This window comes from Pteronotus mesoamericanus, unplaced genomic scaffold (genome assembly GCF_021234165.1).
Source record: "Pteronotus mesoamericanus isolate MK-2021 breed Mesoamerican mustached bat unplaced genomic scaffold, CSHL_Meso_final scaffold_21, whole genome shotgun sequence".
Taxonomy (NCBI): domain Eukaryota; kingdom Metazoa; phylum Chordata; class Mammalia; order Chiroptera; family Mormoopidae; genus Pteronotus; species Pteronotus mesoamericanus.
This window is the reverse complement of record NW_026555310.1, coordinates 3,598,378-3,717,295: the sequence shown is the minus strand read 5'-3', so window position 1 is coordinate 3,717,295 and position 118,918 is coordinate 3,598,378. Positions and strand designations below refer to the sequence as shown.

Below are 118,918 nucleotides of genomic sequence, written 5' to 3'. Positions count from 1 at the left end.
GCAACCCCTGGTAAGGGGACTCCCACCTCTGGGTGGGGCAGGATGCAGGAGGTTTGCCCATCAGGAGGAGGTGCTGGCTCCACTTAGTGGGAAAGTTTGTAAAGGAAGCTGCCCTGAGCTTGCCAGGGAGGTTTGGGGGGAGGGCAGGTGGCCTGCTGACAACATGTCCACCCTACCTATGACTTTCTTCCTCCTCCCTGGAGGGTAGCTAACCCCAGAAGAAACTAAATAAGTCCCTGCGACTTTCTTACACCTCAGTTTGTTATCTGTAAAGGGGGGTAAATGATGCCCAGGGTTGTTGTGAAGCTCAAGCAGACAATTGAGATGAAAGTGTGGCAGTTTAGCTCCACTACATCTGCTTCTTCAACTCTTTTCTCCCCGCGTTCCCCTTTCTCCCTTCCCACCTCATTCCCATGGCCAGAACTGAAACAGTCAAAGCAGGGAGCCTAAGCAGAGCTATTCCAAGTTCTGCCATAATCACTCATTCATTACAATTCACTCACCTCTGTGTGCCTCAATTTCCTCATTGGTAAAATGGGTGTAATAGTATTTTTATTGTTTAGTTGTTAGATTAAAATAAATAAAATGTTTGACCCACTGCCCAGTACACAATAAGCACTAAGTAAATGTTAGAATGTTTGTTATTACCATTAGCTGTTTTCCTCCTTCCTTTACTACCTTCAACAAAACAATGTTGAAGCCCACCACTGGTAGCTTCTATGACAGGTACTGGGTAAGACACAGAGATACAAAGGTAAATAAGCCATGTCTTTTTCCCCAGGACACCCTTAGTCTAGGAAAGAAAGTTGATAAATGTAAAAAAGATTATGACTGGGGCTGAGACAAGACGAGGGTACAGCAAGTGAGGCACTTGCTTTGGATGCAAAATTAAAGGGGACACCACAAAATTCAATAATCAAGTCATATTTAAAGTAATATTTTTAAAAATCAAAATTAATAAAAAATCTGTGAGGAACAAAATATTGACAATTTAAAATAAAGAAAGTGACCTGCTGAGCCATATTGGAGCCTGAAGCAAAAGAAAAAATGTGTTCTCCATATCTATACTTTTCTGTGTGTTTTTTAAAAAACATTTCTAAATATACTTTTAGAGAGAGGGAAAGGGAGGGAGAAAGAAGGGGAGAAACAGCAATGTGCGAGCGATACAACAGTCAGCTGCCTCCTGCATGCATGCCCCCAGCCGGGGACCTGGCCCACAACCCAGGCATGTACCCTGACCAGGAACCAAACCCGCTACCTTTTGGTTCGCAGACCAGGGCTCATCCAGTGAGCCATACCAGCCAGGATTTTTGCTATATATTTTAAGTGGTTATTTTTCTCTCGTATATTAAAGTAGTTGAAGAAATATTTAAAAACTGAAAATAGGTATATTAAAGCTCACACTATTAATTTAAGTTTAAATATTTTATTTATACCCAAACAGAATTTCCTGTGATTTTACTTCAGCTTAATTAAAATTTACTTAAGATCATCACTTGGTCAAGAGAAATTTTTCAAACATGCAGTTTCTCAACTGAAAATGAAATAAGCAAAGAATTAGATTTTGAAAGTATCATTGATGAGTTTGCTTGCACTAAAGCCAATTTTCTTTTTCCTCAGGCTCCAATATGGCTCAGCATGGCACTGGATTGGGATCTGGACAAGGGACCTGAAGAGAATGGAGGGGGAAATACAAGAAAGGTAGAAGGGTTTGGAGAGTTGGAGGGATAAGTAGTGTATTTATTGTTTTTATTAATTATCAAATATCATGTTTAGAAAGCACGAAAAAACACAAAGAAGAAAATAAACTCATAATTATGGTACCTAGAGATAACCACTGTTACTATTTTGGTATAAAATGTTCCTTTTTTTCCTACACATGTATAATTCACATGCACATGTGTTTAATCAATTTTAAGATGCTTTTTTTTCATTTTTTAATATTTCTGAAATCGAGATGTATCTTAAATTGTTGGTATCATAGTTTCATTAGTAGTGTTTGTCCTTTACTGGTATATAAATAATGATTTTTCTTACAATTTATGTTAAGCGACTATATATAATAATGAAATTATATGTATACATATATGAAATTACATATGTATATAATAACTATATACATATGACAAAACTGGAATTGTATTGAATATACTGTTTTATGACCTGATTTTTTTTTTTACTTACTATATTATATATTTTTCAGGGTGATGAAGTAATCTCACATAAGGTCATGAATCACTGCATAGTGGTCTGTTATGTAGATGAACCATGTATATTTTTTAACCAACTACTCATTACAGGACATTGAGGTTGTTTGCCTTTTTTGTTTTTTTCTATTATATGTAGCTGGCTGTGACCTTAGAGGTTAAGTCCACATACAGTTTTTCTTTCCCCTCTATCCCACCTCAAGTAAGAGAGGAATCAGAAGGTCACTTTGATTGGCATTTGTAAGAGCAATCACCTTGAGTCCTTGCGGTAGCTCCCCTACCCCCCAAGAAGTAGGGGTGTGTGTGTGTGTGTGTGTGTGTGAACGTGTGTGTGAACGTGTGTGTGAATGTGTGTGTGTGAATGTGTGTGTGTGTGTCAATGTGTGTGTGTGTGTGTGTGTCAATGTGTGTGTGTGTGTGAATGTGTGTGTGTGTATGTGAATGACCCTGGGAAGCACTGAGGAGCCTGCTAAAGGTAGTCAAACAGTCTACAGGAAAGTGAGATATTTATCTATCTTGTCTTAGGAGGATCTAAAGGGAGAAATGGTAACTAACCCCTTGGAAGTGAATAAGGAAATACAGTTTGACTGGTGGTTTGAGGAGGCCCCTTGTAGCTGGGAGGTGGCTGTGTTGGTCAATTTTATGTGTCAACTTAACTAGGCTATGGTGCCCCATTGTTTGGTCAAACACTAGTCTAGAGGTTGCTGCAAAGGTATTTGTCAATGTCATTAACATATACAGTGAGTTGACTTTACAGCAGATTATCCTCCACAATGTGAATGGGCTTCATCCAATCAGTTGCAGGCCTTAAAGGCCAAGCCTGAGATTGGGGAAGGGGGAGCGTGCAGGGCATGGGGAGGAATGAGAATCAATTTTGCTTCAAGACTGCAACATAGAAACTCTGAGTTTTTAGCCTGCTGGCCTGGCCCACAAATATCAGACTGGCCAGTGCCTGAGATGATGTGAGTCAATTCTTTAAAATTCTATCTGCATGTATTTTGTTTTGTTTCTCTAGAGAACCATGACTAATACAATGACCATGCATGAGATAGGACTGTGGACATTGGGTGAGAACTCATAGCAGAGAGTCCACTTGAAAATACAGCTTGTCATAAATTGCAGAAAATGCTGGCATCTTTATCCTTTGTGAAACCTGGTAGAACACAGACAGCATCACAGGAAACAACATCCCTTGTCTAGGAAGGATGAGAAAGAACGTGGTTACTGTGAGTTTTCTTATTTGTTCTTCTCTTTCTCTCTCTCTTCTTTTATCCTCACCAAAGATATGCTTATTGATTTAGAGAAAGGGGAAGGGAGGAAGAGAGGGAAGGAGAGAAACATCGATGTGAGAAACATTGATCCATTGCCTCTCATATGCACCTCAACCGGGGATCAAACATGCAACCTAGTTATGTGCACTGACAGGGAACAAAACTTGTGATCTTTCCGGCTTACAAGATGATGCTCTAATCAACTGAGCCACACTGGCTAGAGCAAGTGCCCCTACATTTTTTTTTTACAAGTGAGCAGTATAAAAGCACAGCAGGTGCCTGTGACCCCATGGTCTAAACTCTTTGCCACTACTTTTTGCAAGTCCCTCTATTTACTCAAGTCCTTATTTTATCATCTTCAGAAAAGTTTTCTGGTGTTCTCCCTCCCAAATCTGCAGTTCTTGTTGAAATTACTCCTTGGTATTTTCTATTATGGTCGTTATTGTAAATATTATCTATTCCAGGAGACTCTTGGTCCATTTTTAAAAATATAACCGAAATCTCCTTATATCATACAATGAATAATTTTTCCTCTTGGGAAACATGTGGGATTGGCAAATTGGGACTATGGACTCTTCTTCTTAAACAGTGCAAGAACTCTGTAAAAGCACTCAAGATGTCCAGGATCTGTGTGTACCCTTTGCAAAAGAGAACTTTAATACTTGTGAAGAGTAAAAACATATAAATGTTGCAAGGTTTGTTTTGAGAACACTTTCTGCCCAAAATTATGATATCTTATTGCTTAATAACTCTCTTAAAAAAAAGAGAGATATGCACATTGAATATTCTGAAACAGAGGTAATTGGATTTCAACCTAACAATTGTTTTGCTCAAAGGGAAGTAATAAAAGGAGTAATATACTGTCTCCCAGAGTAAACTACTTACTACCCAGCTAACAGCAAAACTGAGACAGGATAGTAAGAAGCTTGGAAAATTCATTGGCAAGTGGAATAGGGAAACTGAGACAGATAGCTGAACACAATGGATGAGCAATTTACAGTCATTTGCAGATGTTCACCAGCAAAACTGAGACAAGATAGTAAGAAACCTAGAACATTCCTTGGCAAGTGGAATAAAGGAACTGAGACAGATAGCTGAACACAATGGCTGAGCAATTTACAGTCAGTTGCAGATGTTCACCAGGGCGGGAGGTGCCAGTGCCTGGCAGGGGTGAAACGGGGAAAACAAGGACCTCACTCCCAGGGTAACCTTCCTCCCCTGGCCTTTATTCCCTGGAGATAACAGCTAGGCCTTAGTTGTATTTCAGCTTCAGGCCCAGAAAAGCAGCAAAACCAGGTAGGCCACGCCAGAACCAACTGCAATAACTAAAGACTCCCTGCCCCGTTACTGACCAGTGAGAGGGAGACCATGATCCTGAAAGGATACACCTGGAAACTGTTGAACATTCTGCTGAAACCCTCCCCTGAGACCGCCCTGAAGAATCCCGCCTGCAGGAAAGAGATAAAAGCCTCAAGACAAAGAACACTGCGTGTGTGCTCTCCCTCTGGGGAGCAGCCAGTGCCATTCCCTTTCCCTTCTTCTTCCCCCACTTCTTCCCCCACAGGCACGGAGTCCTAAACTCTAGGGCAATGGGCAGCTGAAAACTTGTCCCAGGCAAATGCCCTGAACCTGTCCCCAAAGCCCCCTTTTCTCTGACTTCCCCGTGAGCTAAGGCAGCCCAGCCTAGGCTCTCCTGTTGCTTCTTCTGTGCTAAGCCCTTCCTTGTTTCACTTACCCAGCTTTAAGATACCTATCCTCATAGTCACCTGGACTATGATTTCACAATTCATGTTGTAAAATCTTTCCTACATGACGTCAAGAACCCACACACCGCAGCTGGCCTTGGGCCTGCTTAGGGCCAGGCCCCTGTCCGGTAACATAATCTCTTATCTATCCCTAAAAAAATAGGAAAGAAAATTCCTATCTTCTTAGACATTTGAAAAAACAATGAATTTCATTAGGAAGGGTTGAAATCTATCTGATAGCATCTGAATGTTGTTTAACATTGTTTTGCCTATATGGTCAATTAATATTTGACAAAGGAAGCAAGAACATATAGTGGGGTAAAGACAGTCTATTGTATTAATATGTGGTGTTGGGAAAATTGGACAGGTACATGCAAAAAATGAAACTAGACCACTTTCTTATACCATATACAAGAATAAACTCCAGGCCCTGGCCAGATAGCTCAGTTAGTTAGAGCAGCATCCTGATATGCCAAGATTCCGGGTTCAATACCCGGTCAGGGTACATACAACAATCAACCAATGAATGCATAAAAAAGTGGAACTATACATTGATGTTTTCCTGTCTTTCTGTCTCTCTCTTTCCCTTCCCCTCTACTCTTTAAAAGCAATAAAAAAAAAAAAGAGTAAACTCCAAACGGATTAAAGACTTAAATGTAAGACTCAAAATCTTTTTCTTTTTTACGACTGTCCTAAATTGTTTATTAGGTAAGAATTTTACAAACATGACACATATTAGCGGTAACAGTGGAGCTAGAGAGTATTGCACTTTCTCCAAGCTGCACAGCGAGAACCACCAGTCGTGTGGTGGAACTTGTGGCCTTTCCAAGGCCATGGCTCTTGCGGCCCGCAGATGTCAGCCCTTGCATCTCCCTGTGCTTGTGGATAGGTTTGGTGATCCATTGGGTGTCAGGATTCCTTTTGATAGCCTTATGGAATGGTTCAATGAGGATAACCTCAAAGAATTTGTACGTGGAATCTTCACCAACACAGTAAGAATTCAGGACTCTCAGAGCCCCGCAGTGGTGCCCAGCTCATTCCTCAGCAACAGATTGAAGGCTTTGGGCAAACTTCAGCTGGTTAACACCGTGACAGACAGGCTTGCCATAGGTCACACCCTTAGGTGTAGGGCGTTTGTGGCCACCACGAAGCACACAAATTCGATACATGACATTGCTTGGCATTGTATCCCAGTCAGTGCGCTTTATTGGGCCTGGTGGGGCAGGGGGCCCTGTGGAGCGCAGAGAGCTGGTGGTACTGCCAGCAGCGCGCCCTGAGAAGGAAGCGCACCACATCGGACTGCTTCTTCCTCCATAGCTCCTGGATGTACTTGTAAGTGCCCCTTGTGGCTTACCTGATGGCTGTGGCCAGAAGGAAAAAAAAATCTTAAAACCCCTAGAAGAAAATAAAGGCAGTAAATTCTCTGACATTTCTCTTAGCAGTACTTTTTCTCCTTGGGCAAGGGAAACAAAAGAAAAAATGAACAAATGAGACTACATCAAGCTAAAAAGTTTTTGCACAGTAAAGGATACCATTAATAAAGTGAAAAGACAACCTACTGAAAGGAGGAAGATATTTGCCAATAATACATTCAATAAGAGGTTAATATCAAAAATTTATAAAGAACTCATATAACTAAATACCAAAACAAACGAACAAAAAAAAAACCAACCCCACAACAAACCCAATCAAGCCAATTAAAAAATGGTCAGAGGATCTTTTCTTTAATATATATTTTATTGATTATGCTATCACAGTTGTCTAATTTTTTTCTCCCCTTTATTCTCCTCCACCTTGTATCACCCCTCCCACTCGCATTCCCCAACATCCCCCTCCCCCTTAGTTCATGTCCATGGGTTGTACATACTAAGTTCTTCGGCTTCTCCATTTCCTATATTATTCTTAACCTTCCCCTGCCTATTTTGTACCTACTATTTATGCTGCTTATTCCCTGTACATTTTCCCCTATTCTTCCCCTTCCCCCTCCCTTCTGATCTCCATTTCTATGATTCTGTTCCTGTTCTACTTGTTTGCTTAGTTTGTTTTTGTTTTTTTAGGTTCAGTTGTTGATAGTTTTGAGTTTGTTGTCATTTTACTGCTCATAGTTTTTGATTTTCTTCTTTTTCTTAGATAAATCCCTTTAACGTTCATATAATAAGGGCTTGGCAGTGATGAACTCCTTTAACTTGACCTTACCTGGGAAGCACTTTATCTGCCCTTCCATTCTAAAAGATAGCTTTGCTGGATACGGGGATCTTGGATGTAGGTCCTTGTCTTTCATGATTTGGAATACTTCTTGCCAGCCCCTTCTTGCCTGCAGGTTTCTTTTGAGAAATCATGTGATAGTCTTATGGGAACTCCTTTGTACATAACTGTCTTCTTTTGCTGCTTTTAAGATTCTCTCCTTATCTTTAATCTTAGGTAACTTAATTATGATGTGCCTTCGTGTGTGCTTCCTTGGATCCAACTTTTTGAGACTCTCTGAGCTTCCTGGGTCTCCTAGAAGTCTATTTCCTTGGTCAGATTGGGGAAGTTCTCCTTCATTATTTTTTCGAACAAGTTTTCAATTTCTTCCTCTTCCTCTTCTCCTTCTGGCTCCCCTATTATTAAGATGTTGGAACATTTAAAGTTGTCCCAGAGGTTCCTAAGCTTCTCCTCATTTTCTTTGAATTCTTGTTTCTTCATTCTGTCCTGGTTGAATGTTTATCTCTTCCTTCTGCTCCAAATCATTTATTTGAGTCCTGATTTCCTTCCCTGTACTGTTGGTTCCCTGTGTATTTTTCTTTATTTCACTTTGCATAGCCTTCATTTTTTCCTCTATTTTGCAACCATACTCAACCATTTCTGTGAGCATCCAGATTACCAGTGTTTTGAACTGTGCATCTGATAGGTTGGCTATCTCTTCATCACTTAGTTCTATTTTTGGAGTTTTGATCTGTTCTTTCACTTGGGCCATATTTCTTTGTCTCAGTGCCTGTTAGGTTGGAAGGGGCGGAGCCTTAGGTATTCGCCAGGGCAGGGCAACCCAGGTTGCTGCCTTGTGACACTGTGTGAGGGGGAGGGGTCCGAGAGGGAACATGCTGCTTGCCTGGCTCTCTGCCAGCTTTTAGTCACTTCCTCCACTGCCCACAAGCAAATTGGACGCTTCTGGTGCTCATTCCTGGGTGGGTGGGTTTGTGTACATTCTAGGACCCCGTGGTTCTCTCCAGAGGACTCTCCTGTGGGGCTGGGAGTTTCTCCTGCTGCTGCAACCCCCACAGGTTTTTACCTCCAGAAGTTTTGAGGCTTTCTTTTCCTGCACTGGAAGCCTGGATTATGTGGACTGTCTTTCTCCCCAGCTGTTCCTCACGGATTATCATCACACAAACGTGGAACCACCCAGTCAGCCAGCCACATGCTGGTCCTCCAGCTGTTGCTTGCCGCATGTCTTCTCCGCCCCAACTGCCTGTCTCTGCCCCTCCTACCAGTCTGGATGAATGTTTCTTCTTTAGCTTCTTGGTTGTTGGACTTCCATACAGTTCGATTTTCTGGCAGTTCTGATTATTTTTTGTTTTTAAATTTGTTCTTTCTTTTGCCTGTGGGAGGAGGCAAAGTATATCTACCTATGCCTCCATCTTGGCTGGTGTGCAGAGGATCTTAATAAATACTCTCCAAAAAGGACATGCAGATGGCCAAAAGACAGATGAAAAGATGCTGAACATCACCAATCACCAGAGAGATGCAAATTAAAACCACAATGAGATATCGGCTCACACTTGTCAGAATGGCTTTTATCAATAAATGAACACAAGTGCTGACCAAGATGTAGAGAAAAAGAACCCTCATTGACTGTTGATGGGAATGTAGATTGATGCAGTCACTATGGAAAACAGTATGGAAATACCTCAAAAAGTTAAAAATGGAACTCCCTTATGACCCAGTGATTTCATTTCTATATATACAAAGAAACCAAAACACTAATTTGAAAGAATATATGCACCCCCATGTTCTTTGCAGCATTTTTTATAATAGCCAAGATATGGACTCAACCCAAGTGTCCGTCAATAGATGAATAGATAGAAAAAATGGTAGTGTATACACACACACACACACACACACACACACACAATGGAATATTACTTGTCCATAAAAAGAAGAAAATCTTACCATTTGTGACAACATGATGAAACTAGAAGATATTTTGCTAAGTGAAATAAGTCAGTCAGAGAAAGATATACACCATATGATTTAACTTACATGTGGAATCTAACCAACAATATAAACTAACAAACGAAACAGAAACAGACTCATAGATACAGAGAACAAATCAATGGTTGCAAGAGAAGAGTGGGGTTGGCAGACTGGGTGAAAAAGATAAAGGGATTGAGAAGTGCAGACTGGTAGTTACAAAATAATCATAGGGATGTAAAGTACAGCACAGGAAATACAGTCAATAATATTGTAACAACTATGTATGGTGCCAGGTGGGTACTAGAAATATCGGGTAACACAAAGTATATGATTGTCTAACCCACTATGCTGAACACCTGAAGCTAATGTAAAATAATATTGAATGTTAACTGTAATTGAAAAATAAAAAATAATAATAAAAAAGAAAGTAAAAGAGAGGTGATAGAAGAATTCAATGGCTGTCCTAATGTCCTGATATCTAGTGTCCTGAAATTTTCACCTTACTACTTATTAAATCCCATGGAATTTTATTTTTTTTATCTCCAACAGGTAACATGTGCATATGGCACAAAAATTAAAAATTAAAAAGGCTAGGGAAGTGTACATCTCCTTTCTACTTCTGTCCATGGTCACCTAGTTTTCCTCTCCAGAGGCTGCCATTGTTACTGCCAAGAGGAGTCATGCTGATTTTACCAAGTACCTTAACTAGTAACATTTTAAGTGATATTGTCTGAAATGGTTAAAGTTATTTTAAAAGCAGTCATCTTAGCCCTCTTTGTGGCTCTGATAGCTTTCCAGTTGATTCTATTGGGTGTTCTAGGTAGATACAGACATCAATAGCATATGATTTGGGCAAAATGAAGACAGTTTTGGGTGAGACCTAAGTCAAATCCTGGCTCTTCCAGTTACCTGCTAATTTAAAATCCAGCCTTTATAAAATGTTGGCGCCCTCCAAAGGCAGCTTGTAGATACAAAGCAGTCCTTTCCCCCCCGGGGCGGCAGGTAGAGTGGACAGAGGCCACACAAAGCCAAGTACTGTCCCCCTGCACGCTTGGGTTTGTTCCACCTGGTGCTATGGATTAATCCAGAGGGCTTTAATCTCAGGGATTTCTAACCCAGAGATCAAGAGGAGAGACTAAAAAGGAAGTCCTAAATTGAATAATTTTTTCTTTCTTAAATTAATGGAATGTGGGTAATGTTTGTTAAGAGCAGATTAAAATAGGTTTTATTGTTTGCAATCAGGGATTTACAGGAACTCTTTGAAAAGCAACTGATTATCAGTGAGGCCCTATGACCCTCAGCCTCCCCACTATGGCAGTGGCTAAATAGCCAGACACAATGTAGATGTATGTAGGTTTTCTCAGAGTTGGGGCCCACTAGCCAGCGGGCGAGTTGGTGGTATTTGATGAGGAGTGGTACTAAGAAAATCCTATGGTAATGAGGGGAAAGATCACATTTTTACTTGGCTATAGAATTTTATCAATTTGAAAGGAAGCCCCAGAACATTTGATCCCTTTAACCATTCCATGAAAAAAGGTGATTAGGGATGTGGAGCATCTAGTTTGTTTATATGACATACTTTTTTTTCAGCAGAACATTAGAGGAGCATGAATGTACTCCTTTGAATCTCTTGCGACCAGAAGAAGACAGACAAGATGGTGCATCAATATATGCCCATCCTGCCAGACCACAGTAAGATGTGACAGGCACATATTGTCACAACAAGGAGTGAGCTCAAACTTTAAAAAGATACTGGTTCTGCTTATTAATGATCAAGAAAAAACATCCTGGGGGTTCAACTGTTGTAAGAGATTTATGGGAAACTATTGCAGGCTTGCCAAACAACCAAGTGACTGAACAGGCACAAAACAAGGATGCCTCAGGAATAGAAGCAGCAGCAGCTCCACTGTAGAAAGCTGGAGATGGACTTTCAGGACCCTTGTGGGCTCCGCAGTGTATTTTCCTGTCCTGGCATTCAATAACCTGATGAACCCACAGGTGCTAAATTTGAAGGTTTAGCCGTCAGGGTATTCGACCTCCTGGTATTTATTGGTCCCTTGGCCATTAGTCCAAGCTCAACATGGTGATCATTCTCCTTGCCAGTAATGGGCAAAGAAGGGTGTCTGTAGGGGGCCTCTGTTATTCCTTTGGAAAAAAAAACAACAAAAAAACAGACACAAGAATAAGACAGTGCCCCAGGAAGCCTACCTGAGGACAAAGGCCGCAGAGCGTCAGGGTGAAGCAGAGGGGTGATAGAACCTGGGCTCGTGTTGACACCATTGAACTGGAGCTTAGGCTGCTCTTGGGGTCCACCCTACCCTGACATCTGTTACGTGAGATAACTCAGTGGGTTGTTCTGGAGCCAAGGGAGGGACCAAAGAGAAAGTAAGGGTACTAGTCCAAAGGGACCCAGACTTCCTCCAAGGATGTTAAGGTTTTGCTATGAGTCTACCAAAACTAGAATCTTCTACAGAACCTGGAATGTGACAGTGGAAACAATCCTACCTAGCGAGCCAGAGAACCTCATTGCCAGTGTGAATCTAATCTTTTAACTCAAAAAGCTGACAAAACCATGTCTAAAAGGGAACATAGCCTGCTGCCTATGTGAGCACCTCTCTGAGACCTTGTAGAGGAGTGAAGTCTGGGTGCTGAGACTCGTGCACATTTTGCTTTTGGAACTGGAGAGCTGGAGTGCAGGGAACATTCTGGAGGTGCTGGCTTACGTCACTCAGTCTTCACAGGGTTATCCCACAGCCAGGCTCTATGGAAGAGGCACATCTCAGTGTGTGGGGCTGAGAGGCCCTGATAGAGCTCCCAAGCAAAGGAGAGGCTCGCAGTGCAGGTATGGAGTCCCTTAGTTAGCTGGAAGTTCTCCAATTGTTGGCAAGCGTTTTTAACTTCAGTTTTCTCTTTTTAAAAAGAGGATATTGATATGAGTCCATTGTGAAATTTAGATTAAGTAATATATGTAAGTCACTCAGAACATAATGTTCCAAGTTCAACAACAGCAGCAACAGCCACACAGGGACCCAGGGCCACTCCTTTCTGCTGACGAGAAGAGCCATTAAACCCTATTACATGTGCTGGGAACACTCAAGCCTGAAGAGAAGCATCAGTGGAGCCAACCTGTGGCCTTCCTAGTACGTGCCTGCAGCCCCGCCGGAAAGCTTTACTTGCTGTCAGAGCTGGGACAGGAGCCTCGCAGCTCATTGCTGAGCTTGGCTAATCCATAAAGTTTGGTCTGGGTTTGAAGGTAGGCTAGAACGACCACTTAGATCCTGCTCAAAGTTCTTTCATTTTGGTTTACTCCCAAAACAACTGAATGCAGTGCAAAGAATGGAAATGAAACAAGGGTACATCCAGTGGTGGCTGCTGCTCCCCAGGACCCCTTGTGTCAAGAAGCAGCCCCCAGAGTGTGGTGGTGGTTGCAGCCAGTGGGGAGGAATGCAGGCCTGGCAGGGAGGAAGCAGAGAGAAACTCCCAAGAAAAACTTAGGAAATGATGCTTCTGACTCTCTAAAGAGCAGAGAAAGAGAGTTGAGTGGTAACTCGTAGTGGGAGGCGGTGACTCACCACAGTGGGTATTTGGAAGGATGGACCACCGATTCTTTTAGGATTTATCCTGTAGATGCCCTTGAATCAAGCAATTTCCCAGGTAGGACTGAGAGATACGTGAGAAACCAGGGGAACTGGAGGACTCCTTGGGAGATGAAGTGACCCCAAGACCAGAGAGACAAAAGTCTGGGCTAGTGTCTGGTCTTTCTCCAAATCCCCCGGGGCCTGCTGTGCCTCAGCTTGTTAGTGCTGGTGAGCCTGGGAGGTCGCCATTTCTCCATTTCATTACAACCTTAGACTTAGGCCTGTTGATGTTTTGTGGCCAACCATGTCCCTTGTGTTTGCTTTGAAGAGATTGTACCAGATTCCCCAGGAAGTCTCCTCTGTTGCATATAAATAGGGCCGCTATAAAGCCCCATTTTCCTAGGGGAAATTTCTAGAAGTGGAACTTGCTGGGTCAAAGGTTATGAACATTATTAAGGTTTTTGATTCTTATTCTAGGAGGAAATGTTATCCACTACTAAAAAAAGATATAAAAAGTTCCTGCCTTTGTCAACGAGGAGAGGGCTGATGGCCAAATCACTAATGTAAGAGGAGGCCTGTTTTTCTGAAAAACAGGCAAGTCACAATGTCTATAATAAATTAAATTAAGACCATAAAATGTGATCTGGGTGCAGGAGATCACATGACATTAAACAAATTGGACTGCCTGGAGATTCATGGGACAGAAAGCACCAGAGAGACATAATGAGGTTATCAGATGTTTCCTTAAAAGTAGCAAGTGTGGTGGCGGCGGCAGCTGACATTGCATTTACTGAGAGCAACTTCTGTGTATATGGGGTTAGGACCAGAGGGGTGCAAATAACTAGTATTTCTCTCTGAGGGAACTCTTTTTTTAATAAGGGAGATCACCAGCTACAAACAGAATTATCCCAGGAGAAAGATTTTGTGCTGGTGTACACAAGAACATTCTAACATTCTCTTCACAGTTGGAAAGGTTAATGTACATGAAAGCACTGTGGGGTGCAGCGCCAGGTACCAGGGAGTCGGAGATGAAAGACATAGTCTCTGTCTGTGAGGAGCTCCCAGTCTGCAGAACCATTCCTCTACTGCGTGGTAAGAGCTGTGACACAGAAACGGGTGCAGGAGGCCCAGGGATGACACAAAGGAGGGAGTGGTTAACTTACAGGCTGGAGGAAGAGGTGATGTGACCTGGTTTGTGAAGAATGATTGAAAGTGTGCCAGGTGGGCAAGTGGGAGAGACACAAGTATAGTGAGGGGCACACGTGTGAGGGCCACCTGGGTAGCCCCTACAATTTGGACTTCAAGTAACATACCTCAGCTTGTCCCCAGACTTGAGTGCTTCAGACCCCACATGCAGCGATGTCAGATCCAGAAGTCTAGTCCAGGGGCCTCTGAGGCTCCACTCTCTCCCCAGGATGCCTGGGGTTGTTAGTGTTATATAACACTAGCGAGGAGCAGGGGACTGCAGTTAATGAGAAGGAGCCAGCCCAGGCCAGTAAGTCCTCAGGGTGGAAGCTGGGCACAGTTCGGAGGCATGTAAAAGCGATGTCTTGCCCCCAGGCTGTGTCTCTCAAGCGTGGGATCCTCACAGTCCTAGCCGGACTGGTCAGAATATCCTGTTTAAAACTCTTGGCTACTTCTGCTGGGTGCTCAGCTGGGTGCCCCAGTGGTGTGGAATGCATAGGTTCTGACTGTAGACATCCGTATTAGTTTCCTAGGGCTATTGTGACAAAGTACCACTAATTGGGTGGCTTAAAACAGAAATTTCGTTGTTTCATGGTTCTGGAGAAATATGCACGGCCACATTCCATCTAAAACCTGTAGAGGAACGCTTCCTTGCCTCTTCCTGGCAATATTTGTCATTCTTCGGACTGTAGACGCATCACTCCAGTCTTCCATCTTCACATGGTCTTCACCTGTGTCTCCACATGGCCATCTCTTTATAAGGACATTGGTCATATTGGATTAGGGACCTACTCTACTTCAGTATGACCTCATCTTAACTAATTACACCTGCAATGATCCTATTTCCAATTAAAGTCACATTCTGAGGTAGTGGGGGTTAGGACTTCAACATATCTTTTTTGAGGAGGACACAATTCAACCCAAAACAGCATCTCTCAGACATGTGGCAGAGCCTTCAGATGGCAAGAACTGAAGATCCAGGGCTCTGAAGTGCCACTCAGGTGTGACAGCTCAGGAACACACTGTTTGTATCTCTCTGCTTGAAGGGCCAAGGCTGCCCAGGATTGTGGCCACAAGAAGGTTAGGTTACAGGGAGCTGGAGCTCTGCCACACAGCAGTGATGTTGGGTGTAGAAGAAGGGGGTGGAGTTGAGTTTCTGCCAGGGGAGCCATTTTGCTGGCACTTTTACCACCATCCTTCAAGGAAAGGGACTCCCGGTGTAATTCTTACTCCAGAGCATTTTCCTTCCAGAGCAGGTAAAAGTGAGGAAGGGATCTAACTAACTACCCATGGTTTCTTTTTTATTTTTCCCCAGAGTTTTCTTGCTCATTAAAAAATAAATGCTCTTAGTAATTTTATTGTGATGTCCTGAAATTTATAGAAGAATAAACAGAGAATTAACAGCTTTAATAAAATTGAGTTTTTCCTACAAGACACAGGGTATGCCATTTGATTTACTGAAGACTTTTGTGCCACTCAGTAGTTGTTCTTGGCCTTCTATATATAATCATCTTTGACATGCTAAAAGTGAGTTCTGACTGGGGTTCTTTTGAGAACTCGGTGCACATGGGGTGACTAACTGATTTACCTTCTCAAACTATTCTGTGGAAGTAGTCAGATGTGGCTTGGCCATAGGAGAATCGGTGTCCAGTTTGCTGTGCGGCCTTCTCCATAGACTTCCACAAACTGGAATGGCTTCACCAGGTGGAGCGTCTGTGCCACACTATGGCCGATAGGGAGATCGCTGACACTCAGATGTTTGATGACTCCACTGGGGTCCATTATGAAGAGACCTCTTAGGGCAAGCGCAGGACCTTCCAGCAGCACACCATAGTCTCCGGAAATCTGTTAGTCAAATATGACAAGAATGTGACGTTCATGTGGCCCAAACCGCCATTTTTCCTTGGTGCGTTTATCCAGGCAAGACAGCTCGCATCATGACCTGCGTAGGCTTTCTCACTAAAAGCAATAATATCTGCAGGACACACAAGGGTGAAGTTCAAATGATAGAAGAAAAGCTCCAAATATTTCCTCTTAAAGTCATCAAGGTCTGGTTCTTAGAACTCCCTGTTGACAATGGCTGCACAATAAAAATAGGGCTCGTGCAGGGAGGTGGCAGGACCATGGTTTGAGGAACTGGTGGCAAATTTTGCTTGACTGGAAGCACGCCACAGTGCATTCCAAGCACATGTGAAGCACGTCTTCAAGAAGCAGCAGGCCTGACGGCTGCAGAGGCGGAGGTGCCCAGGGAATAACGTGCTGGGCAACCACAGCTGGGAGCAGCCTGCCCTCTGAGTGGGGCCTTCAGGGCAGCTGGGAGCCAGGGTGAGTGTGATCATTCTCAACCAGTTTTTCGCTTTACTGGGAATACTTGCAGTGTTTTCCGATTAAGAATGGCGCTGGTTTTCATTGTTCTGGTTAGAATCACCCGTAAATATATGTGGGCTTGAATTTATTCATCTTTTTAGCGGATGGTATTTCTTTGAAACTGTCTTGTCTCCCCTCCCCTATCTATGATTCGGATTTTCTGTCTTTTCAAACAATTTTCCTTTTCACAGAGCATTTGACATTTAGTTGAGTTTTTCAGTTGCACAGAATTGAGCAAATTTTCTTTGCATTAATGATACTTTCCCCCTTGCCTGTCCTTCCCCCACAGTGATTTGGTTAACTGATGGTCTACCTTTTCCCCCAAAGAATTTGTTTTGAATACATTTTCCCCAGATTTATTGAGATATAATTGACATAATATTGTGTAAGTTAAGAGGTACAGCCTGATGATTTGATACACGAATATTTGCAAAATGATTGCCACAGTAAGGTTAGTTAACACATGCACCACCTTACAGAACTTTCAAGTATGTATTATGGTTATCAAGTATGGTGAACTATAGTCACCATGCTGTGCATTAGATCCTCAGACCTTATTTACCTTACGTTTATCTGGAAGCTTGTACCGTTTGGCCAACCTCTGCTGACTTCCCTCCACCCCAGCACTTGGCAGCAACCATTCTACTCTGTTTCTATGTATTCTGTTTTTTTAAAAATTCTATTTATAAGTGCTACTATATACTATTTTGTCTGTCTCTGATGTATTTCACCTAGCGTAATGCACTCAAGTTCTATCTGTATTGTTGCAAATGGCAGGATTTTTAAAAAATGGCTGAATAATATTCCTGTGAGTGTGTGTGTGTGCATGCACACTCAATCTTTATACATGAATCTGTCCATGGACACTTAGGTTGTTTCTATATCTTGACTATTGTAAATAATGTTGCAATAAACATGGGAATGCAGATATTTCTTTGAGATAGTGATTTCATTTCATTGACATAAATTTCCAGAAATGGGATTGCTGGATCATATGGTAGTTCTATTTTTAATTTTTTGAGGAATTTTCGTACTATCTTCCATAGCGGCTGTACCAATTTACCCCTCCCCCCCCAACAGTGCATGAGGGTTCCTTTTTCTCCCCATCCTTACCAACACTTATCTCTTGTCTTTTTGATAATAGCCATTCTAACAGGTGTGAGGCACTATCTCATTGTAGTTTTGCTTTGCATTTCCCTGACGACTAGTGATGTTGAACATCTTTTCATGTACCTGTTGGCTATTTGTATGTCTTCTTTGGAAAAATATCTATTCATATCCTTTGCCCACTTTTAAATTGGATTATAGTCATACTTCGGTACTTGTCGGCTTCAGAACCTGTCAAACCCTGTACTTGCCGCATCTTGACAAGAAAAAATGTTTCAGCACTTGGCACTTGCTTGGGACTTGTTGTACTTGTATGAGTCACGATGCCACCCTGCAAGAGAAAATGCTTCATCCTCTGGCACTGGTCAGTTTCGGCACTCATCACAAGTTCCGGAATGAATTAAAGATGAGTACCGAGGTACCACTGTATTTGTTTTTTGCTATTCAGTTTTATGAGTGCCTTATACATTTTCTCCCGTTCCCGTAGGTTCTATTTTTAATTTGGGGGGGGGGGGCGATTTTCTCCCATAGTTTACTTTTTCATTTCATCAACTGTTTCTTTTGCTGTGCAGAGTTTTTTAATTTGATATAGTCCCACTTGTCTATTTTTGCTTTTGTTACCATGTACTTTTGGTGTGATACCCCCAAAAGTCATTGCCAAAAATCGTTGTTGAGGAGCTTTTTCCCTCTGCTTTCTTCTAGAAGTTTTATGGTTTCAGGTTTTACGTTTAAGTGTTTAACACATTTTGAGCTAATTTTTGTGAGTGGTGTAAGATACGGGTCCAATTTCATTCTTTTGCATGTGAATATACAGTTTTCCCAATCAAATTTATTGAAGACACTATTTTTTCCCCATTGAGTATCCTTGGCTCTTTTGTTAATTTTTTTCTTTTAAAAGATTTTATTCATTTTTAGAGAAAGAAGAAGGGAGCGAGAAAGAGGGAAATATCAATGTGTGATTGCCTCTAATGTGCCCCCTACTGGCAACCTGGCCCACAATCCAGGCATGTGCCCTTGACTGGGAATCAAACCTGAGACCCTTTGTTTCACAGGCTGGCACTCAATCCACTGACCCACACCAGCCAGGGCTCTTTTGTTAAATTTTAGTTGACCAAATATACATAGGTTTATTTCTCAGTTCTAGATTCTGTTGCATTGGTCCAGGTCTGTTTTTATGCCAGTGTTATACTATTTCGATTACTATAGCTTTGTAATTTAATTTGAAATGTTTTTTAAAGGATATTTTATGGATTATGCTATTGCAGTTGTCCCATTTTTTTCTCCCCTTTATCCCTTTCCACCTTGCACCCTGCTTCCCTCCAGAATTCCTCTGGTGGTGCTCTGATGTGGTGGTAGCTGTCCACTGGGTGTGCAGGCTCTGGGGGTTCCTGGGTGTTGCAGGCCAAGGTCAGCCCCGACCTGTGTTTTGTCTGGGGCCACCCTGCGTGAGTTATAAAGTAGTCTAAGATGGCTGCTCTTGTGCTGGGCTTGGAGATTTCCAGGTGAAGCAAAGCTGTGACTCTAGGCTGGCTGCTGCTAGTGTTGGGCCACTTAGCAAGAGGTATGGGGGCTGGGAGCTAACTGAGGCTGGCTGTTGCTTGTTTGAGAGGATTTAGGAAGTTGTGAAGCATGAGCCAAGAATGGTCATTCATATGGAAAAGCAGCTTGGGTGGGCCCATAAATTGGGTGGGATGGTGTCTGTAGGGATCTCCAGGGCAGGGCAAATAATGTTAGCCACGTTGATGGAGTCTCAGATATGGCACCGGCCTGCTAGCCCTGTGGGAGGAAGGGTTCAGAAAAGGGACAATGGCCTCTTCCTGTCTTTCTATCTGGGAGAAAGCTGTCCCCCGACTCTCGCCTTGATCAGTTTTTCCCTGTATGCCACCGGTACTTTCCAAGCTGCTACCCTGATGCTGGAGCTCAGAAAGAATGAGTCTGAGTAAGCCCATTTATGGGTTCTTTAACAGAAACTGCTTGGGCCTCCAGAAGTTTCTTCTACTGACTCAATCCCGACTGGATTTTACAGCCAGAGGCTATGGAGATTTATCTTCCTGGTACTGGAGTGCTGGGTGGGGTGACTTGGTGTGGGGCTGGGACTCCTCACTTCTGAGATATCCTTCCTGAATTTGTATCCACCACACAGGGATGTGGACTAGCCTCTTCCACATCCATGCCCCTCCTACCAGTCTGGATGGATGTGGTATCTTTAATTCTGTAGTTGTCAGATTTCCATTCAACTCAATTTCTGATGGTTCTGAGCGATGGTTGTTCTATATGTTAGTTGTCATTTTGATGTGGTTGTGCGAGGAGGCAAGCCATGTTTACCTATGCTGCCATCTTGATTGGAAGTCCTACAGTTTTAATTTCTTTTCCTTATGAATGAATTACTTAAGAGTTTAAAAATTCCACTTAGTAAAGTTGAAAAAGTTTTTGTTACTGATTTCAAGTTTACTACATTATGAAAATAGAATATCTTTTACTCTATAGAATGTATTCTTTTTCTTCTGGTCTAATGGTCAATTTTGGTGAATATTTCATAAACCCTTGGAAAGATATATTCTTTGTTTTAAAAATATAGAGTTTAATGTATATCAGTTATATCAATCACATCAATTATGTTACTCAAGCATATATCTTTACTTATTTCTAGTATTGTTCTGTTATGGATGAGAGAAATAAACTCTTCTCATAATAATGTGTCAATTTTTCCTTTTTTATTTATTGATTTTAGAGAGAGAGAAACATCGATTTGTTGTTCCACGTATTGTAATGGGGCACAGCCAGGGCCCCCCACAAAGGGTATTTTATAACGGGATCCAGAGATTGGGATGTCCAAGAAAAATATATTCTCCCCATCCCAGGGCGGGCCGCCATGGGGGATGGGAGCCTTGAGCAGGGCCATTGAGAGTCAGTTTGCATGTCAATAACAGGATAGCTTTGTTCCTCATTTGCAAAGAGGATTATTTGGCATATCAACAAAGCTAATCAGGAAGGTTTAAAAGACTTAATACAGAATGTAACAGAGAGAAAGAGGAGAGACAGGGGCCTGCAGGAAAGAGAAAGGGACACAGACTCTGGGGAACAAAGTGAAGACCGTGCGGGAAGAAAGAGGGGAGAAAAGACTCTTGCTAGTGGGCCAGGAGAAGGTGCCACATGGTTATGGATTAAGAGCTGGAGATCTCAGTGACTCAGTGGATGGTGCTGAGATCCACGAAAGGCCTGCCTAGCTGAGCCCTGGACTTCTGTTCTTTATCTTCTGAAGGACGGTACCCTGACTGGCCTGACTGGCCTAACTGGGCAAAGGAGGGAGGGCAGGACAGTGTGTATGCTGGTGATTGTTTTGAAGGGATTTTGAGGTTTAAGGGTGACATTTAGCCATTAATCAAACCTGTATAACTTTTGAATAAATAGTTCCTTTTCCTTCTCACCAAACTCTGCCATTCAGAGCCATAATTCCAAGGGCGGCGGGCAAAGGACCCACAGCCAAGGGGTTCTGGGTGAGGAAGGTGTCCATTTGTAATAGCATCTGGGCACCGCCCCCTCCCCCCCACGGGTCCTTTTGTTCGGTAACACTATCCAGGCACTCATTGGTTGATTCCAGTAAGATCCCTCACCAGGATCAAACCCACAACCTTGGTACATCAGGAGGATGCTCCAACCAACTGAGCTACTTGACCAGAGCTCAACTCTTCCGTGTATATTTGTTGTTATGTTAACTTGGTTGCATAGGTATTTGTTAGATCTTTATTGCAAAGTAAAAATTTATTGTTATAAAGTGCCTATACTTTTTACCTTGAAATCAATTTTACCAAAAGGAAAGATCATGACTGACTTTAGATGACTTCCCTTCTCCCTCCTTCCATTTTTCCTCCTCTCTCTTTCATATACCTGGAGTATCTTGGCCCATTCTTTATCTTTCAGACTGTCTGAGTCATTTTGCTTCAGGCAAGACTCTTAGAGTTTGGGGAAGATCTGTACTTTTGGCATTTGGCCAGCTTGGGGCAGGCTGTGTTCTGAAGTAGTTTCCACTGGCCTGAAAATTTTCCTGTTTGATGGAGGTCTTTTTTTGTTTGATTATTTGTGTTTTTGAAATGTTTTTATCTCACTTTAATCCCCCTACCTCTATTTCCAAACTCTTAATTATGAAAAATCTCGAACATAGAAGATATGAAACATGGACAACGGACATCTGTAAAACCTCAATTTTTCAATTGTGGAATTATTGTGGAATATGTAGATTCCACAATTATTAACATCTTTCCACATTTACTTTCTTTTTTCTCTCTATCTCTATCTAGGCATATTTATATATTTCTTTATATTATATCATTTGAAAATAAGATGTAGACCTGATGATACTCTACTACTCAATACTGCAGTGTGTATCTCCTAAGACTAAGTATCATCTCCTACATAATCACAAACGATCATCACATACTAGGTCGGTTCGGAAAGTATCCTGCCATGCCATATGAAAAACAGACATTTATTGAAAAAGATAGAAGAGACAAGAAACATTGTACATAGGACAATGACGCCTCAGTCCCCTTCAAAGTAGGCACCTTGGGACCTCACACAGTTCTCCCAGTGTCATTAGCAACTGCAGCACGATGTCCCTTCTGCTCTGGTAGCAGAAGACATGGAACGAGTTTTGCCACCACACATTTCATGCCAAGATCCTGTGTCAAAATCTTGGACACAGTAGTTTTGGGAATCTCCAGATCAGCTTCTTCTTGTAGTTCTCGCACTGTCAGTTGTTGCTCTTTGTCGACTGCAGCCCATACATGTCCAACATTCTCAGGTGTGCTGCTCGTTGCAGGTCCTCCAGAACATAGCTTCTTTCTCCACAGATTCTTGACCGTATTTGAAGCATTTGTGCCACACTTTCATTTGCACTGCACTCATTGCATCATCACCAAAAGCCTTCTGAATCATCTGAATAGTTTCCACAGAGAAATATTCAAGCCTAACGCAAAATTTGATGCAGATTCGTTGCTCTACTCGTTCTGTCATTTTGAATGTGATGGCCACACAGTACACATACTCACTCAATGGTGTCTACTGCCCCAAACACTTCTCATTTTATTGACAATGGCTGGACTTTTTCCAGACAGACCCTGTACAAAAATTAACCATTGTGGGAGTCTTTCTAAATTTTGCATTTTGGAAGTTTTCCTAGGGGTCTAGAATCATAGGGATGCAGGGGGCTTGTTGGAGACAGCAATCCCATCCTGCTTATGGCCTCTCAGGAAGATAAGAACAAGGAGGTACATCACAACTGGCTATAGTATTTGAAGGGCTGTCGTGTGGACGAGTGAGCAGATTTCCTCTTTGGAACTACAGAGGTGAGCGTTGGAATATAAAGAGTGGAGGTTTAAAGGAGACAACGGGAACCAGAAATGGGGCTACTGGCCTATATTTAGCAGCGAGTTACTGGTCACCGGAAATATCTGGGGAAAATTGCATGGCCCTTCTTAGGGATGCTCCGGAAGGGAGTTGTGTTGAATAGAAAACCCGTCTATAGGGCTTTTAAGTCCTTTCCAACAACTTTTACGGGTCAGGGACAAGAAGTTCTAGAGAGACCCAAGCCGATCTATAGGTTACAGTCAAACTATTGGCTCTTATTCATTTTGTCTCCCCCAACAAAGCTGATTGTGTCTATTTCTGCCTTCAGGCTGATTTTTTCCCTCTGGCATCCATTGGCTAATCATTTCATAGCCCTGGTTGTTCTTAGTAAATCTTGCAAACACTCTTTCTTTATTTTATAAGAAAGGACCAGAGAAACTCTGCTTTCTTTAAAGAGGAGGCTGGCCTTTTCAGTTTGACAGTAGAGGTAAAAAAAGATAAATTGGTAAAATATCTTCAAATTCTATGTATGTCATACTATGTATGGTATGTCTACTCTTTTTTTTGTCCCAGCTCAAATGTCTGAATGGGTCTCTTTTTTCTTTTAAATTTTATGTATTTATTTTTAGAGAGAGGGAAAGGGAGGGAGAAAGAAAGGGAGAGAAACATCGAAGAGAGTGAGAAACAGCGAAGAGAGTGAGAAACATCGATTGGTTGCATCTTCCACACACCCCAACGGGGGACAGAACCTGCAACCTAGGCATGTGCCCTGACAGGGAATCAAACTGATGACCTTTTGGGGATAACACCCAACCAACTGAGCCATACCAGTCAGGACTCTTTCTTTCCCTTTCCTTCCCTCCCTTCTTTCCAATTTTATTTATTTATTTTTAGAGAGAGGGCAAGGCAGGAAGAGGGAGAGAAACATCGATGTGTGAGAGAATTATCAATTGGTTGTCACTCGCATGACCTGGCTCACAACCCAGTCATGTGCCCAGACCTGGAATCACACCAGTGACACTTCGGTTTGCTGGATGTTGCTCAATCCACTGAGCCACACCAGCCAGGGCTCTTTTCTTTTTTATTAATTGCAAAATAAAAGGCCTCAAGGGATGTTCCATAGGGAATAAGAGCAGCTTGGACTGGATTTTTATCTATGTCAGATAATGTGTTTCCAGAGATAAAAAGCAGTAATAACTATTTTCAGAACTTCGTGAAAGTTTGTTAAGTAAACTGATGAATGGGTATAATTGACAAGCTTTCCCAAGTGGAAATTATAGGGAACTGTCATCTGATAGGAAAGGGTAACAGAGGAGAAACCCTGGGGTTTTGCTATGGGGAGTTCATGTTAATTCTGAACAAAATTCACATTTTCACTGTTTCATTGAGATCAGTTCAATTTTATACATAAAGTGACTGAATGGAATTATATTTCTAGAAAGCTACTGTGTGGAGTAGGAAGCATCAGTAGTTTTTGACCAGGCTCTGCTATTGACTAGCTTGGGCAAGTCCCTGTTCGAACCACATTTCAGCTTCCCAGTCCATGAAATGTTCTGTGTATATTAACAGACCCATTGAAAGGAACTGAGATAAGATGATAGAGAAGTCAAGAGTATATAGAATTATACAAATGTGAGGTATTAAATTTGCTGCCACCTTAAGGATAGCCCAGGTCTATTGTCTAAAGTAAGAACTTCCCTACTTAGTAAAACAAGCTCAAAAGGTTTTATCACCAAGGAGATAAGCGGTAGAGTGAAACCACTGTTCACAGACCTGATTTCTAAGCAGGGCTAGGTTGGGTTAGAAACAGATAAGATAACTGTATTTAATTAATATAAATATGTTCAGATCTGCCATCAGGAACTTGGCCAGTGGTCGTGTTGCTCTCAAATTCCTCCACTGCTGCTCTGGATCTGGAAATCCCATGACATCTTACATCTAAGGCCTGCTTTTCTGTTCTGTTCCTTCTATAGGTCCTTCCCTCCTCCTCCACCTCTGTCCAAGAATCTTAATCATGATCCCACAGAAGGCAGAAAGTAGGTGTTTGCTATTTTACTTGTGTTCAGTCTATCAAGTCTCAGTGTGGAGCAGATGTAAATAAGCACAGTATAAGGAGTTTCCATAGTTAATTAATGTTGGTGATCATGAAGGGGCGGGGGTGGGGTGGGGCGGGGAGACTGTTTTCCCAGTCAAGAGCCAGTTTTTGTGGTGCTTCACTGTTCTTCCCTGTGATGTGCCGGGTTCCAGGCTGGCAGCATGCTGTGAACAAAGAAAATTGTATTCTGTGGTCTCTTTAGATATGCTGTGACTTGGCAAGGGCTGAAGGCAAATCATGCACCTGCATGACCTTTTTAGCTTGACAAAGAAGGGCGTCTCTCTCCCGGTCTCCCTCCCATCACAGGAAATGTGCTCCCAGACGACAGCACAAATAAGCCGTAATTAAATCTTTCCTCGGATCTCAACCTCTTTTCCACCAACCTTTTCTTGGGTTTAGATGTGTAATTAAGTGGGAGAAACTAAATCAGGTATGAGATGCAGCTGGAAATTGGGAGTACCTAATTAACGGCAAGTAAAGACTAGAACCTCTGCCTTGGTGGTTCTTTGGACAGTGTAAGCGGGGCAAGAGACGTGGTAAATGGACAAAGGAATTAAGATGCTTTTGATGGAAGAGCTGGTTGCAATTATATGAGAACATCTTTTCAGACTTTTTGAATTTCTTGTGTTTTTGCCTTTTTGTCTCTGAGTAACAGAATTTCAATGTTTCTCAGCCAATATTTAAAGATAATACATGTAAGATGCCTGTTGCTTCCCTGGGAAGGCTATGAACACATCCTTATAATTACATGCAAAATCTGGGTCTTTATGTACTTATCTGAAAGGAGAGTGCCATATATTTTATCATGTCCCCCAGGGGGTTCAAGACTTACTCCTCCCCCCCCTCCCCACACACACTTGGTATGAGAAAAGAGAAGGATCTAGAGACAAGAACTGGAAGGACAGCCCATTTGGAAGCCATAAAGAAAGGGTGGAGCCTATAAAAGTTAGAGAAAGATGGAGGCCCCAGGCAGCCCCGTGAGAGGCAGTAGGTGGTTAAGCAAACGCACTCTGAAATCAGATACTTCCAATCTCAGAGACCAGCGTCTCCATTTATTAACTGCACTGGCTGTGTGGTTGGGGTGTTTTTTTTATCTATCTCCAAGCCTCAGTCTTCAGTTTTCTTACCTATAACATGGGATGATAGAACATACCTCATAGAATTGTTGGAAGGACTAATTAAGGTTGTCCATGTAGAATGCCTCCTTGTCTTTCTGTTGTTGGAGGTGCGTGTGTATGTAGTCTTTGACTCTACATGTATTTTGCATTTTTCTGTCCTTTTTTAGCCTCATTCTAGGCCAAGCATCCTGTGCAGTCCACAGAAGGCTCTGAGTTCTGTCCTGCTATTTGGTTTTTTTTTTTCCTGCTTTCTTAGAAAAATGGTGAGTGTGAGGTGGTGTCCTTGCCTGAATATACTCATTCCAGCTCCCCCAGCCACCAACTTGCTGGCCAGGCTGACAGCAGCATAACTGCACTTATCCAAGAGGTGTAGGGAGAAGTAGAAGCTAGGGACCTGGAGCCCGGAGCCCAGTGAGCCAGCCTCCTGTGGGAAGGAGAGGCCAAATCAGCCCTGGGAGGGGAGAGCCTATATACTGCAGCACCCCAGATGGCAGCCACCTCAGGCAGCTTCACAGGCTGCCTCCGTGGCCTAGTTCCTTCTGTAATTTGCACAAGAGACCAGAAGATGGGGCTCTTGACCCTGGAGTCAAGGGCCAGAGGCTCTGGCTTGATCTACATTTGAACTGGAGAGAAATTAGACCCATCAGAACTCCCAGGGATCCTCTACCTCCTCAGTCCTCTTCCTACTCTGCCCACTCAAGCCCACTCCCGTGGCTGGGAGCTGCCCTTCTAAGGGGAGGAGAACGTGGGCATATCTTTCCTTTGGTCACCGTACTTGGTTCCTCCTGAATTACCACGTTGCCAGAGCTAGTCTGACTGACCCCCTGCCTCAGGTTTCTCCCTCTGATTGGCTTGCCCCTCCCTGATGTCAGATTTTGGCAATGAAACCAGTTATATGGGACATGTTGTGCAGTGGCCAAGAACTGCAGAATCAGACAGATTAGGCCTTGACTCATGTCATCAGGTGAAGCTCTCCTCACCTGCTCAGAGAAGCCCTCCCGGACCACCCCATTTGAAGTAGCTCTCCCCCAACCCCCATGCCAGTTACTCTCTGTCATACAGCCCTGTTATTTACTTCATAGCAGCAATCGTAACCTGTAATTATCTTGTTTACTTGTTTACTGTCTCCCCACTAGATTGTAAGGCTCAAGAAGGCAAGACTCTGTTTGTCTTATTGCTGTTTTCCCAACACCGAACACAGGGCTAAAGACATAGATTATGTCTTAGTAAATATGTTTTAAATTAACATATGACTGAATCGCAGCTAAATAATTGTCTAACCTTGAGAAAGCTGCTAAGCTTCTCTGAGTCTCAGTTTTCTTACCAGTGAAATAGAGATATAATGGAGATGTTATGAATATTAAATGACGCGATGTATTTACACAACTGAACCTGGTGCATGGAGGTGTTCTCCAAAACCTTCAGCACTGTTCTACTTTTTATCAGGTGAGGGAAAAAGAAGTCTGAACTAATTAGCCAACTCTCCATTATAGGGTCATAGATTTTCTTTACCACAATTTTTACTTCCTACTACTTTCTGTAATTTTCCACTTTAGTTCAAATCATTGTTACCTCAAATGGGCCACGTACAATTCTATTCTTAAGCCTTTGCTCAAGAGTTAAGATGCTCGCTCTTTTTACCTTGGCTCTACTTTTCAGATTTAGCTCAAATCCATGTCCTCTGTGTCATATTTCTAAAGGGCTCCAAGTCATAGGGATCATTTTCTCTTTTGAAGTTTTGTACTCTTTTTTTGTTTATATTACTTATATGGTTCTTATGCTATGTTCTATTAACTTATCATTGTATTAACACATAGTATATCCTGTTTCCCTGATTAAATTGTAAGCCCCTTGGAGATATGTATTATATTTTAGATTTCTGTGCATGTTCATTGCCATTTGGGCCTGCACACAGTAGGTGTTAAAACATATACTTGCTAACTACTTTCTATGTGCTCAGCATTCTTTGAAGCTCTGTGGAGTATACAGAAGGGCCTAAGAAAAAGAACCATTGCCTTCAAACATTTACAACATTAGAGTAAGTTAAAATCAACATATAATCCAAGTACTTAAATACCACAGCATGGTGACTGATGTGGTGGCTTCTTGGAAAAGGTGGCTTTTGAGGTTGACTTTGAGGAAAAGTTAAGGTTTTGATGGAAAAAAATGGGGTGAATGCCGGAGTCAAGGGACAGGGTTAGTGAAGAGATGGATAGACACGGCGACAATCAATGGTGTGACCCAGAAATGAAACTAAAGGTTTATACAGGAGATTAGAAACATGGTTATGCCTCAGTTACACTTCACATTTCAGGGCCAATGGAAGGGATTGTGTGCGGAGTTGAAACTTTAACATGTACCTACCTATGTTCCTCAAACATAGCTTCTTTGGAGACTGAGAATGATTTGCAAGAGTTCCTTTTACTCTAATGTGACTTGCCTAGAGTCTGATGTGATAGTATTAATACATACAAAGGAAAAGTCCCCTTTCCACCTCTTGGGGACAGAGGATTGATTGGATTATGGCCAGTCTCTCTTCTTTAAAACCCAAATCAAATTGAATCTGTTATTCATGATTTTCTAACCTTGCCTTAGATCAGTAATTCTTGTTATTAAATAGTAATTTGCCTTACATTATTTCTCAGAAAAGTTGGAAGCATTTTTGTGGAGTTACTTCAACAATCACCCTCAGTTCAACTCTGTGTTTTTTGCTGCCAACCTGAGACCCAGGGAGGTGAACTAAGTCATAGTGAGTTGGTGGAGCAGGTAGGATCACTGCCCGTCTGCTTATCTGTAATACTCTTTAACCTGGCCACTAGCTCAGAGATTAACAAGTAATCTTAAAAGGCCCTTTCCCCTCACCTTCAATTACTTCCTTCTGCAATCCCCAAGGCACATTTCCCCAGAATTTAAAAATCATTATCCAAGGAATAAAAATAGAATAGACAGAATCAACACTTTCCCCGTTTTGAAGGGTCAGGGCTAGCTGCAAATAAGAACGAGATTTCCAGTTTCTAGCAAGCAGTTGGACGGACCCTCCAGCCCAGGGGCCCCTGAAGGGAGGGAGGCGGTTTCCACGGCAACCTGGGCTCCTCGGGCTGCTCCCTCCTCCTCCTGGTAGCCCAGGGTACCGCCGGACAGCGTCCTCTCGTGCTCCGCGCCCTGATTGGCTGCACAGGCCGTGCGCTGATTGGCCGCGGCGATGCCTCGCGGGCCGGTGGCTATGGAGGCGGTGGTGGTTGATGGTTGACCGTCGGCTCCAGGGTAGGGGTCGCCGCTTGGGCGATCCGCTCAGACCAGACCATCGTGCGCTGACGCTCGACCTGGAGCCTGTGGGCGAGACCGTGGTCGGCTCCGCCATGCCGGCCGGGAGTAACGAGCCGGACGGTGTCCTCAGATATCAGGTAGGGCCCGCCTCCCGCCCCTCCCCGGGGCTCAGCCGCCTCATCCTCTGTCCACATTCCTGCCTCTGCCCCCAAGCTGGACTCTCAGGCCACTCCCTGAGGGCGAGGGGAGGCCATCCCAGGACACCAGGGGGCGCTCCGGAAGGTTGGGGATCGGGCAGGGGCTGCGAGAGGGTGACCTTGGGCCGAACCGGGAGCTGCTTCTCATTGCCGCATCCCTTGCGCGGCCGGCGGTGACCTCTCTTCTCCTCGGGTCTTCCCTGTTGGGAGAGAGACTGGCCACTGGGCCTCGCCATGTCATGCTGGGACGTGGGAGAAAGGGTGGCCGGGGACCATACTCTGGTGGAGGAGGTCTCCTCTTTGTGTTATTTTTGAGGGTTTCAGGAAGAACTGGAACGACTGGAGGCTGGGGCAAAACCCTGTTACTGTGCCCAGCTTTATGACTCCCTCCACTCCATTGCGCAGACGTCTGACAAGTTTCAGATAGGGAGGCGGGAATGGACTGGGGAAGTGTTGAGGAGCCGGGAACAGTGTTTAAGAGAATGACAAAACCAGGTTTAAGTAACTGATAACCCAACTGTTGGAGTAGCTACAGTAAGTAAAAGCATTGAACTAGGTGTTAGAGTCTGTAGGTTCAATTCTATATCTAACTCACACAGGCTTTGTGACCTTGAGTAAGTCACTTGCCTCTTTTAACCTCAGTTCCCGATCTAGTAAAATGGGAATGATAACAACTGTTTCCCTTACCTTAACAGAGTTGGTTTGGGGACAAAACAAGGTGTTCTTTGTGAAATGGCTTTGTGAAATAATGTTTATTGTGTGACAACCAGAAAGTGAGTGGTACCTCACTGAATTCTCTACCCCACCTCCCTTTCCTGTGCAGTCAGGTGGTATAGTTACTAGTCTGGAAAGAGGGATTGATTGAAGGGAGCCTCCAGTCTGAGGTGGAGGGCTGTGAAGAGAATGATGGACCTTCTTGTGAAGGATGATGGAAACGAGTGCCACATTGACATCAGGGATGGTTTCTGTAAGGAGGCAGGGAAAACACTCTGAGTTCGTAACAGAATGGGTATCGGACACTGACTCTCTTCTTCCTGGTAGTAGTTTGCTACTAGAAGATCCATAATTCCTTCTTTGCTTGCTCCATCAAAAAAGGAACCATAGTTAAGATTTTGGAAAATCCATATCTAATACTGTTAAGGCCTACTAAGTGTTTTCACTCTATATTTGGGATACAATGATGACTAAAAATAGGCAATGTCCTTGCCCTCTGGAGCTTCTGGTTTAGTGTGTGTGGGGGGGGTGGTGGAAAAATAACCACACAAGTAGATGTATCATCATAAACTGTGATATGTGCTTTGAAAGAAAGACAAAATGTGGACAAAGATCTAAAAATGTGTCCCCTGAGGGAAAAAGAGCTCAAAGGGCCTTGGAAAAAAAGAGGACACCTTATGCAAAAGTCCTGTGGTAGAAGCGGGTACGCCCGGCTACAAGGCCTGAAAGAAGTCCAGAGAATAAATGAGGGAAATGGTGTGAGAGGTACTCTGGCATCATAATATACGGGGTCATTGTAGCCCATGATGAGGAAGTTAGTATTTTTCTGAGGAACAAGGGGAAGCCACTGAAGCCATTTAAGTAGGAAGCAAAAGAAGAGAGAGAGAGAGAGAGAGAGAGAGAGAGAGAGAGAAGGAATGAGCCAGAGAGAGAAAGAGAGCCAATGAGATCATGATCAGATTTTCCTACTGAAAAACTTCTCTGGCTGCAGTGCGGGAACAGGCTGGAACAAGTGTGAGGAGACTGTGTCCTTAATGTGCAGAATGTGTACAGGTTGTATTGTTAGGATCATAACGACCCCTAGGCTGCTATTAGTGTTCTGTGAAATTGATAATTCCTGAGTGCTTCCAGGATAGGATAGAGAATAATTATCAGCTTTACATCTAGGTCATGAAACTTTTATGGATGCTGAGATGAGATGAAAAGGAATAGAGTTGGAACAGTAGGACCTCATGAAGGTTGAGTGAAGTTATGGGCAAATGGGAACGTGGATATAGAGAGAAAAAGAAATAAGGGTAGAAGGAGGAAAGAAAACCGGGCTGACTTGTGGGAGATGCAGTCAACTGACTGAACATTACTAGTTAAGCCTCCTGTGTGCCAAGTAGGCTGTCTGGAAGGGAGATAGACCTTGCAGAATGAGGGGATTGTATAATTCCTGTAAACAGAGAGATTCCAGACATCACATCTAAATATCGTAAGTCTGTGTTGTTTTCTCTGGTTTGGAGTACTGCACTAGCTTTCTGACGATTCCCTCAGCCTTCCCTCTTGCATTTCTAAATTCTTTACGCATGACAGCCAGAGGGAGCTTTTAAAAACACAAATCGGATTATGTCATATCCTATCTTGAAACCCTTTAGTGGCTTCCCAGTGCATTTTAGAATAAAATCCAAACTCCTATCATGGCCGACTGAGTTTTAACATGATCAAGGCCTTGGCCACACTTCCTGGCTGCCTCTCCTCCACTCTCTTACCCGGCACCCCTACACTGGCTCTCCGTTTCTTCTATATGGCAAGTTCCTTCATGCTTCAGGACCTTTGTTCTTGCTGTTCCTTCTGCCTAGGACATTCTCCTACCCCCGGTCTTCTCGTGACTTAAGTGTCACCTCCTCAGAGTGACTTTCCTTGACCTTTTCCCATAATGACTCCTTTTCATATGATCCTGTTTTGTTTTCTTAATAGCACATATAATTTATCGGAAGTGTTCTTATTTTGATTTCTTGTTTATTTTCAAATAGAAACTTCATGAAGGCAGGGACCAGCCACAAAGTATTTTCATCCAGCACAGTGCAAGGTATAATATAGGTGTTCAGTTTATGAGTTAACAAATGATTCTCCCATAGCCAAAGCCAACGTGCTTCTCCGTAAGGAGCTCCTGGCCTCGTCAGGGCTAGCATCGGGCAGCAGATAGCCACTGCTCGATCACACAAAAGCTCTCTCTTCTGTGCTTGTCGTGTCTTTGTTCGGGTGTTCTCAGATGGAAAATCTTTCCTCTCTTTTCTAAGTGACTCTATTTGAACCTTCAAGATCTGACTTCATATCACTATCAGAATTCATCACCGTCTTCTCTGTTCATGACATCCACCAAGCTCTGTTACTTCTCCCACCCCTTACTTATGGGATATACATGTTCATCTCTCCTGCTAATCTGACAGCTCCCTTTGATGTTGTTATGTAAGCTTTTATGGGTGCTTGCCACGTGCCAGGCACTGTGTTAAGTGCTTTCAATGCAGTGTTTCCCTTAAGTCTCTCAATAACCCTGAGAGTTATATGCCCTTATCCTTATTTTTCAAACAAGGATACCAAGATACAGAGCGGTTCAGTAACTTTTTCTAATAAGCTGCAGGGCTGCCCTTCTTCAAAGGATGTGCCCTTAATCGCTCTGCACTACTGTCGCTTTTGTCTTTGATTCCTAGACCAGTGCCTGCCTCAGAGTGAGCACTTAATAAGTGTTTGGGAAAATATGTGTGGCAAGATGTACAAAGGATATATTAGAGTGGGAAGAGACAGGAGTAAGGGGGCTGGCTAAGAGGCTCTAATTTAGGATGAGTCAATGAAGGTCTGCCTTACTAAATTTTGATGAGATCTCCAGAGGTGATTATGGAAATTTTAGGAGTAAGTGAGCCCCTAAAGGGGGTGGTAATGAAGGAAGTTTAGAAAGCTTTAGGGAAAGCCTCTAGTTTGGACTGGAACTGGGGACATCTTCAAAGTTCTTCCAAGTTTTCCTGATGAGCACTTTCAGAACTGACCAGAAAGAAGTGCTGGAGGAGAAGGCTGGAGAGGTCGGAGCCATCGGCACTTGAGTCCAGCAGTGCAGGGATCCCCAGGGAGGTTTAGGGAGGAGGCCGTGCAGGAGTGGAGGGCAAGGGAGTTTGGGCAATTACCAAGGCTTTTATGTGACTGAGACCTGCTCAGAATAGAAAATTTTGCAGAAATTTTCAGAATTACAAACCCTGGTAAGCGGGTGATAATTGGGAAGCACATCCAAGTGGAAAGAGAGTCACACTGCACGTCTTAAAGTGGACCTGAGAAAACTCTAAGACAAGAGTTCCTGAAGGAGACTTGAATGCTTGTGCAGTGACTGTGGCACATGTCGGAGCTCAGTAAGGCACATTGTCTGAGTGAATGAATGAATGGCTCTGTAGAAAGCAGGCCAGCTTTTCTGAGGTCAGTTTATGGTAAGCAGTCAGAAAATATTTGCTGAATGGTATTGGACAAAATTATCAGCCGTAGCAGTTTCTCCTCTTACTATATTGCAGTGTACGATTGTTACTTTTCTGCCCTCTCCCAACACACAATAGGTGTTCTTTCCCTAAATGGGAATTGGGAAGCTGTATGCATTCTCTTTCCTGGCTTAACCAGTTCTACTGGGAAACTTCAGTAGGAGAGGTATGGGCTATCCCACCAAGCAGAGAACAGAGGTCATCTGGGGAACAGTTCAGGCTGCAAATTTACGTCCTGAAATATTTGTGGATAATTGTCTTAGCTCATGGTTTGCCTTGGCAGGGCAGGCAGGGCTTTCAGTCAAGCCTGCACACTAGTAACTAGGACACAGCAAAGCAACTCTGTTTATTCTAAATCCGCTGCTAGGTTACTGCAACAAATCTTAGGTAATGGAGATGCTGGTTGTTTCTTGTAAGGTAGTAACACATTTACTCTGGTTTTGGTGGTTAGAAAGCCATGACGTATGTATTAGTTTCTGTTGCTTCCATAACAAATTAACACAAATTTAGTGGCTTAAACAATGCAAATTGATGATCTTTCAGTTCTGTAGTTCAGAAGTCCTACAAGGCCTCAATGGGCTAAAATTAAAGTGTAGGTGGAGCTATGTTTCTTTCTGAAGGATCTAGAAGAGAATCTGTTTCCTTGACTTCCTCAGCTTCTAGACACTGCCTGCATTCCTTGGTTTGTAGCCTACTTCCTCCATCTTGAAAACTAGCAATATAGTGTGTCTCAGATCCTGCTTTTGGCGTTATATCTCTTTCTCTGACTCTACTCTTCTGTCTCCCTTTTCCCCTTTTAGGAACCTTTGTCATTACATAGAGCCCACCAGAGAATCCCAAATCATCTCCTTATTTTAAATTCAGCTGATTAACAATCTTACTTCCTTAACGGTCTGCAACCATATTTTGGGAGTCATTGTTCTGCCTCCTATAATGTATTAACTGGTAATCTATACTGGACAGGAGTGACTCCGAGTGGGGTTCTTTTTTTCTGAGAAACCAGAACCACTTTGACATTTTCGGCCCTTAGAAGCCCCCTCAAGAGTCAGAAAAGGAAGCTCCTGGTCTTTGGGAGCTCACGGCCACTGAGAGGAGGTGTGGGAGCAGGAGCCACTGTGAAACAGCTGCACAAGTCCTCCTGGAACCCGTGTCCCCTGCTATAGGGCGGCCGCATTCAGTGAGGAAGTCAAATCGAGGTCATCTGAGAGTTGGGGATCTGTGGGTCGGAGTCAGTGACAGAGTCTTCGAGGGGCCGGAATTCACAGTTTGCTGGATGAAGAGGAAGATGGAAGTGAATAAGGAGATGGAGAACTATTGAAAGTCTTAGGGCAGTTTGAGGGACAAGGTTCAGGAGATGTAGGGATTTAAGAAGGTAATAATGTGGATCTTGAGCTGTTCTCATTGCGGACATTAATCCATGATTAGATGACATGAGCTCTCTAAAACAACCAGGTTCTTCGCTTTTAGCAATATTAGACTATCATGGTAGTATGAGGAACACAGAAAAACTTGAGTTCTCCATATCCCACTTAGCTCTTGTGAGATCTTACTTAGTCTTGATTTAGGACTGTTGTGAGGATTAAGTGAGGTAATATATATGTAAAGCACAATGGTAGGCATATAGTAAGTGCTCATTTGTTTCTAATACTAATTGTATTAACTCAATTTACTGATTAGAAACCTTGGAAGCCACTTATATTTGTTGATTTTTAAAAATTGTTTATGCCCTGACCAGTGTGGCTCAGTTGGTTGGAGCTTTGTTCCGTGACCAAAAGGTTGGTGGCTGGGTTCCTGGTCAGCGTACATACCTAGGCTGCGGGTTCAATCTCCAGTCCAGGCGCATGGGATCTCCAGTCTGGGCATGTACGGAAGGCAGCCAGTCAATGCTTCTCTCTCGTATCAATGTTTTTCTTTTTCTCTTCCTTTTTCTCCAAAAGGCAATTAAAAAATGTCCTCGAGTAAGGATTAAACAATTTTTAATTGGTTAAATATATTAGAACTTAATAAATGCTTGACTCTTTATTGTCTGGAGGGGGGAGTGTGGGAGGGTGGAGGGGTAGGAAAATGTTATTTACAGTCTCTGAGAACATTGACTGAATCCTTAGGAAAAAAGATATAAGAAATCCTTAGAGGTGAAATATCTGAGACTAACACCCAGAAGGGGAGGTAGGGTTGAGTTTGGCAGGTTGAGAACCCCACAGGTCGAGTGGAACAGCACAAAAGGTGTGTCAGGGAGAGGGCTCAAGGTGGGCCCCAGTGCCGGCCGTCTTCTCCCTCCCCCGAAGCCTCTGTGGCTGCTTCCAGGAGCCGGAGCCATTATGTAAGACTCAGCCCTGCCCTTGCCTTTTAATTTGTCCATTAACTGTAAGTGAGAATCTGGTCTGCTACTCCACTATAATTCATTCATTTTTCAAGGCTCATGACGATGCTTTCTCACTCACTATGTGCCTTGCAATTTCAATGTTTTAGTGTGTATTTAACCCACTTTGTTCTTTTTATCTTATCTTGTCCTTGTGATAGGCACCCAAATCAATTCACTGTTACATAGTTCTGACTCATTGCCAGTGAGTCAGGAGGAAGTATAGAAAAGAGAGTTAGAAACAGGCCTTTTTCTCGAATTCAGCTTTCTTTCCTTCTCTCTTGCCCTCCGTCCTTTCTTCCCTTTTCCTCCTAAACTTACATAATGTGGCTGCCATGAGTCTAATCTTCGTCTGAGTCATAAGCTCCTCTAAGAACCTGATGAAAGTTGTGGACCCTCCCCCCTTGCCAAAAAAAATGCGCACTGACACTTAATTCTCTGAAGCCCATTCATAAGAATCCTAGACATCGTTGGTTAAGAAATCTTCTCTGCCATAGAAAATGATGATATCAGAGAAAATAATAGCCAGCTGGTGAGGAATCTGCAAGAACAAACCAATGAGACTTGATATCCCTCTGTTTTCCTTTTTATGATTTTAAACCAACTTCATATATACTTGACATTTATGGAACATTTTAAACATGAACCAAAGTAGAAAGGTTTGTAAAAGTGAATCGTCATATACTCAATGACCTGGCTTCAACAATGAACACACAACCTGTATTGATTCATCTGTGTCTCCGCCCACTCTCCACATTCCAGACACCATATTATTTCATCAGTAAAAACTTCAGTATGGATCTCTAAAGATTAAGGACCATTTTTTAAAATGACATAATTGCCATATCACAATATTATTATTACACTTAAACATTAACAAGTTCTTTATGTAATCAAATATCCATTCAGTTGTTTAAATTTCTGTGAATGCTTTATAAGTTTTTAAAATTGTTGACTTATTTGCATCAGGATCCAAACAAGGTCCACATATTCATGTTCAGGCTTAACCTTTCAAATGCTCTGGTGAATGGTGTTTGACAGTGGCTCTGTTTCCTTTGGCAAGACAAAGAAGGCAGAGGAACTTTTATATAGTGAACTTAGGCTGTGGTTAACCAATCTAAATTAAGAAAACAAAAATGTTGATTTTTCAAACTGAATTTTTCAGACAGTTGACCTTGCTCTTTATTTTTTGCTTTCATAGTCTTAGAGTCAAGGATCAATCATCCGTCCCTCTCCCCCTTCATCCAGATTCCTGCTGTGTTCTGTGCTGTCTCAGGTGTCTGTGAATAGTGTTAAGCATCCTAATTAATCGGTTCTTGTCTTCTGGATATTACAAGCCTGTGGGGAAGTCAACCTGAAAAATTGTTATGAGAAAATGTATGATTTAAAAACAGAGTTCAAAAAACTAATAAATATTCATAAAAATTTATCGGATACTTAGCACATACTGGACATTTTACTAGGTGCTAGGTACATAGTGGTGACCATAGTGGGGCTTACGGACATGCAAGCTACTTAAAACAGTGAGCTACGGTGTTAGACTCTGGAAGAACATAAGGATGAAAATAGGTGGCTCCTGCTGTCAGGAAATTCATGATCTTAATCATAAACTAGGTGAACAAGTAAGTCTAAAACAAAGTCATATTTTTCCACCTAAAAGTTATTCTTCAGACAGGACTTTGTAGGAGTGTCTTTACAACTTAGATGGAAGTGAAACTGACATGCTCTGGAAAATTGACTCAAAGCACCTATGGGTGATGAAGAGGAGGACATTGATGTTAAAGATGTATTTGAAGATTTTGAATAAGGTTATGTATAAAATGTAGCAAGTAATATTTCTAAGTTAATTTATTATTTTACATATCTGTAATCTTTCAGTTCTATCTATAAATATCTCAGTATGTATAACTAAAAGATGAGGATTCTTTTATAAAAAGGATGTTATTTTTATTTATTGTTAGAAAGAGAGTAAGGGAGGGAGAAAGAGAGAGAAACATTGATGTGCAAGAGGCAGCCGATCAAAGTTTCTTGAGAAACTTAGATTGGTTGCCTCTCTCACATCCCCAGCCTGGGACCTGGCCTGCAACCCCGGCAAGTGCCCTGACTGGGAATTGAACTGGAGACCTTTGGGTTAGCAGGACTACACCCAATCCACTGCACCACACCAGTTAGGGAAAAGATAAGAATTCTTAAAAAAATAAGCACAGCAACACCTAAAGAGAAAAATAACAATTTATTTAATATCATAAAAGATCTAATCAATATTCCAATTTCCAATTGTCTCAAATGTCATAACTTTTTAAAAGTTATATAAAAAGTAACTAAAATTATTATTTCAGTTAGTTTGAATCAAGACCCAAAGTTCACACATTGTGTTTGGTTCATTATTCTTTTAACCTATTGGTTTCACCTTCTCCTATTTCTTTCTCTCTTCTTGCAATTATTTGTTTTTAAAAAGGGGGGTAGGAGAGGATTTGTTCTATATAGTCTTCCACAGTCTGGATTTTGCTGATTGTATTCCTACGGTGTTTTCCTGTGGAGCTCTGATTCATTGTATTTTCAGTAAATTGGTATTTGGATTTAGATACTTGATCAGTTTCAGGGAGACTTTATTTGGTAAGATTGCCTCACGGGTGGTGATAAGGTCTCCTATTAGGAGGCATATAACATCTGGTTGTCTCTCTCTTTGTGATGTTAGTGGCTGTTGAAAATCAGTGCAATCCATTTGGACTGCAAAATGGCAGTGTTCTAATTGCTTTTAGGTTTTTTTTTTTCATAATAAGAAACTTCTCTCATTTACTTTATGGTACGATTTATATAGGAAAACTGAGATTAATTTTTACTAGTTTTCAAAGTGATGAGTTTGTGTATTAGCATTATCTTCCAATGTTGACCAATTATTTAATTTTTAAAGTGACATTGTGAATGCATGGATTTTGAATATATTTGATATACTCAATCAGTGGCAGTTATTACTCTTATTGATGCTTGACTTGCCCTACTTTTGGCAAAGGACCTCTTTAAGTTGGCTATTGAGTCCTTTCAACACAACCCCAGTTGAGTGCCTTTTAGTAGAAAGCAGTACCTTAAGAGACCACAGTCTAGGAGCTAATGATACTCATTGCTTCCAGCTGACCATTTTTTCTAGGGCTTTTGAGTGGACAAGGCTAGAAAATATAAATTTAAAAACGTTTACAGATAAAAATACATCATATATTCTTGTTGATATTTCCAGTTCAAATTCAGGACTGCACTGGTTTTTACTTCTATCTTACAACTAACTGCATCTCCTTCCACCCCTGCTGAGAATCCCGGTTCTCAGTCACTCAGTCACTGAGAGTGGCAGAAAGAGTTCCCATAATTTTTCATTTGTTTTATCTCATGATACGCAACAGTTTCAGAACAATAAACCAACACTACAACAAACAAGAAGGTCACTAAAAAGCAGTTTAAGATCTTTTTCAATTCTTTTTGTCCTTAGGGTATACGCCACTAAGGATGTTCAATTTATTATGTTTTAAAGCTACTTTGAATAATTTCTCTTGAAATAGTTATGTCATCAATTTGACATTTGTTTTCATTCTTTTTTTTAATTTCTGGGAATTGCTTTTTAAATTTTAAATTTTGTTTTAAAATTATGTAATATATTTATAAAGTAAGATATACTCAAGGAATTTCAGTTTCTATCCTTGTCTCTTTTCCTCTATACTTTCTCTCGTCTGTAGATAACTATTTAAAAACATCTGTTATGGCTTATTCTTCCTTTGTATGTTTTTAAGTGTAAGCAGATGCTTATGGTCCAAAACCATTTCTTAGACAAAAATTATACAGTTTTCTCCACCTTACTTTTTAAACTTAATACTATATCTTGGAGATTATCCCATAGTAGTAATAATATATACTTTTAAGCATATCTATAAAACTAAGTAAATACCATAAACAGACATTTGAGTATTTCATCTACTTCCCTAAAAGTTTATTCAAATTGGCCTTTAAAACATTTTTTGAAAAAAAAATTTTTTTTTAGAAAAATTGATTGTCTTATATTAAGGGTTGCCTTATTTGGGAGCATAGAAGATAACTACAAAATAGTAAAATGAGAACAGTAAAGTGGAAATTTGAGCAGAATCTGGAAGGGGTGGTGAGGAGGTGGGGTGCTGGAGATCTGGGGAAGCACCTACTATGTGAAAATTCTGTGCAGAGTTCTGGGGAAACCATGGGAACAGTGGTGAGGAAGAGAGAGATAATCCCTCCCTTAAGGAGCAGAGACATTTCATTACTAAGGAGAATACAGTGTACTAAGAGGGCGTGGAAGTAGGGGGAGCTAGTTTAGTTTAGAAGAGGGGTAGTCAGAGAAGGCTTCCAAGAAGTGCATTTAGGCTGAGATCTATGAGCTAGTGGATAAGTATTAGTTGCCAGTGGTGGAGGTGGGGGCAGTAGGCAGGGGGTGATGGCTCTAGGCGGAAGGAGAAGGAAGTGAGTGTGGTTCCAGAGCTGAAAAAAAAATGTTTAGTGTGACTCAAAGTGTTGGAGAGTATGAGATAGAGTGGATATGAGATGAGAGTGAATTCAAGGGTAATTGCAAAGGAGGTCTTGATAGAAAAAGACAACACTTTCCCTGAAGGCATATAATTGGCACTCTATGTATGGAATGGATGAATAAGTACATTTGAAATTTAAAACGTGATACCATTTAAGAAATGATGATGCCATAGATAGGAGTAGTGAATGAGCACAGGCTACTAGCTTCGGAAGGAAGATTAGTTTGGTTTTAGACACATGAGTCTTGAGTTGTGGCATTCCAGTGGTTTGTCAAATACTGAGCCATACCATTTCTGGCTGCTGCTGAAATTGTTATACTTAAGTGTGGGAAATGGACTGCTCCCCCTTAGGAATTACATTTAGAGGAAGAAGATGAGCCTTAGGATGAGACAGAGAAGATTTAGTCAGGGAGCAGGATGGAGAATTTCAAAGACAGAGTGCTAAACAGGCTCAAATGCTGCAGAGGTCAAGGAGACCAATTTACACCAAATGAGACAGTTTTGTTGACAGCACTTACAAAATGCCAGTATGAGACACAGATGGGTAGATAGAGTGTGGAGACGAAAAGGCAAGAGTTCTGCAGTCCTAAGACTCAGGCTCAGTCCTAGCTCTGCCTTTTACCCTGTTTGTGACCTTGAGCAATAATTATTTAATATTCTCCGAGTCTCAGGCTGCTGCTCATTTATAAAATGTGAAGGAGAATGGCTGCCATGGTTTGCATGTCAAAGTTATCGTGAGGTTCGAATTTTAAAAAATGTATAAAGCATCGTGTTTTTCTTCCAAGTGTCGCATAAAGAGCCTGGCACATGGTACTTAACTGAATGTTGGAATGAATGTATGGGTGTTACTATGACTACTTATTTATATTTTAACAGAGGCCAGATGAAGAAGCTGTGGTGGATCAGGGTGGGACCAGTACAATTCTCAACATTCACTATGAGAAAGAAGAGCTGGAAGGTAAGAACTGCTGTTCTGTGTAATGAGGGAAATTAGTGAGAGGCAGCCTGGTGTGAGAGGAGTAGCTTTGTCATTAGGAGAACTGGGTTTGAATCCTAACTCTCACTAGCTGTAAGACCTTGGGAGGAAATCACTTAATTTTCTTTAGCCTCAATTTCTTTGTTAAATAAAAGTAGGGGTAATAATACTACCTTACTATTAGGATCTAATAGACAGCATGTGAGACAGTGCTTTGAGCTCTGTAAAGTCCAATATAAATATTAATAAATGACCTAATCCATCAGATCAGTTTATTGATTCTTGACAACTACTTAGAAATATAAATAAATACAAAATTTTTTAAAAATACAAATAATTTTTAAAGCACAGTTTGGCTATAAAACCCTCTTTTTATCCCATTGCTAATATTTGCTCTTCCCTTCTACTTAAACCCATTTCTGCCTGGTGTTTTCATCTAAATAATAAAAGGGAAAACATGTACATACCTATAACATTTTTTTAAGAGCCCACAGCACAGAGTTATATAAAGATCCCACTGAAGTGGGCAGGAAAAGGCATTTCTATTGACCTGCTGTTTGTAGTTCAGCTTGTTGAAGTTTCTTCCTTTCTCTCCTGCCCCTGCCCTGGCTCCCCTCGTGACCACTGTGTGGTGTCCTTCTGCTTTCCTTTTTCCTGTGGGGCCCAGTTTCTTGACAAGCGGTGATGCTCGGTTTTATTAGAGAAAGGCTCCTGTCTGGTATAACTTTAATGAGAACCCACATTTGGCTCAAAAGCCTTTGTGAACACTCTGCAGCATCCCCTGCAATGTTGAAGGCTATGATACAGCAACTTTCTAATGACTGGGACAGCATGTGAAAAATTCTCTCTGTACTGCTTGTTCCCATGATGGTTGTTTTTTTTTTCCCCCTCCATCAAAGTCGTACAATCCCTAGAGAAAACTTGTCCTTTGGATCGGGAGCATGAAAGCTGTAGAGGCTGACTCAGCCTCTGGATCTGTTACCACGAGAACTTATGTGGGTGGCTCTGTGGAGGTCAGTGGAGTTTGGATAAGCTTTCCAAGTTATTTTAACCAGATGGAAGAGCCAAGGTGGGTTTTAGCAGGTAGGAGATGGAAAGGGTGTGTTGGGGGTGAAGGGTGGGAGGCCCTTACACCTTTGTTCTCAGCAAGGAGGTAACCATTTATAAACACTCATCTGCTTGGGAGTAGAATAATAAACTTGGGCAAACTCTCCTGAATCTTAAGGACTGGGTTTCATTCACAGAGATCAGCTGAGTAATTGGCAGTAGGCACAACTTCTTATGATGACATCATCTATTCTTTATGCATTCTCCATTTTGCCATAAAAGATAGCCATCTATGATGATGTCATTACTAGGCTGTAGTATGTTGGGAAATGGTCCTTTATATATAGAACTTTTCGAAAACTAGAATCTTATTTATGTTAGCGCTACCTTAAAAGAGCACTTTAGGCAAAGGGAAGATAAATGGTGCCTACTTCTCAGGCCTCCGGATGCGGTTCTAGAGCAGCTCTAGAGATGATTTGCTGTAGGGCTGGCCATGCTGTGGGCTCTACCCTGACTCACTCTGAAGGCAGTGTTAGGGCTCAGTGAGGCTGGGCTCAGTGAGGCTGCACCCAGGGTGACATCATCTCTGGAAGGTGTGGGATAAAATCAGTCTCACTTTGATGGGAAACAAGTGAATTATATTCTGATTTGATATGTATGCCATGATACAAGGTTTTGTGGCTGTGGATAAATCCCCGATCTTCCTTCTCCTTTATTCCATACTGTCTACCCCACATGACATAAGCCATTTCTGCGCCCTTTTTCAGAACCAGACTTTTGTAAATGTGGGTCTTATGTATAAGTTGATTCCATTAGTAGGAGATAGTGTATTAAACCATGACATTGCTTTTTTTTTTTTTTAAATGTCTGGGAAGAGTCAAAAGCAAACATTAGAACTGATTTCTAAAGATAAACTCATGAAGAGCCATAGTGCATGGCGCTCTTCAGTGGGCTCTCCCAGTCCCAGAGGAACACAGAGCAGTTGCTTCAGAGTAATGGATTTTTCCATTTTTTTCTGGCAGATCGTTATTCCTGATTAACTACTAGACATATGAATCCTAGAGTACGTTTAGTGCCTTATAAAATATTTTTAGCAAATGTGTAAAAGGCATTTGGTCTTATATCTATAAGTTTAAAAGAAAAAGAAATGCGTGCATCTGCTCCACATGTTAGATTCCGCCCTGTGGTTATTGACTTTGAGTCAAACTTTGGCCCAGGGGAGTGGAACACCTTGTGTGTGTGCTAATGAGTTCTGTCTGCACTCTCTGTAAACAGCGAGTATCGAATGGTAAATCCAGTCTCCATCTGCAGGGTGGGTCCCACCTGTGATTTCTGTCCTGCTCCACAAGATTCAGTTCCAGTTCACTAACAATTGTTCTCTGCATTTGTATACATACTTATTTTTTAAAAATGCACTGTTACATCTTTCCCATAAGTTTCACCAAGCAAATACTTGCATTTGAATACAGATAGCCCTTAAAGAATAGATTTGGTAATGACTGGAAAAAAGAATGGACAATTAGATGGGAAGCAGATAGAATCTGAATGAATTGATGGGTAGAGGAGGGAGATGAAGATTGGTCGGTAGGAGAGCAGTTTAATGCCCAGGAGAGCGACTACATGTTTAGTTTAATGAAGTCACCATGCTGCCAGAAACCAATTAGATGGACTGGATTTTAGTGGTGCTATATTTATTTCCTAGTGTCCATTGTCATCTTTCCTGCTGATTTAACTCAGGAAGTCCAAGTTTCTGCTTGAGTCCCCAGCCTAGAAACTGAGGCTGAATTTTCTGATAACTACTAAGCTCTGGCCTCTGCTGGGGCTTGTTTTTATTAATGCTTATCTCGTTGGTGTTTTCAAAGGGCAGGCACTATGGTTGGCTAATATTTGTGAGAACTGATTAGACCAAAAAACTTCTTAGAGAAGGGAGGGTCTCTGTTCTCTAAGCTTTACCTTCCTAGAGAACCATCAAAGGCATCTCTGTAGGATGTCTTCCTCATTATGCCACAAACCTGCCTAGTGGGAATTTAAATATCAAGCAAAAGCATACATTATTTAGTCAACAAACATTTACTAAGGCCCTTTAATAATCTCCTTTTGCAGCAATAATAAGGATAGTGAGAAAAGTTGAACCATCATAACTTCTTCAAAGAAGGTCTTAGCCTGAGCCTTTCCTAGGTCTTGAAAAGTAGAACCTGGACTAGCCATCATCTGAATAAGAGCTGAGAATTCATTTGGTCCAGCCTCTTTGTTCTACTTTAATAGTGTCAATGAAATGTAGTTAAAATTAAAAATACTAGCAGTATACCAGCATGAGCCCAGTGGAAGTATTTGGAGTATGCTTAAGGGGAAGAGGAGGCCCTAGCCTGACCAGTAACCTTCTGGATGATTTGCTGGGAAGAGGAAGCACATGGTTGGGGTGGCTCTACTGAAGGACTGACATTACCCTTCAGTCTGTTCTTCACCTAAGTTCCACTCTACTTGGACACACCTGATTTTACATCACATAGGTCACTATTTTAGGGGGTCGTTGAAGTGATTCTCCAGGACCTAGTTATGCTTTTCATGGTCCACGGGTTCCTCGTGATCTGCCCCGTCTGTCTCTCCAACCTTTCCCCCACCCCTCCTTTCCTCTTGCACCTTGCTCTGGCCATACTGCTATGATTTTGTCTTGGAACAAGCACCACACATCGCTATCGTAGAGCCTGTGCACTTGATCTTCCCTCTTCCTGGAAGTTTCTTCTCCCGGGTCTTCTCATGGCCTCTCCTTCTCATCACTGGGCTGTCTCTGCTAATCACCTTAGCTCAAGTCTCCCTTCTCCCTCCTACCCCTACCACAGACATTCTAGTATTTTACCTTATTTTATTCATAATAATAATCAATAGTTGAAATAACACATTTCTGTTTTTAAGATGTCTGTCTTTCCCAACTAAAGTATGTGTCTTGAGGACAGAGATTTTGTGCTGTTCGCTACTGTGTTCCTGGCCCTTTGGACAGGACCTGGCACAATTAGATACCTCCAGGCTGGGCTGATCTCAGTGATGTACCATGGGGGCCCAATTAAATACTATAGTTGAACGTTATTACGTAACAGATGGTATTTCAATAAGATGGTATTCAATTTAGTCATTTTCATACTTCAGAGTTTTCACTGATAACGTCAGAAGTCTGAAATCCCACATCTTAGCAAATGACCTCTTTGACTCTATAGTTCTGTTTTAATGAATTTGCAAGATGACTACATTATGTGTAGAAATCTGCCTGTCAAAAATGTCCTGAGATGTGTACAAGTCAACAGGACTATCCTGAGACAAGAAGTGGATAAGAGGTGTGATTCTACCAGATACTAAGTATTTTATCCTCCTGCCTGCCTCTCAACACTCCAATCTCTGCTCATCTTCCCATCTAATTCTCACTGTTTCTTTTTTATTTTGCTTTATCACTTTGGATATTGAGAGACAGGAGAGGACAAAGAAAATGAGTGAGAAATAAAGAAATGGGTGTTAGAGCAGCACCCCAAGGCACTTTAACCCCACTGGGAAGCAGAGAGCGCTGTCCAGGAACACCCAAAGAAGTTGAGCAGTCTTAGGAAACCCCATTTCTGGGGAGAGAAGAAAATGAAGAGTTGGTAACTCTTTCCATAAAGTTCCCTTATCTAGGAAGTCTTCCTGGATTAAGCTTTCAGTTTTCAGGTTGGCTAGAATTCTCTCAGTCCTCTCATGCCCTGGTGAGTATTTCGTCTACCCTCGACATGTACACCTTGGTTACTTATTCCTTTTGTGGCTCCCTTCAAATCAGAGGCCTTCTTAGGTCATATTTCATTCTCCTGAGGAGGTTCTAAGGGTTTATATTCCTAGTGGAGGCACTTGGGATATAGCCTACTTTCTGGATAAGTGCAGGGACGACCATGTATAAGACACTGTGCTTTGCTATGTGAGGGATTCCAAGAAGGTCTGGCCTGGGACCTTGAGGAGCTTGCAAATGAATAGTTTGAGATAACACAGATAAAGGTTTAACCGTAATGGAAGGTGTGAATTAGTGCAGAAGAGAATGCTAGCCAGGGACTCTGGGGATTTAGAGGAAAGAGGTGGCTAATCTGATCAGGGAGATCAGAAATTATACCAAGAAGGAAGGTGCATTGCAATGAATTTTGAAAGAGTGAGCCAAGCCGGTGTCCGGAAAGCATCGGCACATTTGTGGAAGAGCAGTTTGGTTTAGGCAGAAGAAAGAGTGTGAGATGATGGCGCGTGCAGCAGTCAAGGTCATGAGGAGGAGACAGAGTCAAAACCAAGTCACGCTGTTGGTAAGGCAGATGCAGAGTGTACACATCTCCATATTTTCTCCCCAGAACATTTATTCAGTGTGAGCATGTGCAGGATTTTCACTTTTGCTCTCTTGAGGTGACCACTCAGTTCTTTTAAAGGTCTGTCCCTTAATTTTTTTATTGGGTGTATAATTTGTCCTGGAGGAAGGCAAGACCGGAAAGGAGGCTGGGCCCCTGGGCATGTGCGAGCATGGGGGTGCCGCCTGCGTGGGAGTGAGCAGTGACCAGGGCAGCGCTTCAGGAGGACTGGTTCGCAGGACTGAATGGGTGCTGCTGTCAAAGTGGGAGGAGGGAAAGGCCTGGCATCTCTAATCTACGGGGTGTTGCCCTGAGGGGTAAGTAGTAGAGGTGGAAATCTAAGGCAACTCTGAGGTTTCAAACCCGGAAAGTTGAGAGAATGGCGATGCCATAAACAGAAGCATAAAGAGCATGAGCCTGCTTTGAGAGGGAGGATGGTGAGTTGCTTTGGGACATAATTAAATCATTGTAGATAAAGATTTTGGGGTCATTTGTAGAAGCGAACTTTGAAATTGGGAGAGTAAATATCACCAAAGAAAGAGAAGAAAGGGTCAAGAAGGGAAAACCAGGGAGCTTTCTTTCGGTGGACTTTGGGATTGTGGGAAGGATGAGGAAGCACAGGCAGAGGGGTGCAAAGGAGTTGGGGCGGGCAGGACAGGAGCCACAGCAGCCCGGCCCACCACGGGAGGACCTGGTCAAGGGGTTTGGATACTGTGCGGGGGGCGGGGGGCTCTCACAAAGTCTGTAATTGAACTGAGAGGGACATAAGGTGACAGAGTTTTGTGAGAGGTTAGGTGGTCTTTGGTGTCCCTAAGGAGGGCAGTTTCAGTGAAGAGTGGTGACGTCCAGAGGCTGCGGAACAAGAAGACGGTGAGGAGACGGAGCTAGGCTGGCAGACTGTTCTTGAAAGTGGTTTGTTGGAGAAGGGAAGAGGACAAGGCGGAAACTTGGGAGAACAGCACTGCATTGGGGAAGTTTCTTTTTAAGATAAGAGAGACTCGAGCACATGTGTACTCAGGAGAAACCCGTGGAAGGGATGGAGGAAAAGGAGAAATGGAGGGTGATTATTGGGGCAGGGCTCCAGAGGGGTCAGAGGCGATGCTCGTTAGCCTGGGGAACAGGAGGAGCTGCGGGAGGAAAGTGAGTCAGGCTGAGGTGGAGGGACTCACTGTACATGAGAGGGCCTGAGTCTTTTGTTAAAACATGAAGCAGAGTCACCTGCTCAGAGGGAGGAAATGTGGAGAGGGCTGTGGAGTGAAGACAGTAACTAACGACGGAAACAGCTTTTGTGAAGGAAGGTGTCAGAGTCAGCCTGAGATCTAGAGGGCTGAGCAGCGTTCACTGGGCAGAAATGGGGGAAGACCACGGCTCTGTGTGTAGGGGGTGGGAGCATCCTGGCAGCTTCTGATCCAGGCTCCCCGCTAAGCAGGAAAGCAAGTGAAGCCACATGGAGGTGAGAGGGGCCTGGAAGTCATGGATGGAACAAAATAAGTTTTGTCAAAGGAATGAGTGAGTAAGGAAAGGGGAACTAGACAGGAATGCTCTTGGATCATTTTTTCATGTTCCTCTCTTTTTGTATAACATTTCATGTCCTTCTCTATAACCCCAGCCTTATGCTCCCTCTGATTTGTAACTGGTATCTCACGGTACTCTACATTGTGTGCTCTGCAGTGCAGGAAAAAAAATAATGGAAACTGATCCTAGAATATATTGGCTGCTAAAATTTATTCCAGGCATTGTGTTAAGCATTTCACATACATTCCCTTATTTTCTGCTCACAAAACCCCTCTGAATTTAAATAATAAACTTTTAGTACTCCTTTTTAAAGACATTAACAGAGAGATTAGTTACCTCGTTCAAGGTCATAAGGCTACTGTACGATGAACTTAAGTTTTGGACCCAGGCAGGTTGACCTGAGCACTCAACCAGTTTTCTAAGGTGCCCCCCTGCCAAGACTTGTTACAGTTGTCACAGAGTGACTATATTGCGTTTTCACAATTGATCAGACTGTTGTTGTAATAACAACTAGCATTTGTATTGGCCTTTAATGTTCACACACACTATTTCCTTTGATCTGAATACTCTTGGGGGGTTGGAGCCACATGCAAAGCAAAGGAGACCTCTAACTCCAAGAGACCTTTGACTCCAAGATCTCTATATCCTTAGTTCTCATAGTCTTTGAAGTTTTATCATTGCAGGGTTGTGACCAGGCCGAAGAAACTGTAATGATTTTCCCCGCTCTTAAATATGCTAGACTTCTTTTACTAAAGGGTTTTCTCTATAGATCTTCTGCTTCTTTTCAGGTCACAGAACTTTGTATGTGGGGGTTCGGATGCCGCTGGGCCGGCAGAGCCATCGGCACCACCGAACCCATGGCCAGAAGCACCGGAGACGAGGCCGGGGCAAAGGAGCCAGCCAAGGGGAGGAAGGCCCAGAGGCCTTGGCCCACGGTATCACCCTTGGGAGAGAGGGTGGGTGTCCATGGCTTGAGGGGCTTGGTGAGGCTGAGGGAATGTGGGATGGACATTAAGCAGGTGGTCTTGATGCTCTAGCCCTTCTACATGATGTTCAGAGCTTGCTTCTAAGAAGAATGTTTCTAAGAATAGAAAGTATCTCCCTGAAAACTGTGCGGTTAAGGCCCCCAAAATCAATACCATACTAGGTGAAATCATTAAAGCATTAGGCATTCCTTTTGATCGGATTCATCAGATCTCCAGTGTCTTGTGGGTTTTCTTCAAGTGGCCTTAGGTAATACTTTTTTTCCTCCCATGAAACATTTTAAAAAAATTCCTGGGTATAAAGAAATTTTTTTTGATCCATGTTTAGAATTATCTTCTATATATTCCTAAAGTTTTATGGCCCCCCAGATGTGCAAGTGTGGCGGAATTCTATCTGTTCTAAGTTGAGTCTGGGAGCAGACCTTTCTCTGTGGTTGATTTTCCAGACACACCATCTCAGCGTGTTCAGTTCATCCTTGGCACCGAGGAAGATGAAGAGCATGTGCCTCACGAGCTGTTCACAGAGCTGGATGAGATCTGTATGAAAGAGGGAGAAGATGCCGAGTGGAAGGAGACAGCCAGGTAAGGCTCGAAAATAAACTGGGTCAAGATATGCTTGGGTAGGCAAATGTTACCTTTCAGCAAGTAACAGGCCTGTCTTGTCCTTTATTTCCTCATGGGAGAAGTGATGACTGACTTGGGAATGGATGTTCCACCTATTCTGTGGAAAGTTGTTGTTTTTTTTAAAAGTTTGTTTGTTTATTTTTATCCTCACCGGAGGGCATGCTTAGTGGCTTTAGAGTGAGGGGAAGGGAGGGAGGGAGGGAGAGATGGAGAGAAACGTGAATCAGTTACCTTTCATGCGCACCCTGACTGGAGACCAAACCTGCAACACAGGCATGTGCCCTGACTGGTAATTGAACCCATGACCTTTTGGTTTACCAAGGATGCTCCAACCAACTGAGTCACACTGTCCAGGGCTGTGGGGAGTCTTGATGTTGACCTCTTTGTGGTGTCTCTGGTCACACCTAGGGCAATTGACCTTGAACCTGGGGTGAGGTCCTCTCTCATTTGTTTGGGACCCAGAGTACTTCATGGGCGATATTATAGGTCTGGTTTAGAAGATGCCTGATTGGACCACCTTGGCTTGGACCTAGCCCAGAAGACAGAGCATAGGTCTAGACTTTTCCTGTAGTTGAACTATAGGGCCATTTGGGTTTTAATTCACTAGAAGTCCCAGAATTTTTGAGGCTTTAACTTCCTATGGGACAATCCATCCTCATGGAGACCCTTGAGATTATAGTCAGTCTAACAATAGGCTTCCTGGGGTAGTTGTATAGTGGCCATGCTTGTCTGAGTCTCAAACCCAAGAAGAGCCCTTAGATTTGCCAGGGCCATGTCTAGGGCTCCTCTGGTAACTGACCAATAGTTTTGTGGATGATACAAAACCAGCATGTCTGAGCCTCAAGGTAAGAGGCAATGTGCGTAACTGGAAAGCATGAATAGTTCTTCCTGGATGCCTGCTGTATCCATGGATGTTTTCTATAGGCAGAGAGGATTAAACAAGCTAATGAACCTAATACCAAGTGAAAAGGCAATTAATCTTGTCATTCTGTCTTTGCAAACTGCTAAGGGTCACACAGAGAGGCTCTTGGGTTTTTTTTGGGTTTTTATTTTTTAAAATTTTAAAATTTTAAATTTATTTAAATTTTAAATAAAATTTAAAGATTTTATTTTTTTAAAACTTTTTTAGGGGGCAGGGAGAAAGAGAGGTAGAGAAACATCAATGTGCAAGAAATACATTGATTAGTTGTCTCTGACACGCCACCAACTGGGGACCTGGTCCACCACCCAGGCATGTGCCCTGACTGGGAATCGAACTGGTGACCTTTTGGTTCACAGGCTGGTGCCCAATCCACTGAGCTATGCCAGCCAGGGCTATTTTTGTTTTTTTAATATATTTTATTGATTGTGCTATTCTAGTTGTCCCAATTTTTCCCCCTTTTCCCTGCTCCACCGGGTACCCCCCCTTGACTCCAGCAATCCTCCTCTTAGTTCATGCCCGTGGGTCACGCATATAAGTTATTTGGCTTCTTCATTTCAATACTATTCTTAACATCCTCCTGTCTATTTTGTACCTACCAATTATGCTTCTTAATCCCTATGCCTTTACCTCCATACTCCCCCTTCCCTCTCCCAGCTGACAACCCTCCAAACGACCTCCATATCTGTGATTCTGTTCTTGTTCTTCTTGTTTGCAATTTTTTTTTTCAGATTCAGTTGTTGATGGTTGTGAGTTTGTTGCCATTTTAATGTTCATAGCTTTGGTCATCTTTTTCTTAAATAAGTCCCTTTAACATTTTATGTAATATTAGCTTGGCGATGATTAACTCTAGCTTTACCTTGTCTGGGAAGTACTTTATCTGCCCTTCCATTCTAAATGATAACTTTACTGGATAGAGTAATCTAGGTTGTAGGTCCTTGCTTTTCATCACCTTGAATACCTCTTGCCAGTCCCTTTTTGCCTGCAAAGTTTCTTTTGAGAAATCAGCTGATAGTCTTATAGGAACTCCTTTGTAGGTAACTCTCTGCTTTTCTCTTGCTGCTCTTAAGGTTCTTTCTTTCTCTTTAACCGTTGGCATTTTAGTTATGATGTGTCTTGGCGTGGTCCTCTTTGGGTTCAACTTTTTTGGGATTCTCTGTGCTTCTGGACTGGTATGTCCATTTCCTTCACCAAATTAGGGAAGTTTTCTTATTATTTTTTCAAGTAAATTTTCAATTTCTTGCTCTTCCTCTTCTTCTTCTGGCATCCTTATGATTAGGATGTTGGTCCATTTGGAGATGTCCCAGAGGCTCCTTATACTATCCTCGTTTTTTTAACCCTTTTTTCTTCTTGCTATTCTGGTTGAATGCTTATTTCTTCCTCATGTTCCAAATCGTTGATTTGAATCCCTGCTCCCTCCCCTCCTCTGTTGGTTCCCTGTGGATTTTTCTTTATTTCACTTAGCATAACCTTCATTTCTTCCTGGGTCTTTTTTATTTCATTGCCTTAACCAATGAGTTCTTTGAGCATCCTGATCACCAGTGTTTTGAACTCTGCATCTGATAGGCTGGTTATCTCCATTTTGTTTAGCTCATTTATTGGAGTTTTGTTCTGTTCTTTCATTTGGGCTGTATTTCTTTGTCTCCTCAGTTTGGCAGCCTCCTTATGTTTGTTTCTGTGTATGAGAGCTGCTTTGACTCCCTGTCTTAGTAGTGTGGCCTATTGTAGAAAAGGCATTGTAAATTGCATGGGACAGAGGTTTAGGTAATCACCTGGGTGGGCAACCTGCTTCACTTTTTTGTGGCTCTATGTGGGGGGAGAGCTCAGAGAGGGGACAGTGCCAATGCCTGAGTTCTGAAGGTTTGCCCAGCACTCGCCCTGTTCCCAGTAACTTCACTTACTCCTGCTGTGCGACTGGCACCCTTCCAGCTGTTCCCCGGTGCTGAATTCCAGAGGGGATAGGCCTGTGTACGTTTTAAGTCCCTGTGGACCCTTTAAGCAGAGTCTCCTGTGAACCTGGCAGTTTCTTCCACCACCCCAGCCCCCACTGGTTTTTACCACCAGAAGTTACGGGGATTTATCCTTCTGGCACTGGAAGTTTGGGTTGTGCAGTCTGGCCTGGGGCTGGGATTACTCGCTCCCAAGGTTTCCCTCCTGATTTTTACCTACCGCACATGAATGCGGGGACCCCTCTCCTGTTCAGCCACCACTGCCTCTCCCCTCAGCTCCGTGTCTCCGCTCCCCCTACCTCTCTGGATGAATGTGGCTTTTTTTAAAGCCTTGGTTGTTGGACTTGCATGCTGCTCAATTTTCTAATGGTTCTGACTGAGTGTTATTTATTTTGTGGTCTAGTTGTAATTCTTTCTGTGGTTGCCTGAGGAAGTAAAGCGTGTTTACCTATGCCTCCATCTTGACCAGAAGTCCACACAGATAGACTCTTTAAGAAAGAAAACATTTTATTCATGTGATTTGTCAATGTATCCAAATGATAGAGATTAGATCTATTTTTAATTGCATTAGCAATGCATACTCATTGTAAAATGTTAGAAAATAAAGACAAGCAAAACGAAAATGAAAATTATGTGCAGAACCCCAGGGATAACTGGAATATAATATTTGGTGTCTTAGACATGTATGTGTTTGTATTTTTAAAATTTTCTTTAAATAAAAATGGAATTAAACTATACTCAATCTTGCACTGTTTTATAGCTTGCTGTTTTCACTTACCAGTGTACCCTGAACATAGAGTTTAGATTACAATGGTTAGTGTTATTATTCAGATATCTTTCTTTGTTACTTAGATTAAAGATTCTCTCTTGAAAAGCTCTTATTTTTTATCTTTGGCATCTAGTTCTCTGTAATGCTTTCAGGTGGCTGAAGTTTGAAGAAGATGTCGAGGACGGGGGAGAACGCTGGAGCAAGCCCTATGTGGCAACCCTTTCATTGCACAGTCTCTTTGAGCTCAGGAGCTGCCTTATTAATGGAACGGTCCTTCTGGATATGCGTGCAAATAGCATAGAAGAAATTTCAGGTAAGGTTAGGTGAGGGACAACAGAGGAATACTTGTGTAAATTAAGAAGTGTGGTATAGAGGAAAGAATAAAGTGGTTGTGTGACCTTAGGCAAGTCACTTAACATTCCCAGCCTCAACATTCTCAGCTGTGGATGGGTATCAAACTGAGAAACTACCTATTTCGCAGACTTATGAGATTCAAGTGACTTGGTGTTTAGTCTTCCTTTTGCCTATTCATTCAGCAGACATTTATTTGGTATTTATTTATGCCTGATTATGTACTAGGCTCTGGGGAATAAAGATAAAATGCAGTTCCTATCTTCAAGAAGCTCATCTTTAGAAGGGAAAAGAGCCGCGGAACAATTAATAGCAACAATGGAGATTTTAAAAATAATAATTAGAGAAAGGGCCAACTACAAGTTGTGCAGAGAAAAGGTAGTTAAAGAAAGATTTTAAAAATATGGCAGCTAGGGAAGACATGCAAGAAATTGAGCCAAGTACCCTGACTTTTTCAGCAAGATACGAAGGGGAGAGATCTGATGGAATTTCCTGGAGTGTTTGAGTGTTACGTCACTATATTTCAGGAATGGAGTTTAGGAAACACCTGGGTGCACTTGAGGAGTTTTCCCTTGGCTTGGCTTGGTTTGGCTGGACAGGTTACATAAGGATTTCTCCAAACTTTTCTCCATTTAAAGTATCCAAGTAGCCCTGGCTGGTGTGGTTCAGTGGATTGAGGGCTGGCCTGTGAACCAAAGGGTCACTGGTTTGATTCCCAGTCAGCACATGCCTGGGTTGCAGGCCAGGTCCCCATTAGGGGGCCCATTAGGGGGCACACAAGAGGCAACCACACACACTGATGTTTCTCTCCCTCTCTTTCTCCCTCCCTTCCTCTCTCTCTAAAAAATAAATAAATAAAATCTTTAAAAAATAAAAATAAAGTATCCAAGTAATTCTGCCTCTCTGGGATCACATAGGGACACAAGGGAGGGGTCAGCAAGGATGGGATCCTGTGTCCCCTCCGATGACTCTAGGGGAAAGTTACTCCTTGCTGCTAGATTCTAGCTCCCAGCATCTACTGTCTCTCTTATAAGGATCTGTGTCTCTCTCTTATAAGGATATTTGTCAATATCATCCAGGATGATCTCTTTTGGAGATCCTTAATTACATCTGCAAAGACCTTTTTTTACAAAGAAGGTCACGGTCACAGGTCTGGGGGTTATACATAGGCAGATCTTTTTTGAGGGGTCACCATTCAACCCACTGCAAAAGCCAAGAGGGAATAGAGTTTTAATTCATCAGTGTCAAATGCTACAGAGAGGTCAGGTTAGGTAAGAACTAGAAGCATCCATCAGATTTAGCAACTGGACGGTTATTGCTGATTTTATCAAAAGGAATTTCTTTGAGGTAGCCAAATTGCAGGGGGCTGAGGAGTTTTTGTTTAGAAAACTTTGAGGGATAGGAGAGAGGAAGAGGGTGGGGAAGAAAGAGAGAAATAGATAAAGGAGGATGTGGGGTGGATATTCTTATTTTTTTTCCAAAATGAAGGATCCTGAAGCATGTTTATAATATGGGGGCCAAGGAACCAAACAATATAAAAGTTCAATATAGAGAAGCATAGATCCTTGGCTTGAATATTTGAAAATAGATTTTCTTTATATGTTTTTTTGCTACTAGCACTTGGATAGTCATGGATGAAGCTGGAGCTGGGAATAGGTTGAAGTTGCAGGGAGGCTTGGGAGTGGGTATGTAGGATTGAAGTAAAACTGCCGTGGTTCTCCACATTAGGTGCCTGATGTATTCATGTTAGTGATGAATCACAGCATTGCTAAAATCTTGGAAAGGGACTACAGAAGGCTTTTGGCAGATGACAGAACAAAATGTGTGATATTATGGGCTTTTGAGCCAGATAGTCTTGTGTTTGAATCCTAGCTCTGTACATCTTACTGGATGTGAGACCTTGAGGAATTTTGTAATGTTTGGACCTCAGTTTCCTGATCTGAAAAATTGTTACACCAGCCGCTTTTTAGAGTTCTTATAAGGATCAGATTAGATAGTCTAGTATAGTTCCTGGTACAAAGTGCTCAGTCGTTTCTATTTCTAATAATAATGATTTGCTAGATGAATAAAGGGTAGCTTGCCACAGCTGCTATCATCAAATAGTTATTTCAACCACTGAAGAGGAAATTGTATGACACTGATTGAACTGCTTCCCCTACTCCTTGACCCTCACCTCTTACCCAGCCTGACATTCGCCTCTTTGGGGCTGTTGACCATCAGTTAGAGCGTTCAGATAAGCACCTGTTTTCCAGACCTGATCCTGGACCAGCAAGAACTGTTCAGCGACCTGAGTGACAGCATGAGGGTGAAAGTACGGGAAGCCCTTCTCAAAAAGCATCATCATCAGAATGAAAAGAAGAGAAATAACCTTATTCCCATTGTTCGCTCCTTTGCTGAGGTTGGCAAGAAGCAGTCTGATCCACATTCAATGGATAAAAATGGTAAGATTATTAGAAGTGACTGTTTTCTCTTCTTATTAAGACATTTAGGAACCAGCTGGAGATACTAAGTTACCAGAGGGCAGGGGCTGTATTTATCTAATATGCTTCCACGCTCCCTTAGACACAGTCCTTTTTGTGATTGGCAGGTGGGTGGCTGGGACTGGTGACCATCTGCCTCTTGTGGCACTAGGGAGGCCTGCCTCAGGCAGACCTCAGAGGACCCAGGGCGAGAGGTTTGTACCCCAGACTGGCCTCAGAACTGATGTGGCTTTTGGGAGATATCCACCTTGGGGATAATATGGGGCCAGAAAAAGTCAACCGGAGATTTTTAAAGAGGAAAAAAAGAGATTAAGGAGACGAAATACAGTAGTGTGGACTCTTGAGTCAAATTTCTAGGCTTGAAGTTCTGGTTTTACCACTTGCAAAGTGTGTGACCTTGGGCAACCTCTTAAACCTCTTTAAGTCTCATTTTCCTCTCTGTAAAGTAAGGGTGATAATAGGTTGTACTCCATAAGTTCATTGTGAGGCTTCAATAACTTAATTCATGTAAGGTCCTTAGTCAGGTGCACTCAGTGCAGCTACTGACTGGTTTCCTTTTCTGTGGCCAGGCAGGCCCTAATCTACATTGGTCTCCTTATCCCCACATTTACTGAATCACATTTTGCAGAGGATATGTCTGGGAATCTATGTATTTGGAAAGTTCTCCGTGGGAGTCTCTGATGTGCATTCTTGGTTAAGGATTACTACCTCAATAGAAGAAGAAAAGAGGATTAGAAACATGTTCAGGAAGAATGCGCAGGAGTAGTAATACCTCTGTCCTCCCTTTACCCCTAACTAGTAGGTAAGGAGAGAGGCATGTGTGGTTCTAGCTTCTTATCTTAACTCCTCTATGTGGGCTTTGCAGGAGATAGTCATAGCCAAACAATCATGAATGAGGTGTATCAAGTGGGTAAAGGGCAAGGACTCAGAGAATTCTGTTTGATTTTTCTCCAAATAGGCCAAACTGTGTCTCCTCAGTCTGTTCCAACTACAAATCTTGAAGTAAAAAATGGAGTGAACTGTGAACACAGTCCCGTGGATCTAAGCAAGGTGAGTAGAGACATAGGAAGTTGGCTTCTAGGCCTAAGAGTATCTAGTGGAACCCAGAGTAAGCTGTGGTACTTAACACCCTTTTTCTAAGACCAGTGCCCCTTCTGCAGAAAAGGAGGCCTGTCGGCTCACCTCTCCTTCCTGCTACTCCAGCCTGGATGGGGCCGCCTCGCCAGTTTGGTCACCAGGGCCGACATGCTGAAACTGAAGCTTGCGTGGATAATCCTCCCTGACACAGGCCTCCAGATTTTTCAAATTTATTTTTTGGCACCTGCTCTCCAGCAGCTCCTTCTTATCTCCAAGGGTTTTGCTGAAACAATATTTTTGCTACTGTCTCCTAAAACTATGTCGTGGTTGAAACTCTTCTTGGGGACTGTGACTTTGGTACCTGAGGCCTCTCTGCAGTTCTTGGTCCAAGCCTCCAGATTTCCTGCCTCCTGCCTCTTCTTGCTCTGATCTTGACATTATCTTCCTAAAACACAGATAGTGTCAGGTCATGTCTCTGCTCATAAGGCAGGGAGCCTTATAAAACCCTGAAATCTCTGACAAAGCATTCAGGTATTTTAAAATGGAAAATATTTGACATAGAGCTTCAAAAACATTTTTCTTTGAGGAAGAATGTGTAATGGAATTGAAATCAGAGCACCTGGATTTAAATTTTCTCTCCTAAAAGCTCTGTCATGCTGAGCAAGTCAACTTTACCTTTCCGTGTCTTGGTTGCTTCATTTTATGAAATAAAAAATGGAGCTAATAAGATCTGTCTCATCTACCTTACAGAGTTCTTGTAAGGATCAAGTGAAGTAGTGTGAGAAAACATTTGTTAAATCATAAACTGACACACACATGTAAGGCGTGAGGAAGGTGATTGATGTTTGAGGCTCCCAGATTCTCAGAGGTTCGTTTGGATTTTCAGGTGGACCTTCATTTCATGAAAAAAATTCCCACTGGGGCAGAGGCCTCCAACGTCCTGGTCGGCGAGGTGGATACTCTGGACCGCCCCATCGTTGCCTTTGTGAGGCTGTCTCCAGCTGTTCTTCTCTCAGGCCTGACAGAGGTGCCCATCCCAACAAGGTAAAGACAAAGACAGCACGACTCAGTGCATTCTGTCCAAAGTACAGACTTCTGCGAGCTCTGGGGGAAGAAACCAGCTAATGCCAAAACATAGGATAATTAATTAATTTTGGGAATGCTGCTTAAAATTCAGCGATGATCTCACTGGGATATATTTGGTTAATCTCCATGCACAAAAATTCTAAGACTTATCTGCAGCCCTGAAAATGGAGAACTGAAGAGCATTCAAAGGGCGTAGCAAAGGCTTTCTTACTCTCCCAGTTCTATAGAGCCGTGTCCTAGGGAAGTGCCTCCGAGCAAAGGCATTGATGTCTCTTTCCACAGTTCTGGCTTGGATTCGTTTGGCTTGCAGATATGTCCGCATTTGTTCAAAGGGGTATTCGTGCATGCTGAAGGGGGTGATTCAGGTGACTCAGGGCCCCATTAATTACACCATATTCAGATGTCCAGAACACAATTCAGACTCCTCTCCAGGGTTTGATAATTTCAACTTCCTTACTCTTTTCTTCTCTCCATCATTTTCTTATTAGAACAGTGAATGAGATTCAGGTAACCTTGAATTTGCATTTCAATGCCATGTTTTTGAAAAAGTGTCTTTTCTATAGCAAGGAATTGTGTCTATGGAAATCCCAAGCATTACAACCACATTATTGAATGGAGTCATACAGACAGCTTCCAATGCCCACCGTGGGGCTATTAGATCAGGGCAGCTCGTGTTGCTCTGTCATTAGTCTGACTCCTTCTATCGAAGGTACTGTGACGATTTCTGTTTGATAGGAGAGAGAAACGTTCTGCTGCTGTTTAGAGAGGAGTAAGATGTCACTTCTTTACATTACTTATGTAATTTTGTCCTTTGTGTGTGTTGCCAGATTTTTGTTTATCCTATTGGGTCCAGTAGGGAAAGGTCAGCAGTACCATGAGATTGGCAGATCCATGGCCACCATCATGACAGATGAGGTATGTGCCACTTCTGTTTCTCCTTCTTTCTTCTCATAAATAATTATTGAGTATTTACTCTGTGCCAGGCTCTGTGCTAGTTGTTGGGGATAAAATAATAACAATTGCAATGTCTGCTGGGAAGCAGTTCAGGTCACTTCTCTGATTGCTTATCGCTTGTCGAATGATCAAGGATGCAGAGAAATCTTTTTCTCGGAGAATTATTATTTCCAAGTAGGATACTAAGAAAGAAAGATATTAAGGCTGACTTAACTTTCTGGAGAGGATTGTTAATTAAATGCATCCAGCCAGTTTACATAAAGAAACCCTCAATCCTGTTCCACATAATTAAAACCAGTTTGTGTAAGTGTCAGGGGTTTATGCTCAACACTGTGGTGTGAATGTACCAAGGCAGGCAGACATGTTGGCTGCCATGGGGCTGAACCTCCATTGCATACCTTGATGAGGACTTTGCTGCTCATGTAAATTGCAAAGCAGAGGTTTCAAGGCATATGTCTTAGCAGACAGAGGAGGTGGGAGCTGTGTTTTATCAGCTCTCTTTGATTGGGAGGCTCATTTCACCAAAGACTTTTATTAATAGTTTCATTCAGTTTTTCCAACCATTGTCAGGAAAACTTTCCTATGCATCTTTTATTCCATTCTGTAAGGAGATAACAGAATTATACAACTGTAGAATTATAGAATGTCTTATATAAATGTAAGAATTATACAATGTCTTGTCTGTTCTTATACTAACAGACACATATTTAGTTCTTTTTGGCTTATCTTTAGTTTCATTTTTAAAAATCCTTTTATCCTTGCACTTCCCTAAGGGCTAAAGTTTTCTACTTTTCAGATTCCCATGACAGAAATAAAAATCAAGAGGCTGTATTCATTCTTCACCATATCCATTGGTGACTGTTTTAGGTAAAGTCATTTTCAACTTTCCTGAGGGTTTTTTCTTCTCTGTAGATTTTTCATGATGTGGCATATAAGGCAAAAGAGCGCGACGATCTCCTGGCGGGGATTGATGAGTTCCTGGACCAGGTGACGGTGCTTCCTCCAGGGGAGTGGGATCCCTCCATTAGAATTGAGCCACCCAAAAACGTCCCTTCCCAGGTAACGTATGCACAGTAGCCAATGGTGGCTTAGTGTCATTCACGGAGTGCCCAGCCATGGGCAAAGCAAAGACCATGCTGGGTACATGCTAAATAAATTGACACATGGCCCTATTTAGCTGCACCTAGAAAGAACAGTAATTAAAATGAATATGCAATAATACAGATTGGCTCTGGTGTGATAGGGTCAGTCAGGATGAATTTTAAGCCAACTTTTGAAGAATTGATGTGAACTGGCAGAGAGGAGAGTGAAGAACATTTCTTGGGAGTATGTTACGAATGACACTACTTTAAATGAAAATTGGAAGTTGTGGATAGAGAGCAAACAGAGTTCCCCGCACCTTTTTGACAGGTTAAAGGTGGGAAGGATACGCCTTCCATGCACTAGACCGTAAGCCAGATGCTTTACATACACTAATTCAGTCCTCTCCCCAACATCCCCAAAAGGTATTGTTATCCTTAGTTTACAAATAAGGAATAAAACAATCTTCAAGGTTTTAAGGTAAAGTAAGATTATACAGAGGCAGATTTGAAACCAGAACTTAGGTTATATTTTATGTCAAAACCTCCATTTTTCTATTTCTGGGCAAGGGAGAGTTAGAAGTCAAGTACTAATGGAGAGGAGGAGAAATTATATTTTTGTTTTTTCTCAGAAAAGTCAATAAACTGCCCCAAATCAATGAATGCATTTGAAAACTACAAACACTTGGGTATTTTTTGGCTGCTTTTGGATTATTTTACCACTCCCTGCTGTTAGTAGAAAGTACAGAATAGGTGGCTGACCTCATTGATTTTGTGGTCCTCTGTTAAAAGGAGAAGAGGAAAATGCCTGGAGTCCCAAATGGAAACATTTGCCACATAGAACCAGAACCACATGGGGGCCACAGCGGGCCAGAGCTTCAGCGCACTGGGCGGTAAGTTCCGGGATGTTTCCCAGCTGCTGCTGCTTGCTGGGCACACGTTGTGGAAAGGGATGAGTCATTCTCTTTGCTTTCAACCTTCTTCTCCATAGTTTCGTAATTGGCTGGGAATGACTTTTCAAATGGAACCATTGACTATAAGTATTATGAATGTATCAAATATCGTATTCATTCATTCAGTACCATGTTCTGTTTCACCTCCAGTTCTTCCCACACATTGTAGCCTCTGATTTGAACACACATCCCCTTCCTCATCTCCTGGCTAGCCATTACTTATCCTTTGTCTCAGCTTAGGTGTCACTTCTTTTGGAAAGCCTTCCAGGACTCTCTGTAGGTAAGGTTAGGTGTTCCTGCTATGTGGCGTCACAACTTTGAGCTCTGTCCCCTGCCCACCTGCCACCCTACTCCCTACAGTATATTATCCTATTATCCTATATTATTATTGCATAGTTGGTTGTCTTTCCTGCTAGAATGTTTGCCCCATAAGGACAGGGACCCTGTTATGTAACTAGGACCCAGCACAGTGCCCTGCACAGAGCATGCACTCAATATTGAATGAATGAATGAATGAATGAATGAGTGAATGAATGCTTTTAGAATGATGCTTGTTCAGTAACATGAATGGATTAGGTATGGGTAAATATTGAGTGATTATCTTAAGAAACTCCTTTAGGGTAGGAAAGTAGGTACCATTTTAGGTATGTGTCTCAGAATAGGTAATCTACTCTCCTAGGCCAAGATTTTCAGGAGTGATGTCTAAGAAGGAGGTTCTCTGTGGTAGGTGAAGGAAGCAGGTTCCCAGATTAGGAGGTTTTATTTGCCAGGTGGGATGGTGATAGAGGATGATATTCTGGCTTGGTCATGGGAGAAGGTTGAGACTGTGGTTCTGGCTGCAAGCAGTGCTTGTCACAGAATGATCTGCTGGGCGGAGACTCTCAGGACAAGACTCAGATCACGGAAAGAAGCTTTTAACCTTTTCTGCTCCCTTGCTTTCGCTTTATTTTTTTTTTTTTTCTTCCTTGATCAAGATTTTTTTTTCTTTTGAATTGTGAAGAGTGATTTACTTTTTCATTTCTGAAAATTCAGGGAGAGGAAATGAGAGGAGACTGAGGAGCAGGAGAGAATGACACTTACCCAGCAGAGGCCTGATAGGGGAGTGTGTCTCCTGGTTGGAGGGAAGTACTGAGGATGGAGAAGGAGAAGCAGGTTCTGGGGAGGGATCACTGGCGCAGCGGAGGAGCCCTTTGACGGAAGGGTCACTGGAAAGAGGGAGCAGCCTCTAAGAGTAGGTTTAACACTTTCTTTTAAGTAGGGTGAAGTCTGAATTTGGTGGGGAGGTCTGGTGTTGAGAGGCAGTTCAAGGGAAGCATCTGTCCTTAGAATAGGTTCCGAGATTGAGGCTGTCTTAGAGAGGTTGGTGGGGTTTTTTGTTTTTTTTTGGTTTGTTTTTGTTAGATGGCGTTATTTAAGGGGAAGGGTTTTGGGGTATGGATTTAATAGTATTTCAGAGTTATGATTTACTTTTGAATATAAAGGGTGTCTACACCCCAGGATTTAGAGTTTGAAAATAGAAGAAATGAGGGCATCAAGGTTTCCTCCAAAGAGACTTCAGGATTTTTTTTAGTATTAGAGGGGAATAAACTAGGGCCCTAGGCTTTTTGAGGGGGAGGCCACTTACAATCAGTTTCATATGGGGATTCAGGGGACGATTAGATTGGACTTCAATGGTTATAGAATCTCAGAAATGGTGCCTGACATCCCAAAAGAAAATCCCATGTAGCAAGGGCCATCATATGTTTAAACACCAGCCCCGATGACTGTACTCACGTATTCAAGTGGGGTTTGAGGTAGCTCCCCCTAGCCATGTTAGGAACTTCTCGAATTGACAAAGCTGAAGAGGAAGGACAGTCTGGCCTCAGAGTCTATTTTGCCTGGTATGGGAGATGCTTTCTGTTCCTAAACTCCTGAAGTTTTCCTCAGAGCCCTTTGTAAAAGACCTTAAGACATTTGGCCTTTCTCCCGTTGTCACCTTTTAAGCCAGGCGACCTAATGCCTGCGTCAGGGACTATAGTTCCATGCCAGCTCTGGCCCCTTTACCAATCTCAATTTATGTGGGGGGTGAATGTGAACCTTTCTCTGCAGTTGGACATTGTAGAACTTTCTGGACCCTCCTGGACTGAACAGACTAAAAAATACATTAGCCTGGGTTTTATAATTCTTTACATCATTAGTTGTTTTGTTGAGGTGGTGTACCACCTGGGGCAAAACTTGGGGACTTAGGGGAGAGTATCCTTGTTGGATGGGGAGGTATTTGAAGATGTGGAAGTGTAGACAGACTCTAAGACAGAGGGGAAGGAGGCAAAGTTGAAAACAGGACCCCGAGTTTTGTGTTATCTGGTCAGCTAAGCTGGGGCTCAGACAGCATCTTAGATCTTCCCCGCTGTTGACATGGGCAATGATGCCTGGGCATTTTTGCACATATCAAAAGGAAAGTCTGATTAGTGTTCCTAGGCCAGACGCTTCACAGCCGAGGAGAGACTCTGGAAAGGGGGCTTCCAAGGTAGATTTATGTACTTTATGTGGATGCCACTTTCGGGAAGGGCTAATAAAAAAAAGAATCAGGAGCTGCCATCTCGATGATCCCCGCCTCCACCCCCCACCCCGCCACCACCACACTTCAAACAGGTTTCTTCCAAAGCACACCAGACAATGGGTGGCTTGCATGTCCCTTAAGTCACCATCCCCCCAGCCAGCCCGCTCCAGAGAAGGGCTCCTAAATCAGTGCTCCAGAGCGTAGTGGCCCTCTACACAGGTAAGTCCTTACTTGTATCAAGCTTGAATTCGTATTTCTGTGTGCCTCCTGTCACCTTTCCCCACCCCACCCCCAATCAATTTGAACATTAAAGGTGGTGTTGAAAGGGAAAGGAAGTCTAAAACGTGAAAAAGAAAGCATCCATGTCTGATTAATATCTATGGTAGATGTGCAATTATGGTCTGATTTTATGTAAAGTGAGGTATGTTGTTGACTCCATAAACAGCGTTCGGAAATTATTTTATTAATTTATATCTACACCATCAATAAGAGCCTCAGCTCTTTTCTCTCCCATTTTAATTACTGCTAGGCAGACAGATGTCTTCCCTTTCTATGGCTTCTTCTAAATCCATTTCACATCAATCTTTTGTCTGTTACTCACAGACACTGCTCCCTAAGGGCGCCTCCTGCATCCCGGGGCTGGCCAGTCATGGCAGCGTCTCAGGTCGCCTCAGTGGGGCGAGGCTTGTTATTGCAGAAGGAGATTTTTCTCTCAGAAAAATACCCTTCAGAGGAAGGTCATTGGTGATTGAGAAGTGATGTTCACATGGTACTAAGGTGCTATGTTGGCTAAGGACTCAGAAACATAGAATCTTGCCCCTGACTAATTGCAGCTGCTTGCAAGTTAATACAAACTAGGGCCCTGATACCAAACTCTGAGGTGGATCTCTTGTGCTCTAGGTGAGGCTCTGTAGATAGTTCCTTCCTTAGCTAGGTTTGCCAGGCAGGCTAAAACCAAAGCAGGTCACAAGTCTGGCTCTGCTTCTCTTCCCCAAAGCCCAGATCCAGGTCGGGATGTTACTGGTGTAAGTTGAGAAAGGGTGAATCGCAGCTACGCCTGCCCAAACCAGAGGAAGATAGCAAATGGTTATTATCATACAGTGTCTGCCCTGGGTCCACCTGCACACTCATTGTACCTTGCCAGATGAGAGGGATCTTTTAAATGGAAAAAGAGAGCTTGTTGCGCCTTCTCTTCCAGACTTTGTGGTACACCTCCAGGCTCCTTAAAAAAAGAAGGAAGGAAGGAAGGAAGAAAGGGAGGAAGAGAGGAAGGGAAAAGAAAGGAAGGAACGAAGAGCTGGCCAAACCTCCTTTCATGGAGAGAGTAGATTGTTTTTTAAAGCTTTTTATTATAGAAAATTTCAAGTATATAAAAAGAAGAAAATATAGTATAATGATCCCCTCATGTGCCCATCAACAGTTATCAACATTTTGCCAACCTTGTTTTTTTACCACTTAATTGTTTTATTTTATGTTTTCTAGATTATTTTAAACCAAATCACTGGTAGCATGTCAGTTTACTTGTAACTACTTCAGTATGTATCTTCGTTTGGTAAGGACATTTTTAAAAACAACTATCATGCCATTATTAAATCTAACAAAATTAACAATAATTCTTTTTTTAAATACTTTTTTAAATCCTCACCTGAGGATATGTTTATTGACTTTTTTTTTTTTTGAGAGAGAGAAAAAGGTAGAGAGAGAGAGAGAACGAGAGTAAGAAACATCGATGTGAGAAACATCAATCGGTTGCTTCCTGTATGTACCCTGACTGGGGATCGAACCCACAACCTAGGTACGTGCCCTGGCTGGGAATTGAACCTGCCACCTTTTGGTGTATGAGACAGTGCTCCAACCAACTGAGCCACCCAGCCAGGGCAACAGTAATTCTTTAAATTTTATATTGCTCAGTCCATATGCAACTTTTTGTGATTGTCTCAGTAACATGTTTTTAGAGTTAATTTGTTTGACATAGGATCCGATCAAGGTTTGCATTTGGTTATTATGTTTCCATTCTATAACAACCCTCTCTCCTTTTCTTCTATGCCATTGATTTATAGAAGAAACCAGGCAAATTGTACTGCAGAGTGCTGAATGGCTCTTTTTGTTATTCACCTAACAACTTTCACCATGGCACGGTTACTCCACTCTTAGAAGCGACTCGGTGTGGGAACACTGCTAATCCTTGGTGTGGATATCTTGCACTTGATCTGTCTCATCTTTGGGAAGTGGAGAGGAGTCCTCAAGTCCTGCCACCGAGTCCTGTTGGTTCTAATTCCTGATTAGCCCCTGAATCCACTCAGTTCTCACCCCAGTCCACTGCCTCTAGTCTTGCCCCATGTTCCATTCATTACACCCACGCCAGCGTGATCCTTATACAATGCAGGTTTAATTTATGTTGCACTGCTGTTTACAATCCTTCAGTGACTTGACATTCCATTGGGATAAAGTTCTAATTCCTTAAAACAGGTTCCAAGGTTTTCTGTGGCGCAGCCTTTCCAGCTGCTCTAGCCTCGGCTGTCGGTACTCGTCTCTCACACTGTCTTTCCAGCCGTATCTCTTTCAGCACCTCGGACTTGCCACATGCTTTCCCCTCTAGGCTCCATCTGTCCTAGCCCCTCTGCCTCCTCAGGCTATCTCCTGGGCCACTCTGCGAACCCCTGCTGAATTGCCCCTCCCTGTGCTGCGCTGCCTGTCTCCTGCACCAGGCCTTTGGTGCTGGAGAGGACTGTGTTTGTCTTGCTCGCTGCTGCATCTCCAGTACCTGGCACAGTGCCTGGTACAAAGTATCTGCTACTACTTGTCAACTGCATGAATGAATTATTATGCTAATTTCTCAAGAGTAAGGTGGGTAGTTGTTCAGAGTAGGAAAGTGCATGTGAAAGAGGTGTTTTGTCTAGAAAGATGTAATAAAACTAACAATTTTAATATCTTGAATTGGTTTTGCACCTTTCTTCCTAACAACTCAGAATTTGAAGCTTGAAGCTGATACTTAATTTCATGCTAATTTTTTGGAACTTTCTATTGAATGGGTAGTATGCACATTAAATTAATTCTTTTTATGCTTTGGACAATCATTCAAAGTTGTGCTCTTAGTTGCAAATAGAATCGGTGCTGACCCCAGGCATATCTTTTGTACTTGAGGGTCAAATTGAAGCCAAAGTATCACCTCAGTACAGAGCATATTTGAAGGGCCTTTTTGTTTTTTTAAGATTTTATTTATTTATTTTTATAGAGAGAAGAAGGGAGGGAGAAAGAGAGGGAGAGAAACATCGATCGGTTGCCTCTCACATGAGCCCCAACTGGGGTAGGGTCCACAACCCAGGCATATGCCCTGACCAGGAATTGAACTGGTGACCTTTTGCTTTGTGAACAATATTCCACCAGTTGAGCCACTCCAGTCAGCGCTTGAACTGCTTTTAAATGTGTGCTGTTCTTATGCTCCTGTGAAAAAGGGACTGTGCTAGAGGTCTGTCTGCCGTATTTTCACAGGCTATTTGGGGGCTTGGTGTTGGACATCAAGCGGAAGGCCCCCTGGTACTGGAGCGACTACCGGGATGCACTCAGCTTACAGTGTTTGGCCTCCTTTCTGTTCCTGTACTGTGCCTGCATGTCACCTGTCATCACCTTTGGGGGATTACTTGGAGAAGCCACAGAGGGACGCATAGTAAGAACTTTTAACCACTCTTAATGTTCCAAAGAAGACTTAAAATACTGTAATGGCAGCCAGCTTCTCTGGGGGAGAAATGCCCTGGGCTAGGACTAAAGAGACCGAAGTCTTTCTATTGAATTACTGGGGTATTCTGACTTCATACCACACAGCAACACAGTTCTTCTTTTAGAACAGACTTACTTCTGCTTGAATATCAATTTCAGTAGCTGATTGTCCAGTTGAATTGCCCATTGCTCCAAGGATGGGAAATGATATATTAATGTCATTTGAAAATAAGATTTAAGGTGACTCTGTACGATATCTCGTAGTGTGAATGGTATCAGTGCTTTCTAAATATATTTCTAATTATATTTAAACAGTGACCTGAGTCACTGCAGAATAGCACTTAGTTAAGGAACCATATGTGGATGGATTTGGGCTTCTGAATTATCAAAGTGATACCATTTACAGGAATATTAGACAATGTGTACACATCACTCTTGCTGAGATGAAATACAAGCAAAGAATTCGTCAGGGCACACATGAGACCTAAGCCAGGAATGTACATAAGCCCACACTGCTCTTTCCAGATGGGCTGTGAGCTCAGTGACGATTTTTTTTTCCCCTCTCAGAGTGCAATTGAATCCTTGTTCGGAGCCTCCATGACTGGGATTGCCTATTCCTTGTTTGCGGGACAGGCTCTCACCATCCTGGGAAGCACTGGACCAGTGCTTGTGTTTGAAAAGATTCTGTTCAAATTCTGCAAGTAAGACATTTGGTTTTCTGAAAACTCTAGTTGGATGTGATATTGTGCTGTAGGGGTTGAATGCTGGGGACCCAGCTGAGTAGATGCAGGCAAATATTCTGGACGGTAAAAACCAGAAGAACATCAGTGTGTTGATCTGCCTCCGGGTGGTACCAAACTTGTAACAGCAGATCTCCTAGTCTTAAAGAGCTTTATTAATGTCCCTCAGCCATGATTGAAATCCTGACTCTTTATCTTTAAAAAGACTTTCCTTAGCTAACCCAAACTCCTCCATTTCCATTTCAGGTCAGTTTTTAATTTGTACTGCTTACCCCTTCATGTTCTGGTTACTGGTGGTGGGTGCTCAGCAATGCCCTCATTTCTCTACCTCTCCCAGAACTGATTTTTTAATAAACTTTTTTTTCATTTTGTAGTGAAAGTAGGATCACGTAGAACAAGAGCCAGCCAGCACTTTTTTCTTAACTGCAAGAATGACATCTTAATCGCATTGGACAGTAGTGGCAGAAATGTGTGTGGGACAGTTCTCCACTTTCTATGTCCTTACTTAGCAAACACCACCCGTGAAGCAAATCTGTGTTACAACTGTCCCAGGGCAGCATTTAAAAGTGAAGTGCAGACAGAATTAGGGAGAACCTGGGTTGCAATACTGGTATAGAGAATATGAGATGAAATCACATTTTTGACTCTTTGTCTCTTAATGCCATCCATCCATGCTTTTTGATGAACCTTGGTCTTGTTTCAGAGACTACGCTCTTTCATACCTCTCCTTGCGTGCTTGTATTGGACTGTGGACTGCCTTCCTTTGTATTGTCCTTGTGGCAACTGATGCCAGTTCTCTTGTCTGCTACATAACCCGCTTCACTGAAGAAGCATTTGCCTCCCTAATTTGCATTATTTTCATCTATGAAGCAATAGAAAAGCTGATTCACCTGGCAGAGACCTACCCCATCCATATGCACAGCCAGCTGGATCACCTTAGCCTGTATTAGTAAGTATGCTTTCTGCTGATCTTTTTTTTTTTAATTGAGCAAATGGCCTGAGTTTAATGGCTGATGTAGTATGCCAGGCAGTGCTTACAGCTTCTGTTAGGGAACTGTCTTGGCCTTCTGGGAAACAGAGCTCAGATATGGATGTGGAGACTTCGGGGGCTGCCAAAGGAGAACAGTCAAAATTGATGACAGAGAAGATGGCCTAAGAGGGAAACTCAGATGGGACTTGAGAAATGCTTCCCAAACATGTCTTTTGGTTCCAGGCATTGAGACAAAAATAGGCTGCAAATGTAGCAGGGAGAATTCAGTTATTTTTTGGGAAGAACTTCGTTTTGTGAGGACTTGTGAGGAGACCCTGGGACCATGTTATCAAGATATCTATCTAGAAATCTATTTATTTACCTAGATTTCAACAAAAGATACTGTTTTCTTCTCATGTTCAACACAGTTTGGATCAGCTGGAAAAAATACATTATTTGTCTGTGTTTTCAGCTGTCAAAGAGGGTCTGGTCCTATACAACATTTCTTCTCTGGAATAGTATTCTCCAGATTAGGACTAAAGACCGTCATCCTTTAGCTATGCACATGAAGTTCCATCCCTTCTTGCTGTACAGTTCTGGTGCAGAGGGTCTGATTGTGCAGTGAATGATTTCAACCTGGAACAACCTGAGTAGAAAGGGCACACTGCATGGAGGTGTCTGCTAACTAGCAACAGATGCACTTTTATTGATCCTAGTTATTATTCCTCAACCTAAAAAAAATAAGAATTTATACAAAATTTATCAGAATTAAAAAAAATTGTTTTATTACAAAATAACAACCATTAGAGAATATAATCTCTGAAGCTTAGTAGATAGCCATCTGGCATTGCAGTAAGGTTCATTCTTTTATCTTTTTTTATCTTTGATTTCATTTATTTATTTAACAAATATTTGTTGAGCATCTACTATGTGCCAGCACTGTTTTAGGCCCTGGAAACATAGCGATGAACATGACAGACAAAGGATCTATCCTCATGAGGCTTATATGCAAGTGGAAGAAGACAGACAAAACTATCTAGTTCCAGACTGAGTAGACTTTGGATCTGAATACTGTAATTCTTTTTTAGTAAAGCTCAAATGGTATTTTTCTTAGTTGCATTCCATTGTCAGTTCGTATGGAGCTGATATGAAGCTAGAACTTTCCAAGACTTTAAATGATTTTATGTTAGTATGTGTGGAACTGATTTTTTAATAGACGATCTTTTCAGAGCAGTTTTAGGTTCACAGCAAAATTGAGTGGAAAGTACCAAGAGTTCCCATACACCCGCCGCCCCCACATGTGCACAGCGCCCTCCACTGTCAGCAGCCCGTACCAGAGCGGCGCGTTTCTCGTAATCAATGAACCTGCACTGACACATCATTATCGCCCGGAGTCCACAGTTTACATTATGTTTCACTCTTGGTGTTGTACATTCTGTGGAGTTTGACAAATATTTAATGACATATCTATCTCTATAGTATCATACAGAACAGTTTCACTGTCCTGAAAATCCTCTGTGATTTGCCTACTTATCCTACCCTATCATCCCAACCCCTGGCAACCACTGATCTTACACTGACTCCATAGTTTTGCCTTTTCTGCATCATATAGTTGGAATCATATAGTATTTAGTATTTGGCTTTCAGATTGGCTTCATTCATTTGGTAATATGCACTTAAAGGTCTTCTATGTGTTTTGGCTAAATTTGTTTCTTTTTATTTACTTATATTTTTAAAATTCATTATTTTAAAATTAAATTTATTGGGGTAACTTTGGTTAGTAATTATATATTTCAAGTGTACAATTTTATAATACATTATCTGTATATTACATGTGTGCTCACTACCCAAAGTCTAGTCTCCGTTTGTCACCATATACAGAGTGGAGCAAAAGGTTTACAGTTGTGAGTATGCAAAACGCAGAATTTATTCTCATATTAGTATTTTTAAATTGTTATTTCCCATAAGAACAACTGTAAACCTACTTTGCCCTACCCTTTACTTGACTCCCTTTACCCTCCTCATTCTTATTTTTTTCTGGTAACCACTCTACTGTTCTCTCTGTCTATGAATTTGTTTGTTCATTTGTTGCTTTTTCTTTTATATCGCACATATGAGTGAAATCGTGTGGTTCTTTCAGGGTGCCCAACCTGCGGCTCACAGGCCACATGTGGCCCAGGATGGCTATGAATAGGGTCTAACACAAGATCATAAATTTACCTAAAACCTTTTTTTTTGCTCATTGTTTTTCGTTAGTGTTTGTGTATTTAATATGTGGCCCAAGACAACTCTTAATCCAGTGTGGCCCAGACATGCCAAAAGGTCGGACACCCCTGCTCAGGATCAGTCCATGCTTTTACAATTGACAGCATTTCATCCTTTCTTATGGCTGAGTAGTATTCCATTATATACACATACCACATCTTTTTAAAAAATTTATTTATTTATTTATTTTTAGAGAGAGGAAGAGAAGGAGAGAGAGAGAGAGACAGAGAGAGACAGAGACATCAATGTGTGGTTGCATTTTACATGATCCCTGCTGGGGACCTGGCCTGCAACCCAGGCATATACACTACACTGGGAATTGAACCAGCAACCCTTTGTTTCTCAGTCCGGTGCTCAATCCACTGAGCCACTCCAGTTAGGGCACACATCTTCTTTATCCAGTTGTCCATCGAAGGACCCTTAGATTTTTTTCTGTTTAGTGCTGAATAATAGTCCATTGTCTAGATATGCTACAGTACATCCATTTACCTACTGTAGCATATTCTCTCATGCTTCCAAGTTTGGAATTGATTTTTTAAATATCTAAATGTAAATAGCTTTCCCTATTATTTTTCATTTTGTTGATTTCCTCCTGTTTTATAAACTGTTGAGATCTTTTAAATTTTAATTCTGTTCATGCTATATCCTTAGGAGGCATTTTCATTAAATTCATAGACGAAACAGAGTTGGTGGGAATGGCTCTGTCGGTTGAGCATATGGGAAGCCGGTTCAGGCATGCAGCGTGCTGGGGCTGGGGGGCGGCATGGTGGCCAGTGGGACAGGTCTGGCCTGGTCTGGTTTAGATAGAAGAAGAGGCCTGGGAATCCAGGGAATGGCCTAGGTAGTGAATTATCAGGGATGATGCAGTGTCAGGAAGAGCTTACGTCACAATTCCAGAATACTCTGAGTTTTAGAGCAAGGATGTAACGGTTATAGGGAGCAAGATATCCAGGTTTAGAGGAAGCTGTTGGGAGCTGAATGGGTATCTTGTCCTCCTTTCTATGTAGATTGAATTCCATGAGACAACCTTAAGCGATAGAAACTAAGGAACCACCAGGGCTCATTCTGGACACATCAGGTGCTAAGCGTGGTTGTCAGTACAGTTTAATCCAAGACCCACACACTGATTACAGTCCATCTTTTTTAATGACTGACTGGAAAATCTGGGCGTGGTTGGGCCTACAGATGGGCCTTAACCAAGAGAACCAACCTCAGGGATGTGAGGTGGGCAAATGAGAAGCAAGCCAGGCTCTGATGAGAGAACCTTTAGCCCACTCATGGCTAAACATATTCCATTGAAGAGTTGGCTGCCTACCTCAGGAATCTTTTTTTTCCCTCTCAGCTGCAGGTGTACTGTCCCAGAGAATCCAAACAATCACACACTGCAGTATTGGAAGGACCGTAACATCGTGACAACGGAAGTCCACTGGGCTAACCTGACTGTTACTGTAAGTCTAGGAGCGGCCAGATGGCTGAGCGTTGTGACTGCCAGGGTTAAGGGGATCTTCTTGGTAGAAGTGGCTGGCCCTTTAGCAAGCTCTGGCATTTATAGAAATAAAGCTTTTTTATTTTTAAACTCTTCTTACTGACTGTTTTCCCCCTTCAAAATTCTCTGGTACCTAAAGGGAAAAGAAGATTATCTCCCTTTTCCCTCCCACATACAATAGCGCTATCCTACCCAGTGATCCTGCACTAAGGATGTCTGGGGATGAAACCAGGCAGGGTTGGGGAGCTGATCTGGGTTTTATGGAGCTTGAAGAACATTCAAATTCGTTAAGTCCCCTCTAATAAAATTCATACAAATTGCCAGGGCCTGCCCAAAACCTCCCATTTGCTTGAGGCAGTTCTGGTTTCATTGTAACAGTGTGCTAGTTAGGACCATAAGGAGTTACCCTACCTGGAAGGGGACTGTGCAAGCCAGGGCCCCGCAACTGCATGGAGCCTAGTGCTGCTGGCAGCTTCTGCTCTCCAGCAACCGTGGGATGGCAGTGAGTCGTGGGCTCAGAGGGCAGCAGCTAGTTACTCCCTCCTACCTGCCGTGCGTTACCCAGAATGTTCGTTCCTCCAGGAATGCCAGGAGATGCATGGAGAGTTCACAGGATCTGCGTGCAGCCATCATGGACCCTACACTCCCGATGTGCTCTTTTGGTCCTGCATTCTGTTCTTTACCACCTTCATCCTCTCGAGCACCTTAAAGACATTTAAGACAAGCCGTTATTTCCCAACCAGAGTAGGTAGCATGTTCATACATTTCTTTTCTGTTAGCATTCAATATCACAGGGCCTGTTCTCAGCCTCCATGCTGCTTGCTGAGTAGAGTGGCAGCTGGAGAGCTCTAAATGTCCTGAGGAGCCACGCGGTAGCACCTCCTCTGCTTGTGTCCTGCAGGCCCTTTCATAGGTGTGTGGTGTGGAATGAGGAGTTGATACATAAAAGCTTTTTGATTTAAAAGTGCCAGGTGTGTTTAAGGTGGAGTAGTATTCTCTAAAAGCTATTATGTTTCATTTCTAGAATGCTGTTAAATTTTATTTACAGAACGCAATAGCTACAGCTGACTCTGTAATATAGTTAACTGGGATGATCACTTCAGATATGTAGGTGACCCCAAAGTCTCCTCCCAGGATAGCACTTGTAATAGCTTATGAAAGCACTGGTCACACTGGCTGCCGCAGTGAACATGCTCCGGACTTGGTTTGCATGCTGTTTTTAGCCTCGTTAACCTTTCCGTGACGCGGGTGGCACTGGCTGTCACGGCGAATTATGGCAGGGCAGAATTATAGGCCAAGTGTAGGGTAGCTGAAGGGGCCATTGCTTTGAAAAGGAACTTGAATCAGGAAGAAATGGTTTTCAATCAGGCATGTTTGCAGAGCAGGATGTATGAATGGGTAGCAGGCTCGGGTGATCAGATATTTACTGTACGCATGTGCATGACTAAAACACATTCTTGGACTTCACTGAGCCTACGCAGTAGTTAAGGGAGGCACATCCTAAATAAGCTCTGGGTCATTGTTTCCATTCTGGCAAATACTGAACAAGTGGCAGTTGTGTACTTGCTCAGGTCTGGGTTAAGTACTACGGGGGATGCAAAATAAGTGTAAAACATGGCCTCTGCCATCAGATAGGGAGGGGAAACAGATGAGCCAGCCAAGTCCGTATGAGACAGTGACAACGAGTTGGGTGCCAGCCTGGCATATAAGCACCGCAGAAGTTCAGAGGAGAGAGGAGTCGCTGGGCTCCAGGATAGTCAAGATGGGCTTCACGGTGGGGACAGCTACGTGGGCAGAGGATTTATGTAACATTCAGAGGAGAACTAACAAAACCAGGGAGTGGGAGCTGGAAAGCTCAGGTTTCAAAGGAAAGCAAAGTCAGGTTCAGGTATCAGTGATGCTAAATGTGTCTGAAGTATAGTTTGCTCTGTCTCTGTTGGAATTTCAGGTTAAGGCAGCCACCGAGCATTTTAGAGGCATTGTTTTCTGTTAAAGCTACACTAAACTATAAAGTGGGATAGTCCTCTTAGGAACAAAATGGTGATAGATGCTATGCAGAAAAGGAAAGGTGATAGATGCTATGCTAAAGCAGGAAAGGAGTATCAGGAATGCTGGGGTGGAGGGTGGCGACCAGTTGTAAGCAGGGTTGTCCAGAGATCTTAGGGAAGGCGATATTTGAGCGAGCCTAAAGGGGGTAAGCGAGTGACCCAAGAGATTATTGGAGAAAAAATGTTGGAGGTACACGGATGAGCAAGTACAAAGACCCTAAGGTGGCAGTGAGTCTGGCATGTTGAAGAGACAAGGAGGTCTGTGTGCTGGAGCAGAGTGAACACGTGGGAGAGCGTCAGGAGCTGGGGTCAGAGAGGTGGTGTTGCCCGTGTGTGTGCGCCTCATAGGCCAGAAGGCTCTGTGGGGTTTTAAATCAATGAAATGAGGAACCATTGAAGGGTTTTGGTGGAGGTATTAACTTGGGCATGTTAACATTCTGTTGTTCAAATATGCTTGTATTAATTCAAGTATAAAATTAAAGCATTTGTCTGAGGATTTTTTAACCTTTTACGATGCTAAATTCTTTTCTCCTGCATGCAACCTACTCAAACACTTTTCTAACCCTTTTGCATTTTTGCGTGCCAGGTACGCTCCATGGTGAGTGACTTTGCTGTTTTCCTCACAATCTTCACAATGGTGATTATTGATTTTTTGATTGGAGTCCCATCACCAAAGCTTCAAGTGCCCAGTGTGTTCAAGGTAAACAAATCTCAGGATACTTGGCACTCTCATAGAATCTGGTCCTGAGTTTATTTCAAAGGTCCCTTTCCATATCCTAAACCATTAGTTTTGCAGTCCTCTAAATCTGAACCTTGCTCCTTGTAACTTACTTTTCAGAAAAGTGAACTCTGCAGGCTTGGCTAAGTTCAAGTCAGAAAGGAACAAAGCTAAGTTCATTTAACAAACAAAAAGTATTGTTTGTAATCATTAATGCCACTTAACTGTTTTTAATGTTAAAGTTTAAAACAATGGAATGTGCCCATTTGCATAAAGGCATACGAGTTACTGTGGAAATGTGGGGCTCTTGGCACAAGTCTGGTTAACAGCACTTTCATTGAGCATCGCCTGTAGGAGGCCACTGGGAACGGTGAGAAAGCTCAGTGTAGGACCCGGGCCCCCACCCGAAAGGGCCCTGCCCGCTGAGGAGGTGAGCTTGCGGGGGGGCCTCATCCGGAGGCCGGGGCTCCTGCCAGAGTAACCATGACATCTCTTCAACCCTATTTCATTGTTTGCATAACTCTCTATAATCGCTACTATTTTTCCAAAAACCTGTATAAAAAGTAAAATAAATGATCGCTATGTGGGATGTTAAATCTAATTCTGTTTGGAGGCACTAACTGAGTAAACAGAGAAGATGGAAAAGCTGAGCTCAGCTGCATAGATCCCCACAGGGTGGAGAGGAGAGAAAACCTGGCTATACTTAGTGTCTGGGGAAGATTCCCAAGATGAGCGGCGGCAGAGACTGGGGAGGAGGAAAAAGACAGGCACAAAGGCAGGCTTAGACTTGCATATGGCCTTTGTCTTCCCTTTCCCTCTCTCCCTAAAGTAGACCTGACAATTTCTTATTTTATTTTGGTAAATTTGCTGAAATGCCACCAGTTAGAAAGTTATGAATTAAAAAAACACCTTCTTTAAATATATAATACCTCCAAGAATATGCCATTCTCACCTTTGTGTGAATGAGCGCACTATCAGCTTTCTCTCTAATGCCTAGCTCAGGTTGACCCGGCAGGAGGAATCGATTTTGTGCAAAAATAATTAATTTGAGAGCATTGAGCAGTCCTTGAAATGGTTCCCTGATGGGTAGGCTTAAGATGGGAGGCACTGAATTTCTGGGAAGGAGGTGTCTGGGAGGTGGGAGAAAGATGAGAAAGGGAAATGGGAGAACGTCGAAGAAGATGTTCATTGGCAGGCCTTGCTTTCAGGAAGCAGAGAAGAAATTTTCTTCCTTTTCCCTTCCCTGTTACCCCACATGGCTCCAGTGACCGAGACTCAATCTGAAAGCTGGTGCTATTACCAATGGCTTAATGTAAGTCAGAGTTTGATAGGTTTTTATGTTGGCCCCACTATTTACTTATACTTGGAACATACTTACTAAGGAGACAAAGATTCTACAAACATTCAGAACCTAACCCATTCAGATTTTGGGATTTGCTGACATTATTGAAGAGTCTTTGAATCCTAGAGTCACGTCCAATATGGAACCAAATACTTTGGATACAACAGTTTTTGCTTTGTTTGTTGAGCTTGGGCCAATTCTGGGTCTTTTATCCTCTCTCACTATTTGCCAAACAAGGGGATTTTTTTTTTTCCTCAGAGTACTTTGGAAGAGGAGGCAGAGGTTGAGGATCTAGGAGAGTTTGGCTATGTCGCGAACACCCAAACAAGATTTATGAACAGTGTGGTCTTACAGGGGCACTGGGAGGGCCCTGGCTCAACAAGTCCCCAGGTTCCGCAGTCTTAGGTTCCTCTCTCAAGACTCTAGTGCCTAGGCCTGTTTCAGAGCTGTGGGAGGAGGGCCCTAAACCAATCGAGCTAAGCCCATGAGATTCCTTGAAGCTGCCTCGACTTTGCCTTTATTTGTTCTGTGTACATACCTTATATGGCTTCTGGAGGAAGATAGTCAAAGTTATTTATGTTTGTCATTAGAAGTTATTAAGTGATATTGGACAACAAATTTTGTTGTTAATTATATTTATTTGAGCTAATGTTGAGATAAAGTTGCTTTCTCTATACATAGGGATTTGGAGAGTAGGGGAAGGAAGTGAAAAATTAATGAATAGTTCATAAAAAGTTGATCATTGAGGATGGACTCTGAGCAAGGTCATAGATTTCCTAACAAGTTGCTGTACACTGCAATGCTGTAGAGCAGAGCATAGTGACAGGATAGTTCCTGGAGCATGTGTGAGGAGCAGGCGGGGGTTTTCTTTAAATATTAGACAGTATATAATAATTATGTTTGAGTGGAGGGCTTTGGTAGAAAAGAAAAATTGAAGACCCGAGAGTGTGGCAAAACAAAAGTTAGAAGTTCTTAAGTAAGCTTGAGGTCAGGGAATGAGATGCACACTTGGGTAGGCTGGCTTCAGTTAGAATTCTTTGAGTGTATTGGAAGATAAGGAAGCATATATGTATGTAGGTGAAGATAACTGGGCAAGGGAAATATGTAAAAAACTGTTTTTTAAATAAATAGAGCTTACACTAAAAAGAAAGAGTTGCTGTATTCTATGTCTTTTTTTTTTTAAAGGATTTTCATTCAGGACTAAAAAGATTTGTGGATATTGTGATTCCGTTTGATCTGTTTTGCCCCAGTGATTATAGTTAATTTAAAATACAAAAATAAAACCTTGTTTTTTCCTTTAGCCGACAAGGGATGACCGAGGGTGGATTATTAGTCCCATTGGCCCCAATCCCTGGTGGACTGTGATAGCTGCCATTATTCCGGCCCTCCTCTGTACTATCTTAATATTCATGGACCAGCAGATCACCGCTGTCATCATTAACAGAAAGGAACACAAGCTCAAGGTAACGAGAAATTCAGACCTAGAAGGATTAATGGCATCCTGTTACATTAAAAAAAAAAAAAATTACCATAAACCCATTTAGAACAGGAACCTAGATAAAAGAGACCCTAGATGTAGAACCTAGATGAAAGAAGCCATAGAAAGCGCTCATAAGAGATTTCTAGGGTTTTCTAATCCCTAGAGTGGAACATGACGGTATGATACAGAAGAAGTTTGGGCTCCGTTGCTCTCCACTCAAACTTGTGGGGAAGGTAGCAGGCAGAGTTCCTAGTAGTCCTTATATAGCCACATGCTCTGGGTCAGGCTTATCTTCCTGAGGTTCAGGGCAGGGCTTGGGCCACCATTTCCTAGGGGCAGGTAGTTTCCCATTGCTGTCCATTCCTTGGGCTTCCAGACTAAACCTTGAGCCCAAGCATCCTACAGAGGTAGGGTTGGTTCCAGTGCATATATTATTGAGCAGCTTCATGCCTTCGTCTCTGTTCTTCCCTTACTTAGGAACACACAAATCTGGCAAGGATCTGGGAGTGTGTTGTAGGAACTCAGTAAAGACACTTATCGTCAACCCCTATAGTGTCCACCATCTAGAATGGTTAAGATGTGGCTTGATTGCCGGTTACTCTGCCGAGAAAGGATGACTCTTTGAATGTGGGAGACTCAGTGAGATCTGGGGGCACCTGAATAAAGAATGGATATTGCCATGGTTTGGCCAGGCTAAGGTTTCCCTTTTCCTTCTCTGTTCCCTCTGGACCAGGAGGGGCTGGCATGCTCTGAGCTCACTGTTCTATGCCCTACTGATGGTGACGAATGCTGTGTTTCCCCGCAGAAAGGCTGTGGTTACCACCTGGATCTGCTAATGGTGGCCATCATGCTGGGTGTCTGCTCCATCATGGGTCTGCCCTGGTTTGTAGCTGCGACTGTCCTGTCCATCACACACGTGAACAGCCTCAAACTGGAATCCGAGTGCTCCGCTCCTGGAGAACAGCCCAAGTTCTTGGGTATCCGAGAACAGAGAGTGACAGGCCTTATGATTTTTGTGCTGATGGGCTGCTCAGTCTTCATGACGGCTATATTAAAGGTAATCAATCATCCGCTCACTCATTAGGTAATATATTGAGTGCCTGATTTGAAAATAAGAAAGAGTTTATTCAAGTGGAGCAAGATAGATAAGATGTATTGAAAAGTTAATTAAGAAAACAAGCATAATAATCAGAGAATATAACTGAGAAAAGGAAGTATATAGTGGTCCATGATGCTGTAGAGAATTAAAGGGGCACTGTCGTAGTGTGGATAGAGGAGGCCTTGCTAAGGAGATGGTGTTTGAGATTAGGTGGAGCCAGCCATGCCATGAGGAGTGGGGCATGGCGTGGGGGAAGGGGGAAAGCAGTCTGGTGAGGCCCTGAGGCGGGGAGGAGTTATATATGTTCTAGGAAATGTCAGGGCCATGAGACTCAGGGATGTTGAGTAAAGACAAGAGCACAGTGAGATGAGATGGCAGAGTGAGCGGGGGCGGATCCTGCAGGGCCTTGCTGACAAACAGTAAAGGTAACTTTTGAAGGGCTTTTTAACAGGACAGGGGCACGATCCATTTTATATTTCAAAAAGCTCGCTCTGGCTGATGACTAGAAGACTAAGTTTTAGGATTGGGTTAAAAATAGAAGCAGAGAGACCAATGAGGCTATTGCAGGTAAGAAACGACAGTGGCTTGGCTGAGGGAGTTGGTGGTAGAGATGGGTAAGAGCCATGTTGTCTGTATATTTTGAAGGCAGATCCAAAGGTCTTGGCAGATATAGAATGGGGTGAGGAAGATGGAAAAGTTGACATGCCTGCTAGGTTTCTAACTTGGCCACCTGCGTGGTGAGTGATGGCCCCTAAGGAGGTGGCAATGCCTTAACCATATGTGTGTTGTTAGACCCCAGAGCCTCTTCCATCCTTGTCAAGAGGAGTCTAACCTTCTCTCCTTTCATACAACATTGACAGTGACATCTAAGATGGAGAAGACTGAGTGAAGGAGAAGTGATTTTGTGAGGGGTGAGGCTGTGGTCAGATTTTGGGTAAGATATTCAGGAGGCATCTCAGTGAAGAGGCTAGAGGAGGGTTATGGACTAAAAATGTAAATGTGGGAGTCAATAGCACATAGATGGTATTGAAAGCTAAGTGAGTTGATTAGATCACTCAGGAGACAGAACAGAATCTGAGGAGCTCCATATTTAGAAGATGGATAGGGGAGCAACAGAGACTCTGAAGGAGCGGCCAGGGGTGGGAGGGAAACCAGAAGGGTGTGGTGTCAGGGAAGCCACGCGAGGGGCTTATTTCAAGTGGAGGGATTAGGCAGAAACTGTCTAGAGAGATGAAGACTAAACAAAGGCCATTGGATTTGGCCACAGGGAGGCCTAATGTGCCTGGACAAGAGCAGATACAGTAGAAAAATAGGGCAGAAGCTGAATTACAGGGGACCGAAGAGTAAATAGCAGGTGAGGAAGTTAAGAGTGTGAGCAGGCACCTCTTTCAAGAGATTTTTCTGTGAAGTGGAGTAGAAAAGGGGACAGTGGCTGTTATGAGATGTGGGGTTAAAAGGGGATATTTGGAAAGATGGAAGATAAACATGAGAAAAAAACATTCCATGTGTGGGTGGAGGGCCTGCGTCTGGGAAAACTGGGCAGAAAGGAAAGCCTTACGGCTGTGCCCCCAAGCCTCCGCCGCCTGGAACGCCTACCTGCCTTGCCTCCATTCCCCGCCTGCGGTGAACCTTTGAGCACCCCGGCCCGCACTGCAAGTGCTACTTAAGGGTGAGAGTTGAGAGGGATGGAAAAGGATTCTGCACTGTATTCCTGACCCCTTACTTCCCACTCAATCTTGCCACCTCTCCTCATTCCCCTTACCCACTTCCACTCCCTGTCCCCAGCCCTTCCCCCTCTTCCTCATCTGGCCTCGGTGCCTTCTGCGAGAGCCCAAAGATTGCTGCTCCTCCAGGAGTGTAACCACAAGGTTGTGGCGATGGGCATGGCCTGGCCTTCCCATGACGGCCTCAGAAGGGTTCTTTTAGAAAACCTTTCAATAGTTCTACAAACAAAGTTAGCACCAAATTGAGATGTCTACTCATCTAGAGCTGGCACAACATAAAATCCGATGGGGGCTTTTCCAGTTCTGAGAGGAATTATGATTGGGAATGTTCTTTATCTCCAGAATAAAAGCAAGTTGACTTTAGTAGTTTTAAAAAATTTGTTTATTTATCGATTTTTGAGAAGAGAGAGAGAAAGAGAGAGAAGAAGAGAGAGAGATAGAGAATGAATTGTTGGTCACTTATTTATGCATTCATTGGTTGATCCTTGTATGTGCCCGAACTGGGGGTCAAACCTGCAGCCTTGGTATATCATGATGGCGCTTAACCAACTGAGCTACCTGGCTAGGGCAAGTTTAGTCTTCAGCTATAAGACTTCCCTTGTCTTGGTTCTATATTTCTCATTTCCCTAACTCATAGAGATGGGCTGAACATTATCTGGATTAATAAATGTGATGGGATAGGTGTGTATGTATACTTAAGTGCAATATAATAATGTTGATATTTCTCCCTAAATCATGACAAGGTACCATACCTCTCCACTCTTGTCCTCAAGTCTTGGTAGCAAAAAAGGAAACTTTTAAAGTCCATGCTAAAATACATCAAATTCTTGAGGAGATGATTGTTTGATTACAAGAAGTTTAAAAGATGCCCATTTTAACCTTATGAAAAAGTAGGCCCTGGCTGGTGTGGCTCAGTGGATTGAGTGCTGGACTGCAAACCAAAGTGTCGCAGGTTCGATTCCTAGTTTAGGGCACATGCCTGGGTTGCAGGCCAGGTCCCCAGTATGGGGCATGCAAGAGTCAACCACATATTGATGTTTCTCTTCCTCCCTTCTTTTCTCCAAAAATAAATAAATAAAATCTTTAAAAAAAAAAAGTGGGCATAAGATCCGAATAGAAACCTCTCCAAAGAGGACATACACATGGCCAATAGACATATTAAAAAATGCTCAGCGTCACTAATCATCAGAGAAATGTAATCAAAACCACAATGAAATACCCCCTTACACCTATCAGAAAAGCTATCATAATTAAATCAACAAACAGGTGCTAGGGAGCATGTGGAGAAAAGGGGACCCTGGTGTACTGTTGGTGGCAATGCAGACTGGTGCAGCCACTGTGGAAAGCAGTGTGGAAGGTCCTCAACAAATTAAAAATGGAACTGCCTTATGATCCAGTGATTCCACTTACGGGTATATATCTGAAGAAACCCAAAACCCTAATTTGAAAGAATACATGCACCCCCATATTCATTGCAGCATTATTTACAATAGCCAAGATATAGAAGCAACTTAAGTGCCCATTGATAGACAAGTGGATAAAGCAGCTGCGGTACCTATACACAATGGACTATTACTCAGCCACAAAAAATTAATGAAATCTTCCCATTTGCAACAGCATGGATAGACTTAGAGAATATTATGCCAAGCGAAATAAGCCAAAGACAAATAACATATGATATCACTTATATGTAGATGCTAAAGAACAAGATAAATAAACAAACAGAATAGAAACAGACTTATATGTAAATCAATAAACTCACAGGGGCCAGGGGGAGGGGTTTTGGGAGACAGGGTAAAAATAGGTGTTGGGATCGAGGAGTACTAATTGGTAGTTACAAAATAGTCATGAGGATGTAAGATAAAGCATAGGGAACGTAGTTAACAGTATTGTAATAACTATCTGTGGTGCCAGGTGGGCACTTGGATTATCAGAGGGAACACTTATGAATGTAACACATGTGCATGTCTATCTGCTGTGCTGTACACCTGAGACTAATACAAAGTGTTGAATGCAAACTGTAATAAAAAAATAAGAAGTATCAGTTTTGAAAAAGAAGGGCATGTGTGTCCAGTAGTGAACTATTAGAAAGAGAACTTTAGAAAATAACCCAAGTGTCCATCATTAGGTGAGTGGATAAAAAAGTGGTGGTACATAATATACAATGGACTATTACTCAGCCATAAAGGCGAATGAAATCTTACTATTTGCAACAACATGGATGGACCTAAAGGGTGTTATGCTAAGCAAAAATAAGTCAGACAGGGAAAGACTAATGCAATATGATTTCACTTATATGTAGAACCTAAAGAACAAAATAAACAAGCAAACAAAACAGAAATAGACTCATAGATATAGAGAACAAACTGAGGGTTGCCAGATGGGAGAGGGGTTGAGGGGCTGGGAGAGAAAGTTAAAGGGATTAAGAAGTACTAAATGGTAGTTACAGAATAGTCACAGGGATGTGAAGTACAGCGTAGGGAATACAGTCAATAATACTGTAGTAACTATGTATGGTGCCAGGTGGGCATTAGAACTATTGAGGGATCACATCATAAATTATATAATTATCTAACCACTCTGCTGTACACCTGAAACTAATGTAAAATAATATTGAATGTCTGCTATAATTGAAAAATAAAATTTAAAAGATGAAAAAAATACACTTTTCCTCTCTCGCTAGTTAAAAAAATAGGAGTGTGTGTCTGACATGGGTAAAACATGAGGCCTATGATTTAACCAGGACCAGATTACACTTAGATGTAATCATTTCACTTTAGAACAAAATGATTTTTATCATAGCCTGTTTCGCTTCTACTTCTAAATCATGAAAAGACAGCAGAAACTAATACAATGTTTATGCTGTGATTTTTGTGACTTCCTTTTTTTTATTTTTCAAAAGATTTTATATACTTATTTTTAGAGAGAGAAGAAGAAAGGGAGAAAGAGAGAGTTACATCAATGTGCGAGAGATACATCGATTGCCTCTCGCATGCCCCCAACTGGGGACCTGGCCTGCAACTCAGGCATGAGCCCTGACCAGGAATCAAACTGCTTTCCTCTGCTTTGCGGGGCGAAGCTCAACCCACTGAGCTGCAGCAGTCAGGACCTGTGACTTTCTTCTCGAAAATTTAGAAGTTGTTATATTCTTGAGTGTGCTGATACCAAGTGTAATATCTGGTCTTTCTACTCTTTGTCTTCAGTTCATCCCAATGCCGGTGCTCTATGGAGTCTTCCTCTACATGGGCGTCTCTTCACTGCAGGGGATTCAGGTATTGTATGGCTCGGCCAGGGCAGTGTCTTCTCGCTGTGAGCTCATTTGTCCTGACCCGGGTAGGACAGTTCTAGCAGAAACTAGTTCTTGAGAAACCTTTGCCTAATCTTGCTGGGTAAGCTATTTTAGATATTTCTTTGGACACTGGGCAAGATACAGTTGTGTTGGCATGCGGGTACAGGGGCTTACAGGGTGGCCTGGCTTGATGTCATGGTTCCAGTCATTTCTTATTTTTCAACAATTTAATTAGACACATTGAACACTAGGTGCTTTGTCAGATGCTAGTAAACTTAGATATGAAAGGTTGGTCAAGAACCAAACTGGCTTCCGCACATGGACAGTACTAGTTTTAGAGCCAGGCTCAATGTGAGGGAGGGACCTTAGCTGGGGGTGCACTGGTGGAGAGGAGATCGGGGAGTGGTGGCAGCTGCCCCAGCCAAGCCACAGGGTACTTCCTGGCACTCTCTGCCATTTCCCATCTGCCAACTCATTCCTCTGAGTCCTTTGAACGGAGAAACTCAGGAGCTTGTCACTGATTACTTGGGTATCCCAAAGATAGAATGACTTAGCTGCTTCTACTATTGGTGGCTGGTTCCTCTTTGTTTTTATGGAATATCCAGTGGTCATTCTTATATACCAAGTTGTAATGTGATTCTGGACAGGTTATTTAATTTCTCTAGGCCTGTTTTTCATTTTATATAAGGAAGGTCATATTTTCTGTATCTGGAATGTTATGAGATTTCATGTTATGTTTTTACTATAAATAATAATAAGAAGCTCCAAACTCCTTTCATAACCAGGAGGAGATTTGGTTTTGATAGTAGAAAGATACAATTGCCTTATTTTCAACAATTCCTAAGAAAGTTCTCTCAGGAACCACAGTGTAGGATAGGAAAAAGAATTTGAACCTAGAATTTAAAAAGATGAATTTTAAATGTGATTCTTGTCTCTTATCAACCTTGGCCAAATTACCTGTTCTCTCTGAGACTCAGTTTCCATTTCTGTCCAGTGGAAATGGTATTGCCTACCTTTCAGAGCGGGTGCTGTAAGAGACATGAATGGGCTTAACAAGTTTCTGACCCAGGGAAACTTCCTGAAAATAAGTGCCAGCCCCCTTCTTTCAGTTCTTCGATCGTCTGAAGCTCTTTGGGATGCCCGCAAAGCACCAGCCAGATTTCATTTACTTGCGGCACGTGCCGCTGCGCAAAGTCCACCTTTTCACCCTCATCCAGCTGACCTGCCTGGTCCTGCTCTGGGTCATCAAGGCGTCTCCCGCTGCCATTGTCTTTCCAATGATGGTGAGTTTTAAAAAATTATTATTTTTTAAATTGTGATAAAATATACATAACATAAAATTTACCATCTTAACCATTTTTAAGTGTATAGTTCAGTGGCATTAAGTACATACACATTGCCACCATGCACCTCCAGAACTTTTTTCACCTTGCAAAACTGAAACTCTGTACCTGTTAAACAATAACTTCCCATTCCTTCCTCCTACCAGCCCTTGGAAACCACTATTCTACTTTCTGTCTCTGAATTTGACTACTCTAGGTACCTCATATGAGTGGAATCTTATAGTATTTTTCCTTTTGTGATTTGCTTATTTCACTTAGCATAATATCTTCAGGGTTTACCCATGTAATAAGGTGTGTCAGAATTTCCTTCCTTTTCAAATGATGACTAATATTCCATTATTTTTATAAGCCACAGTTTGTTTATTCATTTGTTGATAGGTGCTTGAATTGCTTACACCTTTTGGCTATTGAGACTAATGCTTTGACTCTGTGAATAATGGCAACAGGAAACAAATGCCTGTTTGTGTCTCTGCTTTCAGTTCTTTTGGGTAAATACTAAGAAGTGAGAGTTCTGGGTCATATGATACTTGCATTTTTAATTTTTTGAGGACCTGTCATACTGGTTTTCATGGTGGTCGCACCATTTTACATTTTTACATTTCTATGAGCAGTGCATAGGATTCCATTTTCCTAATGGGTCTGAAGTGGTATCTCATTGTGGCTTTAATTTGCATTTCCCTATGGACTAGTGATGTTGAGCATCTGTTCATGTGCTTATTGGCTATTAGCTATTTATATATCTTTGGAGAAATGTCTATTCAAGTTCTTTGCCCATTCTTAGTTTGGGTTTGGTGTTTCTGTTGTTGAGTTTTAGGAGTTCTTTATAACATCTGGATATTGATCCCTAATTGATGAGGAAGTTTTGTTTTTTGATTGGTCTTTGTAGGAGCAGCATTATTTGGGAGACCTTGAGGCGTGGATACGTGTGTGTAACAGCTTGCCATGTTTATTTTCAAGGCTACCAGTCTGCCTGTTCCTCCTTCCTCCCTCGCTGCCCACCCCTGACTTTTTTTGTTAATCTGATGAGGAAAGGATTCTTCATGTTGCAGTAATATGCATATTACTTCAAAGCAATAGAGTTCCTATTTAGAATTTATTGCAATCAGAGGGCCTAAAGTGGTAGAAATGCACTGTTTTGAGCTACAAGGAGAGAGAAAAAGGTTGCTCTAGCACTAAATGACTGGGGCATTCTTACCTTCTTTCTAACTGAATCAAGGGCTTTGGAAAGGAGACTAGGGAAGCTGAACTGTGTGTGGTGCAACAGGTGACAAGCTGTCTTCTAAATCTGGAGTGGGTGATGAAATTCTTGCCACCTGACTGTTCCATTGCCTCCTCTTGATGCCTTCCTCTCCCTGCCTCACTCTGTGTCATGAGGCAGCTAAAAACTCAGTGGGCTGTTCGCAAGTTCCCCAAAGGGTGGGCCTCTAGAGAGAAAAGGCAGTTTGTGTAATGCTGGGGGCTTGTTTGGGTACTTTTGAACTCTGTCTTATGGGGAGAATATTCAAGGCTGAGGAAACCGGAGTTGGGGTTCTTTTCCCCTAGTCTCCTAGATATATACTCTCCTGATGGGTTTCTCAGTTTTGCCAGACTATCTCTGTAGGGTTCTGCATCTGAGTGTTATGTTCAGGGGTTGAGTGTTTGGTTGAAAAATGGCAAATTCCTGACAATTCCTGGAAGGGATGCTGTCAGCTTTGTACTGATGGGAAAATAGTAACTGAAATTCAAAAGAAATGTGATTGAATTTAATAAGCCCGATCTGCCTCATTCTTTGTTCAGTCACCAGAGGTAACTGGTGGACACCAATCAATCCAGGCAGGTCATTCTGAGTTATTTGTTCTCCTTTGGCCAAAGTGGCCCTTTTGGGGGGAAATGGAGCAGCAAGTGAGGCATCTTGAGCTGTTTATATTGACGTGATTAGCTGTCAGATTTTAGGCAAGTTATTCTCTCGCCTTGGGCCTCAGTTTTCCATTTATAAAATGATTATCAGAACAGGCCAGAAGACAGAGACAAAACCACGACAGATCCATGATGGAGGCGTAAAGCAAGGATTTTGTGGGGAATTGTAAAGGCAAAGGATCAGTGGGAATCCGGATAGTCCTTCCAGGTCCCCTCCCTGCGTGGTGAGGCATGCTTGGGCTGTGCACGACTGGCCGGCCCAGGCCCACCATCTCTGAGTTCCTGCGGAGGCACACCCCCAGCCCCCCACCTCCCCGTGCCTCCCTGTTGCCCTTCCTGCTGGCCCCAGGCCAGGGAAGGGGAGCGCTTAGGGCCATCTGCAAATGAAGAGTTTCTCTTTTTAATGAAGGAATTAAATTAGTTACTCTCTAAGTGGTGGGGTTGTTATGAAAATTAGGTAAAATATTGTATATAAAACACCTTAGTATCTGGTACAAAGAGGGCGGTCAACCAAAAGCAACTGTAATGATTATTATCAGTTTGATTTTGCATGAAATGTCTTAGTCTGCTGTGAAAATATGATTGTACTTTTAAGTCAGTAAATGAGGCCCTTTAATTCACTTTGTTGGGTTTTTTTTTTCAGGTTTTGGCCTTGGTCTTTGTCAGAAAAGTCATGGATCTTTGTTTCTCTAAGCGAGAGCTGAGCTGGTTAGATGATCTCATGCCTGAAAGCAAAAAGAAGAAGCTGGATGATGCCAAAAAGAAGGCCAAGGAGGAAGAGGTCATAGTTCTTGCACCAGCTGTGCACTTTGGGGCAGCCTCAAATTACAGAACGTAGGAAAGGCCGCAGGAAAAGTCAGCATGTCTGGAATCCCAAGGGTTATATTTAGGAGCTGGGACGATTCCTCCAAATGTGTTCTCAGCTGAGAAAGGATTAAAGATTCTCGTCCCTATCTGTCCTTCATTTCTGGATTTGATAACCAGTTGTTGTTTTCTGTTTGTCTACAGTCTACTCACCAGGTTCACACTTGGAATATGAACATAAAATCTGCTCTTATTATCCAATCTCCTGGTTCATGTTCTCCCAAAAGGTCTAGTTTGACAAGTATATAAAACCTATTATTTTCTGAAAGTATTTGTTATGTACCAAATTGCAGATGATGTTGTGGTTGGCACCACACAAAGATAACATGCATAGGACTTTCTGTCCTTCCTCATCTCCCTTGGCACTTGGCATCTGCCAGCCACACAATGAACCCTCTATCAGTTGCCTATACATGCAAAGAATGGATGTGTAGCAAAAAGAAAATACCAAACCAAGAACTGAATGAGCCAGAAAGTGTTTCCAAGTACAGTTAGTGCCTGAAATAGTCTCCTTTGCAATGCATTTTAAAAGGCATTGTTTTCTAAACTTTACGATTTTAAAAATCTTGTGTTATTTTTTCCAGTTTTATTGAGATAAAATTGACATAGAGCATTGGATAAGTTTTAAGGTGTAGTACCTAATCATTTGATATATGCATTACAAAATGATTACTGCAATAGGGTTACTTAACACATCTATCACCTCACAGTCATTTTCTGTGGTATGAACTTTAAAATCTACTCTCTTAGCAATTTTCAAATATATAATACAGTATAGTCACCATGCTGTACATTATATCCCCATAATTTATTCATCTTATAACTGAAATTTTATACCCTTTGACTCCCTTTACCCATTTCCTCCATCCCATCCCCACCCCTGGTAACCACCAATCTGTTTTTTATATGACTTCAGTTTTTTTGGATTCTACACATAAGTGAGATTATACAGTGTTAGTCTTTCTCTGTCTGATTTATTTCACTTAGTCCTCCAGGTTCATTCATGTTGCAAATGGCAGGATTTCCCTTTATATGGCTGGATAATATTCCATCGTGTGTGTGTGTGTGTGTGTGTGTGTGTGTGTGTGTGTGTGTAATAACTTTATCCATTCAACTGTTGATGGACACTTAGGTTGTTTCCATGTCTTGGCTATTGTAAATAATGCTGCAATGAACATGGGGGTACAGATAGCTCTTTGAGATAGTGATTTCATTTCCTTTGGCTATATGTTCAGAAGTGGAATTGCTAGATCATATGCTAGTTCTATTTTCAATTTTCTGAGGAACCTCTATACTGTTTTCTATAGTAGCTGTACCAATTCACCTTCCCATCAAGGTGTACAAGGGTTCCCCTTTTATCACATCCTTGCCAGCACTTGTTATCTCTTCTCTTTTTGATACGAGCCCTTCTAACAGGTGTGAGATGATGCTTTATTGTGGTATTGATCTCTTTCCCTGATGATTTGGGATGTTGAGCCACTTTTTCATACACCTGGTGGTCTTTGTATATCTTCTTTGGAAAAATGTCTATCAGGTATTTTGCCTGTTGTTTAAATTGGATTATTTGGTGTGTCTTTGTTTTTGTTTGCTATTGAATTATATGTGTTCTTTATATATTTTTATATTAACTCCTTATCAGACATATAGTTTGGAAATATTTTCTCCCATTCTGTAGATTGCCTTTTCATTTTGTTTATTATTTATTTTGCTGTGCAGAAGCTTTATGTTTGATGTAGTTCTACTTGTTTATTTTCGTTTTTGTTGCTTGTACTTTTGGGGTCATATCCACATCTTTGTCAAGAACAATGTCAAAGAGCCTTTTTGTATTTTCTTCTAGGTTTTGCATTTAAGTCTTAAATCCATTTTGAGTTAACTTTTGTGAATGGTGTAAGACAGAGGTCCAGTTTCCTTCTTTTGCATGTGAATATCCAGTTTCCCCAATGACATTTATTAAAGAGATTATCTTTTCTCCATTGAGTATTCTTGGATCCCTTGTCAAGTACTAGTTGACTGTATATGCATTGATTTATTTCTGGCTCCTGATTCTATTCCATTGGTCTATTTTGTATTACTAAATAAGCTTCACCAATTATAAGCACAAAAACAATGGAAGAAAGTTTAAAGAGAGGACTCACAGAATTCACTACATAAAATGTAAAGTTTTCAGGCATCCAAAAACTCTATTAACAAAATTTTTTAATTATATATATATGTATACATATATATGTGTATATATAGATATAAATACACATATTCATTTACTTACATAAAATTTTGGATGGTGATGTCTTTTAAGAAGAAAAAAAGGGTTTAAGAAGTGACCTTATTCAGAGTGATTAGCTATGGGTCCTCTAAGGAGACATCCATCCCAGCAGAAACCTGAAGCGAAGGGGACATCACGATAACATCTAGGAGTAGGAACATTCCAGGCCAGGGGAACAGCACATGCAAAGGTCTTGTGGCAGGATGAGCTGGGTATACTGCAAGAACATACAGCCCATGAGGCTGGGAGGGGGAAAGAGGTAGCCAGAGACTAGTTAGAAATCCATGGCAGTAGTTCAGGCAAGAGGTGATGGTGGCTTAGGCCAAGGGAGAGTTGGTGAAATGGCTGGATTTGGGACTTATTTTGAAGATAGAGCCAAAGGGTTTTGTTAATTATAGTGAGGATGGGTGAGAGAGAAATCAAGGACAATTCTTAGATTTGGGAGTGAGCAATTAGATGGATGGTTGTGCTACTTATTAATATGGGGAAGACCTAATAACAAGTTTGAGAGGAGAATCAAGAGATGTCTTTTGGATGTTGAGTATAAGGTGGTTAGTAAATATCATATTGCACTGCTTTCTATATTGTACTTATTTCTAAGAAAATTCTTTATAGAATTATTTTTAAACCTAAGTCACATTTAAAAATGAAGATTTCACCCCAAAATTGTATGTCAGCATTCAACACATATGGCCATTTCTTTATGTTCTCTCCCTTTTTTTGAAAAAACTTTTATTTATTTTTAGAGAGAGGGGAAGGGAGGCAAAAAGAGAGAGAGAGAAACCTCAATGTGCGAGAGAAACATTGATTGGTTGCCTCTCGCACACCCCCAACCAGGGACCTGGCCTGCAACCCAGGCATGTGCCCTGACTGGGAATCAAACTAGTGACGTTTTGGTTTGCCGGATGGCACCCAACCCATTGAGCCACACCAGTCAGGGCGCTTTATGTTATCTTTACATCCTTAACACAATTTTCACATAAGTATAATAATTATATGTTTGTGTGGTGGGCTACGTATGTCCTGATTTTTTCCTCAACTAGATTTCATGACACTTTTGTGTTTCTGTATGTCTATAAAATAAATAATCATATTTATTCTTTTAATGGCTGCATAATCTATAATATTATCTCATTAATCTAAGCATTCTTTATTAAAGTTTACAGATGATTTAGGTTTTATTATACTAATTTAAACATCTTTGTAAATATTTTTCTCTGTAATTATTTCCTTTGTATTAATGGAATTATTTCTAGGAAAACATTTTATTATGAAACATTTCAAATATATACAAAAGTAGAAAGAACATTCAGTGTTCATATTTCCCCCAATTGCCTTATTTTTAGTTTTTAATAATATGGTTGAATCAGGATCCAAAGAGGATTCATATATTGCCATTGCTTGATATGTTTCTTAAATCTCTTTAGGAGCTCCCTTCTATCTTTTTTAATTTTTGTTGAAAAAACTGGGTCTTTGACCTACAGGGTTTCCCGCCATTTTGATTTTACTAAATGTGTCCCTTGGTGTCATTTAACATTTTGTCTGTCCCCTGTGTTTCCAGTAAGTTGGTAGTTCGGTCTGGATTCAGGATTTACAAGAAATACTATTCCATAGATACGAACACTTAGTCCTCTCTCTTTTTATGATGAATTAAAGCTAGGAAAGAATATAATTAAAAATATATATAATATAAAATACTATAAAAAAGGATATAATATTTTAAAAAGTTTTTTATTAAAAATGTGAAAAAATTAGGTAGAAATTGTTGTGATAGAAAAAATGGGCTACTGTTGTCTTAGAGTTTTCCTTGGTCCGTGATATAATAATGTCTCCTTTTCTTCCAGGAGGCCGAGAAAATGTTAGAAATGGGGGGAGACAAGTTCCCCTTAGAGAGCAGGAAGTTACTAAGTAGTCCTGGAAAGAACAACAGTTTCAGGTAAAATTCTCACAACACCAAGGAACTGACTCTTTTGGTTATTCTATAAACGTCTGGCTTTCTGTGTGTGTTGGGGGTGGGGGTGGGGTCACAATTGCAGCTACCGGTATAAAAAGCTAACACTCAGCCTCCCGGCGCCAACATGTGAAAACCCCTTTTCCCTTCATGGTTTACTGAGCATCTGCCACATGCAAGGCACTGGATTAGTGCTGGGAATCACAAGAGCAGAAGTGAGGGAGCCCGTGTACTGAGCGTCTTCTGTGTGCCAGGACTATGCTAGGAGATCTACTCTGTGCTCTGATTTAATCTTTACAACAACATTCTGATATAAGTCTCATTATCCACGTTTGTACAGTGAGGAAAACTGAGGCTTGGAAGGTTTTAGGAAATTTGCCCAAGGTCACAATGCTGCTAAGTAGAGAGTTTAAGATTCAAATCCTAGTCTGTGTGTTCCTCAAACTGGGGCTGCTTCTGCCTTTCTCTGCTATGTTCCAAAGATGAAGGGGATCGTGGTCCTTGTTTTCAGAGAGTTCTCAGCTTGGTGGGCATGAAACCCTCAAGCTTAGGCAAGCCTTTGGGGATGGGCAGGGAGAGCCCATTCCAGCTCTGCTCATGGCATCTCGAGTCCCGTGAGCCCAGGGGCAACTGAACTGGGATCATAAAAATTCCTTACTTCTGCCAGTGGTTTCAGCCCCTTTCTCTACTGAAGCTAAACTGGCCCATTTGTGGTATCATTCCTGGCATTTTCTTTCCACTCTGAAGGAGATACACACGAGCTGAGAGAAGCTCAGAGGCCAAGAGAGGGTAGAAGAGGCAGGGAGGTCATCTAAATCCCGGATAATTTATTGCTGAATCATTGAATTGATTGTGGTTTATACTGAGGTGGAAGTGAGGAAAGTCTTTGCTTTGAACATTTAAAAAATTTTGATGTATGTATATATTGTGAAATGATTACTATAATCAAACTAATAACATATCCATCACCTCCTATAGTTACTATTCCGGGGGGGGGGGGTGTTGTGTGTGTGTGTGTGTGTGTGTGTGTGTGTGTGTGTGTGTGTGTGTGTGTGTGTGTGTATGTGGTGAGAACACTAGAGATCCATTTTCTTAGCAAATCTCAAGTATACAATACTTTATTATTAACTATGGTCACCATGCTGTTCCTAGGTCTTCAGAATTTATTCATCTTGTAACTGAAAGTTTGCACCCTTTGATCAATATCTTCCCTTTTCCCCCACCCCCCAGCCTCTGCTAACCACCATTCTACGCTGTTACTATGAGTTCGACTTTTGGGCTTTTAAACTGACCCCAAAAGAAATAGAATCTTTGGACCTTAATAAACTTTCTGCAGGGTGTTCTAGAAGGAGCGATAGGCTTTGAATTTCTGGCAGCAAAGTAGGAACAGTGTTGCTCCTCTACTAGGATGCTTGCTGCCTTCTCACTTGGCCTTTTGAAAAGGAGACAGCCTGGCTTGCAGAACACTTCAGAGTACTCTGGGGTTCTAGGAAACCAAGGACTGGATTCAAGGTCCTGATGCTCTACTTAACTAAGTTTGACCCTGGAAAGTCACTTAGCCCTCGGAGTTTTGGTTTCTGCACCTTCAAATGAGGATGTTAATAATCTCTGAATCTGTGATAGTTAAGATAATACATTGTAAAAGTCCTTTGTTAACTACCAATGTAAAACATTCGGCCGTGAAGGAAGAAAGCTTAGCCCTATACTTGGCACACGGTGAGCGCTCAGCAAGTGGGAGCTCCTGGTGCTACCACTGTTGGCATCTCAGCACCGTCATCCGCATTCCCAGAGTGGCCTCCAGAAGGAGTGCAGAACTGTGGGGGCAGCGATGGCCGCCACCTGGCACATCAGCCCAGCCCTCAGCTCCTTATGGGTCACCTTGACTTTCCACATTCCGACCATCTGGTTCCCAGCCTTCCCGAGAGCTGTTAGCCGAGCTCCTTCAGACCTTCTGTTGGGTGGTGGTCATTACAGACTGAGATATGGATTCTATTGGGATGTCTGACATTTACTGTCCTAAGTATTCGTTTCAGATGTGACCCCTCTGAGATCAATATATCCGATGAAATGCCTAAAACCACAGTCTGGAAAGCTCTCAGTATGAATTCTGGGAATACAAAGGAAAAGAGGTAAAAAAAACTATAATGATTTTTATTTATTTCTGGCTTTTAAAAATATGTTGGAAGTGAAAGATATTTTAATTGTAAAATTGAACTTGTCTAATAAATATCCTTTCCAGGACTGCTACTAATCTCATGAGAATAACTGTAAACCTAAGGAAAATAAAAATGTTTTCTAACTACTTAAACAGATATGCTGTTTTGAGCTGCCCATTAATGCAGGTCCAAAGTCAGGATGTAAATTTGTTTTATCTAATTAGTTCCCTTAATCTTCTTTCTAGTCCCCATTTCAAAATCTACAGATCATTTCTCTGTTTACTGCGACGACACAAACTGGAAAAGTACTAAAATATTCATATAGTGTTGATAGTATTGACACAATTCCATAATGAGAATTATTGCCGAGTACAGATTTTGAAATATTAAATTGCAACTGTTTTCTTATTTTGGAAACTAAATCCTGTGTATTGTTTGTCAATAGCTTAGATCAAATTTAATCAGGTTAATGAAGAAAATGGAAGAGCTTGAGGCAGCTTTGCCTGCAGTGAGGTAGGCTATGCACCCAAATTGAATAATTTAGTCCAAACACTATTTAGGTAAAGTAGGCAGATAACTGAAGGGAAGATATTAGATTTTGTTAAAGGCAACTTCTCTGGTTAAAAAAAAAAAAAAAAAAAAAAAAAACAGTAGGCTGGAAATGAGGAGACCTCGTTTAGTTATTCCGTCCATGTATAATCTGGAAGGCCATTGTATCTGGCTTTCAGTTTACTGAGCAGGAAAATGGGGATAAAACTAGCCACTTCAGTCATAAAGCTGCTCTGAGGAGAAACTGGTTATTTCGTCATCGAATGGGTTAAAGTAAATCTGTGCTGAATGTGAGTGAAATATGGAATTTTGTTTCCTTCAGAGGAAAATCCAGGCAGCTGTCGAAACATATAATGCACAAAGTTATTTTTAGTTGAGAACTAGTCTACTTGTAAATGAACTTAAAATATAGCCAGATCCAAATTGTGGTGACATCTTCAAAGTATTGTGTTAAAAGCAGGAATGAATCATGTGTTCCCTTTTTGTCTAATTGTAACACTTCTATTCAGTATCTTCAACTAAAAGTCTTTGCTGGGATGGAAGATTTGGGCCATGAGGTGCCTCAGGGAAGTTCTGGTTACAGAGAAGATGGTGAATCTCTGAGAGAAGGAGCAAGACCAAGTCTGGCCCTGTCCTTGGTCATGTCAAAACCAGGCCGAAGCATTCAGTCATTCACGGTGTGCGCTGGAGGGCAGCCAGCTATCCCCATACCAGCAGCCAGATGGGAACGTGGAAGCAGAAGACCACCTCCTGTTGGTACTTCTCGTCTTCCTTGTCTTTCTCTTCAGAACTGCCAGCATTGGAGACCCAGCTTCCCATTTTCCAGACATTTTCTCTCAAACTCTCTCCTGGCCTGCCAAGCCGTGTGGATCCATTCTACCACTGAGGATGCCTTCAATGAGGTTCCTCTTCCTAAAGGATGGCGAAGGGGAGTAGGAGCAGAGCAGAGAGAAAAGGGAAGGCTCTCCAGTCCCATAGTGTCTGTAGGCTCCCAGGCAGCCCTGGGCCTTGGTCGGATTGCCTGCTCCGGGGGATGCTGGTCAGACTCAGGGGCTGTCAGGAGCGTCAGCAACCTGGGCACTGCAGTGCCCATCGCTGCAGCCAGAGGACACTCTGACCTGGGTGCGTCTTCATTGTTCCCTAGCAGCGGTCTGCAAGAACCTTGGATGACGAAAGGGCCAGGAGGGACACTGGAGTTGTTCAGCTGAGACAGGAAAAGGCTCGGGGAAAAATCAATAATGATAAATGAGGATGAGTAGCTTCTCTTGGTGTCATTGAGGATAGAGTAAGAGACTGAACTGGAATTGGAATTATAAAAGGAATTAGTTTAGACACTAGGCAGGACTTCCTGCGCTGAAAATGTGTCATAGTGTCTGCTTTGTAGATATTTGGGAAAGGTTTGGTGATAGTTGTTTGTGAGTAGACAGGAAGATAAGGTGTTTTTATTGGCCGTGTTGTGGAAACATCCATGTCTTGCTGCTGTCTCTTGAGGACACATTTGATTCCATTCCTGGAGATATTCAAGTGCTCACGTAATGTCTCCTTAGCTGCCTTAGTAGCGAACCATCATCAACTCAATGGACCAAAGCCACCTTCAGCCATGTGGTTTCTTCAACATCATGAATTTCTGTTGGTTGACAAATGTCTGGCTTTCAGATATAAAAAGTCGCATTGGGAAATGAACTGTAAGTGGTAAAATTAATTTTGGTATTTAGTTTACAATTATATTTATAGTTTTTCTTTTCTCTTTTGCAATGAATATCCGTAGTTTGGGCTCCGTTACGTATAGATATTCCCTTCCTTTGCACATAAAATGTGACCAGTAAGCATGTCAACACCCAGGGAATCCAATCATACTAGTTTTCCGTCCTGGAAAGTCTTTGTACAGTGGGACGTCCTCTCAGTGTGCCCTCCTCTCATAGCTGATCAAGGGGCTACATAGCTTTATTGAATTTTGCTTTCCTTAGACTCTTAAAACATACTAGTGTATTGCAGGCTTACTCTAAGGACCTGTGATATTGAAGGAATCCTGCATTTCTTTTGTATTTCCCTATTTCTTAGAGCCATAATTATTTTAATACACTGATGATTTTCAAAATATTTAACAACTGGTATAGGATGGACACCACCCACTCAGAGCAGACGCCTGCTGTAAACAGGCATCTGTACGATCTGTGGGCTGAACGGCATGCTGCTTTCAAACGTTAAGTGCCATCCCTTTGAGTTATGGGTATTGGTTCTGGTTTTTCTGATTTTCTCCTTACAAGGCCGGTTTAGGGACAGCTTCAGCTTCCTTTCATGTGGCACAGACAGGAATAGGAATTATTTGAACTATATGGGCATTAAAACCTTTGTGAGCCAAAGCTTCACATTTTGTCATTTTAGGGTAAATGTTATCATTGTACCCATTTATCTACCTAATCTAGAAAAATCAAAAGGCAACTTGTGAATGGGAAAAGCTTTCCTGCTAGCTTTCCCTGCTCCTCTCTGGCTGCTTCCTTGAGCTTGCCTTCTTTTTTACCTTTGTTTCCTGAGAACACCCTGTGCTCTCCCGCCATCTTGCCCCTCCCGTCTCCTCCTGCCTCCTCAGGGTAGGGAGACTGGTGACATTTCACCTGTTCCCCTAGCCTCCGCGTGGCTGTAAGGAATGTAAGAGGGGAAAGCCCTTCATGCAACAAAACTAGCTGACAATATCACTCAGAAAAATCTCTCTCCTAATACACTGACGTCTTGTGTCTGCTAGGCTTTTTCAGGGTCGGGAACCTGTCTTAGTTTTAACTCTATGCAGAGCAGTTACAGGACCACATGTGCGCTTTCCAGTCTCTCTAAGCCAACCCCGCCCCCCAGGTCATTGCGCCTTAGGGACATTAGTTAGCTGCTTTCAAGGGATATGCCAGTATTTTTAGGCCATTAGATTTTCTTCAGAAAATAGCCAGACTCATTTCTGCCAAATCTCAGTGGTGGGAATCAGTCCCTATTCTTATTCTCCCTGGCTTCCCAGCTCCCACCAAACACTCCATCTCAGTCCTGGCTGCTTCCTTGCTCAGGTCTGTGGCTGGTGCCCGCGGTGGCAGAGCCACGCTGGGCTGTGTCCGGGGTGGGAAGCCTGGAGTGCAGGCGGAGCTGCAGCAGCGTGTGGGTGTGCCCGCGCGTATGTGTGTGTGTTCGTCGACAAGTGAAAGTCTATCTGTCAGCTTTCATTGCTGCTGAACAGCCTGGGCACCTAAGCTGTGGGCCATCAAAATGATATCATCATTCCCCCTTCCAGGAGTTCCCTTCTCAGACTTCTGTAATAGAATAGTTCGAGGACAAATATAGGCTGATTAGTCTATAGAAAATGGTGTTTAAACTAACGATTAAGGAGAAACTGACTTAGGGGTAGAAAGCAAGGCAGGTCGTTAGGTGACTTCCGAGCCCAGCTTTGCCTGGGCCAGAGGAGTGGTCTGCCTCTTTTAAGACAAGGGCCAGTTTCAGGAATAGTTGAGTGCTGGAGCGCTAATGCCCCTATGAACTGGTCACATAGAGGCCAGGGATTTAAGAAAATAATGATGAGTGCAGTCTTGATTCAAAGACGGAAGGATTGTCATTGCTAAGAGGGTGGGTCACTTCCTAGCCCAGGACGTGTTAGGGAGGGCCTAGACAGAAGGTGAACATGCTGTGAAATTGCCAGATATGTTTGATTTCATAAAATGCAGGCTAGCCCTTTGTGGTTACATATGATTTCAGACTTCTAATGATGGAATAATCAGGAGGTCTGGTCTTTACCACATACAGCCCCTTTCCCTGTCTCCTTATCCATATAAATTTGCCTTTAGGGTAGAGGGGTAGTGAACCATATATTTCCAAAAAGCAGTGTGAACATTTGCTATTTCTCTTTGTTTGAGATGTCATTGGCTTTTAAGTTAGTCACAAGTGTTTGATAAAAATATGGTCTATTCTTCATCTCAGGCTCGGTTGATATCTCAGGCTCTGACCACTGTGACTTTCAAGAGGTCCCTGATCTAGGAATCTGTGGTTTCTGGTCGCCCAGAACAGACAACACCCAGTTCTTCTTTATTTTCTACCTGCTCAGCAATCCAGACTTTCCTCTTAGGAGTCAGCAGTTCTCCCTGCGTCTTCTCCATTGATTTCAATGTCCATGTCCTGAGTCTCCACGTTTTCCTGAAGCATAGGAGAAGGACTGGCCCGGTCCCCGGGCTTCCCTTTTAACTAGCATAAGGAGCACTATCCAATGTGTTCTCTCTGCTACCTTACCAACTTCTCTAAATTTTTTCTCTTGCAAGAGAGCACCTCCTGCTAGTGTAACTGAACAAAAAATGGAGGTCCAGTCGCCTGCCACCACAAAAGCCAAACTAGTAAGGCAGATGCTCGTGCAAAAGAAAAGGGGTTTTATTCAGGTGCTTCGCGATCTGAGAGAATGGCAGACTCCCACCTCAAAGCCCATCTCCTCTTTCTGCCATGGAAAATGTCCAGCTGTCCTCAGCAAGACCAAGACAAAAGCCAGTGCCCAGAGTTCCTGCTCCATTTTAAAGCACGTTCCTTTGGAGTCGGCAGGCAGCTCCTAAGTGATCTTAGACCCCTTCCAGGTAGCTTAGCTTGTTCCCCACTGCTGTTTATTTTTAGGCTCCCCTCCTGGATCTTGCGTACAGAGCCCACATGGCCCTGCCAGGGCCGCACCGCTGCGTACTTCCAGGTGAGAGAGCTGCGCAAATGCACGCACTAGTGCATCACCAGGAGGGCAAGAGGGAGAGAGGCTCCCTCCTGGAGGCCATGGGCCACGTGGCAGTCAAGGCCACATGGCCCACGGAGAGAGCAGGCCAGGGCACAGTGAGAGTCCAGTCATGAGCCCAAGAGCCCCTTTGTTCCCCTGAGATTATATTGGCTTGGGTACGGTATGGACCAGGTGCTTCCTCAAAATGACCAATCAACTTCTAGAACTCTCATGCGCTTCAGATGGGTCCACCTCCCAACCAATCCCTTCTTTCCCCAGGCTAGACTGACAGGATTCTTTGCTCTGGCATCTCCCCTGCACCATTTTGACTTCTATAGCACATGTGCCTGCCTTCCCCTTGTCCCACCCCGAGCCTGGTATGGGGCAGGGGAAGGTTTTTTTCTCTATCCAATTATCTTGCTAGCTTTTTGCATTTGGGCCCTATCAATTGATATTTCTAGCTTCCTCTGTGCTCAGTGTAAGACCTGCCCCCTACCACCATCTTGGCCAATAGGGGAGACTTTCCAGTGCTCTGGACAGACTGTCTACTGGTAACACTAGGATTTTAAACAGTGTTTGCTAGTTTGTTACTGCAATTTCCTGGGACTTACCACATTTCCTAGTCTTATCCTGGCAAGACACTCAGGAGCCCTGTATCAAAGGTTCTCAGCCTTCTTGACTTTCTTTTGGTTGTAGCTGTCAGGCCCCTCATAAGGTAGAAGCCCTTCCTATGGGCCCGAGGTGGCCAAAAAAGAAATCATCCAAGACCTACCCCTTTTACTAACTCAGCTTTTTCAAGTACTTTTTCCTCTTCTTTCTGCCTTTTTCTCCGTCTTTGAAATTCTTCTTGGATAGACGTTCTTGATCTGAAGTTCTAAAAAATACCACCAGCTTTGAGGATGGTGAGAGAGGTGAGGAGGTCAACTAGTTCTGGGACTTCTTGCAAAGGGGACATTATGGTTATTTTTCTTATTTCGGATGAGGGTCTAGGGATTCTCAAGCCCTCAGGCTCATCCATATTTCAGTATAAACAGAAAAAGATTGATATCTTTTCTGAGACCAAATAGAAGCAATTTTTCTACCAAATCTATTTTTTATGATTCTTGGCACCCTTGGTCTTTCACATTAATTCTAGAGAATGGGCAGTTGACTCAGTTAGCATTTCTTTACCAGAAAGGCTAATTTTCATAACCAACAGAGGTGTGAAGCTGGATCCATCACTGCTTGAAGCATGAAAAGAGGAAAGGAGTGTTGTGTGGATCTTTTCAGTAGGAAAATCCAGGAAGTGGAATGATGCATCCATAAGCAAAATTCTTTTAGGAGATTCTGTTCTGCAAGGGAATGGAATGGTTTCTAATCCTTGTAAAATGAAAAGGGATGACATTTTCCTTAAACCTAAGCCACTTTCAGCACTGAAGAACACAGAACCTTTCCCTCCAGCTGATGGCATTAATATTTCCTGAGAGAGAGAGAGCCCACCCACGGCACTTTTCTGAGCCCAGCCGAACACAGCACAGCTTGGCTTCTCTTAGCAGGTTTGGAACTGACTCCAACATGCAGGTTTTTCACACGTGCAATAATGTTGGAAACAGAAATACCGAACTGAATGTGCAATTACTCCTTTTGCAAAAGAGGCCAAAATCCTCCTCCCCATTCCTTTCTCCCACATTCACTCCTCCAAGGTGATAAGCCTCCCTCTCGTTTACCTGCATTTGTCTGTCTGATCGGTTAGCTATGGCTGCCCTCCCAAACTAGGGGGGTGGTGGAGAGCAGAGCAGCCTTCCCACGGGAGGGGACAACTTGAGGTGCTGGTACATTGCCCTTGTTTTCTATGTTCTTCTTTCTAGTAGGTTTCATGTAGAGATAGAAATATTTTTGTTTTAGAGATTCCAAAGTATATATTTTTAGTGTAAGAAATGTACCCTCCCCACACTCCACGGTGTAAATAGACCCAAGAACAATGTGTTGTCGTGATAACCCCATAGCAACCTGTGGTAGGAATAGGACACCCCTCCCTCACCGCCCAGTCTCAGGCCCGTCTGTGTGCCAGGGGAGGTGGTCGTGACACCTCTGCCCACCCAGACTTTCCTGTGCTCAACGGGTGAAAAATAAAGTCTGTGTAAACCGCTCACAGCTGTGGTGTTCTTTGAGCTCAAACCAAGGGGCTGAGACGATGCTGACCGACCTCAGAGCTTGTGAAGAAGAGTTACGAATGGGCGAGGGGAAGATGCCGTGGTGCCTGCTGAGTGCGCCTTGAGGGAGGCACGCACAGCTCCTCGGGGCTGACACTGGACAGTCCTTGGGGCAGAGCCATAGAAGGAAGCTATGGGGGCCCCATAGGCTTATGTTTGGGTGCAGGGAACAGGACAGCATGAAAAGAAAGCCCATTTTGGAGACGCAACCAGGCTGATGACAGGAATTGCTAATATTTAAGGACTCCACTGCTTTGAAATTCGAATTTTTAAAATTTGCTGTTACTCCATGCCCTGACTGGTGTGGCTTATTGGGTTAGGTGTCATCCAAACCGTTGGGTTGGGTGTCACCACAAACCAAACGGTCACCAGTTCAATTTCTGGTCAGGGCACACGCTGGGGTTGCAGGTCCGGTGCCCAGTTGGGGGCGTGCGAGAGACAACCAATCAATGTTTCTCTGGCACAATGATGTTTCCCTCCCTTCCCCTCGCTCTAAAAATAAATAAAATCTTTAAAAAATGTATTTGCTGTCACTTCTGCGTTTTGGGCTTGGAAAGCGGGGGTTGGAGGTGCCCCATTTCTCTTCTTCCCAAATCCCTTTTTTGGCGGGTTGGGAAAGAGGGAAGCAATGGAGGAAGAGCACAGAGAACCTGTGATGGGTAAATGGCCAGGGCGGGGGAGTGCAGTCAGCAGGCTTCCTGGAGTGTCTAGAAAGGCCCCACCTGAAAGCGCCCTGACACGGCCGAGGGACTGCGAAGGAGAGCCAGTGCTCGTTGGGCCTGCAGCCTGTAGACACAGAACTCACTAGCTCTGAGGCCTTTTGCTGTCTTTTGGCTACTTTTTAAACATCCCGACAGAAACACCCATCATATCAGTTTGTCTCAGAGGGACACGCTTCCGTTGCGTAAGTAGTGGGAAGCCTACTCCTGCAGGGAATGGAGCCCGTTCTGACGTGGGGGGCGAGTCCACCCAGAGGACTGGCCTCGGATTGTTAAGGATTTCATTTAGCAATACAGGAAAAGTGCTTAGAATAGGCCCTGGCATCTAGGAAGTGCGCAGTTAAGTAACAGGCAGTCTGCAGGTAGGTGCTTCCTGGGCTGGTGACGTCAGCAGCGGGCCCTCGGGGCGGGGGGTCTCTGCAGTTCTCGGTGTTGCTCTCAGGGTCACGGGGCGGCTCCCCGAGCTCCAGACGAGTACCTTCCCAATGCAGGCTCCTCTGCATTTCTCCAGCTTCTCTCTCTTTTACTTATTTTTAAAAAATTACGAGGGATGGCCCCAAAGACTGGAATTTATTTATACATAATTGTGTATTTATCCTTACACGTTTAAGTTTCGGTCACCTCCATTTGACGCAATGCACCTATCGGGACGCTTTTCCCACCGCTCAAAACAGTGTGAGAACTCATCAATTTGGATGCCTTTTAGTGCTTCTGTGCCGTTTTTTGTTTCACTTCTTCCACATCATCTGAGGAAACAAGTTCGCTCAGGGCAAGATTGGGTGAATGGGGCGGGGACGTGGAACCAGGAGAGCTTGACATTGTTGGTTCAAAACTGCTGAACGCTTAGCACCGTGTGAGCTGGTGGGCTCATAAATCACCCTTCATGAAATGGGCAAACATGGTGAAAGAATATTCAAAAAAATTCACTGAAGCTGAATGCAGCCTCCCACAACACCACCAGCGGGCACACTGGTACGGCTGGGTTCCTAGAGCACTCACAGCGGGGGAAGCCTGTACTGCAAGGGGTCTGCCCTCCAGAAGATAATTCTGGTTTTTTTGCACACACCCCCCACCATATTTATTTATTGATTTTAGAGAGGAGGAGGGGAAGGAAAGAGAGAGGGAAAAACATTGATGTGAGAGAGAAACATCAATTATTTGCCTCCCGTACATGCCCCAACCAGGAATCAAACCCGCAAGCAGGTATGTGCCCTGACCAGGAATTAAACTGGTGACCTTTTGGTTCACAGAATGACACTCCAACCAAGCCACACGGCCAGGGCTTCTCTCCCTTTTAAAGAGGAAAATCTTTCCCAAGAGGGTTGCTCCTTCCCACATCATTGGTCAGAACTGGACCTCAAGCCTGTCTCTTAGATGTGAAGGGTGGCATGGGGGGGCGGGGGGAGGTCCTTGTTGGATGTGGGGCCATCAGGCTCCATCCTTGGGGGTTGGGCCCACCTTCCATGACCATATTGTTACTCCAATACTTGTACAAAATTAGGATTCTGTTATCCAGGAGTAAGGCAGGAGCTGTAAGTAATTAAATGTCCAGATGTGTCTGAGAAAGAACCCAGGAGAAACTGAACCTCAGGAAGCCAGGGAGCCTCGCTGAGGTCAGTGGTTCTCCACTTGCCTTTATGTGAGATTCCCTTGAGGAGATTTTTAACCTACTAGTGTCTGGCTCCCACTCTACGCCAATTAAATAGATTCTCTGGGGGAAAATGCAGGCCCTGGTGTTTGTTCAGTTCTTTCCAGGTGATTCTCACATGCAGGCAGGGTTGCCTGTCCCCGGCTACAATGCTTCACCTTTGCCTGACTCAGCTCTTCTGTGCCTGCTTCACTTCCAACCAGCTTATTCTCACCCTCTGCTGTATAAATGTTCTTCCACATTGTAAATAGCTCCTGCCAGGAGACTCTGTGGTGTGACTGAGAAAGGCTCTCAGCAAGCGGCAGGGGATATAGAACAGGCAAGCAAGGAGCAAGCCTGCCTGAGTTCAAGTCCCAGCTCTGCCTTCACACTGTGTGACCATGGGCAACTTGCTCCCTGTGTGCCTCAGTTTCTTCACTGCAAAATGGGAGTGATAATACCACCGACTTTCCAGTTGTGTGGGGGAGACAACAGACTACACCTGGTAAGGCAGGCTCCACTCTGAGTGCCCTCTGGGCCCCCTCTAGTAGCAGGCCCACCCTTCTCTCGCCCTCCTGCCCTCGATTTGCAGCTGTGTGGTAGAACCAAGGGGAAAGGAGTCGCGGTCACAGTAACCTTTGTCTGGGTGGTTTACAGTATTAACTCAGGAACGAAAAGGCCTTGCTTGGACTTCCTGGCCTAAGCCATATGCTGCAGCCCAGCCTGCCACCTGAGCCCTTCATTTGGGGTTATGGGTTATGAAGTGCTTGCCCAGGGTAGGACCATCAGTCCTTGTTCAGCTGCTGACCTTTGGGTGTGCTCCCCCTAGGTCCATAGGGGGTGGGAGGGTGCCTCGGAGGTTTCCAAGCCCCAACAGGGTCATGGTATTTCCCTATTAGTATCATAGGCCCCACCCCTTCTCAGAAATCACAGAATGGATTATCATCACCTGATTTCCCTAATAGGCACAGTCAATAAAGAGAAAATGCCTTCATTAACCAGGCAAAATGGTATTAAAGGTTTTCTAGTAACTCTGCACTGTGTGATTCTAGGACCAAGTTTGAGTCATAAGGGCCGCCATGTCCTCTTTTGACAACTGCGCCATCACTAGCACTACCTTCAAAGGCCCTTCTCGGGCATTTCACAACCCACCACGCAGGCCTGCAGCGCCTCATCAGAGAGACGCTGACAACAGCGGCAGCACCTGTTGTGTGTGTGTGAGGTGTGCCTGCTAAGCACGTCACACGTACATTATCCAGTCCTCACAATATGTGGGATGGGTACTATTCCTCCCGGAGATGAGGAAAACTGACACACAGAGTAAATGAATTATTTAAGTTCACACGGCGGTGGCAGCAGAGCCCAGAGTGAGACTGAGTTTGTGTGTTCGATTCTGAGCCCTCGGTTTCCACAATCTGCTGGCTCCTAGGTCTCCGACCATGGAGCCTGTGTCTAAACACCCTGATGTATACAGAAAAGGAAAAGGATGCCCCGAAAAATATAAGCATTGGAGAAAGGTGAAATTAGAGACACAGCAGTGACATCACTTAAAAAAGCGGGAGGAGCTGAGAACCCATGTAAGAATTCAGCGGTCAGAAAGCATGCCTAGGAATTGGCAGGTATGCAACCACCTTTCTTTTTTCTTTTTTTTAATGAGTGGCCAAAGGAAGTAGTGACCACTCCTGATCCACCCTGGAAAAGTTTTCTCAGGAGGAAGAATGTTAGGACTCATTGTTAAGATGTGAAGATCTCAAGCTCTGATCAAATAGCTGGGAACCTGTGTAAACACTTGCCAGTGGCCCGATTGTTCCATCACAATCCACCGCATCCCTTTCCATACCTTTGGCTCAGCGAAACTGTGGTTTCCCTGCCCCGGACAGTGGTCAGACCCCAGGCAGTGCTCTCTGAGTGGTCTGAAGAGACTGCTGAAAAAACAGAGAAGCCCAAAGCATGCCCTTGGAAGGGACAGTTGAAGAAAATGGGGAAAAGACTCAGGGAGTCCTGGCAGCTGGGTTTATCGCATCATTGTCCTCAAAATTCATGGTTTGAGCACCCACCTACAAAGGGTGCAGGGCAGTTCTCCGAGGACTTACAATTGGACTTATCAAAAATAGACAGCGTTTGCAAAGCACAGAGGTCAGGACGGGGTTCTGCAGGATATGGGCAGAGCTCCTGTCAGAGCCTCAGGTAGTCAGACCTCCAAGGACAACACAGGACAGGAGGAGGGGGAGCAGAGGGGACAGCCTGGACCCGAGAGTCAGGAGCACTGGTGGGGAAACTTCTGGTGCCAGTGAATTTCACTGGTTTGCTTGCAGCTGGGGATTTTGTATAAGGAAGCAATTATACAAAATTGGGAAGCAGAGGAAAGAAGACCTTAAAATGCCAGGTTAAGTAGAAAGGACTCTCCAAGTGACTATCAAAAAGGAGATGTACGCTTGTTGCTGTTCTGGGAAAATTCATCTTGTGGCAGAAAACTGGGAAGAGGGGTTAATGAAGTGCGTGGGGCATGCCCGAGGTGGTGCGGGCTCTGCGTGTGGCCACGCCAGCGCCAGCGGTGACTGAGGGGAAGGGCCGAGGAGGGAGACGAAAAAAGGGGCCGGGCCTGGGGGTCGTGCAAGCGGAGCGAACCTCACTGTAATGCCACGCCTCTGAGAGGAACGCTGCCGTGTAAACAAAGTGTGGCCTTGTTTACTGTGCTCCAGAGGACATGCCTAGGATGAGCTTACCTTCTTACGAGGCAGACTGGGCTTATGTTAGGGACTTAGAGCCAAAGCTGTCCGAGAACGGAACTGGCTGACTCCGAAGGCAGCGACTGTGCCCGGTGCTGGAGGTGCCCACTGGGGCCCCGGGCCATCTGCCAGGAAAGCTGCAGGTGAGGGAGGATGGGCTCGAGGGCCCGTGACTCCGTGACAGGGATCGGCCAGGCGGGGGGCGGGGGAGGGGGCGGTTGCGCAGACAGACAGCACCGCCTGGGACGGGGATGAGAGATGGGAGGGTGGTGATGGAGGAGTGGGTGGGGAACAGATGTCTGAGTCGAGTGGAGGAGGGAGCACACGGTGCGGGGAAGACGGAGCCGGTGGGGTGAGGTTGTCTGCTTCCAAAGCTGAGAATGAGGTGAGGGCCCTCGCGCTGAGCCCCCGTGTTCTGCGGCTTGGTCATTGTGTTACATGGGTGCCAGGTTACATGGATCTAGGTTTAAAAAAATGGGGCTCCAAAAAGGGCACGAGGGTGATTTTCCTGACTGTCTCCTGCCCACCACCTGCTATTATAGGACGCCCAGGCCCCCCTGAAAGCCCCCGGGGCCGACCCATGTCTGCTTATGACAACCCTCCCATCCCAGGCCCCCGCTCCAGCGCTCCGTGCCCTGCCCACGGCCGACCGAGGCCCTGCCACCGCCGCCGCCGCCGGCTCCATCGCTCACTGCAGACGCGCTGTGCCAGCCCGCCTTGTCTGGGGCGCACCGTGTGCACTGCCAGCCTTGGCTCGGGGCCTCCAGGTAGCAATGCCCAGCAGCTCGCTCGAGTCAGCGTTGAGGGGCCTCATCTCCCAGCACTGAGGCACCCTCTGCCAGGGGTTCCCCAAGCTAAGTTGCCTTGTTTCCTCCCATGGGCCAAGGCAAGAGAGTTCATTACAAGCTGGCAACAGCCTGGTCTCATAAGGAAGGGGACTGAACAGGTGGACCCCTAGTACCAGCTCCCCGCCTGGTCCAGTCAGCTGTGTCCAGTGTCAGGATCACAGGGGGCAGCAGAGGCCATGATTTGGTGCTGCTCCAGAAGGAGGAATGTGTAGGACCAGCAGTGAGTAGCATCTCTCATTAAAAAAAAAAAGAAGCTACCATTCTTTGAGTATGCAGTATGTGTCAAACACTGGACTAGGTACTTTAAATGCATAATTGAATTTTCACAACTCTTTGAGGTGAGTTTTTAATTTTACGAGTGTGGAAACTGAGGCGAAGATAGGTAAGTGATTTGCCTGATGAAGTACAGCAAGTATTAGGTGGCAGAGCTAGGATTCAAACCCAGGTCTTTCTGAGTCCAAAGCACATGCCTGCTCAACAACACATCACGGTGCATGATTGTGACCACACGGGTCCAGCATATCCCGTGGGCTGGGTCCAAAGGAGCACTCGGGGCTGAGTAACTTGGTTTGGCCACATCTACACTGACTTCCTCACTGATTCAACAAGTAACGATGGTTCACTTATTCTGTGCCAGGCACTGCCCCTGGTGCATAGGACACAGTGGTGAACAAACTCATGGAGCTTCCAGTCTAGAAGAGGGTGACATAAACGAGCACATCACATTAAGGAGGAGGCTTATCTCACCCACAGGATGGGAGACCTTTGTAAGGGGCACCCCAGCCTCCTGGTTGTCACACAGCCCCGGGCAGGGGGAAGTCAGGAGACTGGGTTCTGGTCCTGACTGATCTTTACTAGCTTTATTTTTCTTCTCTGGGCTCATTTCTTCAGCAGTATAAACAACGGGTCATGTTTAGTTTCTTAGCTCACTTTCAAGTGCAGTGTCCTTGAATGAGGGGAGAAACTGCTTCGCAGGATGCACCTGGGCTTCAGGTGTGGCGAGCCAGGAGCCGCAGAGGCGGGACAGGCCTGGAGAGCTGGACACGCGGGAGTCCAGGGGTGCATGTTGAGAGGACCAGAGACCACTAGCAGGGTCCAAGCAAGTTGGGGTCTGGAATCCAGTGGGTGAAGCTTGAGGCCGCGGCAGCAGGAGAGAGGATCCCTAGCAGGACCTAGACCCTCAGGGACCCTGTTAGGAACAGCCCGGTGCCCATATCCATGTGGTCTCCAGACATATTGACATTGATGAAAGTCCTAAGTCAGGGGTTTGTGGCCTTCGATCTCCTGCCTGGAAAAGGGAACTCAGATCCATTCATATCATCACTGGGTCACAGGCTCAGCTTTGCATGGCCTTCAGGGAGTTATTGGAAAAATCCAACCGGAAGGAACCTGCATTATGTCACTGTAGAGATAGCCACACCCCTAGACAACACTGTGACCTTGCAGATCAAATCCCTGGCACTGGAATCCATCCCACTGGCAACAGCCCAACCAGGAAAGGTGGAGTGAACATCTACAGAGGAAGAAGAGACCTGTCCAGGCCTCCAAGTCAGCCTTCCATTGTCTACGCGACAAATGGCTCAGGGCTGGTTCTCTCTCCAGCTTTTAGGGGGAGGTGACGAGTTAACCATTTACCTGCATCTCGGTCTCATCCTTCCCACTTACTACTCCAGCACAGCCCCTCCCCACATCTACAGCCCTCGTTCTTCCTACTGCTTCCTTCTCGTCCATTCCACCCCCGCCCCCCCGCCAACCCTTGCACAGGACAAACATGCCAAGAAGTGTCATATCTCAGAAAACACTATGCAACCTCATTGTCCTCTTCAACCCCAGCTCCCGGGCTCCCCTGGTTCCATGTCACGTTAACCCCCCGCAACGCCTGCCCGGCACGGCCCTCTCCCACTCCAGCTCCTCTCCCATCCTACTGCTCGGAGCCTCACCAGAGAATTGGAATTGGATGAGGGATATGGATGATGTTGGGCTATACATGGTTTCAAGTAAAACATACCTTTTGTGGAGCAGTGTATTATAGGGATAATTATTCCTATTTTGTAGATGAAGAAACAGGCTCAGAGATGCTAAGTAATTTTTCCAAGATCACACAGCTGTTAGGTGGCAGATATAACTCCCATGTCCTTTTCTCATTCAACTACATTAATTTACCTCCACGAGCCTTCAGGGGAGGCTTTCTTAAGCCTTTTAAGCTGATGCTCACTATCCAAATATAAAATTATTTCTTAATACTAAGTATGATTTTTCCTACTCCCTTCTCACCCCCCAGAGAGCCTGCTGTGTACATTGATAGGAAGAGATCCTTGCCACACCAACCCAGCTCCTGAGAGCCTTATAATGGTGTGATTCCACACGTGGAGAGGCCAGAATTCCTCTGTACTCAGCCAGGAGAGGACGTTCAGAAGGAAAGGTATCTGCCAGTGCCTCGGAATGAGAAGCACAAGTCTCTTTGCACTGGAAGGAAGCAAAGCATGAGAGCAGAGCTTTGAGACTCTGCTATGGGGCAGGAGCCTGGCCTGCCTCTCCTTTGCTCGGACTGCCTGGGTCAGAAAGCACTGACGTTCCCCAGAAAGCAGCTCCTCTTTCGTTCGGTTTGTCCCGAACTGAAGTGGAGTAAGCGGGCCTGGCTTCTCTCTTCCTAGCAGTCTTTTTGCATATAACATCTTCTTTGCTCCTTGAAATGGCCTAAGAGCAGTCCTCCTTCTTCTTTTTTTAAAAAAAGATTTTATTAATTTGTTTTTAGAGAGAGGAGAAGGGAGGGAGAAGGAGAGAGAGAGAAACACTGATGTGAGAGAGAAACATCAATCAGTTGCCTCTAGCATCACCCTGACCAGGGACCGAACCGCAGCCTAGGCATGTGCCCTGACCGGAACTGAACTATTGACCTTTTGCTTTGCGTGGTAGCCCTCAACCCACTGAGCCACACTGGTCAGGGCTAAGGGCAGTTATTCGTATTTAATTTTTAGAAATAACATTCAGGGTCTTTTATTGCTGTCTCCTCACTGCCTCCCATCTAGGTTTGTACATTATCCCACCCTTTCACAGTGACCATTTACCTGCAGTTTTTTCCACGGGGCTATTGTGTTCATCTTTGCATACTCAGTAACACCCCACATCTAGCACATAGTAAATGCTGATTAACTCTTTGTTAAATTAACATATGGCCCACCTTTGAGGCAGAATTAGTACATGTGCAACCATAGAAATAAACAATGATATTTAAGGAGAAGTCAGGTTAACACCAAAGAGATTAATTATAGAACAACCTTAGTGGCTTAGAGGGCCTGCTTATTTGTGCAGAAAAGTGTTAACTCATCAGGCCTGGGCTGCTCAAACACTGAACATTCCAAAGAAAGGCCTGTGTGCAGGACTAGCCCTTAACCGGGCTCTTGGGAGATAACCTTTGAGACCATGAAATATCCTGCTTGATAAGCGTTTCTTTCCATGCTGAGGCCTTGGGCCACATTGTATCAATTTGACCAGGTAGTTCATGCCAACAATGTGACTCATGATCAATGCTAGTCCGTGTATGCCTGAGGCCCTGGATCATGCTGTCTCCGTTTGACCTCCAGTGGGGCGGCACGCTAGAGACTGTGTAGAGATCAGTCACATGGACCCTGCATGCCTATGTGGCTGGTCCCCAGTAAAAACCCCGGGCAACAAGGCTTGGATGAGCTTCTCTGGTTGGCAATACGGGGCGCATGTTGTCACACACAGTTTCTGGGGGAGTGAAGTGTGTCCTCGTGCAACCCCACTGGGAGGAGACACCTAGAAGGTTGAGCCTGGTTTGTCCTGGCCTTCACTCGTGCGCTTTTCCCTTTGCTGACTTTAATCTGTATCCTTTTGTGATAATAAATTATGACTGCGAGTTTAAGAGCTTTTCTGGGTCCCTTGAGCCCTCCCAGTGAATCACTGCACTTGAGGGTGGCCTTAGAGACTACCAGCACAGTGTCTGTGACAAAAGGAAGCTTAGAAGTGGAACAATCTTTGTCTTCAGCTGCACTGATGCCTTTCCACAGAAATACTTCATTCATTTATGTAACAAATATTTCTTGAACACCCACAATGTGTAGATGTTGCATTCCAGGCCCCGGAGTACACCTGGCAGTGGAACAAAGATCTCTGTCCTCCTGGAGCTCGGGTTCTAGTGGGGACAGAGGGGAGGCTATGAGAATCAAGAGGATAAATAAGATGATTAATGCTACAGTAAAAAAAAAAAAAAAAAAAAAGGGTGGAGCAAGTGCAGGAATCCAGGGTGCTAGGGTGGGGGTGGGGCTCACTGAGAAGGTGAGTCGTGGCCTGAGGGAGATGAGGGAGTTACCCTGAGCATTACAGCCTGGAAAGTTCTCTGGAGGACCTGCGCTGTCCCTAGAGTTCTGGGCAGCAGTTCTTATTCTTTAGTGAGCACCACAATCACTTAGGGAGCTTGTGAAAAAAGAGAATCGATGTTTTTAACACGCACTTCCATTCGTTTGACACTGGTGCTCTGAGCTGCATGTGGACACTGCCCACGTTAGGTGGCCCCCGAGGTCAGTAAGGCAGCCCTTGCCCTCAAAGAACGTACTCGTCAGTGAAGCAGAGGGGTCGCTGGGGAAAAGGAAATGCCTCTTGAAGCATTTCTCTGCTATTGCTCTATCTACAGGGCTTTCTGAATGGACAAGTGCTGAGAGAAGCAAGTGTGAAGGGATGCATCCTGAGGCGCCGGGGTAGGAGGACATAGGGGGCAGAGATGAGAACTCCTGCGGTGAGTATCTGGGTTCTCAAGAGGAGGTGTTCAGACACTGGGAGCCATCTCTACGGGAAGGTGAGAGCGCTCAGTCTTCCGAGGTTCTCCCAGACCTCTTCTCCCGCCTCCGTGATGCCGGTCATCATGCTGCCCTGATCATGTAGTGTCCATACTTTGCTGATATTGACACTACAGCTCTTCATGAATTTTCTGGTCTTTCTCTGTTTAGAGTGAGATATTGCGTTGTGATCTCCTATACCAAGACCACCAGTAAGTTTTCCTTCCTGTGCCCAGTAAGTCTCAAGAACTTTTGTTTACTTTCTTCATTACCTAAGTCTGCTGCCTCCCAATGGCTAGATCCAAGATCGTCACCTGGGGAGGCTGACCGCTTCACCCAGGAGGATGGGACTCCCTGGCAGCACCTGACCCAGCCATGCAGTGCCTGAAGGGACAAAGTCTTTGGTCATGGGGAGACTGGATAAATGGAAGGGCCTTTGGAAAGACTGACAAACACTGTAGGTGCTCTCCCTGATCCCCTCAGATCCTGGCCACTAGCTCTGTCTGTGTGTTCGCTCCCTAAGGCTCCTGACAGCAACTATCTTCAGAGGATAAAACACGGGCTACCAGACCTGCTTTGCCCGGGTGCACCAAGACCTGGAAGTGCCTGCGAGTTTGCATCCCTCTGGGCAGTGAGAGCAGGTGACCATGGAGCAGGAAAGAACAGTTAGTCCCTTTGCCCCCAGGCGGGACAAACTCCGAGCTACAAATTACACTCCAGAGCTCCCTGCAGGATCAGGCTGAGGCTGGGACTTCACGTGAAATCAAACACTGACTTCTTCCCTATTCTGCTGTCCCCATACATTTATAGGAATGGGAATATTTCCTTAGGAAACAACTTGCAAATGAATCTTTGTGTCATCTGACCTAGGGCACACAGGTCAAGCACTAAAGAAATAGGCGCCCTGGGTCACAGTTCTTTAGAGAGAAGGGACCAAAGTAAGGGGTAGAAAAGGTGAACCTCTCCCCTTCCCCAGCCTGGACCACCTGAACCTGCCTGCCCTAGCTTCTCTAGAGAGGGCATTGTTGGTACCCAAGGAGAAGAGGCACAAGACTTCAGAATGCCCTGAACCACAGGAAATTGATGGAAAATGCAAACTCAGTATGGATTCCAGGCAAAGCCAAAGCTGTAAATCTGGAGCCCAGACGTGGAGCAAATAACCTCAAAATTCACACTGAGAGGACTCACCCTTCTTAGTAAGCCTGGAAAGCTGTCCAGACAGTTCAGGGTAGACTGAGACCGACAGGAAACTCGTGGAAGAACTGACTTCCCATCCAAGCTTTGCTCAGCCTGCCCTCTGCTGGAAACTGGTGAACAGCTGGTCAGGAGGGACGGAGCCCAAAGCAGGAGGCTTCCAAAGTCCCGCTCAAATCCTACCTGTCCTTCAGGCTCCAGTTGAAATGTAACCTCCTCCAGGAAGCCTCTCTCTGTGATTCTTGCCGTGAGAAGCAAGCTCTTTAATGTGAGCGCGCACAACCCTTCATTTACACTTCCTTAATGGGGCTGTCTGTCTTCGGTCACGGTTGTGTAGTTAGTACACATGTTATCTCCCCGACTAATTTGTGAACTCCCAGGGGAAAAGCTTTTTTATTTTTTTCCTTGAAGTTTACTCCCAAAGGATTTTACACCTGCACAGAAACATTGCCTACAACTAAAGCCTTATATTTACATCATTAAAGAGAGTCCTTTGAATTCAAATGTATCTCCGGAAAGACCCAATTAAAATGTAACTATTTTACACACGTTGCCTGGTCTGTGGGTTGTTGACCACTTGGGGCATTAGCGGATTAGCTGAACACAGAGCTCAGGGAGTTCTGAGTTATGGGGAAACTTTTTAGGGGGCAAAAAAAGATGAGAAACAGAAGAAAGGTAAAGGATAAAGGAGGAGAGGGTTCAGCATGAGGCACTTTGAAGGCAGTTGACTGCATAAGGTTGGGGCATTGGAGGGAAGTAGGAGGGCACTAAGGACCCCCTCACCCCGAGGCTCCAAAAGGAAAGGTGGGCACACATATCAAAGGGGCCATTGTATGTCGTGCAGAACCGGAAGGGAATCATTGGCTCCAAATAAAAAAGAAAACAATAAAACAAAAGTCATAAATAATTAAATGCCAGCAAAACAGAACGTTATGTCAGCTTCATTAATCACAAAATTTAGCATCTATAAATATTCATTCTGTTTGAAAAGAATTTGTGAGTTAGGTTTTCTCACTTCATAAGAATCCCTGAGTAGAGACAGTCACTTCTGAGAAATTGTAGCCAATTGCAAATTAAATATTACTCATAACCAAAAACTTCCAAAGCAAAATTATAAAAATGTTTTCAAGTTTTCAGGGCAAAGTTATATTTAATGTGGGATGTGAGTGCATTATAATATATGTATTTGATATAATGAAAGTAGGAGTCTCTGGGGCTTATGAAGTTTTTTAAATAGTCTGGAGTATCAAGATCAATTTCATCCATCCCCTTCAGTTACACTCTTGATGCTATCACAGTCTTCACCCACAGATAAGCTGCTTCCTCCTCCAAAACACAATTTAAATTTACCTTCTTGTCCACCCACATGGGCCACTATCTCACCAGTAATTGATTGATTAAATACTTGAACTACATAACTGAAAACTTTCCCTGTTCCCAAGGGCCTTCCAGAGGTACCCATTGTTATTCATTTCTTATGTATATTTTCTGAGTACCTTACGCAGTTACAAGCAAAAACATAATACATACTCTCCATCTTCCTCTTTTACTTAGCCATTAATAAACTGTGTGCCTTGTCTTTTCTACTTAACAATCAAATCCCTTTTTTAAAACCCTTAATTATGAAGAAACTACTAGTAAACAACCTCCCTCAAAATGGTCAGAAGCGGGGCACACATACAGCCCTTCAGGAGGCAGAAGCGGATTTTATCTAGCCAGACACACTAGCTACGGAATGTAGTTACAACGACCTCTACAGTTATTTTATGCCGAAATAATTGAAACATCAGTGGAGGTGGCCAGAGTCAGGGCATGTGAAGTGAGTGAGCCCTGTAGAAGCCTGACGGCCAAGAGTGGCGTTCTTTACCGCAAGAAAAATGGTGAGGGAGAAGGCCCGCGCGTTGTCTTTCTTCTCCCCCTCCTTATCTACCTCCTCTTCCTTTCTTTCCTCTCTTGATGGAAATAAAAAAGATTGCTGAGAAGTCTGGAGGAACAGCCCTGTGGACGCAAAGAGAAGCCAGTTACCCGGTGAAAGCTGAGCACATACTGAAGGGGGCGTGGGCTGAAGGGCCTGGTTGTAGCAGGGCTGCAGAGAACCCGACATGAATGCGAGAGACCTCGAAAGCTAGGCTTGAGCCCATACTTAAAGGAGGAAAGGCAGAAAAGCCAAGGTTTAGTTAAGTCATATTATCTCTCCTTGCATCTAGAAACAGAGAGAATTTTTTAAAACTAGCATTTACTTAGTGGCTGCTGTGGTCTAGGCAAGAGGACTCTGCAGTGAGCAAAACAGACCAAGTCCATGTTTCATGGGACTGACTTTTTAGTTAGGGAGAAAGACTACACACAAATACGTGGCAAATATATGTGATGTAATATCAGGTTGTGATCAGTGCTACAAAGACATAGAAAGCAGGGAAAGGGGATGGAAAATTGACAAGGTTAGGGGGGATGTGACTTTTGACAGGGTAGTCAGGGAATGCCTTTCTGGGTGGGATGGCGTTTGGGCAACATCCTGCATACATCCCGGGGACGAAATATTCCAGCACCTGCGTAATGAGTGTTCCAGGCGGGAGCGACAACGCTTGGCAATGGCCGGGCCTGGGAGGAGATGAGGTTGGGGAGCCGGTCACAGAGGAGCGGAGTTCCCAGAAAAGGGGACAACAGCATGTAAAAGATGAAATGGAATAGGATAGGAAAGAAAACATCAGAATGTACTGTGTGTGATATAGTACGTTGTTTCAGGAAATTTTTGTTTCCAATGTGCATATTGGACTTCCAAGCAAGGCTCAAGAGGCCTTGAGCAGCTCCCGGCTAGGCCCCCTTGGGACTCTGCCCCGTGACCACCGTGCCGAGAAGCCCAGGACAGGAGAGCCAGTGCAGAGAGAGGCCCGGCTCTCTCAACAATTCCCGCCCGCCCAGCCAAGGCCCCAGACAGAAGTGACGCCACTCCGCGCCATTCAGCCTAGGATGTGGGTGCAGGAGTGAGGTCAGGAGAGACCAGCATAAGAATTGCCCTTTTAATCCACAGAATGGTAAGAAATAGTAAGTTGTTGATGTTTTCTGCTCCTAAATTTTGGGTAGTTTATGAAGTGGCAATAGATAACGGAGACATTTACAGGAGAAGTCACTGTGTTGAGTGTTTCTTCCCTACACTTACCCACATGGTTTTTTCCCTTTGCAAGAGTGAAATATTTATTTACTGACCTTCTTTCCCTAGGTGTCCCCAGCTCAGGGCCCCCTGCCATGGGGGGAGAGACTACAGCTGTTTCCTTGTGCCAATCACCCACATCACGGCTAGGAATGCGTGCTAAGCATGGCAAGGAGTTGCCCAAGACAGGACACTAGTCCCCCATTCGAAATGAGAGGTGCCATAGAAAGACAGAATGTCTGAAACTGACATCAAAGAATAGTGTGTTCTTCAGTGGCTGGTACCGCACCGCCCGATGCTGGGAGGAAGTTAGCAAGGCGAAGGGAGACACAATGGCAGATGGAAGAGGCCACGTGTGGGCCACTCTGGAGAGTCAAAAGAAAAATAAAATGACTTCCAAGAAGTTGTTTCTTTATTTTTAAAAAGTATCTCTTTGGGTCTTTGGGTTTCCAGATAGTAAGACATTAATAGAATGGTAGAAATCAATTCATTCCAACAAACAGTTCTGAGTACCTATTAAGCGCCACACCCTGTGCACGGGTGTCACAGGTGGGCACAGATAACCAGGTTCTTGGTGATCGCAGACAAAAAATTGAACCGAACACACAGAGTTTATAGCAGAAAGCGAGAAAAAGCAGATTTA

The 118,918-nt window shown here is 43.4% G+C and overlaps 1 protein-coding gene, 1 non-coding gene and 2 pseudogenes across 3 annotated transcripts; 1 reads left to right on the top strand and 3 right to left on the bottom strand.

Moving 5' to 3' along the window:
* Positions 1–5,900: 5,900 nt before the first annotated feature.
* Positions 5,901–7,041, bottom strand: LOC129085095 (60S ribosomal protein L15-like; annotated as a pseudogene).
* A 4,556-nt stretch (positions 7,042–11,597) lies between these two features.
* Positions 11,598–17,886, bottom strand: LOC129085094 (thioredoxin-dependent peroxide reductase, mitochondrial-like; annotated as a pseudogene).
* An 11,525-nt stretch (positions 17,887–29,411) lies between these two features.
* Positions 29,412–98,870, top strand: SLC4A8 (solute carrier family 4 member 8). Of its 2 annotated transcripts, none has more exons than XM_054591088.1 (25): positions 29,412–29,593; positions 41,644–41,725; positions 49,437–49,583; positions 50,078–50,213; positions 54,045–54,205; positions 56,496–56,684; positions 57,682–57,773; positions 58,687–58,844; positions 59,714–59,801; positions 60,753–60,899; positions 61,712–61,812; positions 67,904–68,078; positions 68,696–68,829; positions 69,572–69,817; positions 73,446–73,551; positions 74,172–74,333; positions 76,224–76,337; positions 78,999–79,160; positions 79,983–80,234; positions 85,204–85,272; positions 86,399–86,572; positions 89,172–89,309; positions 93,500–93,591; positions 95,640–95,735; positions 96,821–98,870. In XM_054591088.1, the coding sequence occupies exons 1-25, from the start codon at positions 29,432–29,434 to the stop codon at positions 96,831–96,833; spliced, it is 3,396 nt and encodes a 1,131-aa protein (XP_054447063.1). In that variant the 5' UTR covers positions 29,412–29,431; the 3' UTR covers positions 96,834–98,870. The 2 variants fall into 2 exon arrangements, with proteins under 2 accessions (XP_054447063.1, XP_054447062.1); XM_054591087.1 differs by having other exon boundaries at positions 49,437–49,604.
* LOC129085137 (U6atac minor spliceosomal RNA) lies at positions 81,003–81,130 on the bottom strand. Its single transcript, XR_008530644.1, has one exon. It is a non-coding gene; the product is annotated as a U6atac minor spliceosomal RNA (small nuclear RNA).
* Positions 98,871–118,918: the final 20,048 nt, after the last annotated feature.

What these genes read in the sequence shown, in the direction of transcription:
- SLC4A8 (XM_054591087.1), top strand. Translation starts at nt 29,432, where the DNA reads ATGGTTGACCGTCGGCTCCAGGGTAGGGGTCGCCGCTTGGGCGATCCG. An exon ending in TAGCATAGAAGAAATTTCAG is followed by an intron (nt 54,206 to 56,495) that starts GTAAGGTTAGGT and finishes CCTGTTTTCCAG; the next exon opens with ACCTGATCCTGGACCAGCAA. An exon ending in ATTCTGTTCAAATTCTGCAA is followed by an intron (nt 68,830 to 69,571) that starts GTAAGACATTTG and finishes GTCTTGTTTCAG; the next exon opens with AGACTACGCTCTTTCATACC.